Raw genomic sequence first — 117,740 nt, forward strand, 5'->3', positions numbered from 1 at the left:
AGTAATGGGAGTCATTTAGGTCCCTCTGCAGATATGTATTTATTTATTGCTGTTCATTTAAACTGCAGCGCCAGTTGGCAGGAGAGAGACAAGGCTGGGGTCACAAGGATGTTAAATTATTCGCTGTCAAAAATAGCTGGTTGAGAAAAGTTAAATTAAGCAAGGTCGTTCAAGGTCATAGTCAATCACTGGTGGGAGGAGAAGGGCATTAATTAGCTGTTTTATTTATGGGGGTCATCATGACCAAAGGACCAGCAGTTGGTAACAAAACGGGAAACTATATCAACTACGCTTGTTTTTTGGCAGAAGCAGCTCTTGGATGAGAAGCCAAATTGCTGTCCTTGACCATGACAGAGAAGTTGAGGCTATTGAAAGGCAGCGTCATGATGCTCATGGAGACCCTGTGGAGCCTCACCAGTCATGGGCCAGGGAGCTGCGCCTTGCAAAGTCCAGCCCAGGGCTCAACTTGGCCATGGTCCTTCCACAAAATGCTCGGGCAGTGGCTGGAGAGGTTCTCCACAGGGGTGGAGGTCTCAGAGGGCATCTGACACACTTTGGTCACTCATACGGACAGGTCTTGGCCTCAGATTTTGCCACCTCTCTTGGCAGACAGTCCAGTAGTTGCATATCCCTTCTGTTCATACTTGTATTTCTCTTCCAATCTGAACTTCACCAGCATCTTCTTGCAGCTATTGGAGTGTGTAATAGCCTTTTCCTCCTAATTTAAAAGTTCCCTAAGATCAGGCATCTCCTCCCTTTCCATCTCCGCTACCATGGACCAGATCAGGTAGGAAAATCAGTAAACTGGGCAGGGATAACCTGGAGTCACTGGGAGGCAACCAGTTCACACCTTGGAGCTTATTGCCTGACCTTCCACAGAAAAACAGCACAAAATCACTGAACAGTTTGGGTTGGAAGGAACCTTCAAAGCTCCCCCAGTGCCACCCCTGCCATGAGCAGGGACATCTTCACCAGCTCAGGTTGCTCAGAGCCCCGTCCAGCCTGGCCTGGGATGTCTCCAGGGATGGTTCATCCACCACCTCTCTGGCCAACCTGGGACAGGCTCTCACCACCTTCATTGTAAAACATTTCTTCCTCATGTTTGGCCTGAATCTCCCCTCTTTTAATTTAAAGCCACCACCCCTTGTCCTGTCACAACAGGTCCATAAGCACGATCATGGCAGCCAGGTCTTTAGAATCATAGAATCATTTTGGTTGGGAAAGGCCTTTAAGATCACCAAATCCAACAGTTAACCTCACACTGCCAAGTCCACCTCTAAACCATGTCCCTAAGAACCTCATAAACATCTTCAGGGATGTTGACTCAATAACTTACATTATAGCAATGCCTGGCCAGAAGAGACATTTCCATCCAAAGAGCCAGATCATAACCTTTCATCATGAGAAGGCCCATTTTTTTTCCTATTTCTGCATAAAATGCAAGGTGGAAATCATAAACCCTGCTGAAACCCACCCTCTGCCTGCCTGTCCTGGCGAAGGCATCAGCCGTGGTTTGGGATGTGCCCGCGCCGTGACCCGCACAGCAGCCGGCTGGCAAACAGCTTGTGCAAATTAATAACTCTGCTGGGAAATCCATACCATTAAATTCTCCACTTAATTGTCTGTATCAGCGCTTAATTTCTGCACAGTCACAAATCAGGCAGCTTTTTAACGGGCTGGCCGCTATTAAGCAAGACAAAAGTACGAACATCAAGAAGCTTGATGAGGAATGAAAACATGATATTGGATTTATACCCTGATGAGGGTATCCAAGAGGGTCCAGAGGAGCCCCAGAAATGATGCGAGGCTGGAACAGCTCTGCTGGGAGAACAGGCTGAGAGAGTTGGAGTGTTCAGCTGGAGAAGAGAAGCTCCACAGAGACCTTATTGTGGCCTTTCCGGACTTAAAAGGGGCTGATAAGAAACATGGGGATAGACTTTTGAGCAGGGCCTGTTGTGATAGGACAAGGGGTGATGGTTTTAAACTAAAGGAGGGAGATTCTGGGCAGACATGAGGAAGAAATTTGTTATACTGGTTGGCCAGAGAGGTGGTGGATGAACCATCCCTGGAGACATCCCAGGCCAGGCTGGACGGGGCTCTGAGCAACCTGAGCTGGTGAAGATGTCCCTGCTCATGGCAGGGGTGGCACTGGGGGAGCTTTAAGGTCCCTTCCAACCCAAACTATTCTGCCATTCTACGATACTGGAAGAGAGAGTTGATCTTGCAGGTGAGATCAGAGTGGGAGCTGTGGCCCAGAGAGAGGCTGAGAGATTTGTCTTCCCCTGAAAAGCCAGCAGGTAAATCAGCAAAGATTATCTATGATTTTATCTACAGAAGGTAACTCAGGTATCACAAATCAAGCTCTGCCAGCATGGGGTTGCTTGAGCATTTACTATTCTCCTCTATCCTGAATTGTCCTTGAATCCTGCTCCTTGGGGGTGACACTGGGGTGGGAAACAGGGCTCAGGCCCCCAGTCCCTTAGCTGGCTGAGCCACCTTTTGCTCAGCAGTGTGTAATTAGAGGAGAGCTGGGCTTACTCTGTCAGCTTTCCTACTCAGCATTGATCTGATCTCCTATGCAAGTACTTGCCTGCTGTGACTAAGTGACTTCAGAGGAAGATGCCGAAGTGCTGGAAAAAAAAATATGATGTTGCAAAGCCTGGCGTAGGGGTGTGCTGCAATATTAAACTCAAATGTGGCAGCCCAGCCCTGCAGCACTTGGGGGTAATCTGCACTAAAGGAGATGAGGTTGGGGCTAATGTCCTGGCTCAACCCCAGCTGGGTTTGTAGCTAAACTGTGCGGAATGGGGAGACAGCACTAAAAGGGCAGATTTGGAGGATGCAGATGTGAGCATTTCCCACCTTCATAACCCACTCTAATTCCTTCTGGGCTCCAGGAACCCAGTGTGACACAGAATCATAGAATGTCCTGAGCTGGAAGAGACCCACAAGGATCACTGAGTCCAACTCCTGTCCCTGCACAGGACAACCCCACAGTTCACACCGTGTGTCTGAGGACATTGTCCAGTCTCTTCTTGAACACTGTCAGGTTGGGGCTGTGACACCTCCCTGGGGAGCCTGTTCAGTGTCCAGCACCCTCTGGGTAAAGAACCTTTTCCTCATGTCCAACTTAAACCTCCCCTGGCACATCTTCCTGCCATTCCCCCGGCTTCTGTTGTTGGTAATCAGAGAGGAGAGATCAGCGCCTGCCCCTCCTTCTCCCCTTGTGAGGAAGCTGTAGACCACAATGAGGTCTCCTCTTAGTCTCGTCTCCTCCAGGCTGAACAAACCAATTGACTTTAACTGCTCCTCATACAGCTTCCCATGACTCCTCTATTCCTGGGCTTTCAAATAACCCATCTTCCCAATAGAACAGAGAAAAAGTCTAACTTTCAAGGCTTCCAGACATAAGCTGATGGACCTAGGAATAGCAGAGAACTGAGTAACAACCATTAGTAAACCCAAATCTTACCTGGGATCCATCCTTTTCCTGGACTAATATAGAAAACAAGGAGATAACAAGACCCAGCAGCATGTTCCTTATGTTCCTCCTCAACTGAAAAGAACAAAATCTTTCCTGAAACCCCAGCGGGATGCCAGGACCAGTTGGGGGTCAGTCAGTAATGACCTATGGTTGTTGTTCTCTTGCCAAAACCCTGAGACATCAGTAGATTAAGCTGCTGGCCAAGAGCTCCCACCTTGCCAGGGTTTCTCATGGCACAAGCAGAACTGGTGAGCTTGGAAGTCAATAGACCACAAACCCTCCAGGACTTTGGGCATCGTTCAGCCACCACCACCCAGCTGGAGGGGACCGGGACCCATCTGCTTTGGCAGGGATGCACCTCGGCTTGGGAGCAGACAGCGTTACACGAGTTCAGTCAATGACCTTGATTTTCCCATGGGGTTTCCCAAAGTGAGAAGCAAAGATGGTTTGGAAAACAAGCCTGTTGCCAGCAATCCCACATTCCCTGGAGCAGAGAGGAGGAAAAGGAGCAACTGGCACTGCTGTTCTCTCAGCTGCTCTTCATTTATGATGGGTCAGAAGCCACCCTAACAAATGCTGACTCCAAACTGTCCTGCCAAGAGCTTTTTAGGCAATTTTCCTGCTGATTCTCCTCTTCACTCCAGAGGAAATAAAAAAATACTGCTATTTTTTTTCCCTTCTGTCACTGTCTCTGCCTTCGGCTCCCTGCAGACAGACATCTGAAGCTCCCAAGAGCACACAAAGAGCTGGGCAAGGCAGAGCCGCACATCAGGGCTCTTCCACACAACTCTTTTTGCAGATAAGCGGCTTGTTGTGATATAATAAATCACATAATAAAATGTCAAATGTCAAAAATCACAAAATAAAAATAAAAAATAAATAAAAATAATGACCAGTTCTAACCTTGGCTTCACAAGCCTAAATCAACCCCGGGGTCATTGGAATGGCTTTGGATTTACACTGGTGTAACTGAGACCGAGTTCTGCATTATAAAAGCTTTCCTCTCCTTCCGGTCACGCTCGCTGTGCAAACTGATGGCTTGTTTCTGAAGGACTCACAGAAAGGCAGGACTTGCTTTTCCTAAGCAAATCTTGGAATATTTTGCTGTGTGGTGTGTTTCTCCTCGTTTCCCAGTTGCCTAACAATACTGCCCATTTGTAATGTGTAGATACATCAGAGCATTGCCTGTTTCCTGTCTCAGAAGAGACTTTGTCCTTCCTAGCAGTGATCCTCAGATGTCATTTTGGGACTGCCCTCCTTGGCTTTTGGAGTGGCCAGCTCTGGGGAGGAGGAGCAGGCAAACGGTGGATCTCATGAAACACTCTTGACCAAGTCCTTGCTGCCACACATGTAGAGAAGAGCTCCCAGAAGAAGAAAACAAAGTTGACTCAGACGATTCCCTACAAGACAAGAAAGCAGAATGAGTAAGCCAGTGAAAGGACAAATTTCCCCAGGGATCTACTTGTTTAGTGCAAAACATTTCTGACTGAGCTACCTCAAACACCCACCAGGACCTGCGGCTTGGCCGCTCACCGCTCTTGCATTTCAAAAAAATTGAGGTATTAGAGGGGCTGAGGATAATTTGCTGGGATGGCCATGTGGCCTAAAAGTCCCTTCACACCCCTGCACCAGGAATCATGCACCCACATTTCCATCACTCTCACCCCATGAGAACTTGTCATCTGGGAATTTCCCCACTATTTCCAAGGCAGATATTTTCTATGATCTACTCTTCTTCAGCAAGGAACTGAGGGGAGACCTTCTCGCTCTCTACAACTACCTGGAAGGAGGTTGGAGCCAGGTGGGTGACGGTCTCTTTTCCCAAGTAACAAGTGACAGGATGAGAGGGAACAGCCTCAAGTTCCACCAGGGGAGGTTTAGATTGCATATGAGGAAAAATTTCTTCCCAGAAAGGGCTGTCGGGCATTGGAACAGGCTGCCCAGGGCACTGGTGGAGTCACCATCCCTGGAGGTGTCTAAAAGATGTGTAGATGAGGTTCTTAGGGACATGGGTTAGTGACAGTGTTGGGTTAATGGTTGGACTCGATGATCTTGTCTCTTTCAACCAAAACAATTCTATGACTCTGTCATCTCTAGGACATGTCCTGGAGGCTCCTCAGGTATTTCCTTCTATGTTTTACTTATCAGCCTCACCTTGACCCCAACGTCAGCCTGTAGCAACTCCAGCCCTTACGCTGACACCTGCACTTGGTGAGGAAGCCAACTCCAGCCTCTGCTCTGGGACCGTCTCTGATTACAGAGCTGGGGGAAGTTGCTTAAGCATTAATTAGAGAGGTCACCTCTACTTCTCAGCTTCATCCGGGCTTAGCTTCCAACACTAGGCAAGCATAAAACCATTAGATTTATTTGCTGCGGTACAGACTGGCTGGAAAGGCGGAACTGAGGGCGGCGGGGAAAAAACAACAGCGATGTAATTCTTGGTGTAAACCCCAGCAGCAAGGCACAGCTCAGCATCCTCGTCTAAGCCCCAAACCATAATTCAGCAGCTGCGTTTGGGAGTCCACAAGAGCCTTGACTTGGGTACAGCCCCTCAGAAATCATCCTCTTCTTCTTGCAGTGTCTAGCGATTGGCCTCTTCGTCCTCTGCAAGTTTTATATTTCAGGGGAAAATCCTGTACTATAGCCAGAATGCGCATCTACGTGTCCCCAGATGTACTTTTTCCAAAGAAATCTTTGACGCAGTAGTTTCTCATTGCTGCTCGTTTGTGAAATGGACTCAACCACCCTTTCAAGAGCTCTGGATGCAGCTTTTTATCATACACTGGAAAAAGCAGCAATTATCCAGCACTGTTGATGAGGCTGCTGGTTACCACCTGCGTTGGGCAGATACTCCCCTCACACAGCAGTGATACAGATGATGATGATGCCAATGCCTTGATTCCCCTTTTTTCCCCCAAGTTTTAGAGATGTCTCAATCAGAAATCTCGGGGAGAATGCGACACTAATTTTAAATGCTCTGTGTAGCCAGTGCAGGCTCAGGCATTGCACTCATGGCGATGTGGAACCCTAAATCTTCAGAGGGCTCCCAGGAAGGCTTCTCCACCAACCCCAAAACTATGACATGCCCAAGGCCCACCTAAGCTGCAGCAAACCCTGCTGAGTTAGCTATGTTTTGGGTTTTTTTTTTAAATTACATTTACTTGGCCATCAGACAGCTTCCCCCCCTCTTTTGCACAACACAACTGCATTAGTCAAGTAAATGAATAACGATACAGTTTCTGAGCAGACCTGTGGTGCTGCCAGGAAGCTGTCGCCTCATTAAATCTGTGTCATATCTACTTTCGCTCACACAAAGATGCATGTCTTGGCTGCTGGGCATTGTACAGGCGTCGAGAATTCGGGCTTTTTTTGTGTTTCAGATTCTTGGTGGTTTATTTTTCAAAGGAGACGGCATTGCGCAGCCCATGGGCAGAGCAATGGAGAAGGAACCAGGAATCGTCTTATCCTGCGAAAAAACAAATGTTAATCCGTCTTTCACAGAAAAATACATCCAGCTCACAGTTAGCATTTTCTGTTTCACACCGTGGAAGGAAGAGCAGTCATTCCAATTCTCTCCTGACTCTGCAGCCCTACTGGCTTGTGCTGTAATAATGCCTGATGTCATTAACGAAGCGCTGCCAGACCTGGCTGGGATTTGGAGAGGCGATCTAGGGAAAAGACAGGTGTTGGAAGAAGTGGCAGGACTGATTCACATCTTGGCTGACTTCCCTCTGAATCAGCAGGAAAATAATTAATATCCCAGGCTAGCAGTAGGGGACGCAGCCAGCTAGATAATTATACAGCCCTCCTTACAACCTTAGGTCCTCGTTATTTTTTAATAACCCAAGTAATCTCACTTAGTTGACACTCGTGAGGAAAGGGCTGTATTAATTAGGAAACAAGTGCATTGTGTGAAGTGTTTGGTGAAGAGAAAACAAAGACAAAATGATTAGCTTTGCCTTAAATTCTCAGTGCAGCCTCTTGTTTCATCTGGGCGGGTGTTTGTAGCCTAAACCCAGCCCCTGGACTTGCTGTGGTGACTTAAGTGGAGCTCAGCTGGTCTGGGCTGTGGAAGGAGACAGGCTTTGGTTGTGGTCGAAGGGTTCCCAGTGGGATGGCACCATCTCACATGATGACCAGAGAGGTGGTGGATGCTCCATCCTGGAAGTATTCGAGACCAGGCTGGATGGGGCTCTGAGCAACTTGATATGGGTGAAGATGTCCCTGCTCATGGCAGGGGTTGGACTGGATGAGCTTTGAAGGTCCCTTCCAACCCAAACTGTTCTTTGATTCCTGTGCCTGTGTTTTAAAGGGGAAAAAGAGAGAAAAAATAGACACAGCAGCGGTCATATAGCACAGAAAGACCCATCACCATGTAAAAGGCTGGGAAATCATACTGTGAAGGATATAAATCCATCCCAAAGCATCCAGATTGTTTCCTCTTTGTACATGGTATTTTAATAACTCTAATGATATACACAGCCAACGAAATGACTTTTCATCGCTATATCTCTTTGCCAAAACCAGGCCGTCGATGCCAAAAAAAAGAGATAGAGGAAAAAAAGGGTTTCAGAATTGAAAAGTTTAGATTTAGATGGGAAAAAAGAAGTATAATCCAGTTCGGTGATATTAAAAAATCCAGTTCGGCGGCAATAGTTGTTTAGAGAGAGAAAACAAAAAGGATGGAAATTCCCTTCACATTCAGCTTCTTACAGCAAGAAAAGCCCAAAGGAGGTACAAGGCTTGTATCTGATTTAGACATTAGGGAAAAGTTTCCAAGTCTAGGTTTGGAGGCTGTAGCTGTCCCTGAAGGCTCCAAACATCACCTTGGAAAAGCTGCATTGGGGGGTGCGGGAGGGGGATGGAGCACCGTCCTGGCCCTAACAGGCTCACCCTGTCCCCCCCGTTAGCAGAGGGACACAGGGTGACATGTGCAGCCCTATGTTTTTGGGTACAGCATCACTACATACCAGTTTTTATCTCGGGAGGTGAGTTTATCGGTGAAACAGCTCAGCCAGGGACACTGGGCATTGTCCCTCCCTCCAGGCACCTGAACCGATGATGTGTTGCTCCAGTGTTGTCAAACCGGGCTCTGCCGGGGGAAATCCCACAGCCTGATACCTGGGTCAGCGCAGGTGATTGCAGAAATCCCATTGGCAACTTGTGCAGAACCATGCGGGCTACTTCTCATCAAGCAAGCCAAGAAACAGAAAATAAATGAGGCCTTTAATGCAAGTGCAGTAGGATTTTACGCTTCGCATTGACATGGACCGTGCTTTCACAGCTTATATAGATATATGTTTCTTTCTGGGATCAACGTATGAGACTTACAACCACTGTCACACCTTAATGAAGAACAGTGGAGACTCCTCCTGCTCTCCCTGATTTGCTGACTCCTGAATTCAAGCTGCAGGAACCATCTCTGATATTATCAGACTGTGTATTAAAATATAGCTTAGTTGTCAGTGTTTCTCTCATTTTGCTCTTTCTCCCTGATCCAAAATTTTAAAGCAGAGTTAGCCAAGTTGGGCATGGATTCAGGCAAGAAAACACCAGGGTCCTGTTTGGAATCAGAGGCTGTAACGCGATGCTCTTCTCCCCTCTCCAGCCTTCCCATCTGATGATGTTTCTGCTCCAGATATTCATCTTCACCCTTGCTGGAGAAATCTGTTAAATCTGCTTAAGGCATGAATGGTCATTTTTTTTAATGTTGATTTGGGGTTCTGTCTGAAAAAAGATATGAGTTTAAACGCTGATTTCCCCTAAAGCCTGATCCATGCCAAGATTTCATGGTGGGTTTGGGCTGGGGTTGTTGCTGTGATGGTTGTACAAACCAGACATGGGATTGCTGATGCACCCCATGATGCTTATTGGAGAGGAAGGAGTTTGCTGGGATGTTACACAGACTGCGGTACAGGAAAAAGGGCTTTTACTCCATCCTGAACATGACCACCACGAGATGGGAGCATGTGGAGAAACTCACCGAGTATCAGACGTCCTGGGTGTTACTGAAGAGCCGCAGCTGCTCTGGAGGTGCGTCCGTGAGCGCATCGGTGCAAAGCGAATTGACAGAAAACTATCAAATTCAAGTGGACGCAGCCCAGAGGTCTTCAGCAGAAACAACTCTGCGATATTCATCGGCCCTCCTGCTTCAATTAATTCCAGCAGCAAGAAAACACAGCTGGAGTTTGTTTGCGTTTCAGATTACCTGTGCAAAAATATCCCTTCTGTAACAGCTCCGCTTCGACGCCGTCGCTTGCAGGTTTGTTGCTGGTTTTTATCTTGTAACTAGCGCTTAATCTTGTTTTCATTCCAGCCAAAGTGGGATGTTAAAAATGAGAAGATTAAAGAGAAGCCCAAACAAATAAAGGAAAAAAAAATACCTTGAAGGACTCCAAACAGAACAAAATCCTGTTAATCACTAACTCACAAGTGCCTGGGCAGGTTTGCCAGGGTGCAGAGTGGATTTGGGTGCCCTGTTTATCACTTCTCTTACCTGAGGAGTTGGACTTGTCTCCAGGCTTGTACAACACTGCAATATTTTAACAAATTTACTCTGTTCCGCTGTTCAGCAATGAGTCAACACGCCAGCTAGGAGGAAGAAGCATCGCCAGGGTTCGGCATCCACATAAATCACTGCGGCGCTGGTCCTGGGCCAGCCTATAAATATTAAGGGTTTGACATCAGTTTACATCAGCAGAGTAACTCAATTAATTCAATTTCTGTAGGATTATGCGAGCTGTTATTCATTAGCATTCACCTACCTGATCCCAGCGATGAGAAACCACTGAGTCAGAGCCCTCGATGTCTCAAGGTGTCGCTGGGTGCTGTGCTGTGGGTGCACAGTCCACAGGAACTCATCCCCGTGCTGGCTCCACGTGCATGTCAGTGCCATTAATTACTGCTAATTTCATTAAGTCGGCGTGTGCCTCTTGCATGCAAATTTCAAAGTCAGTCTCAGTGAAGGAGATTAAGGAGGATGGATATTTTTCAGTGGCGATTTGGATTGATGTAGCAGCTGGAAAGTGCCGTGCACCAAGGTCCTTGGGTGTTGTATGGGAGCAAGGTGAGGTTCCCAGCTTGGGGGTATCTCAGCTTGGTAAGGAATTTAGCAGCCAGGATGCTGAATTAACTATATTCAGTTATTAACTATATTTAATTATTAACTATATTTAGTTATTATTTTAGGACAAGGAATTACTGGACAGAGTCCAGCGGCTACAGAGATGCTGAGAGGTCTGGAGCATCTTATGAGGAGCGACTGAGAGAGCTGGGGCTGTTGAGCCTGGAGAAGAGAAGCTGAGAGGGATCTTATCAGTGTTTATAAATATCTCCAGGGTGGTTGTCAAGAGGATGGACCAGACTCTGTTCAGTGGTGCGCAATGACAGGATGAGGGGCAATAGGCACAGACTGAAGCACAGAAGGCTCCATCTGAATATGAGGAGAAACTTCTTTCCTTTGAGGTGCCAGAGCCTGGACCAGGCTGCCCAGAGAGGTTGTGGAGTCTCCTTCTCTGGAGACATTCAAACCCACCTGGACACCTTCCTGTGTGATCTGCTCTGGTGACCCTGCGTTAGCAGGTGGGTTGGACGGGATGACCTCCAGAGGTCCCTTCCAACCCCAACCATTCCACATTTCTGTGATATTGATTATAAAATAGGTCTAAAATAGGTCTGTGCAGTTCCTGCTTGCAGGTTGGGATGTTTTATCCATCACACGAGGTGCTCCACACAACATTAGTTCCATGTTGGCAAACACAAGGTCCTTCACATGCACAAGGTGAACGAGGACATCCCAGCTCTGTCCTTGCTCAGGGTGCAGGGTTGGGGACACCATCTTGAGCTTGAGGTCTCACCACGTTATCACTCAGGCAACTGAAGCTGAATTCAGACATTTGTCCTTGTCCTGCCTCTGTTGATCCCCCTCCCATGCCAGCACAACCATGGTGCAGTTGTCCTAGAATCATAGAATAGTTTGGGTTGGAAGGGACCTGCAAAGCTCCCCCAGTGCCACCTCTCTGGCAAACCTGGGACAGGCTCTCACCACCCTCAGGGGCAACAATTTCTTCCTCATGTCTGGCCTGAATCTCCCTTTAGTTTAAAACCATCACCCCTTGTCCTATCACAACAGGCCCTGCTCAAAAGTCTATCCCCATGTTTCTTATCAGCCCCTTTTAAGTCCAGAAAGGCCACAATAAGGTCTCTGTGGAGCTTCTCTTCTCCAGCTGAACACCCCAGCTCTCTCAGCCTGTCCTCCCAGCAGAGCTGTTCCAGCCTCGCATCATTCCTGTGGCTCCTCTGGCCCCTCTCCAGCAGGTCCATGTGTGTCCTGTGCTGAGGACCCAGAGCTGGACCAGCACTGCAGGGGGGTCTCACCAGAGCGGAGCAGAGGGGCAGAATCCCCTCCCTGCACCTGCTATCTGCCCTGTCCCCATGGGGAGCCATCCAAGGAGCTTTACTGCCCCCCAGTCTGGTATTAGACCTACCCCCTTCAGGCAACCCAGCTTATCCCTGTCTTAGCTGTTGGAGAACCATAGAATGTCCTCAGTTGGAAGGGACCCACAAGGATCATCGAGTCCAACTCCTGTCCCTGCACAGGACAATCCCACAGTTCACACCGTGTGTCTGAGGATGTTGTCCAGTCTCTTCTTGAACACTGTCAGGCTCGGGGCTGTGACATCTCCCTGGGGAGCCTGTTCCAGTGTCCAGCACCCTCTACGTGAAGAACTTTTTCCTCATGTCCAGCCTGAACCTCCCCTGGCACATCTTCCTGCCATTCCCTCAGGTTTTGGCTTTGGTCACTAAAGAGAAGAGTCCGGTGCCTGTCCCTCCTCCTTCCCTTGTGAGGAAGCTGTAGCCACCATGAGGTCTCCTCTCAGTCTCCTTCAGGCTGAACAAACCCAGTGACTTCAGCTGTTCCTCATACGGCTTCCCCTCCAAACCCCTCATCAACTTCATAGCCACTTCTGGACACTCTCCAGTAGCTTAATATCTTTCTCACACTGTGGTTGTCTTTTTTATACTGTGGGTTGGTCAATGCTTGGTCCCTCTGGGAAGAGCCAAACCAAGATCACCAAAGGTCCAGGCTGGATTGCCATCTCCACTGCCAAACTGTCAGCAACTGTCTCCATGGTGGGTACAGCACCAAGCACAGAGAGGTCTCTGGTTGGAGCCACTGGGATTAAAGTGTTGCAAATACATAGCACCAGCTTCAGCCTTTGAACAGGCTCAATAAAGAAAAAAACAAGAGGTGAGCGCAGTGTGGGAGAGGGAATGGGAAAGTAATAAAGCTGCAAGTAAATTTGCAGTCTTGAAAGGCAATTGTCAAGCTCAAAATTGAATTTTCTGGTTGGGAGGAGACCTTTGATAGAACCACAATGTTTTTATCCCCAGGGAAATTTTAAAGTATTACTCAGTTCTAGGGTAGCCGCAAGCTCAAAACGCAAAGCTGGATTTCACCCAGCCCAGCGTTCAGGCAATGTTCTTCTGCCGAGTCTGGATGTACATCTGTGTGCAGCATCACCGAGCAAGCACCAAGTGGAAGCAACACCGGTTCCCCCAGAGATTTACACCACTGGCTGTGGGGTTTCCTGCTCTGTGTTTTGGCCCCCAAATACATAGACCAAGGTTGTCACTGCAAAGACACACCTGCAGCAGACATTTTTTACAACGAAGCATTGGCCCACGTTGGCCAGAGAGGTGGTGGATGAACCATCCATGGAGACATCCCAGGCCAGGCTGGACGGGGCTCTGAGCAACCTGAGCTGGTGAAGATGTCCCTGCTCATGGCAGGGGTGGCACTGGATGAGCTTTGAAGGTTCCTTCCAACCCAAACTATTCTATGGTAAAGGGGACTCTGAGTAGGACCTGGGAGAGGTGGCAGAAGCAGGGGAAATTCCCACTAGTCACTACCTGACCCTGGCTGATGGGATGTGATGAGACTTGCTGGGTAAGTGCCTACCAGTCCGTGATTTCTGCCTGCAGAGGTTCTGCCCTTCAGAGACGATGCTCCTCTCTCACTGAAATAAATAGGACAAGGATAAGGCAAAGGATGTGCAAACCACACCCTCCAAGCAGACAGAACATTCACCCAGCTCTTGCCTTTTCCTCTCCCATCCATGTCAGGCACTTGAATTCCCTTTTAAATGGGGAAAAAACCTACACTGGGGAAGGCCTTTGAAGGTGAGAAGATGCTGTGCTATTTGCAGCCAGTGCTACTCCTCCACTTATCTCATAGAATCTCAGCATCACAGAATCGTAAAATCGTTTTGGTTGGAAAAGACCTTTATGTTCATCGAGTCCAACTGCTAACCCTGCCAAACTATGTCCCTAAGAACTGCATTTTAAATAACTTAGTTACTTCATTACAGAACTTTTAATCACTTCATTTTAAAATGTTTCTGTTTGGTGGATGGCTGCAGGCAAGAAGCCAAGATGACAGAAAAGCCAAGAGGACACAAATCCTGTCCTGCTTGTGCACCCACCAGCCAACACGAACCATCACACAGCTACTGAAGAGCATCAAGACTAACCAGCCAGCCCCAAAGCCATGAAACACCTGGGAAAAGTTGTATTTAAAACAAAATTCTTTAATAATTTGAACTATAAAGACACAAATTAGTGCTTGACTGCAGCATGAATAACAAATGAAATACATTAAATATTTCAAAGCTCCGGTGGTTTGCAAAACAAGATATGCTGATACATATAGGCCTAATGTTAGTTACCAGCTGGTTCCGTATGAAGAATCAATTCGCTGTATCAAAATTGTCAGTAAACATCGCTCAATGCAGCTGTGTTTTACAAGTCGACTGCTATTCATCTGTCACAGTGTCATTATCAATCTGCAACAATAGACTGAATTTCAGAAAAAACCCACACGTTAGAACTAATAGTGTCAACATTAGAAGGTTTGGTCACGTAACACACGGGGTATTTCGTGTCCGTTACAGGTGGACAAATGTTATTTGGTAAGACAGTAAACATCATCAGTGTGTTAAGCTGCATTCAATAGTCAACATCAAATAGTCAACATCAATTTGGAAGATCAAGAGAAAAATCAGTTCCTGTTCAGTCTAAGGAATAACTTCTGTTCATGCTGCTTGAAACCCTCTCTTCCAAAATCCAGGGAGCAATAGTACACACAACCAAAATTCTTCTGCAGCGACTGACTAAGGCTTTAATTTAGAAAACACTTTAGTGTATTATTTCATTTGAGAATGTATGAAAACCCATGTTTATTCAACATGGCTTTTGGAGGAACATATATCTGTCCCATGGTTTTGGGGAAAGAAGAATCTGAGATTGTGCTTACAGCTATTTTTGTGTTTTGGTGACAAAGGACAAATAATCGAAAGATCAAAATATCAAAAACCCCCGCATTTTTAAAAGCTCAACAATCTGCTCTAAACATCAGGAAGATTCAACTTGTGTGGAATATGTGCAAAAAAATTTGGCAGGCACTTTTTTAGGGTCTTGCATTAGCTGGATTCTGAACTTGGTTCTTCTTAAATATGCTATTATGTGCTTACTCAAATCTACGGACTTTCAACAAGTAAAAAAGGAGAGTACTGAAGTAAAGTAAGAAGTTCAGGTATCAGCCCTGCCCCCAAAATTGTACATATGGATCCAAATATCCCCAGTCCTGTTTGAAGCATCAGGCTGGGAGCTCCAGTAACCGGGCTCTGCATAAAGTGCTGGCTTGACCACTGCGCCCTCACACTGCCTGTCCTCGAACTACACACCCCAAAATAAACATCCCTCAACCAGCTTTAACCATCTGAAAAGATGCGATAGCATCAGGGGCGTGGGATTTGCAGGCACAAATCTGAGCCAAGCAGAGGCAGACGCATTACTGGATGTTTCTGGAGAACGACTGAAATGAGTTCCATGAGTCCTGCAGTAGCATTTTGAACAAAAAAACCCCACAAACTAATCCTCTACCTACCAAGAACCGTATGGACCCCAGGAGAAAGCACGGCCTCAGCTCTGAGAAAAGACTCGTGACAGAGAGATCAGGCACTTGGCAGGTGTAGGCAGTTGTGAGTGAGAAACTGAATAGAGAAACACAAACCCAGTGTCAATAGTTATACAGTATATTCGCTGCGGTTACGTGACGGACTCTCAACACAGCTGGACGTTCCAGATGGATAAGGAAAGAATTCATTCATGTACGAAACAATCTGTGTCATGTTCCATCCTCATAAAGCAACAGCTGAATCATCCACAATGAAGCGAATGTGGCAGAGTCGACATCGCTTCTATGGCGAAGAGCGCGGAGTCAGCACGGAAAGTTAAATGTATAAACAGCAAAACGTTCACGCCTGTAACGTAAGTATCTAAAGTGCAGTTATCGGGAGAGTGGTTGATGTAATATTATGGGATTCTGTGCTTAATCTTTTGTTATTCTCTTTCCATGTAAGATTTCTAAATCTCCTTCTGGCTTCTTGCTTCCCCTGGGTTTTTAAGACTCTGTCATTTATCCGTCTTCATACTGAAGTCTCACAGTTAAACAGTATATTGCAGTTAAAGCCTTCCACCGTCTGCTTATAAAGTGCAGATGGGGCTTTCTTTAAACCAAATGTTTTACCCGAATACATTGATTAAAATTATGGAGCACACATTCCACCCAAACGAAGGCGTGTTCCTGGGTTTTGAGGTCTAATGAAGAAAACAGCAGCGTTGCTTCATTACAGCTCCTCTTCAACTGAGAAGCGTTATACTGAACTGTCTCACCACCTGCTCTCAAATGCCAAAAATATATCCACAGAGGGAAATAGGTTTAGAAAAACCAGTATTGCCAAAATTCTTGACTGCAGACTAAACAAGGTTGTAGCAACTGTGAGAAACGCTTGTGATACGGGGAGGATTTCCTGTTGCTAAGAGTTTCATGTGGAAGAGTTGGCTGAAAAACTAATTCAGCTGTTCAAAACCAGGTTTTAGAAGCAAATGCGCTACAGCCAAAAGAATCAACTGCATTTCAAAGAATACAATTTCCCTTCAGCAAAAAAAGACAGGCCTGGGGATGAACACAGCGTAACGTTAAAGAGAATTAAAACTAATTACAAAGCAGCGTTTTCCGCCACATCTCTCGCAAAAACATGTAAAACAAATTGTACTGTTCGCATCTTAGCTTCAAATGGAACCACCAAAAAGGTTTCACTTGACCTGTCTGAATTAAAGTCCTACTTGTATCTCTTTCTAAAGCAGCCAGACCTCTGCACGCAGGTGAACAGCAGACTGGGCACAAACTGGAAGTGACGCTGAACAAACTGGGATGTCAATGGAGAGCGAATGGTCATCCAGGGATCGATACAATACTGGTGCCAACCTCAGGGGCTGGACATCACACGTCAGGCTGCTCTAACGTCTGCACCTTCAGGCAAACGTTAATTAAGGACAAAGGTTTTGTACGATATATGACAGAGGTAGATCAGCAAGCGATAAACTGCATATTCCATTTCTGACTATGGGACAGTCTAAATACTGGTGGGGAGCACTTCCCTGTGCTGAAAGAAGGAAAAGCATTAAAATGAAGTCCAGAGATCAGTAATACTGCTAACCAACAACACTGCCTTCAAAACACGGACGAGATTCCTCCTTGATGGCAGAATTCTGTTTATCACGTCTTATCTTCAGTTGTGGATGATGCACGTCTTGAGCTGTATCCAGAAAATCTCGATTCCCAGCATAAGATTGATCTGTACTGGGGGAATAACTTGGAATGTTTTTCCTCTTATTTCCAATTTCAGCTCACGGTCTGCAGAACTGCTGCTGATCTGTGCCAAGCTGGTGGTCATAAGGTGGTAGATTTTCTGGTTCTTCATAGATGTTAAAGAATAAGCGAGTTCACTGCTGTTAAATCTGTCCGATGTATCCTATAGGAGTCATTAAAAGACATCCGCTGTTTCCATAATTCCCTTTAAAGTAGCTGCTGTCTGAAGCCTACTCAAAAAACAGGATCAAAATGACCCACCTTACAAGATGTAGTGCAAGAAAAGTTCAGGATATGCTGCTGTAAGGTTTGTAGAAAAAAAAAATACAAGTGATCTAAATGAAAAGCACTTTAACATACATTTAACACGTTACAGGAGTAAGGACGTATGTCTTTCCAGGCACTAGAAAAGGCAGTCTGAATTTCAGCGCCGTGCAGTTAAACCTGGCTTGCTGTTTTCAGTATCACTCAGAAGATCGGTAAGGCAGCGGAAACAAAGCACCCATCACTTTAGACTATTTACGCTTAGAAATTACGTTTCTAAATGACATTCTTCAGGGTCTAACATGACCTGGAAGGGTGGAAGGGTGCTACAAGTGTGCGTGTTCTTGGTGATTTGAAATGAAGGAAGAAGCCAATTTGTCTAATTTTAAAGATAAAAACATCAGTCACATATGATATGTGAATGAAAAGCTATAGTAGCATAAAAATGAGCTTTTCCAATTTTTTTATGCTAATAATTTAATTCAACAAGATCTGAAAATAAACATACACTTCCCAGTCACAAATGTGTAGGAGAATCAACACATTTCTTTAAAATTTACTACTGTAGAGATGCCTTATTGATGAAAAAGTGGGTTTGCAGCACACTCTGGTTCCTGCAATTACAGACAAACCAAACAGAGCCCCTGGATGCTCCAGTAACAAAACTAAGGCCACTAAAATAAAGGTTTATTTTCTTAAAAATAACACCATACCTAGCAGATGTCAGAAATGACTGTTGACAGGTCTTGTTGCTGCACTGCTCCTATTGTGGGATCCCTGCCCTAACTTCAAAAATACATGTGGAACATGCTACTAATAAGAAAATCAGATACAGCGCGCTTGGGAGAGTCTGGAGGTGAATAGGCAGGCACTTCTTTTTAAGATATATTTTTAAAAAGGTTCTCAAATCTCTTTACAAAAAAAAATATACCTTCTGGAAAAATTAAAGATACTCAATCCAAGACAGCATTTTCCTACCGTTATGCTAGTTATTCCGATGTCTTTCAGTCTGAAGATCACTCAGATTTCCCAACACAGATGTGCTGACCTTGTCTACGGAACTGGAGCTGACTGACAATAAATCTCGTTTAAATTTTCATTCGAGAATCTTTATAGTGGCTGATTACGGATTGAAATGCGCCGCTATTGGAACGTGCTTAAATCTCACTGAATTCACCCAAAGCTAAGCATCTTTTTCTAGCTCTGAGTTTGGGTCTATTTGATCCCAAGAGCCCAGGATCAGTCACGTAACAAAAGCCACAATTTTATTTGGAGATTGACATCAGCAGGAGTGCTACTGATGGATACGGAAGGTGCAGAAACAGGAAAAAGAAGACGTTAAAAAGAGGAGACCGTTTTAGTTCAGTGTTGATTTCAGTGCAACAGCTGGAGCAAGGAGACTTAACACTAAGCCAGGATTTTGTGATCTGCGAGGCAGCTTTACAGCCACGCTCCTGTGCCTTGCTGCCGTGGGCACGTTTTAAATCAATACAGAATGGGATTTCTAATCAGTCTGAGCATTTATTTCCCCTTTTTCCTTCATGGCAAGAAGGATAAATCTCTCAGAGCGTCAGAAACAGATAAAAATTGCATAGCATGGCAGCTGGGAAGTCCAAGACAGACTCCATCAGCTGCCCCAACATCTGAAGGGTCAAAACCGCAGCCTCCAATATGAGGTATATTTTGAAAAACTGTGTTAATTCAATGTTTTCTTTATTCTTACCTATTAACTTCCAGCAGCTAGGTCAATAAAAATTGCAGAAACCAGAGGGTTTGTGCACCTCATTATTCCCCAAAATGTGATTTTAAACAGGTGGTCAACATTCCATAGTAACCACATGGTAGATTAAGAGCAAGTGAAGTGCTGCCAATTATATTTTGGGGTATCCTCAACATCAATCTTGTTCCTCACTCTTTCTTCTATATTTCTGAACAAGAAGAGGCTTCTGAAAGTCAGACCAATATTTAAGACTTGTAAAATAAGGGAAAGAGATGAACTCAAAGCTGAACTAGCACACGTCTAAGGTGTTTGTCAATCTATAGCATGAATAGGACATGGGGAGCAGAAAGTAGGGAGGTATGTAAATAATAATTATAAAAATAAAAACCTGTGTTTCGTGTTTTTATACAGTCACTCTGAAGTCTCTCGATGGTCAAATTAGGAATTCGGTTTCCACAAACGAACTAGAATCCCTACAATGCTTCACCACCTTAAGTGTCTTCTGGACTACAGAGGAAATGGAAGGTCGATACAAAATGAACTAAATGGCACAGGGAACCCAACCGTTTCGCTTAAAATATAAATTGCAAAGGAGGCTGTGGAAAAGCAAGATAGGATAAAGCCCCAAATCAATCATTACATACTTCATTAATTGTATAAAAGTGCAAGATTAAAGTAGTTCAGGTTAAGCATTCAGTTCACTATAGGCCACACAAATGCTTAGCTTGGCCATCAATGGCCCGTTTTTGTCATTCAGTTACTAATATTAGTTTAAACCACAGAGAGAACAACAACCGAATGAAAAACGTATGCAATCCACTTCAAAAATGGTTAGTTTTCTGTGACCAGCACGAAATATTAGCTCAGTATCGTCAGCTATACAATATATACATAAAAATATTGTGTCTTAAATCTTTTAACAACTTAGAATAAAGCTGTACTAAACATTATTTCCCTAGTGTGCCAACTCTTCGCTCTGTTCTCGCCGGATGGCCCAGGAAGACAGAGAAGTCCTTTGATAGCAACGGTACTTGAATTGATCCATAATTTTGACACTTCAGCCAGAATAAGTTGTTGAATCGCTTTATACAGCCGGGCTGGGTGATCGCATGTAAGTGCCCAGGTCTTGGTCAAAGCTTCTTGGGCGGCTCCACAATGAGAACGGGCCATATTCCAAAAACAAACTGTTAAAGAGAAAAATGGCAAGAGGGGAAAGATTTCTTAGAATATCGTGTCTCTTGGAACAGAAACCAAACGCTGCTAACAATAACTGCAACTGCATTTCTTGGGATATTAATAGATATTGGGTGTAATCAGTGAGCCCCGACGCCAAGTTCAATGATCAAGGTATCAGAATGCTGCAATGCATTAAAGGACATAAAATATTGCTTGCTTACCTTCACTTTTGGCCTGTGTTTCAGGAAAAGTGTCCTTGTGTATAAACTGAAGAAAAAGAGAAAAGCACACTTAAAATTTCATGTGTAAGACAACATATAAAATAATAATGTTTTACTAACCCTGGTTTTATTTTCTAACCCGGAAATAATTGCAGAGCTACCAATTCTGCCTATATTTACACAAAATAGGGGACTACAGTAAATCCTTCTGTGCTAGACTATGATTAGCAACTCATCTACCCTATTACCTATGTGGGGCGAAAGAGAGAAACTCAGAGAAGTAAATTTCCTCTCCAGTATGGAAAAGACTAAATGGAGACTAGAGCTTGACATTTTGGAAGGATGAAATTAAATCAGTGTACCACAAAATATAACAGATGTTAAGGAAGGGGGTGGGGTGGAACAGCATAGCTTGATTCTATATCTCATTGTTGGCCTTATACACCCTTTCCTCTCAGTAGATCTTTTCCTGTGCATGACCTTGCTGTTTTAAGCAGGTATCTGCCCAAGGTGTCATAGGTGATGCCTCTTGTGTGGCTGAGAAAATGCCAAGGAAAGTACGTAGCTCACTGGGGTCAGACAAACAGATCAGGCATCTGTACATTCCCTAAGGGCTAGAGGATGCAAATTCCAATTATTTCCTCTGTGCAGCACGCTGGAAAAGCCTCGCCTATGCTGTCCAAACTGCTTGCTTTCTGTAAGGAATTTGCTTTAAAATATTATCTCAAGCTGTTTTAGGGCCACAGATAACCTGCCAGCCAAAACGGAGCAGCTGTTTTGCACATACTGTGACATATTTTATATATACACAGGTACATATAGATCTAGATTAGTTCAAGAAGGACAGGAAACTGCTGGAAAGAGTCCAGCGCAGGGCAACAAAGATGCTGAAGGGAGTGGAGCATCTCCCGTGTGAGGAAAGGCTGAGGGAGCTGGGGCTCTGGAGCTTGGAGAAGAGGAGGCTGAGGGGTGACCTTATTAATGGTTACAAATATATAAAGGGTGGGTGTCAGGAGGATGGAGCCAGGCTCTTCTCGGTGACAACCAATGAAAGGACAAGGGGTAACGGGTACAAACTGGAACACAAAGGGTTCCACTTAAATTTAAGAAGAAACTTCTTCTCAATGAGGGTGCCAGAGCCTGGCCCAGGCTGCCCAGGGAGGTTGTGGAGTCTCGTTCTCTGCAGACATTCCAACCCGCCTGGACACCTTCCTGTGTAACCTCATCTGGGTGTTCCTGCTCCATGGGGGGATTGCACTGGATGAGCTTTCCAGGTCCCTTCCAATCCCTGACATTCTGGGATTCTGTGATATATACATGTAAAAAAGCTATCAGATCAGCTACTGGAAGTACACATATTTTTCTTGCATCTAGCTAGTTTAACATCTGATAAAAAGAAAAAAGGAGAATACCACATTAGACATAGAAAAACATAAGAAATCAAATTTCCTTAACTGCACAGAATGTATCTGTTAAACAGACATTTACTTAGTTACGGTTAAGCGGTAAAATATTATTTCATTATAGAATGAACAAATCTACAGAAATTCTTCAGATTCCAGCGTAAATTCTGTTTTTGTTCCTGGTTCCACTAGATGGTGGTATAGAGCAAAAACAAGAGAGGAAAATCCACTTTCTAATTTAGGCTCTGGTTTAAGTCTCCTCCTAAAACTAATGCCCTGCAAAAAAAAGGTTAGTTACGCTTCTAAACTTGAACATCTTTAAGTACTTCAGGATTGCTGCTCAAGAACAGAAAGGTATTCGTAGCTTATATTTTGAAACAAATAAATATTTTCCTGAAAAGACATGACTATTTAAAGATTAATTATTACATTTTGAAGAATATAAATTACGTTTAAAGAGTTTTTAGACCAGTTGCAAAGAGGAAGGAAAAACTCTCACCAGTTTATTAAGAAGTCATTTTCCTACTCTTTTGGCCAATACAACATTTTGAAGTAAATGTGAATGAACCTGGAAAACTCTTAAGACTGAACATTCAATTTATAAAACATTTCCTACCTTAGCAGGATGTGAAGGTAAGAGCCCAGGCCTGTGAGAATATGCCACCAGGCATGAAATTGTGTCACAGCTCCCACAACTGGAGGCATCCTCTCTCGTAGTGCTCTGCAAGAAAGAGATTTCATGTAATTTTGGGGTTTTTTTTCAAGCTAAGCAATCTCAAATCCCATTGCTTGATTGTCAGATCACGCGTTATTGTTTCCGTATCTCAGGGATGTGCTTCACGAGTGAGACTGCACGTTGTCAGGCTTTCAGCGGGGAACAGCACTTAGACATTACACACTACAGAAAGTTATTATAATAGCAAACTGGCTTTCTTTTATATATATATATATATATATATATGTATGTATATAAAGCAAGCACACACTTCTTCATACAATGAATGATCAGTTACTTCTGGACTCAAAGTTCAGGAAATATATTTATGGCATCCCACAGTCAAAGAACGGCAACAGAGCTGGGGAAGGGGCTGGAGCACAAGTGTGATGGGAGCGGCTGAGGGACCTGGGGGGTTCAGCTGGAGAACAGGAGCTGAGGGGAGACCTTCTGATATCTGAACTGCCTGAAAGGAGCTTGGAGCCAGGGGGGTCAGGCTCTGCTTCCCAGGAACAAGGGCCAGGACCAGAGGAAACAGCCTCAAGTTGCACCAGGGGAGGTTGAGGTTGGATCTGGGGAATAATTTCTTCCCCAAAGGGCTGTGGGGCATTGGAACAGGCTGCCCAGGGCAGTGCTGGAGTCACCATCCCTGGAGGGGTTTAAAAGATGTGTAGATGAGGTTCTTAAGGACAAGGTTTAGAGGTGGACCTGGTGGCAGTGTTGGGTTAATGGTTGGACTTGATGATCTTAAGGGTCTTTTCCAACCAAAACAATTCTATGATTCTATTCTGCTCCCCAAAGCTCTGAACTACTGTCCTGAGTTTAAGGTCTACAAGAGGAAATGGGATCCATCCACTTCGTATTTGGCAATCGCACAACATATTCTCCCGCTCCATAGAAGCTTAGCTTGCCTTTCACTGTTGTACTCTAAAGCCGGGACAAAATGTGTGTTTAGTGAGGAACTGATGAAAGTGGAGGGTCTGAAATACTCCACCAACATGCTTTGTATTTCACACAGTTATGGGGTGTGAGGGTAAGGGCTGGAGATAGGGACTGAAATGGAAGGAACTACATTTCCCTAATTTCTCCTGCTCAATGGGCTTCTGCAGGTAACACCTACTTCAGTTGATGGCAGAACAAATATTTGCATCTGCCCGTCTTCTCTTTCGACTTTCATTTCACATTCAGTCAAAACAAAATAGGGAAAAACGATCGCAGGTGTTAAGGAAGAAAAAGCTTCAGCTTCTGTAATACTTATTTACTGCTTGATGTTGTAGGGTTCAGTGTCCTGGACTAAACGCTAATCCCTGAGCTACCGCTTCGTTTCCAGAGCTGCTCAGTCACCAATACGAACAAAGAGCTTCAATTCAGTCAGCCCAGGAGTGACAGGGTGGAACACACAGACTGTCACCCCGGCACAGCCCCTGAGATTTTGGATGACAGGAAATCTCAAAGCTCAAATTCCAAAGTGCATAGAATACAGTTCCATGGAATACAGTTCCAAAGTGCCAAAATACAGTTTTGAACAGTAATGCCAAAACAGCAGGTAAGTGGATGATTCACAAGTTTCATCTTTAGAGAATAAAAAATTATAAGGAACTGGAATATATTTTCTCCAAACATTCGATTTACAATATTGCCTGGAAAAATTCAAGTCTCTGCAGACATCTGATTGAAGCTAGTAAACAAGTGTATTTATTTTCTTCCAGCGCCATAACCAAACAAATATTACAGGAAATACGCTAACTTATTTTTCCCTCTGCAAAATGAAGATGGAAAAAAGTACTTCAGCAGCTGGTGTAATTTTTGAGCTCAGGAACAAGTTCAAAAGCCCCACGGACCCGCAGGCTCAGTGAGTTGGGGGTTATGATCTCACCAGTGATGTGATGCAGCTGCAAAATCAATCCTGGTGCCAATATTTGCAAAGTCACAGTACACCCACCCACTCGTGTTGGCAAATAACTTTGCTATGCCATCTGTTTCCATGGCACTAGGTATTGTATTGATTTCACCTGTACTTTTAAAAAAGCTTCAAGAAAACTCTCAGTTAAGTTTTAATTGGCCTGACCTAGTGCAGGGATGACAGAGCCAAAAGGGAGAGATGGAACACACTGGATTTGTGACAGCACGCTATGATCTGGCCCTCACAAAGCAGCCTGCTAGGACAATTCTGTGCAGCACAGCAGCCTAACAGCGTATTAGACAGTCAAGAACAGATTTTATGGACGCCGGCATCAACCCTTCCATCTCCTCCAGCTTGTGGTGGAACACAAGTAGCACAATTAAGTGAAAGAAAGGTGCAGCTGTCCAGTTCCAGAGGAACATGCGTTAAGAGAACGTGGACCTGCTGGAGAGGGGCCAGAGGAGCCACAGAAATGATGCGAGGCTGGAACAGCTCTGCTGGGAGGACAGGCTGAGAGAGTTGGGGTGTTCAGCTGGAGAAGAGAAGCTCCACAGAGAACTTAGTGTGGCCTTTCAGTGCTTGAAAGAGGCTGAGGAGAAAGATGGGGACAGACTTTTGAGCAGGGAAAGGGGTGATGGTTTTAAACTAAAGGAGAGGAGATTCAGGCCAGACACAAAGAAGACTTTTTTTATAATTGTGGTGAAACACTGTCCCAGGTTGCCCAGAGAGGTGGTGGATGAACCATCCCTGGAGACATCCCAGGCCAGGCTGGACGGGGCTCTGAGCAACCTGATCTGGTGAAGATGTCCCTGCTCATGGCAGGGGTGGCACTGGATGAGCTTTGAAGGTCCCTTCCAATCCAAACTATTCTGTGATTCTATGACAACGACCTCTTGGATTGCTGTTCTTTCTTGCATGGACAGGATATCTACCCATATAGTGAGATGATGGTTTCCTACAAGCTTCATCTGGAGGCCTTTTTTTTAACCCCATTTGACACTAACAGAGATGAAGTCTCTTCTGGCCTCCCCTACAAGTGCTAAGCCCAAAGACTCCAGGTTAATAACAACAACCACCACGGTGTATTGGCTCACAGGGTTACTGTTCTTCTTGAGACACTCTAACAGCTGTTTTTTATTGGGGACAGATATATTGCAAGAGATATTTCTTTAACCTGCAGAGCTACTGCTTTTGATATTTTTGATATTTTCCTGGGAAATGGCAAGAGCAGAAATGAAAAAAGCAGGATAAAAACTCATTCAGATGAAGTCAACTGTGAATAGCATGCTTTGCTAAGCCACGGATGCTCAAAATTACTTCAGTGACATTACTTTCTCTCAATTTAAATGGAAGATAAAGAGAAATATCAATTATTTTTAAAAATAAAACTATTCATGGATTAAAAAAAAACATTAAAAGGCTGCTGAGTGCTGAACTTAGTAATGAGCAAACGAGATAAAACACTTGTAAATGTTTTGTAGGCAGCATGCCACACATACCATGAGATAGGCTTGAATATACACCACAGAAAAAACAAAGCTTTATGCCAAAAAGCTATTAAAGAGCTACCCGGACTAAGTGAAATAACTCACCTTAATTTATCACAGAAAATGTTGTCCACATTCCAGAGAAAAAATCCCATTAAAAATACAGTTAAAGATGTATAGCCTAGACCTCTAAGCCATGGGTATACCCTAGAAAGACAGGGGGAGAAACAATGCAAAGTTTAGTCCAAGATTCTTCAAAGGCAGCTTTTCTGTATCATACATAATTACTATTACATCCAAATAAACTGCTTTATTATTTTGTTCCCAAAAAGAAAAACATCGACTTCAAATCTCATCTATTTAAGTATTGTATTTTACCTCCTTTCCTCTCTCCTGAATTCACACCGAGACTGGTCTTGTTAATGTTTCACCCTATATTTCTAATTGTTCCCCTAAATACTGCTCTCTCCTAACGCAAAAAGTGGGAAAACTGAAGTTGGCTAAAAAGGTACTAACTCTTCTGTCCCATGTATAATTTTTCAGTTAAAAAACATTCACGTTACAAATTAGGATTCTGCCAAAATAGGCAGCTCTCTTCCAATATTACACACGATAACCCTATACTAGGGGAATTGTTTAAATAAGGTCTTTCGAAACGACTCGTAGTGTTTTGTGAACGCAGACCGCCGTGACGAACAACTAACCAAATGAATGGTTGTAGGAAACAATCATTTCTTGTTGTGTTATATCGTTGAGCGGGATGGAAAAATGTCGCTTTAATTTTCCTCTTTAGAATATGGGCAACACATTGAAGAAATGAGATGCAATAAAAGGCATTGTTAATAAATTTACCCTTAATATCTGCAATCAGGTGGGAGCATTGTAAACTACCTACGTGGAAGTTGGTAACATCTGTTCCTTTCCCACTAATAAGACAAATCCAAAAGCAAACCCAATTCCAACCCTAAAAAGCCCCCATGAAATATTTCAAGTTATTTTTAAGCATTATGAATGCACAGTTTAGATTCTGTGTTAAAACACATTCCTGAGCTGCTTTTTCTCCATTAGGTTATATACACGGTGCGTGTTTCAGAGCTGTGAGCGTTGGCAACCAAAATGTGCAAAACACAACAGGTAGAGCCTCTTCAACAGGGTAAACTAATAAGATACAAGCTGCACAGGTCCACAACATGTACTGCCAACATAAACTAGCAGAATTGTTATTTGCTTAGTCTAATAAATGCATGGAGCATCATGCAGTACATGGCAGAGGCTACACTGTAATATTCCCAACTCAGTGCTCTAGAGATATAAGCAAGCCCAGGACATGAAAGAGCACTAAATGGTATGTTATACACGCTGGTAATTAGGTAATTATAACCAGAATTGTTCGGGGAATAAATAGTGTTGTTTTGTGAAGGAATGAGAGAGAGGTTGGCATCTCTTCTGAACTGGGAACGTGCTTTGTGAACAGAAAACAACGTTTGCCAAGTTGTAATGTCGGGGAGGAAGCAGACCCAAGAAATAGATGAAAAGTGTGGGGGGAAACAGACGGCAACAACAATAAATGATGAGGACAGGAGGAGGCAGCAGCCTGGAAAGAATAACATGCTGTTCTTTGAGATTTTTACTCCAAGCTCAGAGCAACTTCAAGCCCACACTAAGATATATGAGTGATAGGAAGTGTGTCCAGCAGGCCCAGGGCAGTGACCGTCCCTGTGCTGGGACCTGGGGAGGCCAAACCTCGAATCCTGGGGGCAGTTTTGGGCCCCTCACCACAAGAAAGGCCTTGAGGTGCTGGAGCGAGTTGAGAGAAGGGAACGGAGCTGGGGAAGGGGCTGGAGCACAAGTGTGATGGGAGCGGCTGAGGGACCTGGGGGGTTCAGCTGGAGAACAGGAGCTGAGGGGAGACCTTCTGATCTCTGAACTGCCTGGAAGGAGCTTGGAGCCAGGGGGGGTCGGGCTCTGCTCCCCAGGAACAAGCGCCAGGAGCAGAGGAAACGGCCTCAAGTTGTGCCAGGGGAGGTTGAGGTTGGATCTGGGGAATAATTTCTTCCCCAATGGGCTGTCGGGCATTGGAACAGGCTGCCCAGGGCAGTGCTGGAGTCACCATCCCTGGAGGGGTTGGACAGATGTGTAGATGAGGTTCTCAGGGACATGAGAGGTTGGTTTAATGGTTGGAGTCAATGACCTTAAAGGTCTCTTCCAACCAAAATGATACTATGATTCTATGATTAAAGAAGAAACAAATTAAGCAGAAATCAATGTCTATATATAAGCTGGAAGAGGCTTGGACAAGTGCTAATACTACCAATGGAAAAACAGGAATATGTTTTAGTGACACAGAAGAAATAAATGAAAGAAAGGAAAGGGTATCTTCTGGCTGGCACAGCTTCTCTAGCAGAACTAATTTAAAATTAGTAGTAGTTTAGTTAAAATTTAGAAGTAGTTTAAACGTAGTTCTCTCCCCATCCCAACTTTCTAACCAGTTTGCATAGTACGATCAAAGGGGGAAGCAAGTCTTGTTGCAATGAAGTGATCCAGCTAAATAAGAAAACACACTCCAAACCCTTAATATCAAAGACAAAATGTAGGTGAAACTTCAGAAGCTTTGCTATAAGAAAGTAATAAATGATACCCTGGGAGGGAGGATGGTGGTGTTATCGACAGTTGTTGACAGAAGACAACAAAATGTTTCAGAAATAATAAGAATGCACAAGTGTGTGCAATGTGCACAACTGGAATGACTGTAGGACCATGGGTTTGTCTACACAGAAAGAAATTTAATCTAAGTGACTAGATCTGTGCTAAATCCTTGCATAAGAACAAAATTAAAATGACCTGAACTTGATTCAACGTAATTTTGCTTGGAAGTAAATTAAGGGAATATCACTTAAGATCTCTAGGTTAGGATTAAAATTTCCATCTTCATGGGTTTGAAAAATACCTTTAAACTAATGATTGTTTCTAAAGCAGCAAGCAACATGCTATCAGTTTTAAGTGCTTAGAGTGTACTATCAGCAAGTTAGCTGGTGACACCAAGCTGGGAGGAGTGGCTGACACACCAGAGGCTGTGCTGCCATCCAGAGACCTGGACAGGCTGGAGAGTTGGGCGGGGAGAAATTTAATGAAATAGAACAAGGGCAAGTGTAGTGTCTTGGATCTGGGCAGGAACAACCCCAGGTTCCAGTGTAAGTTGGGGAACAACCTATTAGAGAGCAGTGTAGGGGAAAGGGACCTGGGGGTCCTGGGGACAGCAGGATGACCATGAGCCAGCACTGGGCCCTTGTGGCCAGGAAGCCAATGGTACCTGGGGTGTATTAGAAGGGGGGTGGTCAGTAGGTCAGAGAGGTTCTCCTGCCCCTCTACTCTGCCCTGGGGAGACCACATCTGCAATATTGTGTCCAGTTGTGGCCCCTCAGTTCCATCAGGACAGGGAACTGCTGGAGAGAGTCCAGTGCAGGGCAATAAAGATGATTAAGGGAGTGGAGCATCTCCCGTGTGAGGAAAGGCTGAGGGAGCTGGGGCTCTGGAGCTTGGAGAAGAGGAGACTGAGGGGTGACCTCATTAATGTTTACAGATATATAAATGGTGAGTGTCAGGAGGATGGAGCCAGGCTCTTCTCAGTGACAACCAATGATAGGACAAGGAGTAATGGGTTCAAACTGGATCACATAAGGTTCCACTTAAATTTGAGAAGAAACTTCTTCTCAGTGAAGGTGACAGAGCCTGGCCCAGGCTGCCCAGGGAGGTTGTGGAGTCTCCTTCTCTGCAGACATTCCAACCCGCCTGGACACCTTCCTGTGTAACCTCATCTGGGTGTTCCTGCTCCATGGGGGGATTGCACTGGATGAGCTTTCAAGGTCCCTTCCAATCCCTAACGTTCTGTGATTCTGTGTGATTCTGTGAGTCTTCTTGCTTAAAAAAGTCTGTCAACATTTACACTTGGTCTGTGGGGATTTCTTGGGAAAAATCAATCCAAATTAACTCAAATTGCAATTAGAAGGTGATTCCGTGAATCTACTTTAAATTCACACCTTTGTTAAATTCTTCCTTGTATTCCTAGACAGATATGTGTATAACTTGAAACAAAGTTTAACAAAAAGAGCATTTACAAAGAAGACAGTAGAGAAAAATCAGAAATTTTCAGGGTCAATCCCCAAATACCTGAGAACACCATCTATTCACAGAGCAGAGATGGGAGAGGGCAACTAATGGAGAGCTAAAGGTATCGGTTTATTACAATGCTGACTCAATCTTTCTTCACTTTGACCCACCAACTCTGTGCTCTGCTGATTCTCATGCGTCCCAATGTTTCCTAACATTTTAAATACCCTTTTGTTTGTCATAAACAGTTCAAATTTCCATAACATATACCTAACTTTACCCAGTCAAAACTGCAATGAAAACTATCATTTAACCTTCTGTGTTATCTTTTATATTTGATTTTTAGATACTTAAGTAGGGAAAAGGAAAACATTAACTGATGGTTCAACTCTGCAGTCTTACTCTCACCTTTCTCCAAGTTTCATCACTAGATTTTTTTTTTACACTGGTAATAAAACTCCCATGTTACCCAGCAATATGAAGACAGAAACTCTATTCCACTTGAAATTCCAGGCTAAAAACTGAAGTTATCAGCAGTAAACACTGATCATAAGCAGAAAGATCCCACTTTTGTTTAATGTTATAGAATCACAGCATGGAGTGGGTTGGAAAAGCCCTCAGAGATCATCCAGTCCAACCCTTGGTCCAACTCCAGTCCATTGACTAGATCATGGCACTAAGTGCCATGTCCAATCTCAGCTTAAAAACCTCCAGGGCCGGTGAGTCCAGCACCTCCCTGGGCAGCCATTCCAATGCCTGACCACTCTCTCTGCACAGAATTGCTTTCTAATCTCCACCCTCAATTTCCCCTGGCAGACTTGAAGCCCATGCCCCCTTGTCCTATTGCTGATGCCTGGGAGAAGAGACCAATCCCCACCTGGCTAGAACTGCCCTTCAGGTAGTTCTAGAGAGTGCTGAGCTCACCTCTAAGCCTCCTCTTCTCCAGACTAAACAAGCCCAGCTCCCTCAGCCTCTCCCCATAGGGCTTGTGTTCAAGTCCCTTCCCCAGTCTTGTTGCTCTTCTCTGGACCCGCTCCAGCACTTCAATCTCTTTCCTGAACTGAGGGGCCCAGAACTGAACACAATACTCCAGGTGTGGCCTCACCAATGCAGAGTACAGGGGAAGGATCACTGCCCTTGTCCTGCTGACCACGCTAGTTTGGATACAGGGCAGGATACCACTGGCCTTCTTGGCCACCTGGGCACACTGATGGCTCATGTTGAGCTTCCTGTCCATTAGTCCCCCAGGTCCCTTTCTGCCTGGCTGCTCTCCAGCCACTCTGTGCCCAGCCTGGAGCGCTGCAGGGGGTTGTTGTGGCCAAAGTGCAGGACCCGGCACTTGGCCTTGTTGAACTTCATCCCACTGGAATCAGCCCATTTTTCCAGTTTCCAGTTATCCCAGTGACTTAAAAAGACACAAGAAGACAAGCCGTTCCCTTCCAATCTAGCAGAGCACATGAGTTGGAATTATGTACCTAACAAAAGACATTTTGCCATTGCCAATTTTTCATGTTAAGCCCACCAAAAAAAGATGCAAATGTGAAATATAAATCTTACGATGCTGAAGTAAGTGGTTACTTACCATAATACTATATAAACAGATCGTAGCACTATAATGGAAACTAGTGTTCCATACATGATCTGGAAATGAAAACAGAGATAAAATTCAGCAGTTGGATTCAAGAGACTTTATGAAACACTACAGGAGTAGAACATTTTTGAAACCTTTGTTGATTTTTGTTTCTGAGTCTCAGGAAAACAGCATCCCCTCTACCTTCCACAAGTTTCAAATAAAAATATGACTATAAACCATGCTTTTTGTGCAATTACAGGAAAAAACAGTGGTGTAAACGCCCTATTTCGCTATTTTGAATTAGAAAGCAAACACTAGATGGCACTCAGCAAGCACGCTGAAATAAAAACGGTAGAGAAATTCTATCTCTTATGTATCTGTGCATTTTAGCCCAGGATTGCGTAAGCTTCAGCTAAAACCTGTGTTTGAAAGCCGTACTTCCCTCACTGATATTTGATTAATATGTTTTCCTGAAAGCAAACACCTGAATAGACTACGCACTGAGCACCGGTATGGAAGAAAGTTTCCAGGAAGCTTTTAAACCCAACTATTAGAGATGGTTGGGATTCAGTCTAATTACACAGCGGGAAGGCTGTGTGCTCTGAAAAGAATCCACGAGCAAAATCTGGCTCACTGTAGGCTTGATGAATTTGTATGTAATCACCTGACTTCTATAAGAAGTCGAAAGAATAAGTTATTTTTTCTGCCTCATGATCTTTAAATCGTTCTCCTGTTTTTTTATTCACAAACTTAGGATGCACATAAATCCATCTCCAAGACGTACGGGCTAAAGAAGAGAAGAAACGTGGTCAGTGGAGCCTGAAAAGCGATGCAGAAGCCACTGCGGCAGGGAGGATTTTCAGACACTGGTGACAGCAGATTACTTTCCAATGCTTTTTATTCTGAACACTGTTTTCCTGCCAAAAACGAGTTGGTTCCAAGCAGCCAACCCTTGGTCTTTGCCTTTCTCCAGTGGGCCGCAAACCCCTTGCTACTTTTCACTTGTACATTGATTTTTCCTCGTCATTTTTGCTTTTAGTTAACTCCTATGTAATGCTGCTTTCTTTTATGTGAAACAGGTAGCAAAGGTTCCTCTCTTTTTCTATTTCCAGAAGTTGCTAAACCTCACACAGGTATATTTACCAACCAGCGTCCTTACCATGTTTTATTGACCTCCTCAGCCCTTCTTTTAGATTATATTTCCTTCAAGACAAGGACTAACGTTCACTCTGCTCTAACCAGGGAATTCAGCTATTACCATCCTGCAAAAATATGCATGTGTCTAGTCACCTGCCAAAATAGATTGCTGTGGTAATGCCAAGTGAAACCAACCTTTCAAAAGTCCGTAAGAGCAAATTTTCAAACTCCTTTTAGCTTTCAGGATGAGGTTAGTGGCACAAACCATATTAGCGGTGCATATATAAGGAACAAGGCAGACAACAGAGCCCTTATGTTTGACAACAGATAGAAATAAGCTCCAATATTGACTATGTAAAGTCATTCAGCACAGCAGCTCTTTATCTGCATTCAGAGCAAGATCAAATAACTTCAGTAACTCAGCTACTACTACTGGGTGTTCTGCTCTGTGGAGCCAAATTATTTGAAAGGCTAATTGGTTCTGGCTTGTACTTTACACAAAACTGCTGGCTAATTCCAGTTCCCTTGCTGGGGTACAGCACATAAATCAGGAGAAAACACCCCAAACCTGCAACATAGTGATGAATATCAAGTGCTTATCAGTCCCAAGCAAAAGGTAGAAAGGAGACTGCTCAGGTATGTACGGTGCTGTATGCTGGTACAATTCATCACTAACATTTTGCCTATAAAGACCTCACCATATAACAAATACGGACTGAATTTTAAAGTTAAACAACGTTTTACTTCATCAGTGTCAATTAAAACAGCCTGTTTCATTTTCCTAATCAAACCCAGTAATTTTTTCCAAGAGGGATAGCACAGAAAGGAATAGCACTCATAGAAAAGCTCCCCTGGAACCCAAATCACAGTTTGATGCCTTTTCCTTGCTGACCTTCCCACAATTTCCATTGATAAAATGTTCTTCTGCAGCAGAAGAGATGAAAAAAACCTACCCATGAAAAGAAATTTATATCACGGTGTGCGACCACCTTCCTGCTTTTACCCAATTTGCTCTGGGGTTCATTGTACAAGAAGTTAGACAGCATCAGACTCTGCCTAGAGAAACACAGCTTATAGGCGGCCCAAAGTCCTGCTAAAAGGCTAAAAATGCTATTTTTCTTTGCAGCAGCAGCTGCTAAAAGCAGGAAAGAGCAAACACTGAGAGAAAAGCTTTCTTTGTAGTGCCTCTGGTATCTCCTAGTGAGTTGCTTAATGGCTTGCAGAAGAGGACAGTCTTAAATGGAGGGAGGAAGGAGAAAGAAAATCATAATAAAAAGAACCTTGCAGCGATTGAACAAAAACATGCCCACAGTTGACACTTCAATTTCTTGCTTTTTCCGCTCCCCCACACAAAAGGGTTGTTAGTGGTAAAACACATTTGTGTTTAAAAGCCTGTGAAAGACGGGGACAACAAAGCGTTGTGCTCTGCACGCTCCAGCCCTCCCCTTCACGCTAAGGCAACGTCGAGATGGTGCCGTGACATGCGGAGAGCGGAGCCGCATTTACAAACCGAGCTACACAACTTAGTTTACACTTAGATAGTTTATACTTTAGTATATACTTTAGTTTATACTTTATACTTTATACTTAGTTTATACTTTATACTTAGTTTACACTCTTAGTCCTTTACCACCCATGGATCTACTGTTTTCATCATGGCAAAAAATCGTTAGGTATTATCCTTCCACGCAAAGGATAAAATACAACATAAAAAACCCTACCTTATTCAAGTTGACTCAAATTTCTCAACTCCTTTAGCTCCCTTTTTTTAAGTAACACATGACATAAGTGAGAGATGAAAACCCAAGCAAGTTTTTTACTATTTTGTCTCATAGTGCCTTTAAATTGTAGGCAAAACAACACCCTCGCGCTACAAATGAAACAAAAGGAAATGGCAGAATCCCATCATTTTTTGTTATCGTTAGAAAGTTCCCTCTTTACTGCTTAAGATACGAATAAAGCTGCAGGTATCTCAGCTTTGCAATGGGGAAACACTCAAAGTCTTATTAATACACAGTGGATTAGCCGATAAGGAGGCCAAATATGAAGAACATCTTTCTAATTCCCAAAGGGGAACTAAGTGTTTCAGGGCTTGGTGTTTGGCAGGATTTTCGGTGTGCAGGCAGTTAAGCAAATCATACAGATTCATTTTTTATGGATGTGGTTTGGTACTCCACACTGGGGGGAACATACAAAACTGGTTCTTCATCTACCCTTTTAGTACAGAAAGAGCCTGTTCTTTCTACTTTGTTTCCCCTGCTCCTGGCCGTCTGCCCATCCTTCGTTAATCAAGTCAATTTATCAGCCTCAAATATTAGCGTACGCATTGGGAACTGCACGGAGAGATTTTGGGTTCTTGGCAACCACTGCTTATCTATTAATATACCAACCAGCTCTCTAAAAAAATAGCCTAAGTACTTAAAGTTGGAAACTGTGTTTGCAAATTATAACGAGGAAAACAGACTTCTACATGTTACTGGATTTCTGGAAATGAAATCTGAGCAGAGGGAAAAAGGAAGGACAATCCTCATGATGACAATGAAACACCGAGTAACTCCGTGTAGTTACGGCTGTTTAGTGCCACGTGCTGTCCTGACAGCTCCTAAATGAATTAATTCTGATTCGCTTGGTTTGGTCTTGTTTAGATGGCCATATATGATGGCAAAGTGACATACAGGTCACTGTTTCTGCGTGGCACCGAGGGGATCTCCTGAGCTTTGGGGACACTGCAGCAAACTGAGTTTGTCTTGCATCCCTTTCAACGCTTCGTAGAGCTGATCCTTTGGGAAGTCTGAACATCCTTCCACATTCCTTACGATATTGTGCAGGTGGAGGTACTAGAATGAAAACCATACTCGCTTTCTGGAAGATATCCCCATACAAGCTGTGTGACAGAATGAAATGTCACTTGAATTAGTTTTATACGTGGTTTTCAGCAGGGTAGTGTCCAAGCAGAAAAAACTCTCTGGCGAAGACATGCCCTGAAAAGGTTCGTTTTTAACGGACTGCTTGGAAATGGGACCATGTAGAATGTCAGACAACATGTTCCACAAATCTACAACTAAGTGTTGCCTGAGCAGCGGGAGAGACTGTGAAGAGCTGTAGGACAGCGAGTGGGTCCACAGAGATTCACCAAAATGGGGAGTCCTGTAAGTTTTGAACAGGTTGTGCCTTGATGTAACATATTCCTCACGCAGTTTCAGGCTCCCATATGTACTTCTACATAAGTATTTCATAGTGATTTCACTTCCATTTGTGTATTTAAAACACCTCTGGAGAACAATTTTATTAAGTTTTTCATTTTGGCAAATGAAATTACCTTTTTTTTTTCCCCCACGCTTATTCTCTCCCTCTTACCCACAGTCACCTTAATTCATAAACCTAATACCTGTATTTTACTGTGGCAGAAAATTCACCGCTCATATTATTAATGGTGTTCAGTTTAGAAAAGGAATGGCTGGTATTTGCCCACCAGTGCATGCTCTTCCATTCTGAATCATTTGCCATCCTAGTCCTCAAGGTTATCTCCTCATCTCCTCCCCTGTACTCAGCGATGCCTCAGAACTTTGTATCATCACAAAATTCCATCAGTACATGACTCTGTTTTTCCTGCTATAGGTCGTTAAACAGTTCCACTACTGATCTGAAGAAAGCCCAGACTGATCCTGCCTTTCGTTATCTCCTTTAGTCATTTTCCACTAGTTGCTCCCTTCCCTTATTTGCAATTCTCACGCTGATCTACTTCTCCAGCTCGTGCAGTTTCTTATGAGACACCACAACATCACTTCTGGAATGTCAACACAAAAAACATTTTTTTAATCACAGAATCACAGAATCGACTGGGTTGGAAAAGACCTCAGAGATCATCCAGTCCAACCCTTGGTCCAGTCCATTGACTAGATCATGGCACTAAGTGCCATGTCCAATCTCAGTTGAAAAACCTCCTGGGACAGTGAGTCCAGCACCTCCCTGGGCAGCCATTCCAATGCCTGACCACTCTCTCTGCAAAGAATTGCTTTCTAATATCCAGCCTAAATTTCCCCTGGCAGACTTGAAGCCCATGGCCCCTTGTCCTATTGCTGACTGCCTGGGAGAAGAGACCAATCCCCACCTGGCTAGAACTGCCCTTCAGGTAGTTCTAGAGAGTGCTGAGCTCAGCTCTAAGCCTCCTCTTCTCCAGACTAAACAAGCCCAGCTCCCTCAGCCTCTCCCCATAGGGCTTGTGTTCCAGTCCCTTCCCCAGTCTTGTTGCTCTTCTCTGGACCCGCTCCAGCACTTCAATCTCTTTCCTCAGCTGAGGGGCCCAGAACTGAACACAACACTCCAGGTGTGGCCTCCCCAATGCAGAGCACAGGGGAAGGATCACTGCCCTTGTCCATGCTAGATTTGATACAGGACAGGACTCCATTGGCCTTCTTGGCCACCTGGGCACACTGTTGGCTCATGTTGAGCTTCCTGTCCATTAGTCCCCCAGGTCCCTTTCTGCCTGGCTGCTCTCCAGCCACTCTGTGCCCAGCCTGGAGCGCTGCAGGGGGTTGTTGTGGCCAAAGTGCAGGACCCGGCACTTGGCCTTGTTGAACTTCATCCCATCGGAATCAGCCCATCAGCACATCTCCTAACATCGAAGAAACAAAAAAAGCTATCAGCTTAGCCTGAACGTTTAATCTAATTTCCTATTTACCTTTTATTAATAATTATGTTTGCTCAAAATTTGCTTCGAGCTCTTGCAGGGGATGGCTATGCAGCTAAAACAGGTTTTTAGATCTCCTTCGTTATTCACATAACTTGGCCCACTATCTGAATGAGGTTTTTCATCACTACGTGTCTATAGGCAGCATATGGTACATTACAAGTAAATAAAACAGGCTGGAATACAATATGTGTGGTAGCTGACAGCTTTCTAGGCCATCTCATATTAGATTGAAGGCCACTTGTAAGACTTGAGTCTAAAAATTTAACTGCCAGGGTCATTTCTTCTAATTCTGCCTTATATTTGTGCATCTATGTATTGCTCCATACCAGCAGACAGTCTCCCACCACCCCTTTCCTTGTATAAGCTCAAATATACATGTGGTAAACAGGGATAAGCAACTAATCTGATTTAAAACTAATTCTGAGGAGAGTTTTAACCTGTCCAGGTCCCCAATCAAATTCCCATTAGAGATTTGTGTGCTGGATGGGGAAGAGGTAAAGCTGTTTTCTTTGACAACAACCAGGGAACTGGGATGCAGGAATGTTGAGCACCATGGAAATTAGGTAATAATAGCGCTCTAACTGGAGAGATTTTTGACAACAACAAGATGCTTATAAAAGCCACCGCTATCTTTCATTTAATTGATAAGGCTGTAAAAAATACCAAATCACTTATCAGGTAGGGAAGTGTTATTTTTCCTAATGATGTGCAGCTTCCAGCTGACCAAACCCTGCATCTCATCCTCCCCTATGGTTAAAGCACTGAGACCCTTAAAGATCTGGATGGAGAAAAAGAAGCTGGTCTCTGTTGCCATTGTGCCATGAATAATAAACTGAAATCCCCTTCATGCCCTGCTGGCAGCAAGCAATTTATGAACCTAAGCTGGGAAAGTAGAAAGTAATTCACTGAAAAATGAAGCTTGTACCGTGGCTACTGAATATAACGGGAAACCTTTCCATTCTTATTGCTCTCCTTTCAGGGAAAAAAAAAAAAAAACACGCTGAAACAATGAACAATATAAAGTTGTCCGTGTAGTTATTCCCCCTTTTGCAAAGCTGACAAATGATGATGATCACAAATGGGAATCAAATGCTGCTTTATGTCCTGACGCTGCTTTCCAATAGAGCCAGCCACTGAGACTTCAACTACAATTACATGAGCATATTTAACTTTACTTTGAGTCTATGTGACCCACTCAGTTGCAAAATACTTACTGAAATTATATATATATATATATATATATTAATAAAGGACAATAAAGGACAAATAAAGGACAAATAAATAACCTTGCTTAGCTGGGCAGTCAGAGAAATCTTTCCTCTGGATTTACAATATATTTGGCAAAGATTGTGAAAAAAAATGAGTTCAGTACTTGAACATCTGGAATTTGGCCATAACTGTATGTTCTCCATAAAAATCAATGTTTGGAAAGAGTTGTTGTGTAAAGTCCAGCACTTTTATGGGCCTAAATATTTTCTACATTGATTCCTCATGTATACATTTTAACATATTATTCGTATTCTGAAGCTATGGGAAACCAGACGCAAAAAATTAAAGGTCTGGGATATCAGTTTGAAGTAATAATATTTATCACCTTAATATTTGTGACATGCGACAATACCTCTGCCAATGCATCAAAGTGAAATATTATGAAGCTGTGATATATTTATTGCCATAAATGTAGGTTGAATAGATAACGGATTAAAGAAATAGAAGTCCACTATCAGTAATAAGTTCTGCCACTGTTAACAAAATTATTTTCATTCAAAACTAGTTATAACCAGCTTAGTAAAAGCATCAGAAATCACCACTTTCAGCCCAGCCGGCGTCTTCCTGCCAGAAATATAAGTAGGGGGAATAAAGGCCAGAAAGGGGTTTATTAACATTATCAAAAAACCCTGCAAGTTTCTCTTTTTATCTATAAGTAGAGTAGCAATTCATGTTTCTAGGAGAGATTATTTGGAGCAGCTGGGAATTTATTTTATTCATCAGTGCTTCACTAATCCACCGACAGGAATCACACATCATTTTTACAGCTGCTGATGCAGCAGGTACATGTGGACCAGTGATGGCACAGCCGATTTCAGAAATTAAGGCTTTAAAGCTCTGGCCTGCAAAGAGCTCTCTGCTCTTGCTTGGCAATTTTTCAGCTGTTATTCCTAATCAAAAAATCATAAATGAGGGAAAACTGCTCACGGCACATAGAGATGAGTGTGATTTCTGAGCTCCTGTGAAGAGGCAAGTGATACAAGTCCCGTCCCCGCGAGCAGTGGATGCTCATTAATAGTCTTGGGCTGCTACACAAGGAACCTGCACCCAATGTGCCTTATACGGCTGAGACCAAAACAGCCTGTCTGTGACATAACCACAGAAATTCTGTGTTTAAAGTCAGCTTGAATTTGTGCAAAGTAAAATTGAAAGAGAAGGAAAAGGGAAAGGAAAAGGGAAAGGAAAAGGGAAAGGAAAAGGGAAAGGAAAAGGGAAAGGAAAAGGGAAAGGAAAAGGGAAAGGAAAAGGGAAAGGAAAAGGGAAAGGAAAAGGGAAAGGAAAAGGGAAAGGAAAAGGGAAAGGAAAAGGGAAAGGAAAAGGGAAAGGAAAAGGGAAAGGAAAAGGGAAAGGAAAAGGGAAAGGAAAAGGGAAAGGAAAAGGGAAAGGAAAAGGGAAAGGAAAAGGGAAAGGAAAAGGGAAAGGAAAAGGGAAAGGAAAAGGGAAAGGAAAAGGGAAAGGAAAAGGGAAAGGAAAAGGGAAAGGAAAAGGGAAAGGAAAAGGGAAAGGAAAAGGGAAAGGAAAAGGGAAAGGAAAAGGGAAAGGAAAAGGGAAAGGAAAAGGGAAAGGAAAAGGGAAAGGAAAAGGGAAAGGAAAAGGGAAAGGAAAAGGGAAAGGAAAAGGGAAAGGAAAAGGGAAAGGAAAAGGGAAAGGAAAAGGGAAAGGAAAAGGGAAAGGAAAAGGGAAAGGAAAAGGGAAAGGAAAAGGGAAAGGAAAAGGGAAAGGAAAAGGGAAAGGAAAAGGGAAAGGAAAAGGGAAAGGAAAAGGGAAAGGAAAAGGGAAAGGAAAAGGGAAAGGAAAAGGGAAAGGAAAAGGGAAAGGAAAAGGGAAAGGAAAAGGGAAAGGAAAAGGGAAAGGAAAAGGGAAAGGAAAAGGGAAAGGAAAAGGGAAAGGAAAAGGGAAAGGAAAAGGGAAAGGAAAAGGGAAAGGAAAAGGGAAAGGAAAAGGGAAAGGAAAAGGGAAAGGAAAAGGGAAAGGGAAAGGAAAAGGAAAAGGAAAAGGAAAAGGAAAAGGAAAAGGAAAAGGAAAGAAAAGGGAAAGAAAGGAGGAGGGAGACAGGAGGAAGGAAACAGGAGAAAAAAGGGGGCAAAAGGGAGGAAAAAAAAGAAATAAAAGGAGAAAAAAGGAGGAAAAAAAGAAAAAAGAGAGGAAAAAATACTATTAAACAAAACCCAGAAAACCAGAAAATCAAACTAGTAAGTTAAAGTGGAGAGCAAACCACGGTGCTAAGCCACCCCAGCCAGGCTCCATTGTCAGGTCACCGTTTCACAGCAGCTGCCAATGGCAAGAAGGGGACAAAGACTCATGAGCCCTCCCCTCACACACAGCTGAGCCCTTAGCGGGGTCACCTCCTTACACCTGTTACTGATGAAAACCACCTGAAATATTAGGAACAAATGCTACAACACCCATTAAACCAAGAGGATGGCAACATGATGGGCAGCGATACTGAAAGATACTGAAAGAAGAAGCAAGAGGCAAATTGCACTTGCCTTCTGTCTTCCTTTCAGCTATAAAAATCCTGTAAAACATCCCACTAAATAAAGCATAATTTAAAACAAGAGCAAGATTTACCTGATGGAATACAGGCTCTTTCAAATTTAAGTAAACCTGGAAAGATTAAAGAAAGAGAAATAATTTGCAACAGAGAATCATAACGTTATTCATGTAAATATTGGCAAGACGTGTTCTGTTAGAATCAAGACACAAGAGCCTATCCATGCATTATTAAAGTTGATTTAACATTTGAATTTCTCCTGGTAAAACCTGAGGTTTTAACTGTGGAGTTATTTCAAATTAAGAAGCACAAATAGAGACATTAACATCTAAAACCTCCTCATTTAACAGAGTTGCGACACACGCAAAACCAGCTATGACGCAGAAATTATCAGGCACTTTATTGACATGTATAACAAGAAAATGTGCTCTATTTTGATTTGCTATTATTAATGCTTTTGACAATGCTTTAACATTTCAGTTCATTTCACAAAACATCTAGGAGTTCTTCCTATTGTTAATTCAGTTCATTTAATTTCGGCTTTTGAAGAGAGAAGGGCACAAGTGTAAAAATTTTAGGAGGCATAGAAGAGAACAGGCAAGTACTTTGAAGGCAGAAAGTGATTTATAACACTTGGTTTTCTTTTAAGAAATGGTTATCAATAAAAATAATGAAGAAGATTCCATCTATGGTTGACAGCCAGCCTAAAATCTATTTTATTCATAAAGGGAGCAAACTGCACTGAGAAATGGAACCACGACACAGCTAAAATTCTAATTTAACAGCTAAGTTCCTTTCTTATTCTGCCTTTTGTTTTAAAACACCAGTTAATACAATGGACTGCACAGCACGGTTCGCTTCTTGCAGTTTGTTGAAGAGGATTCTTCTCATTTCTGAAGTTGAATTAAAGTGAGAGAAGATGGGGAATGAGCTTGTCCAAGCTCTCAAAACAAGTCAACGGTGACTGTTTTCCTCATGCTCCCATTCTAACCACTGGATGACTGCTTTTCTTTTTCATTTATTCCACACTGTGGTTCAGATAGAAAGATTTCAGGTTTCTCTGGCCAGCACATAATTTTCCCAACAAAAGAGTCATTTTGGCCTCTTGACTAGAAGCAAGATCCACTAGTGCCTGTGTAAGCTCCTTTACTGCAGGAAAACTCAACCTAAAGGTGAAAATGTTATTAGAAAAAGTTACTTACAATGCTGACTATGAAGCTGTATGTTATTAACAAGAAAAGCAGCGGATAATTGACTGTGTTCTTGTACTTGAAACATTCATACCTGGAACAGAAAATAAAGGAGGGAGGTAACATCCATCACTTACCATGTACAGGAAGCATTTTTCAAGGTATATTATCACAAAACTTGGGAGAAAATTGATCCAAAAGAGTCTTAGGCCTTTCAAGAAATTGTTGCTCCTCCAATAAAAATGTGTCGGGTTAATATAAAAATTTACAATTTTACTTGGGGGATTGGACTAGATGATCTTTTGAGGTCCCTTCCAATCCCAAACATACTGTGATACCAATAAGTAACATACATATATATATGTATAGTGTAATAAACCCCATAATCAGGTGACACATATACAAAAAATAACCCAGTCAGTGGGAAGAGTTTGGGAAGCAGCAGCATTTTCAGAAGGTGCTTAAGGGGTGATAATGGATGGTAAATTAGAAATGAGTTTAAAATGCAATACAGCTGCCAAAAAACATTATATCTGTGAGTTAAGGGCAGCATGGGAAAGGGACTAACTCACCAAACAGTGAACTCCAGAGATTTGCTAAAATGCAGGTTGTTTATGACTTTACTACAGTCACAGTGCAGTAAATTTGCTAGATTGGGCAGGTAAAAAACAAGCTAATTGCTCCCAGTATGCAAAATAACTAATTAAAATGAGCTTCATAATCTCTACGCTACGCTGCAGTCACAGTTGTGACAGAATTATAGACCTACAGCCCAGATCGTGCCACAAAAAAGGTCCAAAAAACCCGACAAAAAATGAACTTGGAGAAACAAAAAATCATGAGGCCTGGAGAAAGTTGTCCATATAACCCAAATTTACAGCTGCCTAGTTTATGTGTTTATTAACTTGTGGAAATAGGCACCATCATGGATGAATAAAAGGGAACAAAGTAAAAAACCATGTAGGAATATATGGAAAAAAAAATCTACAAGACAGCACAATGTGCTACATTGCAAAATAGGAAAAGGAATGATACGGCTTGAGATTCAGGAGGACTAAATGATGTACAAAGGAATGTCCTGTGTAGAACTACCACATCACCTACCTTCAAATACAACACATTATTATTAAAGGCCTCCTAAATGAAACATTAGTTTGTTCTTCAGAATATTTTAATTACTACCAAACCTATATACAGAGAGTTTTATTAGAGCTATAAATGCAGCAAGAGAGGTTTTGAAAAATAACAGAGTAACCGTTGCACAAAATAAGCGTGATTATTTTTTCGAGCAGTTTTTTATAGCCATTTCTCATCCTTTCCCCCAATTATGCTGAAATCAGATAAAATAAATGCAAAGGCAATTTCTAGGAGATGGGGAGCTACAATTGAAGTATTTCCACTAACAGGGGCATTATGATTCTGGTCCTGAGTTTGCACAAATCATACTAATGTATGAATCACAATTTGATGGTAATTTCCACAAATGTGGGTTTATTCCTGCAGCATCCCAGCTCCATTGCAAGCTACCCATAATCTTCACCAAAGATATCCCAGTTTTCAAGAGCTGAATATTTGATATATTTGAAAGCAAAAAGATGATTTTTTAAATAGTTTCGTCTGCAACGAATTGATTTATAATTTGGATTTTCCAAGTGATAGAACAAGTCATGCTAAATCCAGACCTTGCAGCGACCGGCAAGAAAAATCCACCTTATAGTATCTTTACAGTCACCAAATGCTACATTCCTCCCAACATTAAATGGGAGAAAACATCCTGGCACGGCATTAAGCTGTCATGCGTGTTCCAAAACAGTCCACAAAACAGGCACTTAACTCTTCATAGAATCTTTTTGCTTTAATTTTCCAGATGAGTGGAAAGCAGGTTTAATTAGAAATCAGAAATTTGCATTCGGAGTCAGACTATATCAGAGAAATACAGCTCAAATAAATGACGATGTTGTTAATTTTGTAGGCGTTGCTGAAGTTGATTTTATTATGTCTGCTGTTTACATACCAAGCAACACTGAGCTCTGGTTTTATACAATGGTCTTCAACAGGAGTTGTTTTCTTTTCCTCCTAAACAAACACTGGTAAAATATTTCTAAATTAGCAAAAATTAGGACTAAAGCCAAGTCTAATGGCCAAGTTATAATGCTGCAGTGCTACCAAAATTGAGATCTCACTGAAATTAGTGGAAGTTTCAGTGCCAGCCTCATTAAACGCTGGATTTGGCTTCACAGAGTCTCCATTTCAAAAGTCAACATTTCATAAATATTCAGAAAAAATAAACCATTTAACAAATACTTACAGGCAGTAGACAAACACACAACAACTGTATATCATTGGCAGCTCATCCAACAGCTACAAAAAGCAGAGACATCAAAACATGAAAACTACTTTTATCTCATATGCTTGTCTAAGTTAATTAGGAGAAGCAAGTCTTTAAGAAAACTTGAGTTTTTAAGTCGTTTGGATACCCAACTTCTTGACTGTACTTCAGTATTTAGCAGTGTCAAATGTTATTCAACTACTGAAAGTTCGCCGCATTAATATTCTGAGTATCTTTTGAATATGATGTTTCATAAAAAGCCAACACCTTCAAAGGATCGTGCCATTCTTGCTGTTTATGCTTCTTGAAACATTTATATGGATTAGTTTTGTAAAGTCTGACTGAATAAGACCACACCATTTAGAGCTGGCTCACAAAATAGAACTTTAGCCCATTAGGAAGTACCTTGTGATGTGCTTGCATGGTTACTTCCTAATTCTGGAAATTTCTTACATTGTTTTAATGGTGCTTTTGGTTTATTTGTTGTGAGGTTCTTTTTTGTTTTTTTCTTTTTTCCTGCCATTTAATGTTTTCTTGTCTTATATAATTTTTATACTTTGGGAGAAGATTGGTGGGTTACAGCTCAGTTACTTCTCCAGGAACTCGCCAGCTAAATGGAGACAGAATTAAAATAGCAATGACAAGAGAGGTGATTTCTCAACAACCGGTATGCTCAAAATTGCCATTTATTTATCATTACAAAGCAAAAAAAAAATCATAGCATAATTTTCTTCTAAATTTTTCTCAAAGAACATTAAAAAAATTCTGTTCATAAATATATCACAGAATATATAGTTAATCTTACCTCCTTCTGAAGGACTGAAAATTATGAAAATGCAAAAGCACACAAGTGGATCAGTGAAGACCCACGGCCTCTTGATTTCCAGTACATTAAGCAAACCTTATTAGTGAGGCAACCTAGAATTGTAACACCAGGTCTGACTCTTTTCTAAGAAAAATAAGAACTGGATGCAATTGAGATTTCACCGAATCACAGAATCGACTGGGTTGGAAAAGACCTCAGAGATCATCCAGTCCAACCCTTGGTCCAGCTCCAGTCCATTGACTAGATCATGGCACTAAGTGCCATATTCAATCTCAGTTTAAAAACCTCCAGGGTCGGTGAGTCCAGCACCTCCCTGGGCAGCCATTCCAATGCCTGACCACTCTCTCTGCAAAGAATTGCTTTCTAATCTCCAGCCTCAATTTCCCCTGGCAGAGTTGAAGCCCATGCCCCCTTGTCCTATTGCTGACTGCCTGGGAGAAGAGACCAATCCCCACCTGGCTAGAACTGCCCTTCAGGTAGTTCTAGAGAGTGCTGAGCTCACCTCTAAGCCTCCTCTTCTCCAGACTAAACAAGCCCAGCTCCCTCAGCCTCTCCCCATAGGGCTTGTGTTCCAGTCCCTTCCCCAGTCTTGTTGCTCTTCTCTGGACCTGCTCCAGCACTTCAATCTCTTTCCTGAACTGAGGGGCCCACAACTGAACACAATACTCCAGGTGTGGCCTCACCAATGCAGAGCACAGGGGAAGGATCACTGCCCTTGTGCTGCTGACCACGCTAGTTTGGATACAGGACAGGATACTATTGGCCTTTTGTCCTTTTCCACTCACCACACTGAAAGTTGTTGATGGCCGTGCCTGTACACTAATTACCTTCCTATTACTGGTACAGGGTATTCAACAAATTCACTATTGTCTTTCTGAGACTCATTAAGAGCAACACCAGCTTACACAAACTCTTTTATATATGGTTTTGGCCATAGAAGCTTCAGGCAATGTTTCATGATACTGCTAAACACATCTCTTGCTTCTTCACCCACACTCCCATGGTGAGCCAGGTCCACCAGCTGATCCAGTACACAAGTAAGTGTAGAAAAAGGTTTAAAACCCCCAAATCTATGAATTATAGGGTCGGGGACCATAACGGGTAGCACAAAGTAAGTATCAGGAACAGAGATGGCAGCTGAAGTTATTAGGTAGCACTTTGCCATCACATTAGTTTACTTTTGCCATGATGCCTTGGAGAGGACAAAACAGAAGCAACAGCTGAATTCAGCTTCATACTGGGACAACCTTGAAGTGCTCCCCCCATCCTTAGCAGAACAAAGGGCTATGTTATGCCTTAAGCGTCTGTTTTTTGTTACTTTTGGAGGATAAGATGGATGGCTGTGTAGGCAGGCATCTCCCTTATCTTTCCCAAGGTGTTATGTTTGGCGGAAGAGATAGATGGTTATGGTATCAGACACCTTGTCAATCACTGTGAAGGCCTCATGGACTAATTGGAATTAGATGAAGCATCTGTCAGACAACCAATTATCAGGAGAAACCATGAACCAACAGCTATCCCTGATGGGCAAAACAACTCACTTCTGGTCAGTATTGTGGACTTTCCTGTAGTTTGAAGACCCCAGACCCACTTCCAGAAGAGTCTTCCTAATTAGCATGAAGAGCGAACAGAGAGAGGTGATGAACTGCCAACATGTAAATGAACTGGGGTATAAAATAACCCCACGCGAGGCATCAGGTGTGGCGTGTATATGCCACGCAGTGTGACCGAAGTATTCAACGCAACCACCCTCCCTCCATCGGACATCGCAGGATCACACCTGGAATATTGTGTCCAGTTGTGGCCCCTCAGTTCCAGAAGGACAGGGAACTGCTGGAGAGAGTCCAGCGCAGGGCAACAAAGATGCTGAAGGGAGTGGAGCATCTCCCGTGTGAGGAAAGGCTGAGGGAGCTGGGGCTCTGGAGCTTGGAGAAGACCAAGGGGTGACCTCATTAATGGTTATAAATATATAAAGGGTGAGTGTCAGGAGGATGGAGCCAGGCTCTTCTTGGTGACAACCAATGATAGGACATGGGGCAATGGGTATAAACCGGAACACAGGAGGTTCCATTTAAATATGAGAAGAAACTTCTTGTCAGTGAGGGTGCCAGAGCCTGGCCCAGGCTGCCCAGGGAGGTTGTGGAGTCTCCTTCTCTGCAGACATTCAAACCCGCCTGGACACCTTCCTGTGTAACCTCATCTGGGTGTTCCTGCTCTGGCGGGGAGATTGGACTGGATGAGCTTTCAAGGCCCCTTCCAATCCCTGACAATCTGTGATTCTGAGTGATAACCTGTGAAGTGGTGATATCTTACTCTTTCTCTATCTTAGTTTTCCTTCTCCCTCTTTTTTTTTTTTTTGCCTTTTACTTGAACATATAGAAGTAATATAATTTTAAGTTCTGCTACTAAAATCTTGTTAAGTTTTGTGTTATTATTACTAATTGTTGCCAATCCACCATTTTTAGAAGGACTTTTGCTGTCAATATATTGATAAGCTTTGTGATATTATACCATACTTTTGCCAAGTCACCGACCGGTGTAATTTGTATTCCACCACGTGCTTTTGGTAAATTCATAATTGAATTGGACCCCTGGAATGATTTTCTGTCATTCATTTTGCATAACCGCGCAGAAATACCCAGAGTTAACTCATACCTCATCCCATCTGTTGAGTGAGGGCATGTGTTGCGTTCAGAGTTAACTCATCCTTCATCCCATCTGCTGGGACGGGACACATACTAATAGTTATTATTTCTACGTTCAGTGATATTCCTTACCAAGTTTGATAGGAATTAGCTGCAGGATTCATTCACGCAGCTCTTTAAGAGCATGAGTCACTTAAGGCCTCATAAAAGAACAAGGGAGGAAAAAAAAAGCTAAGAAATACAATACAGGATTTTTTTTCGAAGTTGGACAGCTGATTACACTCTTAAGTTCATTTGCTGGCAGCTTCTCAGGGATGTAACTGTAACCTCAAAGAGCCTCCCAAAAGACCCTAGTTGGAATTTGCTTGCAGAAGACAATGGCTTCTGTAACAAAAGGAGTTAATGCTTCCAGAAATCCTGTCAACAGCATGTCTGGACATGTCTGAACGATGAAGAAACGTGGAGAGATGGAAACTCGGTGAGCTGATTTCACTGGTTAAATAAGCATTTTGGATTCTTGAGAAATGCACAATAAAGCAGATTCTCATAAAAATAAGAGAAAAAGAGAGGTATTCTAAAAATACTGCTTTCAATAACCGAATCTTTCACATTTCTCCTAATTAAGCAATCTGAACTGACCAGCAAAAGTAAAAAAATAAATCTCTTCAAACAGCTGTCAATGTTGACTTTTAATCTTAACACAAGATAAAGGGAATGAGAAAAGGTTATTTACTGGTTGAAATGTTTCCTCTCCGGTGATACGTGAGCTTGCTGTCTGAGTAATTATGAGCTGCTCGCGGATTAGTAAGTGTGTTCTCGGCCTCACACAAAGTCTTTTAACTCTCATGGGAAAGATGATGCAAGACATTCCTGCTCCCCTCTTGAAGAGAAGCTGCTAAATTAATGTATACTATGATTAAGTTACAAAAGATGTACCCTTCATTAACCAATTGACATGATAAATGCTTTGTAACCACCTGCAAAACGAGGGGATATTTTTCAAATTTTAGATCTTTCTGCATGACAAGAGGGAGAAGAAGACTGAGTGATACATGGTTTAGAAGCACAGCGCTTAGCTTATATTTGACTAATAATTAATAGATGTAAGAAACTAATCAATTATAACTAACTTCATCCATTATTTATTAGTATAGATATATTGTATGATAAAAATTTCCCAAAATTGTCATGGATATGTGATAATTGTGTGAATATAAGCAACACAAGAGCATCCAGTCATTGGAGCACTTATGGAGGATGATCCCCAGTGTTCCTCAATGCTGATAAAATAAAGAATGTCTGCTTAACAGTATCATTGACTCTGCTGTTAAGTTTATTTCTTCATTTCACTCTCCTCTGCTTCTGCCCACCCTTTACTTCCCACCATTTGTAGGCCCCTTATTCTGATGTGACGCCAGAACTACATGATAAGTAGCATCAAAGTGACTTGGATTAAAATAACCTCTATGTACACACACACACACAAGACCAACACCCACATAAGACTGTTTTAAGCCTGGATCATTTTAATGATCTGGGTTTCAGGGTGGGCTTGCTCACCTCTGTATCTGTGTTAAGAAAGAGGATTTGAAACTCTGGCAGAGTTAGGAACAAGCTGCTGAGGGAAGAGAGATGAAAAGGTGGAAATTCAAGGCAGTTTCAAGAGATGGTAGGTAAATGACACCTCAGTTTAGGAAGGAATGGTGAGATGGATCTAGAAAACATCTTTGTCATGCCAGGAAAAGCACCAAATAGTCTTACATGGTGGCAAGAGAATTCTCCACAGAGGCTGATGGTCTCCAGCACATGCAAGAGACAGAAACCAGAGAATTATGGAGGCAAGCATCTGTACAGTTTGTGATTCAGTTCAAGTTTAAGACATCTAACTTCTGGTGTCCACATACTTAGTGTCTCGGGTCCCATTACAATCAGTAGAAAGCCAGGACTCAATTCAGTTGCCAAGGGTTAGGTGCCTAAAGCCACCTGAGATACTCTGTCATCTCCAATACACCCAACTCAAGACTGGCAGATGTGACAGGGGTCACCTTTGTGAGACAGCAGCTGGAGGCTGGAGAGAACACTCACAGGGTCTAAAATGACACTAAACACCTATACTCATACAAATGAGTATTATCCAAGCTAAGACTTGAACTTATTACTGAATACCTTCTATTTGAGAATAAGAGAGAAAGACAGACTCAGCTATTGCTACTCAGAAGATACTGCGATCGGTATTAATACTACAGGTACATCTAGATAAATAGAAAACATAACAGAAAACTTTAAGATGAAAAAAGGATAAAATAAGTAACAATAACTCTAGTCTATACTGCTTTCTATTAAGCCAAAGCTGTAGGAATTTTAAAATAACACCTCACATAAAAAGACAGTATGATTTCCCAAAGGATAAAGTATCTTCTACCAACATAAGCAATTGATTATAGCTCTTATTTTAGGTGCAACTGTATATTCCCGTATATCTATTGGTGGAAAATACCGAATGAAACTAGACCTGTGTTACTCTTTTGTTGAGAGCAGGAGTCATGTACGATGATACTTAAGGTAGATGAAGTTATGTTATACGTTATATAACGTATGTTATATATTTAATTTAATCAAGAAACAGAAACACGAATATATAGTGATATATGCCTATAAAAAGAATCACAGCTACTTATCAGTTCTCACCTGCATTTCATACTTCAGGGTCATGTGGAAGCACCACGATCCCAATCCCACAGCTGCAAACAAATCAAATCTATGGTTAGCACAGAAGTCCACATGTAAAGCTTTCAGGTGTAATAACTTAAATGCATGAACTTTACTGGGGAAAAAAAAAATTAGAACATCAGCATCACATTCCAGGAACAAAACTTCAATTTTCCACAGCCTCCTACTTTACACTTCAGTCACTGGTGATGTCCTTGAATTTGGTTCTTACGGAGGAGTAGGTGTCCTCTTTCCCTCCTCTCGATACTGTCTCTTATGAATTGGTGTAATCTCCATGGGGTTAGGAGCAGAGGGAACCCAGAATGAATGGAACATTATCATTCTATTTCTCTTCTCTTCTCTTCTGCGTTTTTAATTTGAAGTACATTAAGACTTATCTGTCTCAATCCTTCTATAACATAAAGCATCACTAAGCTGCTAGTACTCCTGAAAACCTGAGATATTTCTGCTTATTGTCCAGTTTCAAAAGGTAAATTTTACAAGGAGCTTTTTGTCAGCTCTAGAAGTAGAAATTAATTGCTACCAGAACTCAGAACTAAAAAGTCAGGGTAAACAAACAAACCCCATGCATTATGGATTCATTTTGTGAAATGAGATCACCATTTCTAAGCCTTCTCCCTTGGAAGCTCACCCTTCTATTTAATGATTTTTATTTGAAATATTTTATCTTTAAACTGAATTTACTTCTGAAATTAATTTAGGAGATCTACATTTTGCCCATACGCAGCTTTTTCAGTTAGACAAGGACAATGTTTCTTGGAAGTTCAATTTCATCGCTCAGACCAAAGCTGGTAGAGTATTCGATGTATCATTCACAACTCTGAAACTTCAGTTACCAGTTAAACACTCGCATTAAGCACTAGCTCATTTTTATTTTGCAGGAACATCAATGCGACATCTTGTTTCCCTTCAATAAATTCTGTTTTACCTCCAGTTTCAGAGAAAGCCAAGTAATCTGCACTCCAGCCCTGATCACTGGGTAGTGCTGCCATGTTTTGCTGCAAGAGCATAAACCTTTTCTACACACAAGAGCAGATTTCACTGATGCACCAACAGACCTCGACCCAACTAATTCTGCATTTTGTAAAGAATTCCCAGTCGATAGACATGTCTGGAGATGTTTCTTCAGATGCTATTAGACTAGAACAGTGATTATTACACAAACTCAAATACCTTCGCATGTAACTTTACTGCAGCATAGAGCTGTAATAAACCAACAATTAAAAACGTATTGCCAAATACTTTAATGTCATTAATTCTCTGGGAAAATGAAGCATGGCTAAGCATGGCCCTACCAGAACATAAACCACCATATGCACTTCTGTAAATTCTGATTAGATTGGTTTGCTTCTGAAATTTTTTTCCAAACAATAAGCAACAACTGTTTTTCATCTTCATTGGGATTTTGATGAGAAATTCTCAGTCATTTTTCTATATATACAGAATATATTACAACTACTGTTCATTATGAAGGAAAAAAACAAACGCACAACCAAAACAAAACAAACCAACCACAAAAAACCCAACAACATTGAGCTCATCATTAAAACAGTACCATCCATTATCTTGGCTGTCACTGCCACTTCAATTATCTTCATGATACAATCCCTGACAGTTTATAACAAGCATAATTTTCAAATATGGGTAAAATCATTGCATAAGACATTTAGACTGTTTTTAAATTAACAAAATATGTTGTCAGGGACTTTTGGTGGTTTTTTTTTTGTTGTTGTTATGGGGTTTTTTGGTGTGCTTGTTTTGGGGTTTTGTTGGTTGGGTTTTTCTGATGTTATTTTGTTTATAAATCTCACCAAACAGCTACTGAACTCCTCCCCTTCAGATCAGAAGCAGTTATTTCTATATTATTTTTCTTTTCTGTCTTTGCAAAAAATGGAGAACGCTGCAGATATTAGCGCTTCAGGCCATTAATCCCATGATTACAGATCATGTAATGATTATACCTGGAGTTGCTTTGATTATGAAAGTTTAGTATGCTTTGGAGAACAATACTGTGGAGCAATAAAACGGTTATCGGAAACAAGGAGAATTTACGGGGAATCATCATATGGTCCTTCTTAAAATAAAACCTTCTACTGGAAATGGCTGCAACACAGCTTTCTGTAACCTTGATGGAGCTCATGAACATAGAATCATCAAATCCCAGGTTGGAAGGGACCTCAGGTATCATCTGGTCCAACCTTTCTCAGCAAAAACACCATCTAGACAAGATGACCCAGCACCATGTCCAGCTGAACCTTCAAAGCGTCCAAGGTTTGGGAATCCAACACTTCCCTGGGGAGATTATTCCAAAGGCTGATGGTTCTCATCATTAAAAATTTCCCTTTCCCCAGGAGTAATTTGCACCCATTACCCCTCGTTTTTTCCGCGTGACTCCGTGTATAAATGGATTTTCCATCTTCTTTTGAGTTTGTTTGGTGTTCCAAGAGCATTCAACAGAAAACCCAGGATATTACAAGACTACAGAAATTATACAACTAGATTAATCAGCAGATGACACTGTCCCTATCAAGACTGCACAGGCAACATTTCCTCAAACACTCCTGTGGTAACTGTGCACAACAGCATCTTTTTAAAGAGGTAGTTTAAATGCAGACTAATGAATCAAACTATGATTCTTCACGTATCCCATTTATACCTACTTATTGCAGAGGCATAACTTAAAAAGGTATGTTTTACATTGCAGGGTGGTAACAAAAATGTTTTACATCTGGACACTGAATGAGTTAAGAATTAAGTTTCTGATTTGCCACCTTTGGCATATGTTATGGCTTACCACAGATCTGTGCAAAAAGCTTCATGGATCTGTTCAAAAGGGAAGAAGAGGGGAAATGCATGAAGAGATGACAGACCGAACTGAAGCACAGTCATACTCTGCCCCGCTAAAATCACTATATAACTGGTAAACTTCAGCAGGGAACTAATATCCTAACACTACACTCACTGAGCCAAGAGCTGTGCAAGTCAGAGTTGTTGTTTTGTGGCTTAATGTGGGGGGTTAGTGTTAGTGTTTGGTGCTGAAAACACTGCAAAGTAAGGAGAAAACACACATTACATGTCAAGAATAGCAAGGAAATCTTTATTTCCTCTGCTAGGATGATAGCTTGCCACCTTTCAGTCATGTTAATGCATAACACGTAAATTTACATGGGGCTTGACATGTATTTGTCCCCAATAAATAGCAGTTTAATACTTAAGCTCAAATGTTTTCATATGTAGGCTCCACCTGCAGATCTACTGGAAGGCGGCTATCTTTAGATATGCTTCTCATCACGTAACTTCAGAATCAAGACATTTCTAGAGAATGATTTACTCCATGAAAACTATCACTGCAATGAGACATTCTACCAGCTCTGTACTTTTCAAAATAAGAGTGAACAAAACCACTGCAATTACATTGAAAGCAACGTTCCCATACAGCAATTCACAAACCAAGCAATAGATTTGCTCCTTATCTTGTAAGCAGGGGTTACGGTTTTCATTTTCGGCGTTTCCTTTGCAAAGAAGCTTAACTCGTTAAAAGCTGCAGATCGGTTGTGACATTTTAACATCATCAGAAGCGATACCATTTCCTCTCTAACTACATAAGTCGCTTTTCAGAGCTACTACCAGTCAGTCAGCATTTTTACATCAATGGACCTTTCTTGTTACAGGGGATATACATAAGTAATTAATACATCACAGTATCACAGTATGTTTGGGATTGGAAGGGACCTCAAAAGATCATCTAGTCCAATCCCCCTGCTGGAGCAGGAACACCTAGGTGAGGTCGCACAGGAACATGTCCAGGCGGGTTTTGAATGTCTCCAGAGAAGGAGACTCCACAACCTCCCTGGGCAGCCTGTTCCAGTGCTCTGTCACCCTCACTGAGAAGAAGTTTCTTCTCAAATTTAAGTGGAACCTCTTGTGTTCCAGCTTGATCCCATTACCCCTTGTCCTATCATTGTTTGCCACCGAGAAGAGCCTGGCTCCATCCCCATGGCACTCACCCTTTATATATTTATAAACATTAATAAGGTCCCCCCTTAGTCTCCTCTTCTCCAAACTAAAGAGACCCAGCTCCCTCAGCCTTTCTTCATAAGGGAGGTGCTCCACTCCCTTAATCATCTTGGTTGCCCTACGCTGGACCCTCTCCAGCACTTCCCTGTCCTTCTGGAACTGAGGGGCCCAGAACTGGACACAATATTCCAGATGTGGTCTCACCAGGGCGGAGTAGAGGGGAAGGAGGACCTCTCTCGATCTACTAACCACCCCCCTTCTAATACACCCCAGGATGCCATTGGCCTTCCTGGCCACAAGGGCACAGTACTGGCTCATGGTCATCCTGTTGTCCACCAGGACCCCCAGGTCCCTTTCCCCTACACTGCTCTCTAATATGTAATCTATGTACATGTTAAGTCACAATGTTATGAGATCAGAACAGTACTTAAAAACACTAAATGTAAAGTCAGGTTAGCTGCTAAATGTAGACTAACATGGTCTTTTTTTGTCCTGCAGTGAACATAATGTGTGGTTCCTGCCAGTTGATCCAATAGTTGTGTTAGTGATGTAAAAGCAACGTATCTGCAAACTCTACTTCATGCACTGTCCTTCAACACCATCAAAGACTCCAGGGTAATATCCACACTAGAAATAACCTGGCATTATACACGAGATCCAGCTCCATATATGAACCATATAAACTCTCAGGTTTTGAACTCAAGGGAATACAAACATCCCCTACGAATTTTCCAATAGTTTAGGAATAATCAGAAGTATCACACAATCAGTGATAAGTCATTTTGATATAAGATTATCCATCAGCATTCAAAATTCTTATCATAAACCTAAAGCTTTTATAGAAAAACAGTTTATTAGGATTTCATAGATCTGGCTTGAATTTAAACTCTGTAGGCACTCCTGAAAACATTCTGAAGGAAGGATGCTCAAACCTTAATTGAGATATGTGCACATGAACTAGATGTCGAAGTTTCCATTAAAGAGACTGGCATTATAGGGAGAAATTCAGGGATATTTTAGGATAAGCCAAATGATCCTCCAGGCTTTACTGACTGCAATGGAAGACAGACCCCTTTGTTTAGGTGTTTGAATGTGGAGTTGAATTCCACCTGCGGTTTCTTACAATCATAGAACAGAACTAAAAGATAACATACTGCATCATAGAATCATTTTGGTTGGAAAAGACACTCAAGACCATCAAGTCCAACCATTAAGCTAACCCTGGGACTACCCCATGTCCCTGAGAATCTCATCTCCGCATCTGTTCAACCCCTCCAGGGATGATGACTCCACCACTGCCCTGGGCAGCCTGTTCCAATGCCCAACAGCCCTTTCTGGGAAGAAATTGTTCCAAGATCCAAGCTCAACCTCCCCTGGAGCAACTTGAGGCCGTTTCCTCTGTTCCTGGCGCTTGTTCCTGGGGAGCAGAGCCCGACCCCCCCTGGCTCCAAGCTCCTTTCAGGCAGTTCAGAGATCAGAAGGTCTCCCCTCAGCTCCTGTTCTCCAGCTGAACCCCCAGGTTCCTCAGCCGCTCCCATCACACTTGTGCTCCAGCCCCTTCCCCAGCTCCATTCCCTTCTCTCAACTCGCTCCAGCAAACAATCATAGCCAGTCAAAGAATGAAACAAGATGAAAGAGCATAATTAAATGAACATTTTAATCGAATTATTTTGTTTTCTAATGGTTTCCCCTCCACAGCGAGACAGGAGAGACCTTGCTTACCACAAGGGTACATCTCTACAAATGAACTCCAGCATCGCTGGGACTGTTCCCAGATGCTATAATGAAACCGTCTGTGCGACTGTTAGAACAGTCTGTGTGTGAGTCTGGCTTGTTCCAACCAGCACTTTCCCCAAGCATCTCCCAGGCACAGCCCAGCACCCATACCCAGCGGGGAATTTGTGTGTCTTCACCTCATTTTGGAGGATAAGACGAACAGACACAGGCTGTTCAATGTACTTGGCTTCAGCACTCAGGAATGTTCCTGAGCACATTTGATTTACACACATCGACATGGTCTAAGTACCTTCTCTACGGCTGTTAGGTAAGAATAAGGGAATTAACTTTGACTGAAGGGCTTCTAAAAACTATTTTTACAGATAGTGTTTCACTGGAAATGAAGTTTAGTAAGTTGTTTATGAGCTCCTATGGCTATGTCTAACATAGAAAACTTTTTCCATCCTTTTTTCCTCCACTTTGGCACAGCTTGAATGATTGAGCCTTATTAAACAGGATGAAGAAATACAAAACAGAACAATCCTTCCAAATTTAAGGCATCTAATAAAGTACATAACTCTATTGACTCTGCTTTTTCTCATATTCTTAGATCCAAAACAGTTACACTCTCTTTTATTTTAATATATATATATGTATATACTTCTTAATTCTAGAATATAAACGATTTGGGAATCTCAGTTCCCAGGAATCCCGAGGAAATGACATATGGTAGAACCTGACACAACACCACAACATCAAAAGGAACCATCCAACTGCTTATTCTTTGAGGTAATAGCAGCCTGATGATTTGTTCCACCTACTTGGTGAGATGCAATGTGCTAAAGTAATTGCTTAAGATGATTCTTGATAATTTTCAGGTTGATTCAATAGTTCTCTTAAGCTTAATAATTGTATCCATTTCCTATTGAGTTCATTGACAACACGCTCTTTGAGCTGAAAGGGAGCAGATATAAGGGCTGAGAACAGTGCGCTGCACCTCAAAGAACTTGAGGAAAAGTGCAACTCAGTCTTGGCTCCAGTATGAACAAGGAACTTATTTAAAGAGTTATTTAGAAATCCCCCTTCTTGTCCTGCCAATTTCGGATCTTAACACATACATGAAACGAACAGTGCTCCCCCAATTCAAAATCCATTTTGTTCACAGAGGAAATCAATGTCAACAACAGAAATTGTGGGGTGTAAAGCAAAGCACTGAACACGGCGTGGTAAAACACAAAAGAACTGACAATCAGCTAAACATCTGGAAGCGACCAAAAGAAACAGCTGATTTGGATCAAAACAACATCTAGAAACAACACATCTTATGTTCTTAAATGCTAACAGATTTTAATGCCCACCTTGACAGCTGGTTTTTAACATCTTCTAAAATCGCAGTAATGATTTAAAGTTGTTACAACCTAACTAAAGTGACCTCCCTTCCACTCCCACCTTCACAGCCGAATTGTTAAAGAATTTCTACTTCAACAAAACAACCCTTAGACACTGTTGGCTTGTTAGAAGCTCTGCTATATGGTCTGTATGTAATGAAGCAGGGTGCCTGAAGTGAAACCAGCAGTTTGTGTTCAATTCACTATCTCTTTAGAGATTAAGTCTATACTTGTTTGTTACAAATTAAATAAGTAGAGTGAAATCTGCTAATAAATAAAATTACTGTAAGGGAAAGAATTCTCTCTGGTGCTTTCTTACAAGAAGCAATTCTGTACACTTGTTCTGTCTCCACTTCAGCATGCTTCTTATTCAGCCACACGCACAGAAAGAATGCCAACATTCCTGGCACATTTCAACCATATTTAAAATTCTGTTTATCTTCTCATTCGCTGCTTTTATTCCGCAATAGAAAAAGCCTTAAGAGGTTTGTGCTTCTAAACCATTCTGTTGCCGATTGCACTGTGAAACTATAAAGCCTTTTATTTTCCTCCACATTTCTCAACTGCTGTAAAACAGCTCAGCGTTACAAATACTGAAACAGAGACACAGCAGAAGAGAAATGTTTTTGGGAGTGACCTTTAACGTTAGCTTCCAACAGATGAGATTAAAATCAAGCCATCCAAGCGTTTATCACTTCAGACAGGAGTCAAAGGCATCGAGCAGAGCCCAGCTGGAACTCGAGGCTGCCCTGCGGCACTGCTGGCAAATCCGCAGCCTCAGCTCCCCCGCATCAACACCAAGAACAGGATAAAACTGATGTCCGTGGTATTTATCGTGATCAAAGTTAGATTTATTTTTTTTTAATATTCACATTAAACAGCATATGAGAAATACCTACTCAGAGCAGTCTTGGTGTGACAGCAGGACATTCTGGTCAGATAGTGGCACATTTTGTCCATCATGAAGTGTCACAGAGGTAGCCACAACTTACAGTCAAGACAGTCTCAAACAGTTTTACCTTCTTCTTTTTTAATTTAGTTTAGAAAGAATGGCAGTATGTGATACTTTGATTCAAGAGCATGCAAAGAGTCACCTTCAGCAAACACACACAGTCTTTTTCCCCATCATTTTAAAAGGAAACCCTGAACTTCAGTAATCACTGAATCGACTGGGTTGGAAAAGACCTCAGAGATCATCAAGTCCAACCCTTGGTCCAGCTCCAGTTCATTGATTAGATCATGGCACTAAGTGCCATATTCAATCTCAGCTTAAAAACCTCCAGGGTCGGTGAGTCCAGCACCTCCCTGGGCAGCCATTCCAATGCCTGACCACTCTCTCTGCACAGAATTGCTTTCTAATCTCCAGCCTAAATTTCCCCTGGCAGAGTTGAAGCCCATGGCCCCTTGTCCTATTGCTGACTGCCTGGGAGAAGAGCCCAATCCCCACCTGGCTAGAACTGCCCTTCAGGTAGTTCTAGAGAGTGATGAGCTCACCTCTAAGCCTCCTCTTCTCCAGACTGAACAAGCCCAGCTCCCTCAGCCTCTCCCCATAGGGCTTGTGTTCAAGTCCCTTCCCCAGTCTTGTTGCTCTTCTCTGGACCCGCTCCAGCACTTCAATCTCTTTCCTGAACTGAAGGGCCCAGAACTGAACACAATACCTATGAAACTGTTTTCTGAGACATACATGAGTAATTATCCAAGCCCATAAAAGGCCTATAAATGGCTATTTGGACAGTGTTCAGACAACATCTAAAGCTGTACATTGCTGCTTATCTTTCACTCGTATCTGCAAAGCTGAAGTAACTGAAAACCCATGAAGCTGTATCTAGCACATGTTAGAGTTTAATTGGCACCAAGAATACATTTAGTATATGGATATGTGGTTTTTAGCAATGTTTGTCTAAATACCTAAGTATACCAATCTTAAACGTAACATTTACAGTAAACCAGCCTCTTATCACTGAGAAGACTGGGGAAAACAGCCCCAGAGACAGGAGCTATAGCAAACACAGAGATCCTGTGAAACACAAATATTCTGTGAAATCTACTCCTAGAGACCCGACTGCCAAATCTGAGTTATCTTCAAACACCGTCTTTTCTCATAATGAACACGACTTCTAGTCGCATAATTGAAGTTTTAAAGGAAGCTGGTTCATTTCTGGATTTTGCTATTTTAGGAAAGACAGAGTGCCCGTACATTCACTGATGCGTTCATGTCACATTGCTCCTCCATCCCTGCAAAACTTCCCAAATACGATGGCAATTAGGGTGCTGGGCAATATAAACCAAATTCAAACTCATGAAAGAATGCTTTTCCAGTTCCTTCAGGATCTTGGCCCTTTTTTGTATTGCTGCTCCGTACCAATGTCACAAAAATATTAATACAGCGTGAAGCTGTTTGGAAGTAGGACACACAAGAAATCTTCTGTAAATCATCATAAAAGGACACAGTGAGCTAAGATGCACTAAGCAGGACTTAAGAGCCACAGAAGGATCACTTCAAAACCTCAAAGTTATTTACCAAATTCTAATTTCATGCCCTTCCAACAAACAGCTGTAAACATTAACAAGTACAACAAACTGAGGTTTATGTTTCACACACATAGTATTTTCATTTTACTACTTAGATTATTAATATTCGGATATTGTTCATTGCACATCTGAGCTCCCTTTATAATGAAAGAGCAAATTAAGTTTTCCACATACCTGTAAGACACAAATATGCAGCTAAATACCGTTTTTCAAGGCCATCTTTATAGGTCTGAATCGCACCATAGATTGGAGGTAGAATGAAAATCAGGTTACTCACTGTGTTCCCTGTAGGACAGAAACCAAAAGCAGAGATTTAGAATTGGGTACTATGCACTTCAAATAAATAAAGTGGCATTCATGCATTAATGACAGTTTCAATAGTTTTCATCCAGAAAGCTACACCTTTTTGGAAGCTGTCTTTTCACACATCATACAAAGTTAAATTTTGGTACAACACAGTTAACTACTTAAAGGCTAATAATATTTTAACACTTTTTTTCACATATATAGATAGTAATAAAATACTAATTTAATGGAAAAGATTGGCTTAGACTTTGCTTACTTTCTTGGCAGGAGGTAGAAAAACAGGGTTACCTTGATTGCACAGCTCATGAATTAAAACCCAATTCCTTAAGGAGACAGAAGACCCAAAGAGTTCAAGCCCAGTATTTTAAAAGAACTGTTTGTTTTTTCCTTTTCTTAAAGCTATTCTTGGAACTCTCTCCTCCACACTCCCTTCAGATACTTTAAGGTCACCAAGTGACTCGTTTCCACATCAATCCAGTTCAATCTTTACTATTAGTGTGTTGGTCACTGCGCTCACACAGAACAAGCCAGATATGATGTTGCAGCTCACAATGACTGTAAGATGGTAAAATAAGGAACAGCAAAAAAGTCAGAAGCTGCTACTGATCAGCAAGAATGGCAACAGTGAAAGCTTATCAAGAGCCTGAACTTCAGGAGGACATCGCTGCTCTCCATCCCTCCTGCTGAAGCTGGGATGCAACGTGAAGAAAGGGACAGAATACCTGGGAGGAATATAAGGTGGCTGTTTAGAGTGTGAAGAGATGTGGTGAGGAAGGTCAAGCTCTACTTGGAATTAAATCCAGGGCTGTCAAAGACAACAAGAAGGGTTTATTTAAGTATGGCAGCAGGAAAAGCAAGGTTAGGGAAAATTCAAGTTGTCCTGCCCCTCTGCTCTGCCCTGGGGAAGCTGCATCTGGAGTATCTGTGTCCAGTTCTGGGCTCCCCAGTTTAAGAAGGACAAGGAATTACTGGAGAAACTCCAGCAGAGGGCTATGAAGATGTTGAGGGGTCTGGAGCATCTTTCTGATGAGGAGAGACTGAGAGAGGTGGGGCTGTTCAGCCTGGAGAAGAGAAGCTGAGAGGGGATCTTATTTATGCTGATCAATATCTCCAAGGTGGGTGTCAAGAGGATGGACCAGACTCTGTTCAGTGGTGCCAATGACAGGATGAGGGGCAATGGGCACAGACTGAAGCACAGGAGGTTTCCTCTGAATATGAGGAGAAACTTCTTTCCTTTGAGGTGCCAGAGCCTGGACCAGGCTGCCCAGAGAGGTTGTGGAGTCTCCTTCTCTGGAGACATTCAAACCCACCTGGACACATTTCTGTGAGATCCGCTCTGGTGACCCTGCGTTAGCAGGTGGGTTGGACTGGATGATCTTCAGAGGTCCCTTCCAACCCAAACCAGTCTGGCATTTTGTTGTAGAGATCAGAGAAAACAAGAACAAGACAAGTGCCCAGCTCTCATACCAAGGGACAAGACCAAGATGACTTTTCCAGCTCTAGAGAAGAAGAACAAACCTTGCAAAGGGACAACAACAGAGTGAGAAGTTTAAGTGAAGCATAAGGAAATGGTACATTTCTCAGCAGAAGGGATGCAGATTCAGCTTTTTAGCCTAACCACAAATCAGAATTTTGAAAATAAAGGTTATGAAATGGGAATAAAACAACACGCAATTTGGGGGAAAGTGCAAATCTGTTTAAAAAGGCAGAACATTGCTTACAAAGATTAAACTGCACACTTTCATGCACCATCAGTTACATATATATAAAATTGAAACTCTATTTTCAAAATACCTCCATGAAAAGTACAATACATGATGCTATGGAAAGGGTAAAAAAACAACCAAACCCACGTTTTTAGCTTTTTCATTCAGCAAAATATCTCAGAAGAGTCTCACTTTCTAAAACAATAAAACAAGTATGAGCAGGTCACGTCTGAACCACTGTTCTCATTCAAGCACCTATTTTTCAGCTCTCCTTCCCAAGATCCATCCCAAAGAAAAGGAAAAACAACCAAATTACGATCATTCAAATAACATCAGATTTTTATCAGATCTTCTTTAAATCACTTCCTATTGATTTAACATAATCTCCTGGACAACCATGAACTTCACCAAGTCAAGATGTGCCAGAGATCTCAGCCTTCTAGTCAGCTCTGTAGTAAGTTCCTCTATGTAAAATAAGCCCTGAAATCAAAACAGCTCTACAAATTTATACTAATAAAAAAAGGGTTTTTTTAATGCTTAAATTCTCTGGGGAATCATTAACCTTTTACCTCATTCCCACAGTGCTACAAAGGAGAGTGAGTCACTTTCAGTGGAGACCAGAACCTCCCACAAATCATGCAAAGACATCACCCAGCATCCAAAAGCAGAGCAAAGGCTAAATAGGCTGGATGGCGCAACCTTCTGCTCTCTAAAGGAATTTTCAACTATGCCCGTTTTCAAGAGAAGTTATCAGATATTACATAAATACAGCTGTTTGAGGTCACTTGGTTATCAAACTGCCAAAAACTCAGCAAAAAATCAAATATGAAAACACCAAACAAAGGAAATACCATGTTTATTCGCAACCGGGAAGGCAAGTGAGTTTAAGAGAGATGTGCAGTAGGACAACACATTTCGGATGGATGTAACAATGCAAAGAAGGGATTTTATGCCGGAAAGCGAAGGTTTCAACACTTCCTGCAGAGCTATAATTATGTGAAATTACTGAAAATTTATGAACGTCTAATCTAGGAGCAGCTTGTGGAGAGAGGAAATACCGCAGACTTAATCTAGCCCTAAATTCCTGCCACTCCTCTGCACTTTTTGGCCTATATTATTCGGAACATTTATAGCACGGATTAGGGAAGCCTGGTTGCAAAACATGATTATTGAAAATGGTGCGTGTTGTTTAAAACAAGGAAACGGGGGCAGGGGAACAATGAAGTCCTTTGGCATCCTGCTAGCAAAATGCCTTATTTCAACAATAAAAACTACAAGGCCTCTTCCAAACCCAAGATCCCTCGGAGTACGTATTTCATAAAAGTCTAACTAGTTTTTACAGGATTATCCTCACATAAAATAGGTTATAAATTCATTAAAAGGGATTTTTACTAATTCCATTTAAATAAAAAAAAAGCAGTGGGATATAGATGTAGATTAGCAAACAATACCAAGAAAGACAAAGAAGGTGACACAGCTACATACCCATACCTCTAACATAAATTAACAAACAAGGAAGTGAAACAAGCTTTGAAGGAAATAGATATGGACACTGAAAATGAGAAAGGAGTTTAACTGTCAAGAAACCGAATAATTTTTATCTGATTTTCTTAAAAAAAAAATAAAATAAGAAAATATTGCAGCTCCTTGGGAATAGCAGAGATTGGAGAATATGCAACTGAGGAACACAGCAGAACGTATGTGAAATAATTAAAGGAGAGATTTTTGGTTATGCCTATAAGAAATGTTATTTATCTGAAATGAGATGAATGCATGTGGATGAACCTGGTCTTGAGCCTGTACAGCATTCCTATATTTCAGTACTGGTCTCCTTGAACACTGGTCCAGGGGGTGACCTAATTCTTCTTTAGTGACCAAAAACCATTTTATTATATCTTCAGCATGTCTGCAAACCGAAAGGAGGACAAGATTATCAGAGGAAGAAATGAATGAATTCACAGACTGAAATGACAGGAGCGGGATTAAACAGGATGGTCAAGAACATGCTGTTCAATGTGAATATGAACCCTTATTCCAAAAGTAGGATTAATCTATTTGAGGAGGCAGAAAAGTGAATTAAGATCACACGGTGACTAACCATAAGCCATCACTGGAAGGCAGGGACCAGACCCCCGAAATTTATTTCCAGTAGAGGCAGGGAAATAGTAATACCTTCATGCAAGCCCATGGTATAATATAAGAAAATCCACTGTTCTCTAGTTGCCGATAAAAGAAAAAAGAAAGCACATCAGGTGCAGAGAAGCATCACTCAGATGGGAGTGATGAATAGGAGCTCACAACATCAGAAGGGACAAAAATTGCCTGGCTCACCTAATCGAACAAAACAACAGCTGGGTGGAATAAAACCACGCTCTGTAAATCCAACACGAGTCAAGTCCAAGGACAAGAGGGAGTTATTTGAACTAAAGGATAATACTGATGAAAGAATAAACAGGTATAAACTCTAAATAAATGCAGGCTAGGAGTTAGAAGAAAGTTTCCCATTGATGAGGAGTCATTTACAAGTGTTTCCCAACAGAAAAGGGCAGCATGATGCCCCAACCTGCTTTCAGGGTGAAGATCAGTAAACTCAAAAGCCAGATTATATGATGTGATGGCCTATTGCAGTAGTAAATTAGACTATATCCACAAAGATTAAACACAGCACTAGGTAAAGCACCTATTTAATGCCTAAGTATGGCAAATGCAGACTGTGTGACTCACCTTAGAAATATCACAGGAAGCTTTCAAGACTGTTTTAACACAAACCAGTTTCAAACTACTGTTTTATTCCTTGGGGGAACGCCACACTGTAGCAGAAGAAAATCAAATTTATGCAAAGCATCATTTCAATGGGCCTCTGTCTATGGGAAGGACAGTTGGATGAGCGTTAAACCACATCTGCACCCTGTTCTACAAACACAACAGCAAAACTTGACAAGTCTTTTTTACGATGCAGGTACATTCAGAGCTTCAGGTGCTAAAAAAATGCATATTATCATAAAGGCACTAAAACCACCTCAAAGACAAAAAATATAAACTTAAAGAGGAAATAATATTTACAGGCAAACATGGGCACAATACAACTGCTTACTGTTCTATAGACAGCGTGGTACAGTTACAGGGTACACAAATTTGAAGCATCCTGCCTTCCATAAAGTTCCCATTTCCCAAAATATGTAGGTAATTCTACATTAGAAAGTCATTTCTGCAATAAATTTGGATGAGACGTCAAAAGGATAAAAGAAAGCTTTAAATATTTAAGTTGTAATGGAACACGGTCATAAAGAAATACTGTGCAGAGTGTAAAAACATTCTTTCAGCTGCTTTCAGATACAAGAAATTCTATCTCAACAGCTTTCGTTTCTGGAATAATCTCAAGAAGCTGTGGTGCAAAATACAGCTCGTTAGTAGAGTGTTTACCAAATTTAAAGAAAACACAAAGCAATCCAAGCAACACATGGATTCAGGTGTGTTTGAGAGCATAACCCGCTACCATGGGGATAAATCTTTCTTTAAAAAACAGGGTTTCTTTTGGAAGAATCTCTCGAGATATGAAATCAAAGATGAAGATACACAGAGAATAACAGTGAAAAGAAGCTGTAAAAAAGGTTGTCCTGTGACCCAGCAACACCGGAGAAGGTAAAACATGAAACACAAAAAGGTGTTTCGAAATCAGATTTGAACTGGAGGAGCAGGTAGCCAACAGCTTAAAGAGTGAGGAGAAATACAGAATATTCCCTTATAAGAATTTCATTCAAATCTAACATGGGAGCTCTTGCTAAGATACAAGGAACTTGTAGCTCACCTGTGACAGCATTTTAAGTGTCCACAGAGGAATTAATCTCAATAAAATCCAACAAGTTTCCATACCCTATATGCTATGTATTATCAGTCGATAATAACTAAACCAGAGCCCAGAGGAGGTTTGTATCGCTGACCTTTCAAAATACAGCCATTTGACAATTGCTCAGAAGATCCAACTACACAGAATCAGCTGTTTTGGCCACGAACTTCAATTTTGAGCTGTTTTCGCTTACGGCTTATCACCAGGAGGGCAGTATAGCAATTAGATTTTCACTTCCAACAACCATTTTTAATATCTTCCACTTCAAAGTCTACAATAACTGCACTTGAGAGCGTCAGGAAATGAAAACTCCTGCCTCCATTTGATATTTCAGAAGGACCTCGAGGGGAGAAAACCGAGTCATCCCGACGGGAATTTTGCCAATATGTAATTACTAAACTCCCTACTTGCTAATGTGCACAAATGATCAACATAAACTTCCTGTTAGTATGAGAAACACAACAGCTGACCAGGCCGGAGCACAAGACAAACCATGACTTCCATTAAAAAAAATTAAAAATGGAGGTGGGTGGTGCTTAGAGTGTTTATTTTTAAGTTTGAAGATCCCCTTCTTACCTCCTGTAATTTTCCTTTCCAAACTAAGCAAGCCTTGATTTTGTTTACCCGGCCATTAACTGAAGCTGCTACTTCATCAATTCAGCTGTGACTCTGATTAGCCACCACGTTTCTAATAACAAAATGGGGAAAACACTCAAGGAAACAAATAGTGAAACAATTACTGAGCTCTATAAGCTATGTACGAAAACTTTCTGAAGAACTATAAAAACGGGCACAAATAAATAACCATTCAAGCTAATGGGTTACTAGAGAGACTATTAGATCTCCCTAGGTATTTAAAATAAAATCAGAAAACTAAAGAGCAAGTTAATACAGACCATAGGGATGATAAAATATAAAGTTAAAGAAAGATTTATCCCCATTTTTAAAGTGAGGGTTTCTCTTGGAAGGATATGGAGGGTTTCTCTAGGGATATGAAATCAAAGATACACAGAGAATAACAACCAAAGGAAGCGTTAAAAGGGTCGTCCTGTGACCCAGCACCACCAGAGAAGGTAAAACATGAAAGATAAAAAGGTGTTTGGAAATCAGATTTGAACTGGAGAAGTAGGTAGAAAAATATGATAAAGTGAGTACATTACAAAGGAATGTGTCATTAATCTAGCTCTGTATAGATGCTGGCATACTATTATGAGAAAAACTAAGGGACAAATGGGGGGGTCAGATGAAGCAACCAGGAGTACAAAGGAAAAATCTTTAAAAAATAAAAAGGAAAAAGCTATCTAAACATCAGCCAGTTTGCAGCTACAAGAAAACCATGTGGAAGCCAGATATAGACAGGGGAAGGATTGACAACAATTATTTGTATTGCTAAAGATGATCATTCTGATCAGTGCTAACAGACCGAAAGAAGGAAACAGGAAGTTTAGGTAGAATATCTAGAAATTTAGTTTATTTGGCAGCAGCAACATGTCCCAAAAGAAGCCACAAATCCTGGAACAGCTTCAAACACGACTGGACAACATGGTTCAAGACAGGTGAAGAAAGTAATCCACTGTGGGCAAAATGAGGAAGAACAGGAGGCAGGACCACCAGCCTCCTCCTCCTCGATGCCAGCACCAACACAGAGACATACCGGTGTGTGAGCACACGGCCTTCCAGCCACAACGGAGCTCGGCTTCCAGTAAGTCCAAGAGCTGGGGTAAAGCCAAAAAAACTCAAGGCAGAATTGCTGCTGCGGAGCTGGTGGCCAGCTGGGAGGTTTTTGTGTCGAAAGTCAACGCGCGGGGCAGCGGTTCTAGATCTTCTAGGGGGCCTGTCCCTTCTTAGGCCTCTGTTTTATTGGGATATATAAATATACAGTGATATCCTTTTGAACAAAAATTGCCCGGGTAAACCATTTCAGTGATTTACAGGGTTGGGGAAGGGTAATGAGGTAATTTTAGGAGGAAAAAGAAGATTAATTATTAACAATACAACTGATTTTTATAGCCAGTGCTCATTTATGAGCGGTTCCAACATGCTGTGTCAAGTGATACGTTCTGATTTATGGCTTTGCACACTTTGTATTCCAGCTGTGGAATTCTTTCCCTTGGCATTCATCATACTAGTCCAGTTAATATTTTTGTAGACTTTTTTTTTTTTCTCTGATTACAGTATCTCCTGTTACATTTGTGTTCTTCAAAACAATCAAAAGGTAATTAGAAGGAAAAGCTCTTGACACTCCTAACAAAGCACACACAGGAAAGCTCAGTTCGAACTGGTAAAGTGTGGGTGTATTTTCTAATGCACAAGCCTCTCTTTGCTATGCATGTCTTACAAAAGCACTGATTATTAAACTGCTTCTGAATTGCCCTAGGTTACAATTAAGCTTTCCTTTTCTTCACCCTCACCTCTCTGCATGTTGCTTTTGCTTTTTGTGTAGTAAAGACACTAGAAAATTAGAGCCTAACAGGAGACGGTACTAATGCTGACCTTGCTTCTTATGTACATTATACTAAAAATAAATGAGTGAAAGCTAATACCACACAAATCCAAATTTTAAAGCTCCACACGTTTCTTCTGAAGAAACTGATACCACAGTATCACAGTATCACAGTATGTTTGGGATTGGAAGGGACCTCAAAAGATCGTCTAGTCCAATCCCCCTGCTGGAGCAGGAACGCCTAGGTGAGGTCGCACAGGAACATGTCCAGGCGGGTTTTGAATGTCTCCAGAGAAGGAGACTCCACAACCCCCCTGGGCAGCCTGTTCCAGTGCTCTGTCACCCTCACTGAGAAGAAGTTTCTTCTCAAATTTAAGTGGAACCTCTTGTGTTCCAGCTTGATCCCATTACCCCTTGTCCTATCATTGTTTGCCACCAAGAAGAGCCTGGCTCCATCCCCATGGCACTCACCCTTTATATATTTATAAACATTAATAAGGTCCCCCCTTAGTCTCCTCTTCTCCAAACTAAAGAGACCCAGCTCCCTCAGCCTTTCTTCATAAGGGAGGTGCTCCACTCCCTTAATCATCTTGGTTGCCCTACGCTGGACTCTCTCCAGCAGTTCCCTGTCCTTCTTGAACTGAGGGGCCCAGAACTGGACACAATATTCCAGATGGGGTCTCACCAGGGCGGAGTAGAGGGGAAGGAGGTCCTCTCTCGATCTACTAACGACCCCCCTTCTAATACACCCCAGGATGCCATTGGCCTTCCTGGCCACAAGGGCACAGTGCTGGCTCATGGTCATCCTGTTGTCCACCAGGACCCCCAGGTCCCTTTCCCCTACACTGCTCTCTAATATGTAATCTCCCAACCTATACTGGAACCTGGGGTTGTTCCTGCCCAGATGCAGGACTCTACACTTGCCCTTGTTAAATTTCATGAGGTTATTCCCCGCCCAACTCTCCAGCCTGTCCAGGTCCCGCTGGATGGCAGCACAGCCCTCCGGCGTGTCAGCCACTCCTCCCAGCTTGGTGTCATCAGCAAACTTGCTGATAGTACACTCAATTCCCTCGTCCAAGTCGTTAATGAATATATTGAATAATATTGGCCCCAGTACTGACCCCTGGGGCACTCCACTAGATACTGGCCTTCAACTAGACTCCGCACCATTGACTACCACTCTCTGGCTTCTCTCCCTAAGCCAGTTTGCAACCCACCTCACTACTCTATTGTCTAGACCACACCTCCTCAACTTAGCTGTGAGGATGCTGTGGGAGACTGTGTCAAAGGCTTTACTGAAGTCAAGGTAGACAACATCCACCGCTCTGCCATCATCCATCCACCTTGTTACATTCTCATAAAAGGCTATGAGGTTGGTCAAGCATGACCCACCCTTGGTAAAGCCATGCTGACTGCCCCTAATAACCCTCTTATCCTTGATATGCCTTGAGATGGCACCAAGGACAAGCTGTTCCATTACTTTCCCAGGGACAGAGGTGAGGCTGACCGGTCTATAATTACCCGGGTCCTCCTTCTTGCCCTTTTTGAAGACTGGAGTGACATTTGCTTTCCTCCAATCCTCGGGCACCTCTCCCGTTTCCCAAGACTTGGCAAAGATGATGGAGAGCGGTCCAGCAATGACTTCAGCCAGCTCCCTCAGCACCCGCGGATGCATCCCATCTGGACCCATGGATTTATGGATGTCCAGACTATTGCTCCCTAACCCAGTCCTCATCGACTAAAGCAAACTCCTCCATTGCAAACTCCTCCCTTGCAATTCAGGAAAACAACATTATGCAGATTTAATCTTGGATGGTGAAACATTCATTGCTGGGCTAAGAAGTTTTTGCTTTTCCCCCTAAAATCTAAAACATATTGGTTACCCACTTAGTTTTTGCTATTTCGGTGTCTGAGCAACCCCAGTCTTATGTGTACTTATCAGGATCCTTGCAAGAAGAGGACAGACTAGAAGAAGGTACCTGAGTCACAAAGAAACTCGCATAAAACTGAAGCGAAGACCTCCAAACACCAAAGTGTTTCTCCAGCTACTAGACCATCCTTACCTGCCACAATTAAAATGAATTAATTCACCACAGCACCTCTCATAAATAAAGCCTTGAAGCAGAAAGTACTTCAGAGTGAGAACAGGATACCTTCGAGAAACAACATTTTTGCTACCAGTTCTTATGTTTAGCATAACAGAGTCCTCTTCCTCCCAATGGAATTCTAAAAGGCTATCACAATTACAGAAAAAGTATCTAAAGACCCAGAACTTGGATTTATGGGGGTTTTCTTTGAGGAAGGATGACTGATCATTTGTCAGAGGGATGTCTTGAAGCCTTTCATGAGTGAAGTCCAAGATCTGCAAGAGATGCTGTTCCTCAGAAGAGGGTTAATAGGGCAGATTATAAAAGGTGGAAGACCAGCTGTGAAGATTAACAGATAATTATGAAATCAACTGCAAGGAAAATATTCTGAGGTGACAGGCCAGAATAAAGACAGCAGCAACAGCTAAATCAAAGCGCCACGTTCCTCATGTTTGAAGCCAGTTTTGCTAATTATCTTACTGTGGCTCTAGTTATGTCTATCACACCTATCCCAGTCACAAGTGCAGGGCACTCTGAAGCAGTAATTAATGGGTTTTGGGGTTTTGAAAATAATAGTATTTCAGGATGTAACAAAAGTGCTACAATCTATCCTTGGCCATTTTATGAGATTGAAGCCTAGATAAATATAAACACACACAGCTCCTTTACAGGACAGTTTATTCCCAGTCCATTTTAGTGTTGTTTTCCTGCAGTATGGGAAGCCTTATGGAAAAGAAAGCATAATTCCCCTGGTATGCATGCACGTAAGATGATAGCAAGCAGATGAATTACTTTGGAGTACACCTGGAAGGATTTTGCAAGCAAATTTAAAGTAAAAACAGTTGACATAGGCAGATCATTTGAAATATCAATCTAGAAAGCTCACTGAAAGCAAGTGCTTACAGCTGGAAAATGCAATCAAAGTCTAAAAAGATTAGGCTGAGATGAAGTAAAGTTAAAATATTACATGCAACAAGCTTGTTGGTGAAGGGCAGATTTGCTGCTATTATAGCCTTTACTGGAAAACAAAATAAAACATATTTTAAATGTTACTTTAAGACAGGTTAATGATATCAGATTGGAAGGAAACAACCAAGATGGGGAAGCTTAATTCTTCAGCCACTGCTAAAACTAAGCAGTGACCAATATGATGTTCAGTGATCACCCATTTGATTTTCATCATATTAACTCCTTCCAGTTCACCTTTCTTCTTCTGTGCCAGTGTCAGTATCTTGGCTTCACACCCAGTGTCTACACCAATGACTCCAAGTCTGGAGCAGAAAGCACCGCTTTTGTTAGTCCTCACCACAAACAGAGATATCTACTCGAGGCACAGTGAGCTGTGAGTATCATCTCAGAGGCTCTGGTAGGACTCAAGGGAATGGCAGGAAGATGTGCCAGAGGAGGTTCAGGTTGGTCATGAGGAAAAGGTTCTTCACCCAGAGGGTGCTGGACACTGGAACAGGCTCCCCAGGAGGTGTCACGGCCCCAAGCCTGACAGTGTTCAAGAAGAGACTGGACAACGTCCTCAGACACACGGTGTGAACTGTGGGGTTGTCCTGTGCAGGGACAGGAGTTGGATGCGATGACCCTTGTGGGTTCCTTCCAACTCAGGACATTCTATGATTTTATGACTCTTCAGGCGCTGTGCAATGCCATAGGAGACCTGAGCATTCAAGGAGCCCAATCTGCTCACTGGAAGGTGGGTGGCACAGAATAATATGTGTTAATCCTCTTTTCCAGGTATTTGTAGCTTTAGAGTAGCCTTTCTTCAAAATCCAAATCCTCCGTCTTTTCCTCCCTTTCTGGCTATCGGTGTGGATTTCCCCTGGGTGTCCAGAATGATTAAAGTCTCTCCTACTAATAACTCATGTCATTCTTTTGTATTTTGCCCTAACTGGATGGCAGGAAATTAAAGGTAAGATGCTGTGCGACAAATGTAAAACAGAGCAGGTGGGGATAATGAAACTATTGAGCAAACACAGCCTGATTGAGATATACAGCAATCACTCAAATGCTGATTAATGACAGTCCCTCTCTTACCAGTAGTACTAATAGAAAATCCCATCTATAACTATCTTTTTTTGCAGGACTGCATTAAATGAAAAATCCTAAGGCTACCTGGAATATGACAGAAGAAAGGCACCTGATCTCCGAAATTATTTGGATTCTTCTTCACTCCTAAACACTCAACTTTATCTCTTTTTCTCTGAAGTCTTCATAAACTTTTCCAGTTAATATTACAACCTCCGGCAAGAACTTTCAACAGTAACCAATTAACTGACTAATCCAAGACTCGAAGGTTGTTGCTCCTGGTCTGCAGCTTCTACCTCTAACTCTATTCTTCAGTTACTATCCAATCATCATTTCAAGACACTTTCTTGATCTTGCTTGAAAAATGAAAAGAAAGAAACTGACTTTGTCTATCAGCCCAAAAACCTTGGCAAAGCTATTTATCTGGAGGGAAAATGAAGCTGCTTCTTCACAAAGACAGTAAGATCAAAGTCTAAATCTTAAGTATCTCACAATCTAAACCAAATGCGGGAAGAGATATACAACACATTGAAGGTTTGAACTTTAAACACTGGCTTTTTGTTTTAAATATAACTTAATGCAGTACCTACACAATAACAGTTCAAAATGTTGGTGTCAATCATTTGGGCAGAAGTCAATTTTACTGAATAACGGTATGAAACATTCAAAAACTGAACACAAAATCAAACAAGTTCCGAGCACAAATAGTAGCTCAAAGACTGACAGAGGAAACCTTCACAGGACAGATTTGAGAGAAATGCAGAAAAAATAGCATGAAGCAGAAAAAAAAAAAAAAGAGGTTAATACAAAAACATGTGGAAATCAACACAGTAGAGTTTTAAGAAAAGGAAACCGTTCTACAATATTTCTCTGCAGCCTATAGAACAGAGAAAGAAGAAAAAGGCAAGAAAAGTTAAATTGGGATGGCCTCAAGGTTTCTGAGTATTGTGCTGACATTGTGCTGAAGACCATATTCTGAGGGGCATCACAGGAAGATAAAACTTGGACCCTGAAATATTTAACAGCCACCAAACCCCAAATATCTGAGTGAAAAGCAACTGTGATATCGCATATCACAAAGCCATAGCAGTTTAAGTGAACAAAAACAACATCTGCTGTATGATTTCACTACCACGGTGCATTTCTCTGCTGCTTTCCAAGGTATCTACACGAATCAATTGAGCTGATTCTCATTAGAAACTTCACTTACCAGCTCAAAGGAGGGACACGCAACACGAACAGGCCAACACTCATCCGGTTTTAACTTTGCTACTTCTAAAGAAAGCCATGAAATTCCACACTGCCACTTTGTGGAGATGGCATTAAACTGTTATCCATTTGCAGAATCCAGATGTGGGGGTGCAGGGGGCTATCAACAAAAGTGCACTGCCAACGTTCTTTCTAAATATCTATCACTACATTGAAAAAATAAAAACATTTTGCTCTCCAGTTTTCTAGGCTGTTTACTCACGCACTGGTCAGCGTGTTGTATACAGTTGGTTCTCTCTGCTTATACGGGTCATTTCCAAAACTGTGAAAAGGATTTGAGGAAAAACAACAACAAAACAAACAAACAAACAACAAACACAACACAAAAGAAAAATAAATCCAAAGGAGGGGGGAAGAAAAAAAACACATCCATTTTCACTCATGAGCAAAATATCACAGAATCAAAGAATGTCAGGGATTGGAAGGGATCTCAAAAGCTCATCCAGTGCAATCCCCCCACCGGAGCAGGAACACCCAGATGAGGTTACACAGGAAGGTGTCCAGGCGGGTTGGAATGTCTGCAGAGAAGGAGACTCCACAACCTCCCTGGGCAGCCTGGGCCAGGCTCTGCCACCCTCACCATGAAGAAGTTTCTTCTCAAATTTAAATGAAACCCTTTGTGTTCCAGTTTGAACCCACTACTCCTTGTCCTATCACTGGTTGTCACCAAGAAGAGCCTGGCTCCATCCTCCTGACACTCACCCTTTATATATCTGTAAACATTAATGAGGTCATCCCTCAGTCTCCTCTTCTCCAGCTCCAGAGCCCCAGCTCCCTCAGCCTTTCCTCACACGGGAGATGCTCCACTCCCTTCAGCATCTTGGTGGCTGTGCTGGACTCTCTCCAGCAGTTCCCTGTCCTGCTGGAACTGAGGGGCCACAACTGGACACAATATTCCAGGTGTGGTCTCCCCAGGGCAGAGTAGAGGGGCAGGAGAACCTCTCTGACCTACTGACCACCCCCCTTCTAATCCACCCCAGATACCATTGGCCTTCCTGGCCACAAGGGCCCAGTGCTGGCTCATGGTCACCCTGCTGTCCCCAGGACCCCCAGGTCCCTTTCCCCTACACTGCTCTCTAATAGGTCATTCCCCAACTTACACTGGAACCTGGGGCTGTTTCTGGCCAGATCCAAGACTCTACACTTGCCCTTGTTATATTTCATTAAATGTTTCCCCGCCCAACTCTCCAGCCTGTCCAGCTCTCCGGATGGCAGCACAGCCTTCTGGTGTGTCAGCCACTCCACTCAGCTTTGTGTCACCAGCAAACCTGTTGATAGTGCACTCTATTCCCTTGTCCAAAAATATCACCAGAAGCAACTCTGAGTTTATATATATATATATATATAAATATTTTTTTTTTCCCTTAGGTGTACAATATTTAAATTCTGAAAAAAATCTGTATGCTGTGGGAAGAAAGCAAGTATTATCTGTAGAAATCCACCCTGCAGCTCTCCTCCCATGTGTAATAACCCATTGAGCAAGCCCCGCAGCTTCCCTGGCACAGTCTGGGTCTGACAGGGCCCTGGCAGCGTCCGGCAGGAGGAGAAAATTGAAAATCCTTCCAAAAGCAATCAAGTCTGTAATAAGAATCACACAAGCATCCCCTTTCTTACACAGCAAACCTTGTTAAGTACCTATAGAAGAAAAAAAATGCACCCTTTTTACCTAGAAGAAATGCGAATTCCAACCTGTGACAATAAAAAAATAAGTTATTTGGGTCATTTTAGTTCCCCGCTGTAGGTGATGCATTTGATTTCAGAGAAAGCCAGATCTGGAGGTCCTATTTCTGAAAGACGCATAAGTAATTTTTCAGGTATCCCTGAGTTTGGTCATTGTGTGCATAAAACACTCATTAGAAGAGACCACAGTAGCATGCTTTCCGGTTGGGAAGCAGTGCCCTGCCTGCAAAAACAAAGGGTGATGACCCGGAAAACCAAAAAAAACCCACTGATAAACAAATAGCAGATCTAATACAGCAGACAGAAATACTCTGTCCCAAGGTTGTCAGTGTGCAGACTACTTTCAATGCTCAACTATGCTACACAGCTGTACAGAACTTCTTTTATCTGATACCGCATCAGATTCCTAGATACTGGATCGTGTCCAAATGAAAATCCTTATCCAACTGGAATTAGCAATTACTGAAAATCCAGCCTACAGGTAGTAGCATCTTGAGCTTCCGCTGTAAATAATGAGCTCATTAAAGCACTGTATAAATCAGAAAGCTTCCAGGGTCATGTTTTATGACCATGAAGTTGATACCTTGAAATCTTACTAGTTGGAATTAATAAAAAACCCATTTTAGTGTCCTGTGCTGTACCTCCAAGACTCACAGAAAAGCAGATGTGAAGGAAGAAACAGAGGGACAGGCACAGCTGATACGAGTTATGTTCACTGTCCCAGCTTTACTTGCCTGGTGCTGTTAGATAGAGGCAGATGCTCAGCTCATCAACAACACCACATCTTCTAATTCTGTGTGCTGGTTTGACTAAAAATGAGTTAATTTTCTCCATGCAGTTAAAAAACTTTCTTTTTCATGGCTAGCACGGTCGTTATTTGGACTCAGTTTGAGAACAAGAGGTAACACCGCAGCACAGAGTTAATGTTTTCAGTTGCTCTGGTCTGAGCGCCAAGGACATTCTGAGCACTCTGCCCACAGGTGTGAGGCAGCGAGGAAGGGGGGCAGTGATGGGGCAGAGCTTGACTGACATTCAGACTGATCAATAAGAGTATTCCATCCCATTAGCATCATGCTTCATATTAAAGGGAAGTTGGGATCTTCGGGTCTCTTTTGCTCTCACTCTTGGACACTCGCTCTCTCTTGAGCACGTTCTTCTTCGCTCTTTTTGTTGGAGACGGGGGAGTTCGGTTCTGGACATTTAGTTTGGTCTTTTACTGTTTTGCAGTGTCCTCTGTGCCTTTCTGCTTCTTTTCCTCTTCTGTCTCTTTGGAATCGGCTGTTCGGGACCAGGTGCTGCTTCCTGGGACTGGCTTCTCGGTATGGACAGAGTTCATGAGGAATTGCCTTGAATATCTTTTATTTCTATTTTATATAGGTATTTACTAGTAGTGTATTAGTATTTTGTCATTTTATTAAACTGTGTTTAGCGCAATCCAAGTTTCTCCCTTCCCTTTTGACTCTCTCCCCTGTTTGGGGGAGGGTGAGAAGGGGGATAAGCGAGTGGCTCCTGTAGTTGTATTGTTAGTTCAGGTTAAACTATGACATTCTGCTTGTCTGCTTTCCTGCCTAAAGAAGACTTGAGCCTTGCCTTCTCAAACCTAAAAGTCAGATCTCAAAATACCACTGTGAACCTTGTCCAGCTGAACCAGCTCACACTTTTGTCCCCTTCTCCGGTTCCTCTGGTTAAGGAGGAGAAAGGGAAGTGTCACATGGACTAGGCTGCAAGGAAAAATACCCTCTTGCTTGCAAAGCCATCTGGAGATCCTTTAAGAGACACCAGCCTGCACACATCACTCCCGGGTCACTCCAAGGACACTGGATTCCAAAGGAACCAAAGAATAATGTCTCCCCAGAAAAACCAAATAAAATAAATCCCCAGGAAACAGCTGGGAAACAGATACGCTGCTGGGCACTAATCTCAATTTTTGAATAAAGTTTGGAATTTCCCTTAGGAAACCTCTGCAACGTGGAGGGCACGTTGAGTCACCAGTTGCTGGAAAGGCAAAGAACTTGAAAGGAACCTTGTAAGGCTGGGGGCGGGGAGCACAAAGGATGCGTCTCCCCCTCAGGACTAACAGAGAAAGTAATTTCTGCCTCCCAAGCTCTAGACACACTGGAGTACGTACTCTGTCAGATGGGCCTTACTGTAGAGGAGGTAATGATCCTGTAGATGCTGACTGCACTGATCACTTTGAAAATCTCAGTTTTTCAGTCACTGATCACTGTGCATATGCAGCATATTTCTTCAAGAAAATTAATTTTTTAAAACAGATAGAAAAAAAAAATATATATCCTGGTTTTTGAGCTAGCACAAAACCCTCAAGTAGTTTACAGTTGCACTTTCACTTGCACAAAAGAGTCTGTGCCCAAAATCTTAAATTCAAAAAGTGACCAGCAAAGTCATTGGGACTCTACCCATAACTTGCCTATATGGGGATATTGAGATTAATTACTCACTAAAGCAGTGTTGTTCTGTGGTTTTTTGAGTTGTAACACTCTCTAGAATCTTCTCTCTTCCTGACACCTTCCTTCCTTGTAGCACTTCCACAGCCACAGAATAACCAAGCACCTTTAATTCACACAGCAGCTCAGCTTCCCTGCTGATGGACTGAAAAATGTCTGTAATTAATGAGGCAGGTGCAAAGAGCCGCACACTTAGAAAACTCAAAGCAATCAAAGGTAGGTAGCTTTTCCCTAATGACCACTTCTGAGTTCCCTTCTAGAATTATAAATTTCATTTTTGATACATATTTTGAATTAATAGAACTCTCGCCATTTTCTTAGCCTTTCATGATCCATGAACCTTTCTGTGATCCTCTTTTGAGAAAGTCAGAGAACAGCCGAGTGTGTCAGCACTTGCATGCACTGCAAGATGAAATGGCCATACACCACTGAGCTGCTGGGACTGGAGACAATTCCCAGAGTTCCTTTCAGCATTTTTGCAGCGATTATTAAATCTTTCTTTTGTTTAGAAAACATCTTCCCCACTGTGAAAGGCTCCAGCAAATATGGAAAGTGCAGTTTCACCTAAATAGCAGTTTCACACACACAGAGACACAACAATCCCCAGACTAAAAACATTTTTGTCTTTCAATTATGACAACAGTCGTTTTTATCTGTGACTAAAGGCTCATTTAAGGGAATTTAAAAGTCAGCAGTGTTCCTTTACTATAATTTATTTTACATTAATCTTCCTATTCCTAGCTACAAATATATATTCTGCAAATTCATACCATGCAGTTCATAAGCCTCTCTGCTTTAGCTTGCACATAAGCAAAATTAAATTGTACAAATGTCACTGCTCTGTTACCATTTGGAGTGGCAGACGTCCAATCGCCAGCTGTACAAGTACTGAATATGAAGTACTAATTATACAGCAATCAAACGCTTTGTTAAACCATATTTAAGAATTTTATTGTCACTTAGCTACACAAGTATTAGTAGATAAACACATATGTGGTCCATTACCATGGCCTCTGTCAAGTTTTAAGCATATCCATAATGTGATGGATAAATGAGAACTGTTGATTGGACACATGTAGACTTTCCAAAAGCCTTTGACCCCGTCTTTCAATGAAAGCTCTTGGGAAAACAGAAAATTAAGCTGTCACAAGATGAAAGGTGGAGTTGCATCATGGATTAGAAAGCGGCAGAGAGGCAAGAAAAAAAAAAATCATTAATTGTGGCAAAATGAATCAAAGTAGTGCCACGAGATTATCATCAGGCTTAAGTCAAGTATATAGATTTACTATCTGGGAATGGAAATAAATTAATGCAATGGTATTTACCACTGACTCAAAATCACTTAAAATTACTAAAGAAATAAGAAAGCATGACAGCAGAGAACATCTGTCTGGCTGAGTTAACTTCTGCTATTTATTCTTTGAAGGAAAGAACCCCTCTTTCAACTTCTATTTGTCCACAGCACAAAAAGCAAGCTAAAAGTGTTCATCTTAAAAAGCATCAACTGTTCCCTCAAGAATCCTGGTAAATTTAAAAAGGAAATCTGTGATGTGGCTTCCTATGATTAGGTCACTAAACACTCAAATCCCTTTCAGTCTTAAAGTTCGTGAGGCTGTGACATACTCTTCTCTTAAATCGCACTTTACAACTCATCTGTGTCCTGATGTCTTCAAATAATTCAGCCATGGCCAGGCAGTTGGTGTGATCACACCCAAGTGATCCCACTTGGTTACTGAAAGTACAGAACTCTAGAAGCCAGACGGAGTTGGCTTTATTTTATTAACTCACACGGAGAGTCCCAAGCTCAACAGTCTCCGGCTGCTTTCCAAAGCCTCTAGCAAAAGAAGCAAAAATCTAGCAGGACACCCAAGAGAACAGGTGACAGTACAGATGTGACAGTCAAAATTCAATAACACTATTCTAACTTTAAGTAAATTTTACAAGTTAAGTTCCAGAGTAATGATTCCCATGCAAAACAAATCCATGCATCTTTGACAGTTGTCTTTTTTGTGCAAAGGTTAAAAAAAAGCCACAAATAGTAGTTTCGTGTCACTGTTCACAATGTAGAGAATTCTTGGAAGGCAGTCTATGCATAAATAAGATATCTCACATCTAACAACACCGATAACAGTCATCTTATCTCAATCTCTTATCTTTTGTCTGAAGCAAAAATAGGAAGGCTCAAAAGTGGCTAGAAACATGGGTGGATTATATATATAAATTTTTTTAATCTCTAAATAAGGGTCCCATAAGGAAAGCACAGTTACAAATATTTATTTACCAGATCTCTAATGAAAACAAAAAGCAATAGACCTAATTCTGTTAATAATAATTAAAAAATTCTTATATGAAGGTAGCAGAATGTAGTGAGACAGGACCAGAAGCCAAGAAAGAAACTATTTCACCAGTTCCTTGAGAAGCCTGAAGCTATATTTCATATGCTTGTTGCTCTACATGCCAACATAAGGATATACTATCTCAAAAGCGGTCATGTGGTAGATAATACATATTACTCATGGACAATGACAGCTCAAGGCAATATTTCACATACCTGGAAACATCACTCAAGTTTGATCCAAACTGAAACACAGCACTGATTTGGTAGCAACAACAAATTAACCCCAAGGATTCTCCTGACTGAGAAGTATTAACATAAACCCTCAGGTACCACAAAGGGCTCCTTCGAATTTAAAGTATTTGTAAGAAGGGTAAAGCACTTATCATATAGACATTCATACCAAACCAGACCCCCAAAACTGAACACTACGTGGGCTGAACTGGCCTGAAACATCAACCCTACTAAAATAATGAGTAAACTGCAACATTTAAGCACTTAGTGTTAAACAACAGCACTTACATATGACCTTGTTCTTTTTGCTTGTGTGGGAGGACACTGGGTTTTTCCTTTATTATTACTATTTTGCTTAACTTGGTGTACAAAAGCTTGAGTAATTCAGCATACAAGCTCTCTCTGGGAGCTGGAAAAGATTAGTTAAAAGAAAAAAACAAACCAAACCAAAAACATCTCTACTGCCTGCCCTCTAGCACACAGGAGTCAATCCAAAGCTCCTGAGAAACCCTGAAGAAGGAATTCCTAAACCATACAATAGATTTGATCAGCGAGGGATGTAAGAGTCCTCTGAAGGCTTAGCATAGTTAAGCTTGCAAAATAATTCTTTGCAACTGGTTTTCCATTTCAGTTGGTTTATTATTCTACAAAGGACACAGAGCAGTTAGTCATCCACCTCCACAAGGGAGGAAAACTGGCTAGGTGCAGACTGAGAACCGCAAGAAAAATCATTTTTCATTATTTAAAATAAAAATTACAAAAATCTCTGAATACAGGTCATTGCGTCTGGGGTACATGAAGAGAATGGAAATACAAAGTGCTACAAAAACACCTTACCTCACCCTCACATCTCTGAATACCTACAACTGATTAGCTGTCATCATTTCCACTGGTTCTTTAAGGAGTGAATGGCAAAGAACTGCATGTAGGCTTCTGGAACACAATGTAGCAATTTGTACTAAAATTAGCATATTAAAAACAAATTGCTAAGTGGCACAAAGATGTAATTTGCACAACAAGCTTTCCATTTGGCTTTTCAGACTGCAACCTAAGGAAAACATAATATTTGACTTGGACCTGCCAGGATCCTTCAAGCTTTGGGCCTTCAATAGTTTCTTATAAATTATTTACAACAAACATTTAATGCACAATTTTTAAATACCATCAGCAGAACTGAGTGGTACCAACTCAGGGACAAGTCAGAAACCAATTTTCGGTAACACTTAAAATACTACAGGCTGTATGCGAGTTTTAAAAACTGTATCAGCAACATCACAATGAGAACTCGGAGAGAGATGAGAAACTTTCTGGCTTGTTTGCTCTCTGCATTTTAAATTTTGATCAACTAAGAAGGCCATAAAGGCATAGCAACTGACTGCTGAGCCACACAGACCCTGAATATACTCCCAGCTCTTCCGCTACAGCAACTAGATTTCAGCATAACACCTGATCTTCCAAGGTATTTAGCTTCACATTAAGTATTTTAGAGAAAGCTGAGAAAGATCCCTTAGTTGTTCTATGAATGATATGTTGTCAACCAAGTTTTGCTGGCTAAAATTTAAATGTAGGTTCATAATATCAAAAAAAGAAAAAAAAAAAAAATCCTCTTACCCTGAAAGTGCAGTTACAGTATCATTGCTAAAGAAAATCTTGACATCTCTACTGAAATTATCTATTGTTAAACTACCTCTAAGATAAAGTGGGCTTATTTACTGCTTTGTTTTTTAAACTGGGACCACTTAAATGCTCTAATTTACAGCAAAGTCCTTATACACTTTTTTTTCAGCGCAACTGACAGAACAACAAACTGTGGTCCCAAACACTAAAACTGTAAGGGAGGACCAGACTGTCTATATTTAGCTCCTTTTTCTTCAGAACACACACCTTTCCACCTCCCACCTCTAATCTCAAACGCATCTTCCTCCTCCTGCATAATCTAGAAGCAGATGAAAAGTATCAGTTCACAAAACAACAATGCAGGGGTTATTTCAAAAATTTACATGCTAGTCAAATTTATTTTCACATGGGTGAAGCAACAGAGCTTCCTCTTCCCTGTGAGGATTCTCTCTCAAATTACTTCTTAACACGAGGAAGACACAAAAATACATACTCTGCAAACGCCTCATTCTATTTAAAAACTTCTAAGTTTGTCCAGCTTTAAGAGTATTTTATTTTGTTCCCTCTTCACCCAGCCTGCCTCTTCTCAGCCATAAATCTACACACCAACTTCCTTTTTCCCTCCATTTCTCTGCTACTGTTACCCGGATCCTGCAGCTCTTCCCATTCCCACACTCTGAAGCCTCTTTCACAACTATTCATTTTGGTCCTTCGCCCATGTCACTGTTTGTAACCAGGAGTCACAGCCCAGCGTGGACGCCCAGAACCTTCCGTCTTCTGCGTGCCAAGCTCTTCCAAAGCGCTGCCGAAGCATCCCAGCAATGCGAAAGGCCTCATCAGATTGCCCGCTCCAAGAAATCCAGGGAAGGTGAGCCTGTCGCCTTCAGTTCTGTTTTCCTAGAGTCTTAAAACTTCAAAAGCAGCCGCCTGTCTCATAGGTGTGAAAGCTTTTTGTAGGACAGGGCATGTGTCAGGTGACAACGCGTAACTATATTATACCCTTGAAAATCACGGCCCAGGACACAAAAATATTTAATTTTTAAGCAAAACATCAGTAACAGAAGGTTTGATCCTTTACCTGCTAACACAACAGGACTGGTTGAGGGAACTGGGGCTTTTCAGCCTGGAGAACAGGCTGAGGGGAGACCTTCTCGCTATCTACAACTACCTGAAAGGAGGTTGGAGCATGGAGGGTATTGGTCTGTTCTCCCAAACAGCAAGTGATAGGACAAGAGGAAATGGCCTCAGGTTGTGCCAGGAAGGTTCAGATTGGATATTGGGAAAAATTCTTCCTGAAAGGGTTGTCAGGCATTGGAACAGGCTGCCCAGGGCAGTGGTGGAGTCACCATCCCTGGAGGGGTTTAAAAGGTGTTTAGACGAGGTTCTTAGGAACATGGTTTAGTGCTAGAGTTAGGTTATGGCTGGACTCAATGATCTGAGGGTCTCTTCCAACTGAAAGGATTCTATGATTCTATGAACATTATCCCTTCTCAAGCACCTCCTGGATGACCATCTAGTCAAACGCTTTCTTCTTTCCTTAAAACATGCTTGAATATATCTAAATTCCTAACTGCCTCTGAATACCAGAGTTGTAAAGTAAAAAACTCTACTCTCTTGCCACTGCTCCAAGCTATCCTAAAAGACCAGCACTTGCAACAGGGCGACTCTTTGAGATATTCCAGCTCCCACCACCTGCAACAGATCAACCTGATGATAGTCAAGACTCACCACATAATGATTAGAGTTAGAAGGGACCTCTGGAGATCATCACTAAAGACCAGTCAGGTGAAGGTGTCTGTCCTGGATGAAGATGTCTCTTTCAAACAAAGCTCCCTTCTCTGTCCCTGAACTGTTTTGCTTGGTTAGACTGGCCGTGGCTGGGTAGATGCTCTCATCTCAACGGGAGCTGAGCTGCACACCTGTGTACCTTTACAGCATGATACTCTGAACATGATTTCAGCAAAAACTCCCCTTTTTGGCTATCCATATAGTGCCACACAATCACTTCTACTCCAGAGACCCACCTCACCCGACCCCCCCACCTCAGCCACCCCCTTGGTGCCTCCAGACACCCCCTGACCCACCGCGGCTTGGGACACAGGCCAAAGGGACAGACTTGGGACAAGGGGGAGGCCCAAACAACATGCTGGGGCAGGGAAGAGAGAAAACAGTCCCAACGCCTCCTTAAAACACGGATTTGAGGGGAAAGGTGACAGGAAAACATCCATTTCCACCCGCCGGGGGTGGCTGAGGGGCAGCGGCCGCGTTAACCCGCCATTTCCCCCCCACCTCAGCAAAGAGCGGCCATGGAGGAGGGGGGATCCCCCTGCCGCGGGGCCTGGTCGGCGGGGTGGGGGAACGAGGGGGTGACTGAGCCGGGACGGGGCGGCCACTCACAGAACTCGGCGATGTGGTAGGAGACGGCGTAGTTCTCCTCGCACCACTCCAAGGTGGAGGTCGGCGGGCCCCAGTAACCCTCCCGGTCGGCGGCCGGAGCCATCGCGGCATCCGCTTCAGACCAGAGCGGACAGAAGGGGAAGGAGTCGTGGGGGGGAGGCGGGAGAAGGACGCCGGGCCCGGAGCGCAGCGGGCGGGGGCCGAGCGCTGGGCCCGCCCGGCCGGGGGAGGAGCCGCCGCCGCCGCTGCCGCGGGGAGCGGGGCCCGCGCGTTGCCATGGCGACGGGCTGCGGCCTGTGCGGGCCGGGCCGGGCGGTGTCGCGGTCCCTCTGAGGGGAAAAGCTCGGAAGGGAGGGAAGTGTTGAGGTGGAAAAGGCAGATTTAGAGATAAATCCCCGCGGGTGGGGGGGCACGTTTGGCTTAAAGGGCACGTATGGCACCCGTGTGGAGACTACGGGTGCCTGCGTCTGCCTTCACATCACGCCCTTTTTGGGCAAAAAACACACTCCCCAAAGTGGCTTTAGTGGCACTGAGGTGGTTTCCCCTCTACAACTCCATGAAAGGAGGTTGTAGCGTGGAGGGTGTTGGTCTCTTCTCCCAAGTAGCAAGTGGTAGGATGAGAGGAAATGGCCTCAAGTTGTGCCAGGGGAGGTTTAGATTGGATATTAGGGAAAAATTATTCATTAGAAAGGGTTGTCAGGCACTGGAACAGGCTGCCCGGGGCTGTGGTGGAGTCACCATCCCTGGAGGGGTTTAAAAGGCATTTAGACAAGGTTCTTAGGGACGTGATTTAGTCCTGGAGTTAGGTTATGGTTGGACTCGATGATCCTGAGGGTCTCTTCCGACCAAAATAATTCTATGATTTTACTTACAGGCTGCAGGGAAGGTTTGTAACTCGAGTGAGGCGGCGCGGTGGCTTCAAGTTTTTAAATGAACAGGCAAATGTTCCTCGTACTTGTGGGCTGGGAGGAGGAAGGAGGTTTTTTATAGCACTGCCTACTACACGGGGGTTTTCTCTCATCTGATGCCTTATTTAGTTCCCTCAGTGCTTACTACGCATACTATACTTACACCCAGAATATGCAAAGTGGTTTTCAAGAGGAGTTCATATCCAAAGTAGAGTCTAAAAAGGGAAAGGCTCAAAACAGAGGGAAAAAGAATAAAACACACAAGTAAAGGCCTAGTAATATCATCTGTGTTTTATGTTTCAGGGTAAGGTCCGAAGATTTGATGGGAAACTTTGCACAGACCGTGGGGACTATACGGACTGCAGTATTTATTATACCTCCGTATAAACACACAAACTTATTTCTCCTCATCTCTCTTGTAAGCTAAAAAACACCAATCAAAACACAGACTTTTCCTGGTGTAAATGCTGATGTTTTGTAATGTATACATCTATCACAAAGAATAACCTGACTTCTGCAGTTCAGGTTATATATAATTGCTTTCAGCATCAGGCAGAGACATATTTAATGTTTTTCATAGTGATACAAAGCCTTCAAAGCAAAATTTATTTTAGTGATGGCAAAGATTAAATACTTAGATTGTCAAAACACCATCAAAATCACTGTGCATTTTTTTATGCAGGCCTGTCTTTATTTTTTTTTCAGAGCTAGATTATCCTCCCCAGATTTAGACTTTCAAGATAAGAGGTCTGGAAGAGTACCAAACTGATTCAGAAGCACAAAACTGGTTGTAAACAATGGAGAGAATATGGAGATAAATTAATGAAATATTGTATGGGGTAGAAAACAACAATATGGGTTGTTAGCCATTCTGTTTTTTCTAGATAGAAAGACAAGCAAGAATGTATTGTTTGCCCTTAATTTGAATCATGGAGAAATTTTTCTTTGATGTGTTTCTGTAGTAGGTTCCATCACAATATGCCTTTATTCCTGACTTATTCTGTTGTTTGGTTCTCTGCTTTTGAACTCTGGCAAATCTTTTAGTCATTGCGCTATTGAAGAGGCAGCCACAAACCATTATAATACATGGGTTTAGGGTTTTTTTTCCTACAACTGTTTTGTAAACGTAAATTCATCTTCCATAAATACCAACTTTGACCATTTCAATACAATAATATATATTAAAAGCAATACTTTTCCTCTGTAACCTTGAGCTACGCCTTGTAGTGGACCTTACTGCACTGGATATAATGTGACAGCCTGAAGTTATTTGCATCTAAACATGGTCTGTCTGACTAGATGGTCAAAGGTGTTGTTCAGGTGTTGGATTTTCTTTGTCCTGTCAGACCTATGGAAGGAATGTCTTGTTTCTGAAATAACAAGCAGAGAAACAAACATACAGCTCCTGAAATGCTTATTTTCAGTACTACTAAAAATGTGCGTGACGTGCCAACGTGAGTAATTTCCTGTGGCCTCTGGTTGCCTGTGGCAAAGGATCCGCTTTCCATACAGTGTTATTTTGCCCTGAGACCTCAGGGCTCAATTGGTCAGTTATGTTAATTGAATCGTGTCAGTTTACACACTAGAGTCCTGTAAATTTAGTCTGTGGATCCAGTAGTTTTTTACTTGGGAATTGGAGAGGGCTGCTGTTTAAAAATTGCACATGTTCAGCTGTTTCTCTTTATGAAATTCGGAAAATGACACCTGAAGAAGAGCATTTTTCTCTATCCCTGCTCTATGCAAACACTTTATCATGGCTTGTGCTGCTGGTTGTTTAATTTCTGCATAAAATCAGGCCTAACAAACAGATTGATTAGAACTCATTATGGCTATGTAAGCTGGAGAAGATTGTACATATTCCAGCTCATCAGTATATACATGCATAAAGGAAGATAAAATTGACACAAAATCTTGAAGATGTTTTCACTGCTCGCTTCTAATAATGTTAAAATAAAGAAATCAGTCACCTAAAGCTGAATTTTATTCTACAAATTACCTGTTCAAATTTTATGTTAATTATGAACCCGTCCTTCTTCTGGGATCTTACTTTATATCTTAGGCGTGGAATCCTGAGTCAGGGCTCTTGGCTCTGAACTCTCACATCCCATGATAATGTTGAATTCCAAATACTGCGGCTTAAAATGTCATTATTGGCAACTTTCTGAATTGTCTAGGCCGTACCGGTTACAGAAAAAGCTCATTAACACCTCTAGATCCTGCAAGCCTGATCCTGTGTAGCATGTAATTTATCCCATTGATTTATGTGCAGATAGCATGAGTAAGATGCTAAAAGCAGCGTTTAAAGAGGCTGAATCAGACTCTTTGTAAAGTGCCTTGAGGCTTAAGAGCTCTTTATGAGCATTGTTGTGGGGATGATGATAGTTATGCCTGAAGTAATATCACAGAAATGTATTGGCACCTGAATAAGTGAAAATATAAGTTGTTTTGTAACATGAAGAAGGATCTGACCCAAAAACTTCAGCAGAATTTAGCAGAACTGATTCCCTGTTTGTAGCTCTGTAAAGCAGAAACATCCGTGCTGAAGTTGAGTCATGCGATTGTAAAGCATCATGAAGGGGACTCAAGGCCTAGAGCCATATAAATATTCATAAACTTGTCAGTGTAATATGACTGTTCTTAGTCATATTTTCAAGGCTATTGTAGGCAATTTGGCAAATGGCTGCGTCAGTGAAGGATTTCAGCTCTGTGGATGCTGTGAACATCCAGCGTACATGGGAACACAACAACCTGAACAGTGTTATAAAGGGTTGGAGAAAACAGGGGCTACTGAGCACAGGTATTTCAGGAAGGAGGTGCCGTCTGCCAAGGAGAGGACATTCCCTCATGCAGAGGATGGTTCGGTCCTGTATCCAGTCCTGAAAGCAGATTTTAAAGCTCGGTATTGGGACTGGTGCTGTTGAACATGTTTGTTGGAGACATGGACAGTGGGATCGAGTACACCCTCAGCAGGTTTGCAGGTGGCACCAAGCTGTGTAGTATGGTCGACACGCTGGAGGGAAAGGATCCATCCAGAGGGACCTTGACAGGCTGGGAGGTGGGCCCATATGAACTTCATGAAGTTCAATGAGACCAAGTGCAAGGTCCTGTACATGGGTCAGGGCAATCCCAAAGCACAAGTACAGGCTGGGTGGAGAATGGATTGAGAGCAGCCCTGAGGAGAAGGATTTGGGGGTGTTGGTTGATGAGTTCGCAACATGCATTTGCAGCCCAGAAATCCACTCATGTCCTGGGCTGCATCCCCAGCAGCATGAGCAGCAGGTGGAGGGAGGTGCTGAGGTTGGACAACGTGTATCTCACCACCGAAAGCTCTGCAGTCTGGCAACCTGCAGCTTTCTGTGCCATGGCATCACTCCTGCACCCATTTGCTTCCTCCCACTCCCACAGAATTGTGAAACAGCTCGTGGGCTCTCACTGCATCACCTGCTCTGCAAAGCTCAGCCTTTCAACCCTGACAGACTGCATCCTGAGTCCATGAAGAGATCCCCACCATCTCTGACAAGCTTTGGATCAGGGGATTTGCTTGAGATACTCTTGTGCTGCTTGACTGCCATAATTTATAATCCCCATACTAATAAGGGGATTCTGCCCCTCTGCTCTGCTCTGGTGAGACCCCCCTGCAGTGCTGGTCCAGCTCTGGGTCCTCAGCACAGGACACACATGGACCTGCTGGAGAGGGGCCAGAGGAGCCACAGGAATGATGTGAGGCTGGAACAGCTCTGCTGGGAGGACAGGCTGAGAGAGTTGGGGTGTTCAGCTGGAGAACAGAAGCTCCACAGAGACCTTATTGTGGCCTTTCTGGACTTAAAAGGGGCCTGTAAAAAGATCGGGACAGACTTTTGAGCAGGGTCTGTTGTGATAGGACAAGGGGTGATGGTTTTAAGCTAAAGCAGGGGAGATTCAGGCCAGACATGAGGAGGAAATTTTTGCCTCTGAGGGTGGTGAGAGCCTGGCGCAGGTTGGCCAGAGAGGTGGTGGATGAACCATCCCTGGAGACATCCCAGGCCAGGCTGGACGGGGCTCCGAGCAACCTGGTCTAGTGGAAGAGGGGTTGGAACTAGATGATATTTAAGGTTCCTTCCAACCCTAACCACTCTATGATTCTATGATTTTTCTTCTCCATCCTTTTCCTAGCACAAGCGTATCTGATTGCGTCTGTCACAGATGTATTCCCAAAACCTTTCAAATCAGAAGTTGAGGCAGGTTATACCATGCACAGCAGGTCCCATTTAGCCACAATCAGGATGTTTGCTTTCTTGTTGCAGTGGGTTTAGCTGAATCTTATCTGCACCCGATCATTACTACCCTAAAACAGACAGCACGTGGAGGTGTCTCCAAGCACCTGCAGCTTCCAACCCATTGCATTAACATGACATAAAATTGATGTCAGTTTGCTGTAATTTGCAGGGCTGAAATTGGTACGGGAGGAGATAAACCTGCTGTTCAGCCATTCCCGAGGGAGAAGCAGTTGACATTGAGAAAAGTGTGGAAGTAAAGCTCATCTTAGTAACTTTTTCAGGCATCTGAGCTTGATTATATGTGAATCAGAGCCCTTATTAGGTGCCAAATGTCTATAGTAAATGTGCACCAGCTTAAGCTGGAATATCAAATGAAATTCTATCAAGAGAGGGAGGCTTTCCAAAAGCACAAACGGCGTGTACCTCAGTCTCCTTGACTTTCAAAGGAATCTGGGAATAGGTCTGCCTTTGTGCTTTGGAATCCTTCTCATGCTTTAAAAAAGCAGAAGCAAATGCTGTAAGGATTCATTGTTTACACTTGTAAACAGCTTTCTCCTTGGGAAAAATGTAGCAAGCTGTCTTTTTCTGCCTGCTAATTTACATACACACAGCTCAATGTGCAGAGACTTGCATGCACTTTGTCACGATATTCAAATGTGTTAATCTCAACTTGGATCCTGCCTTAAAGGCTCCGTTCACATCCTTAAATGTTGACATCTTGTGTCATTTGAGGTTCTTTTGGAGCATCAGCTGAAGGCCAGGCAGGATGCCCTGGGGTCACTGAGTCTTCCCTAGATCCAGTGTCATACTCCATGTGGCTTTCAGCTGCTTTGTGTCCCAGAGCACTCAATGTGTATATTTTGGTAGCTGAACTGACCTTAGGTGTCTTGTTCTTTTTGGCTGGATGAAGTTGGGTGAGGTCGTGAATCCCAACTCTTTATTCTGCAACGCACTCCACTCTGGTTTGAGGTCAATGAAGCTTCTTTGTGTACTCCCAAGGTCCATGGAAAGTACGTACCTAATCAGCCTTTGGACTTGCTATGATCTAAGTTGACTAGAATTGGGGCATTTGTGAGAAGCAGCCTTCCTTCTGGATATTATACCACTCACTGGAGTTACTTGTCCTTAGGACAAATTATAAGCTCCCCATATGAAATGTGGTAGGAGAGATATACTGGAAGATGAGAACCACAAAATATTGATTATCTCCAGTGCTTGAACAGGCAACACTAAGTCCATTTGGGACTCAAAAAATGGCAGTAGCCCGTTTCACATGGTGAGAACAGAAGCAGTGCTCCTCTCTTTCTGTTTCTATCCTAGCTCTATCCCACACATCACTGGTTCTCTCCTACAACCACCTCCTTTTGGGGAAGAGGAGGGAGTGCTTGCAGTTAAAATAAGAATCTGTACGTGGTATCACAATATTGCTGTGGCACAGGGGAAAAGCAGTTGTTGTACAACAAACTCATACTTTCAAACTTACAGGAATTTTTTGAAGTCTCCATTTTCCATGACTTGACAGTGTCTGAAGACATAGGGTGAATTAGGCAGGATTCTCCTGGTTATAGCAGCTACATGTGGCCATAAAGGTTTTGGGTGTCAGTTTTCTGACCTGTCCAGCTAAGGCTCCTCAAGCTGGGGCCTCCTCCCATCTATGTTTATGCTGCTAAGGTTTCTGGCACCACAGGTTTCCAGTGCCAAGTCCTGGTATATGTACATCCTTCCCGCTCACAGTATTTTAGGTGTATCATCAGATGGAGACTGAGCAAAGACTGATCAGTGACCACTGACTCCAGGAATGGAAGTCCCAATGGAGTAAGGTTGACTGAAGGCAAATTTTGAAGGCAAAATTTTGTCAAGAAACAAGAAACTGACTGGGGGAAGAGTGACTGGAAAGTGTCGTGTGGAAAAGGACCTGGGGGTGTTGGTGATAAGGGGCTGAACGTGAGCCAGCGTGTGCCCAGGTGGCCAAGAGGCCACCAGCATCCTGGCTGGTACCACCACTGGTGTGGCCAACAGGCCCAGGGCAGTGACCGTCCCTGTGCTGGGACCTGGGGAGGCCAAACCGCCAATACTGGGGGCAGTTTTGGGCCCTTCATGCCAAGAAAGGCCTTGAGGTGCTGGAGCGAGTTGAGAGAAGGGAACGGAGCTGGGGAAGGGGCTGGAGCACAAGTGTGATGGGAGCGGCTGAGGGACCTGGGGGTTCAGCTGGAGAACAGGAGCTGAGGGGAGACCTTCTGATCTCTGAACTGCCTGAAAGGAGCTTGGAGCCAGGGGGGGTCGGGCTCTGCTCCCCAGGAACAAGCGCCAGGACCAGAGGAAACGGCCTCAAGTTGCGCCAGGGGAGGTTGAGGTTGGATATTGGAAAAAAATTATGCACAGAAAGGGTTGTGAGACAATTTAACAGGCTGCCCAGGGCAGTGGTGGAGTCACCAACCCTGGAGGGGTTGGACAGACATGGAGATGAGGTTCTCAGGGACATGTGTTAGTGCCAGTGTTGTGGTAACAGTTCGACTCAATGATCTTGAGGGTCTCTTCCAACCGAAATTATTCTATGATTCTTATTCCCATTTCCCAGAGGAGGACACTGGAACTGGCAAGGGATCAGTTTTCTCAGCTTAACTATTGCTAAACACAGCATAGCGGTTTTGACCTTCTGCTGCAGGCAGGCTCAGAGCCAGCAAAGTGCCCACACTGCAAGACTGAGGAGTTTGAGTCCTCTTTTCAGGGAGCAAACACAGCTCAGGAACTGCTCCAGCCTTGGAACCCGACCCATTGAGCATCACTGACCACTGTTAAATTAATGCCATCATAAAACACATATCATGGAACGGGGTGGGGCGTTGTCATACACAATTGTACCTGTTTGGTTTGCACAGCGCTGCCAAACCTTTGAGAAATAAGTAGGGCTGCTTGTTTAATGACGCATATTCATTTTGAGGGGGGTATTGCAAACAGCAAGATAACCTATTTTCCTATCTTACTGGAACACCTAGACAATTAGACATCAATCTTTCAGACCAGATTGCTGAAACAGGAGGTTTCCCTCATGCTGGCAGCAATCCCCTCCCTCCTACAATCAGTTTCTCTGGGAGAAATAATAAGTCCTATTGAGAAAATCCCCAGACACTCCTTCTTGACTCCTGCTCCAACACATAGCTGAGCTATAAGCCCCAGCCACCTTCTCCTGCTCAACAAAGGGCAAACCATACTTTCCATGAAACAAGGTAAAAAAACCCAAATCACTTTTTAAACCATAGCTGCTCCTTTCGCCTGCCTCCCTGTACCCAACGTTCCTCCCTGTGCTTTGAATCGGGAGGTATGTCAGGCTTGTGGAACCAAGCCCAAACTTTCCTGAGAATACACAGGAGTCAAAGGCACGTTTTGAGAATAAATACCAAGGTTGGCAAGCAAGGGCGATGGAAGACGGAACCGGCATTGTTAGAAGCTGGTAGGAGGAAAGAACGAGGGGCTCTGCATGGCAGTTTCACACAGGACACAGCGTCTTGCTGACAATATCCAGAGAATATTGCTCAAAGACTCAAAGAAAGAGCATTGAGCCTCGAGCAGGGAAGAAATTAGAAGTGTCTGTCTCTGCCACTCCGATAACATGAGGAATAATAATAGAGTGGGAGAAATAATTGTGGAGGGTGGGTAATAAAAAAAAAGAGGGGGAAAAACTGGGCAACAGAAAAGCATGTCAGAGTTATAAAAAGAGACAGAGAAGGGAATCTTATTCATGAGCTTTCCAAATGCATTTGCCATTATCGCAGGCATGAGAATATTATTCTGCTGCTGTCAGGGGGCATGTGACTGGGGCTCCAGCCGTCAGAAAATCACTGCCAGCTGTCAGAGGGCCAAGCCATTAAGGGCGATGGGCCAACAGCAATCACCCTGTCAAGACATACACTTGCTTGTCAAGAGATTAGCAGTCTGGCCTCCAAAGCCTTCAGAGAGCGTTGGCTTCAAAAATGGAGATGGTCGTGTGAACAGTGCAGAGTCTCAGGCAATGGAAGAAGTGGGCAGAAATGCTGCTTTTAAAAGGGGAATGTAAGAAAGAAGGCAACGTGCGCTTGCAGCCCAGAAATCCACCCGTGTCCTGGGCTGCATCCCCAGCAGCGTGAGCAGCAGGTGGAGGGAGGGGATTCTGCCCCTCTGCTCCGCTCTGGTGAGACCCCCCTGCAGTGCTGGTCCAGCTCTGGGTCCTCAGCACAGGACACACATGGACCTGCTGGAGAGGGGCCAGAGGAGCCACAGAAATGATGCGAGACTGGAACAGCTCTGCTGGAGGACAGGCTGAGAGAGTTGGGGTGTTCAGCTGGAGAAGAGAAGCTCCGGGGAGACCTTAGTGTGGCCTTTCCGGACTTAAAGGGGCCAAGAAGAAAGGTGGGGGACAGACTTTTGAGCAGGGTCTGTTGTGATAGGACAAGGGGTGATGGTTTTAAACTAAAGGAGGGAGATTCGGGCCAGACATGAGGAAGAAATTTTTTATTATGGGGGTCGTGAGAGCCTGGCCCAGAGAGGTGGTTGCCAGAGAGGTGGTGGATGAACCATCCCTGGAGACATCCCAGGTCAGGCTGGATGGGGCTCTGAGCAACCTGAGCTGGTGAAGATGTCCCTGCTCATGGCAGGGGTGGCACTGGATGAGCTTGGAAGTTCTCTTCCAACCCAAACTATTCTATGATTCTATGAAATACGGGGCTCGTATGAGAGCAAAGACCTTGAGAAGCAGAAACACTGAGGAGTGCAGGCACAGTACGAGAGAAGATGGAGCATGGGCTGGCACTGGAGACCTCATGTCTATAAACAACTGACCCATGGGTAGTTAAAGAAATGCAAATCTGGAGCTGGACAAGACTAGTTTTGGGGGTAAGAAAGGAAACAAAGAAAGAGTATCTAAGATACATATAGTAAATTCTGATGTAACTTGGGTCTATAGACTCATGAAGAGAAAGGTGTAAAAGCATATTAAAAATCATGTAAAAGTGATCCAAAGTGGATTTTAGAGTGAGGAAGGATAAACCAGTAACACAAACAGCAAATTGTTCCCAATAAAGTACTGCAGAGGCTGATGACTTACGGTATTACCATCTCCAGCAGTCCAAAGTTACTGATTTTAAGGCCCATAGGAGCAACAGAAAAGTGAGCATAACACCAGAAAAAGGGATAGAAACTAAACTAATGTGATTAGAATTGTATTATTACTGTTGTTGAAACCTTTTATGTATAGAATTAATGCATATGGAATTATTCTTCTTATCTAATAATTAGACTGAGACTAATAATCATTCTTGAATTAAAGAGTTAAGTTTTCAGTTATACTAACAATTATTTCTTGGCTTTATGTGCATATATGGTGTGCTTCCTCTTTGCCCCAGCACAACATGTGGATTATAACACTTGAGAGATTGAAAGGCAAGTATCTACAGAGTAGATGTTTCCATCCAAGCTGGTTACCACAGATGCCCATTGTTGTCAGTGGAGGCTATAATTTAATCTTAAAGTAGAAGTCTAAAAAGGGGTCAGATTAATCATGCTGTAAGACTATCTCCTCTTTTTGTTAATTATACACAGAACCCAGGCTGACCAGCCTAGATGGTTTGACTTCAGATGTCTTGAAATGATGTGAAACCACGCCAGATGTGCACATTCTTCTGACTTCACACAATTTTGTCTGCAGACCCAAGATGTCCCTGAGGCAGGTGATCCTAGAAACCCTCCTGAGAAGGATCCATTTATCATGTAGTGTTGCTGCAAGGGTAGAAGGGGTACACAGAAGCAACTGGCCAGGCAGCCGACAAGTGGGGTCAGGTCCCATTTGGGAAATGAGTCTTTCATCAAGGTTTCCTCAAGCCAACACCAGAACATGGTCTTGTATTTAAATAAATGAATTCGGATGCGAATGCAGGCTACATCTGACATCCCGAGCAACATCAGCATAGCTATGCTGGTGAACGACAGTGACAACTACGCTTTCATTCTGTTTCCTAATATCAGGCTGAATTTGTTAGCATGACTTTTCAGTTATTACAGTTATCTGAGGCACCTAAAAAGACCTAGACCTGATGCTCAGAATACACTATTCCTTTTCAAGACCGTTGAGACACTGATATTACAGAGAGCTGCCATGTCAACAAACCAGCTTGTCTGTGCTAATGGACGTATTAGTAATTCCAGGGATGAACATGCATACGAGTGTGTCTAGGCTGGAGCTCAGGCTTTGCAAATCATTTCCTACCAGGCTGAAGCATCTCTCACTGAATGGATCAGTCACTCACTATTCATTTATCGTGTGTATCTACTTTACCAGGCTGGTAAGGCCTCCTGCCCTGTACCTTCTCCAGGGCCCCTGGTGGACCCTGATGTATCATAGAACCATCAAATCATTTAGGTTGGAAAAGACCTCAAGATCATTGAGTCCAACTGTTAACCCAACACTGCTGAGTCCACCACTAAACCATGTCCCTAAGAACCTCATCTACACGTCTTTTAAAAACCTTCAGGGATGGTGATTCCACTGCTTTCCTGGGCAGCCTCTTCCAATGCTTGATAACCCTTTTGGTGAAGGAATTTTTCCTAAGATCCATTCTAAACCTTCCCTAGTGCAACTTGAGGCCATTTCCTCTCATTCTATATTTTTTTTACCTAGACAAATGGGTTCCTATTATCAAGGGCTTATATTTCATTCTGGGATTCAAAGTGCCTTGTCAGAAGAAAGCACCGTTTTGCAGGAGGCCCCTGCAGCCAATGGAGTAGAGATAGTTCAGCTCAGAGATCAGGCTTTGAGTCCTACTGTCCTGTCCATCTCAGGGCATGTTCACATCCCAAGACATGTTCTACATCCCAAGACATCTTCCATGTCCCTGGAGCCTTCATTGCTCCCTGAGGTTGCCGTTTCTATCCTGCATTCCTCCTGCCGTTCATCATCCTCTCCTGGTTTAGCATCAAGCAGGAGCTCTCAGGATGGTTTACATTTTCCATATGCATTACCCTATGGATGGAGAATGGGTCCCAGCACACGGCAGCTGATAGCAAGGCTAACGACTGAAAATGACCCTGCTGAACATCTTTTAGCAATGCAATCAGGTCAGGGGGGACCAAAAGGCCTTCCCGCCAGGAGAGTTTGTTTGCATGAGAAGGCAACTGTTCACTGAAACAGGAAAACCTATAACTTTTCCTTTGCTTTTTAATTTGAAATGGAAATCTGCAGAGAAAAGCAGCCGTTTCACAGTGCAGCCTGTGCTAATCAATTGTCCCACATACCATTTTTAATTAAACAGGCAACTGGAGTGAATTAGGGCAGAGACAGAAGCACAGGGACATTTGGATTGCACATGATTGTAGTAAACACTGGCATTCAGAAGCTCTCAGTTTTGTTACCAATTCAGCCACAAAACCTTCTGTTTGACCTTGAGCACATATCCCTCATCTACGCAATATATAGGACTTGAAGATGGAAACTTTACATAGTACCTTCCCTTGGGGAATGAATTGTGAAATGTGGTTGCTGCACCAATAAAAAGAGATATTGTGAAAATGCTTTAGCCCTGCAACTGTTTGAAATATTCTGTGTGCAGGTAGATAGACGATAGTTACCTAAAAGCTCTCCTATAGAATAGTGAAGATAAACCGCACTGAATCAGGTTGGTTTGTGGTTTAGATCCACTAAGGATTAATTTATTTCTACCCTACTGATTCAGGGATGTTTATTTAGTCCATATTGGCTTCAAACAAAAGCTCCTTCGTGCTAACTGGGAATGTATTTTTGCCTGCATCATGTTTAAAATTAATTAGCAGCAAGTACAAGTGCTGCCACTAAGAATTTTTCAGCAATGAATGCCTTGTGTTGGGACAGGACCCCTTGTGAAGGGGTCACATCACATTAATGATGTGATGTTGCTGCAGTGTTTACTGACTACTGGACATCGCTCTGTGAATTCTAAAGGCTGGCGAGGATTCCTGCACAGACACTTATTCATCTACAATTGCATAAACATTTCTTAGAACTAGTTTTTGTTTGCACTGGCGACCAACATTTGCAGCTGAGCTCAGAGTCTCACTGAGCTGGTCACTGTAACTCCTGCCAAAAGTGTGTGGTTGCACAGAACAGACAGAGGTGAGGCGGACAGGACAACCGTGGAGATAGGGTTATCCACCCCTACGCTACATGGCAAGTCAAGTGACCAAAAGACCAGAGCTTTTGTCTCTGATGGCCGGTCTCATCCAACCGATGGCATATGTTTTTCTCCACGTTCCCCATTCTGTTTCTTCAGATGTACTTTCAGGATGGTCTGTTGGTGGCCACCATATGGGCCCCGTGTCCTGGGACAGTTCTCACTCGCCACCTTAGTATTAGAGGATTTGGCACCAATGTCCCACATTGCAGAAGAGCTGGATGGACTGGGGTTTTGCTTCTTACCACATCTCAGCTCAACAGAGGTGGTTGAAGCAGCTCAGTGGTTCTCAACCTAAACCATGCTCTGCCTCACCAGTGATGAGATTAAAACACCAGTAAGTTCTGTAGGACTTTTCTTCCTTTTATTTTGTTTCCCCATAAGAGGTGCAGCAGGTTCTCATTTTCCATTTTTTTTTTCTTCAGCCAAGACAGTGAAAAATGTACTTAAAAAATCAGACTGAGAATCCCCTGTATTCACATAATCCCAAGAGCTGGGACTCAGCCCCCTTCCAGCCCTGCCTTCTCACCTTCCCAAAGTGTAGGATGCACAGTAGCACAGAGAAAGATGAAAACAGTGAAAGGCTCAATAAATGAAGATTTGGTGACTCATATGTGATGAATACCTCACAACCAGCTTTGCATGGTGGTTTAACTACTCCAGCCTGCTTTGTGTCTAAGGCAGAGAGACTACGGTCCCTTCTTCTGCTTTGTGGCAGCAACGTTTCCAGTGCCAAATTGTTGTGCTTTGTTAATCCAAGTGTATCAAGAGACAACTGCTTTTTGCTATTTTCAGCACATAAAAAAATCAATATGCCACTTACATATCCTCTCTGACTGTCATCCCAGACACTTCTGCTCTGCTATTACATGCAGAAAGTTTACCTCCTTCAAGCAGAACGCGCTCTATTTTCTGCATGAATGCGCAAAATGCTCCAGCATTATGGCCCTGTCTAAATGATAGGTGCAAGGAAAGGATTTATGAAAGATATTACAGGATGGATGGCTTCTGAAAAAAAAGAGTACTGGTCCCCATGAACAAGGATATCCTTTCTGTTTCCTCAGCCCTGAGTTTTTACTGAGAACCAGATTTTGACTGTACACCTCCAATGTAAGGTGTTTGTAGACCTTTGTCTTGGAGGTTTGGTGGAACAGGTGAGATCCAGCAGCCAAGAAACCCTTACATAGACCTGTCCTATCTGATCTGCCGCACAGAAGACTATTTTGGACTGAAGAGGCAAGGTGTTGCTGAAAGCCACTATGGCCTGTGAGAACATGGTCTTAAAAATAGGATAGAGGGTAGAGGTGCATGGAAAGGGAGCAAAGGAGAGAAAAGAGGTTGGCCAATGACAGGATGGGGGCAACGGGCACAGACTGAAACACGGGAGGTTCTGTCTGAATATGAGAAGAAACTTCTTTCCTTTGAGGTGCCAGAGCCTGGAACAGGCTGCCCAGAGAGGTTGTGGAGTCTCCTTCTCTGGAGACATTCAAACCCACCTGGACATGTTCCTGTGTGATCTGCTCTGGTGACCCTGCGTTAGCAGGTGGGTTGGACTGGATGATCTCCAGAGGTCCCTTCCAACCCCAGCCAGTCTGTGGTCCTGTGAAGATGGTTGAGGAAATGATTGAGAATGCCCTGTGGAGAGTGAGCTGCTTTGAAGCACCTTATGGCTAGAACAGCAGTTGTAGACACCTAATTTAGATATCTACATCTTGGAAGAGGGAAATCTTGGAAGAAGAAAGTCAACACACACTAAGAGACACATAAGAGGGCTCGAAAATTAGATTCCCTTGGCAGAGTGGGAAAACCCAAGTCCTGATGCAGTGGGAAGGCAGGCAGGCAGTAGAAAATGGGAAATGCCGAGCCAGGCAGCACATTGCACAGGGCAAAATCCTCTGATCTCTGGGATAGATGTGCCACACTGAGGTCTCCCTCGCATGGCACATGGAGCCTGGGTCCTCTCCCAAGGTGGAGCAGGCAGGGAAGTGGTTGCTTTCTTCCACCCTTTATCTCCTGCTCCATCAGTTAGAAACACCTTGGAAAGCCAGAGGGTCAACTCCTTCTCCTTCCATCAAGGATTTCTACCCAGACATGGGAGATCTGCCTACCAACAGCCTGCTGATTACCAGGATGGGGTGGAAGCAGTCTACCCTCCTCCCAGTGATGCCCGGCAAGTCAACAGCAAAGACACTGTGTTAAAGTGATCCAAAATCCTTGCTGGAATGGTGGGCTCGCCCAAACAAGCCAGGTCTGGTCCCCCCTGCCATGTGGCAGGATCTGTCATCCCCTTCTCATAGAATCATAGAATAGTTTGGGTTGGAAGGGACCTTCAAAGCTCATCCAGTGCCACCCCTGCCATGAGCAGGGACATCTTCACCAGCTCAGGTTGCTCAGAGCCCCGTCCAGCCTGGCCTGGGATGTCTCCAGGGATGGTTCATCCACCACCTCTCTGGCCAACCTGTGACAGTGTTTCACCACCCTCAGTGTAAAAAATCTCTTCCTCATCTGAATCTCCCCTTCTTTCATTTAAAACCATAACCCCTTGTCCTATCATAACAGGCCCTGTCCCCATCTTCCTTCTTGGCCTCTTTAAGTCTGGAAAGACCGCACTAAGGTCTCCCTGGGGCTTCTCTTCTCCAGCTGAACACCCCAGCTCTCTCAGCCTGTCCTCCCAGCAGAGCTGTTCCAGCCTCGCATCATTTCTGTGGCTCCTCTGGCCCCTCTCCAGCAGGTCCATGTGTGTCCTGTGCTGAGGCTCCAGACCTGGACACGATACTCCAGGTGGGGTCTCCAGCCCTTACCTTCTCTGCTAGATAGCTGACACTGTCCCCACCTCAGTGCTTGTTCCGATTGTATTAAACGGAGTGCATTTTGTCTATTTTCCTTTGTTCTGTTCCTCCATGGAGGCTTTCAGCTATGCCTCCTCTTCAGTCCTGCCCATGCGTAGATGAGGTTCTTAGGGACATGGTTTAGTGACAGTGTTGGGTTAACAGTTGGACTCAATGATCTTAAAGGTCTTTTCCAACCACAACGATTCTGTGATTCTGCAGTGAACGCTGTGTCTAAGCCCACCCTGGCTCCTGCTGGGGGAAGGTGCCAGCAGATGGTGCTCTAAGACCCCAAATTTAGCTCTTCTGCCCCACATCCCAGGACACTTTGTCACAAGCACCCCACAGCAACCTCTCTGCTCAGTTCTTTCCCACTCTGGGCACTGCACTTAGAAGTTTCTCTAGGGTCAAATGCTCAAGACAATGTGTCAAAGTTATGTATGTTATAACATCTTCCAGCTCCATCCATCTCCCAAGGCCTTTTGTGTTAGTAGCATTTTTCTCTGGCGAAGGGGATTTCCGAGCTACGACGAAAATATTAACTTCTTCCATCACAGTTGATCCATGGTGGAGAAGCTCAACTAATTCTTTCCTCTAATTTGCTCATAAAAGAACTGCATCCCACATCTTATCAGGATATCCTCATACTGCATAGACTTGAGGAGAGTACTTTGATGAGGCAGCGCAGCTCAGAGATAGTCCCAGCAATGCTTGGGGATGGACAAAGCCAATTTCTGATAAAATGACAAATTTCAAGGCAAAAAAATAAGTTCAGCTCATGACAATATACCCTGGACTCAAGCAAAAAAAGGCCAAGGCAGGCAGTGCTGGTGAGAGTGAGTTATAGCCGTGCTCTGTCGTTTATATGAGAAGTAAGGTCTGTGTTTACAAAGCACGAAGAACAGTATAAGAAAGTGCTTTTAACCTGTCAGCTATTTATATCCCTTGCTCATTTAATTGTGGACAGAATATAGCAGTGGTAGAGACCAGAGGGTGCAAGTACTTGATGCCTTGGCACAAAAGCAGTGTAGAAACTTTAAATTTGTGCTGCATTACTGTTTGCTTTAAGGTGGTGATTTGTGGGGAAGCGACAGCAAGAGGTGAAGGTTTGCCTACATCACCTGGGGCAGGCTTTCTTGTGTATTTGGGATGGGAGGTCAGACAGTGCTTTTTGTGCCCTTGCAGCTTCTGGATCTTTCTGTTCAATTGCTGCTATGAATAAATGTATTGTTTTCTGGGGGATCTTTCACACTCCCATTTCAGTGACAAGTCTTCCTTGCTGGAAACCAAACTGCTGTTGCTCACCCAAGAAAAGCCAATGGTACGATATTAGCTCCAAAACTCATAACTGCATTTCTTTTAAGGCTGAGAGAGTTGGCGTGTTCAGCTGGAGAAGAGAAGCTCCAGGGAGACCTTATTGTGGCCTTTCTGTATTTAAAAGGGGCCGATAAGAAAGACGGGGACAGACTTTTTAGCAGGGCCTGTTATGATAGGACAAGGGGTGACGGTTTTAAACTGAAGGAAGATAGATTTATGCCAAACACGAGGAAGAAATTTTTTACAATTAGGATGGTAAAATACTATCCCAGGTTGGCCAGAGGGGTGGTGGATGCCCCATCCCTGGACACACCCCAGGCCAGGCTGAAGGGGGCTCTGAGCAACCTGAGCTGGTGAAGATGTCCCTGCTCATGGCAGGGGTGGCACTGGATGAGCTTTGAAGGTCCCTTCCCACCCAAACTGTTCTATGATTCTGTGATTCTACGGTTCATGGCCAAATCTACACAAATCATTTTTCCCCCACCAAAATGCAGCTGTCTCTGAGATGAACCACAGCAGGGGTTTAATACTGTGCAACCACTTAGCAAGAAGACTCATACATCCTGCTGAAACTGCAAGGGGGAATTTGGGATAGCAGGGCATAATTACCTGAGCTGGAGTTGGGCTGTGTGACTAGAACAACCATTGTTTCACTCCAGAAAATTGCTGCAAACGCAAGCATTCTAACTCTCATTCCTGAATCCCATCCTGGAGATGGCAGGTCCTGCGGTGGCCGTGGCATCTGTCGTGGGAGGAGGAGGATGCTGGAAATGCTGCTTAGGAAGCACTGCGATCCTCCTTCACCTTTACTTTTGGGGAAATGCTGGGGGAAGAAGCAAAGAATTTGGTAAAAAATGGAGAAATACACCAGTAATAAGATGGCTGTCAACACTCCCTGCGGATAACCTCACGACAGCAGAATTATTTATAGACAGAAGTGTCTGAGAACTTATTTTCTTTGACACTCTGGCCGTGCCAGAGTAATGGATAGCTCTACAGGATGGGTTTTCAAAACCACTCAATTAGAGGCAATGAGGTGCAAAATTACATGTGCAAAGAAATGGAAACGGAGATGTTTGAGATGAAAGGGGTCTTGCTGGCCTGGCAGCACCACCCGGTTCCCAATGGGGCAGAAGGAGATCTCTTTTCTAAGCACTCCAATGTAGAATTGTTCTTTTTGGTTCATTCCTTGGGATAAGAGTAGGTGTAGCTTTTTTCAAAAGGGGCACATCCATCTGAGGAGGTCATCAGACAGAATGCTGATCAGAAACTGCAGGCTACTTATTTTTATTGTTCCTTAGTCAACCCAAAATAAAAAGGTATCACTAGCCTGAAAATCAGTGATTTTCTCTTTGGGTAGGGAAACATTTTGCTCAGGGAAGGACAGGAAGATTTGTTTTTTTCTCCACTAAGTTTAATCTTTTATCAGGCTGGATATCAGGTGGTTTATCAGGTGGTTGCCAACCTTTGTGATTTTGAGGGATCCGGGACTTCAGATCACACTCAGTCCCTGGGGAAAACATCCCTCTCGTTCTGCTTTTTCTACTCATGGATTAACTTGGGTCCTGAGAGGAGAGTGTGGCTCGCTGCTTATTTCAGCTATCCTCAAGTCTTGTGCTGGTCTTCATCCAGGATATCTCTTTTGCTGAATTAACTTCAGGAGAAAGGAGGGAGGAAGACTGGTACCCAGCAAACCCCTTGCAGTAGAGACATTTCCCTTGCTGTGCTGCAGCAGAATGTGACATTATTTCATAGAATAAATGGGCAACCACCTATTAAGGGCCATAAAGATGTGCTGGTTGTTATTAAGACCAAATTGCAGTGATTTGAATGGCAAAGGGCTCCAAATGCAATCAGCTGGCTCATTGGGTCACCGTGAGCATCATCCGTAGGCTGCCTTGCTCCCATCGCTTCTCTTGCTTTGCACTCCGCTTCCTTGATTCATCCTCTTTTGTGATCCACACATGTGATACAAAGATCTTTGTTATTATTCCTGTTTGCAGGAGTCCTTAAAACACCAGGGGTTAATCAGCAGGGAAAATTCCAGCCAGCGGGTGCCAGCAGACCCAAGTACAGATATCTGATCAGGTTTTGAAGCCTCAGCCTTAGGAGCCAGCTGTGGTCTAACAAGCAGGGAGGAGAGGTCTGAGTGTGATTTTGTACTCTTTTGGGGAGTGTTTCTGAGCCTTTGGACAGACCAGCAGCTCTGCGGTTTGAGGACTGTGTTTCATGCAGTTGGTCTTTTCCTGACCCTACCCAGCACCCTTGTGTTGCTAAACGCAAGCCATGTCAACCTCAGGGTGGGATTAACCTAATTTTCATTCACACATCTAAATGCAAATATCTCAAGTTGATTGAGTCACCCTCAGCTCCCTTTTTAAGTCACAGAAGAGAAACAGCCGCTGCTAAAGCAATTGCCCGACCCATTTTAGGTACCTGCCTTAGGATAAGTTAGGTGTATCGTACCTCTAAAATAAAATGAGACAAATCCTCACTGGCTTGTGTTGCCTGTGTCAGTTCTAAAGGGCTGAAATACAGCCCCACTAAAACTTAATTGAGTCTTGTGTGCCTAATCAGCAAAAGGACATTTCCTCAAGCATTTAAGCATGTAGATAAGGATCAATTTAACACAACTATTAACCCCAGATGCATTGGGCAGTGCTTTGGTTTTCTCTGAAGGTCGTGTTCCCATGCACTGTACCAGCAGAGTGGTTTAATCCTCTGCTCTGCAGATGCTTCTGAGTCCATGGGACCCCCAACAAAGGGCCAGTAGAAAGAAGAAACAACAGGGTTAGCCATGCCGTGTGTTGTACGGGAACCTATAGCTCCAGGAGGCAATTCGTGCAGCCCAGCTTGAAAGCCACTGGCAGAGGACACGTCCTCTTCTGGGTCATCCTGACATCTGTGTTAAAGTCAGCTGGTGACAGCAAACCCTGCCCTCCATCATGACTCAGACTCAGGGTGTCAGTTCTTGCTGTCATTGCAGCTGCATGTTGATCTGTCCATCTGGGAGGAGAACGCATGGGGTGGTGTTAGGACAATACGTTTAGGACAAGAGGAAATGGCCTCAAGTTGCACCAGGGAAGATTTAGATTGGATATTTGGAAAAAATTATTCCTGGAAGGGGCTGTTGGGCATTGGAACAGGCTGCCCAGGGCAGTGGTGGAGTCACCGTCCCTGGAGGGGTTTAAAAGGCACATAGACAAGGTTCTTAGGGACATGGTTTAGTGCTAGAGTTAGGTTATGGTTGGACTTGATGATCACGAGGGTCTCTTCCAACCGAAATGGTTCTATGGTTCTATGGTTCTATGATTCTATGGTTCTATGGTACTATGAGTCTATGATTCTGTGTTGTGTCTTCCCCTGTGTGACCTGTGCCTGATGCTGAAAGGCACTGTGGACTATGTACCATACCTGAGCCACAGGCCAAGACTCATAGCGTAAGTCCTGGCCCAAAGGTCTGAGAACAGTGATAATAAATGGGCAGCCAAGACCTCACTGGAGGCAATTCCCAATTTTAATCCCTAATTTTTCCCTTCAGACCCCAGGCTGGGGTTGGGGGCTGTGAGCAGGAAGAACCATCCCCTCAGAGATGCCCCAAGCTCCAACCTCTGGGCTTCTACATAGGAGCCAGGTGGTACCACCATGTTGGTCCATGTGCAGGGTGCCTGCCCGTGGCCCTGTCTCCTCTCTGCACCGCTGCTCCCATAAAATGAGCCGTATTCAGCCATTACAGATGCAAAGCGTGTTGGCGTGGAGGGAGCACCATTCATCAAGGGGCTCTGGTCTCTACTCATTATGTGCCGGCTACAATGAATCAACGTTAATGAGGCAATTTTTGGTCATTTCCACTCTGTATGCACAATAATTATTTTCTACCCTTGCAAAATAGTCTCTAATTAAACTGACGGATTTCAGCAAGGTCTTGCGAGACTAAACCCTGTTCCTCTTTTATAAGGACAGCAAGTCCTGTGAAATCCATTGCGCCGAGCTCTGCAAGGCACAACAGGGTTTTCAAATGCCTCCCTTTGCTGGATTTTAATAGGCTGAACAAATGGAAACCTTTGGTGAAATCAAAGATAAAGAAAGAGGCGACATGTCTCTTTCTCTCAGAGAAAAAGAAAACAACCACCCAACCTAATTCCTTTAAATGCCCTAGGACAACGTGATATCGAATGTGCAGGAGAACAAGATGAAACTCATTAATTCACTCGAGTCAAGAATGCCTGCTCATGAAAATGCAGGCAGGAAACTGCTCTCTTTTTACGGTCTGAATAAAACAAGGGGCGAAGTTTCCATGTATTGCCCTCTACTTTGTAAACATCGCTGCTGCAAAGGGACCGTCTGAATGCAGCATCTCCGAGCCGTTGAGCCGCACTGGAGTCCTACTTCTTCTCTGTGATAGCTGTTGAACCAAATAGAGGTCAAGAGCCTATTTCTACCAGCCTTAAAGAAAGCCGAGCTCTTCAAGGAGCCTGGAGGAGCCTGTGCTTTAAAGTTCAATGGTCTCACTGTCAGACTGTAACTGCTGTCCTTGGAGCAAGCTGTTACAACAGCTTTGGAAATGGTTGGTGCTTGTTGCGTGAGCAGATTACAACAAATGAGCTGAGCCGCAGCAGTTTCTTGGGTGTGAAGTCGTCGCTGGGCAAAAGCACTGTTGTTGGTCTGAGCTTAGCTCCTGAGCGGAGAGGATCAGCCTAAACTAGATTACCTCTCATTATCTGTGGGCTGAAAGGTGCAAGCACGCAGATGATGAGCAGTTTCTCAAGACAAAGAAAGGTAACCTTGTGTTCATGTCTTCAGGCAATAGGAACATGACACAGAATCATAGTCATAGAATGGTTTGGGCTGGAAGGGACCTTCAAAGCTCATCCAGTGCCACCCCTGCCATGAGCAGGGACATCTTCACCAGCTCAGGTTGCTCAGAGCCCCGTCCAGCCTGGCCTGGGATGTCCCCAGGGATGGTTCATCCACCACCTCTCTGGCCAACCTGGGACAGTATTTTACCATCCTAATTGTAAAAAATTTCTTCCTCATGTCTGTCCTGAATGTCCCCTCCTTTAGTTTAAAACCATCACCTCTTGTCCTGTCGCAACATCAGTGGCTACTTGTTTATTTGAGAGTTGAAAACAAAAGCAAAGTAGAAGTTTAAGGCCTCATGTAGAGGCTCCTTGCCCATGTGCTCTGAGACCAAATCCCATTTTGTGGGGTGCCTTCAAGGGAGACAGATGCAAGCCCAAAGCCAGCAGCAAACTGGGGGTGAGATCTCCACACCACAGAGGAACTCATCCCTATATGACCCAGAATCTCCTTCTGCTCCTAGGGGAAATATAATTCATGCAAGCACTGAAAAGACAGAGGAGCTCAAAGCTGAAATGCACAGGGCTCAATCAATGGCGTCAATCATGATATAAAACACCTGTTCACCCCAAGGGCAGCGTTGTGGCAGATTGAGACATTCAACACCAGGACAGGGCTGGGAAAGACGGTAAGTAGAGCGACTGTGAAGTTCTCACACTTGCAAACCAATGCCTGTTATAGAACATTACTGCCTCTCCCTCAGCCCATCTGTGGGGGCCATGCCCTGTGCCTTTCCTTCTCTACTTCTCTGCATCTTACCTGCCACCTTCCAGCCTGATTTTTCTTTTTCCCTGTTTTATTTGATGTGCAGCCACCAAAGAAAAGACAAAACAGAGAGAAAGACTACCGAGACATTAAGAAGCATGCTGGCAAAATTGTGCTTGGAGCAGCAGTACATCAGTTTGGATATGGAGCATTGATTTCTTTTATCACCCTGCTTATTAACTACACAGGATTTGCTCCTAAGAAAAAATAAATCAAAATGAGCCTAGAGGAACTGTGAGAGATAAGAGGATAGATGTTTGCTCAAGTTATTTCTTATTGTGAAATGCTTTTAGCTCCAGATCTTAGGTAGGAAGCCAGTTCCCCATCTTCCTTTTCAGTAATTAAAAGAAAGAAAAACCTGGCAGTTTACCAGACATTCTTTACACATAGAATTAATATCATTTTATCTTCCAGAGATAATACACTGAGCTCAAGGAGTCAAATCAGAACATGAATGTCTTTGTTGTAATTCCAACGCAAAGAAACATTTTTGCTGTAATAAAACCTAATAGTATTAAGTAGCCTTGATTTTCCATTGCAGTATTGTGCCTGAGTTGCATCATATGGCCGGATCTTCCGGTGGGGTAACCTGGTTGGTTTACCAGTAAAGGCAAAAGCTAATGGCATTGATTTAACTATTGGTTTAAGTCTATTGCTCTGATTAAACAAAGAATTTAGCCCATTGTTTCAGGTAAAGTTACCTTGAGGTGATGCCGCAGAATATCAGTGTTAGGATCAAGTTGCCTGGTGCTGGAGATACAGGACACAGCGAGACAATTAGTGCAATAAACAGTGCAAAGGTGCTGGAAAGAAAAAGCAACCCAAGGAAAATGAAGCAGATCCCCCAGGTGCAGAGGTTCGGGGGGACAAACAGAAAGTCATTGTGTTTACTAGAAAAGGTGGTGTTGAACAGAGAGAGTCTTTGCACTGAAAATGTAGAGACCCCAAACCCCGTGGCTGAGACCAATTCCTAGTGAGCAGCCTGAAGGAGACAAAGCCACCCCCTGTCTCCCTCCCAAATTCTTTTCTTTGATTGTTTGTTTACCTATTTTCATATCAAAGACTCAGCTTGGGTGTCTTCCATCTTGGCTACCGTCATCACTAAGGAATGAGCTTCAAATCAACCTTCTTGGAAGCTGACTTGTCGTGAAACCTTCTTCAGTAACAGGTTTTACATGTCTTCTTAAAATCCCTTTCAGAAGCATCAAAGTGCCCACTAATTGCTGTAATCTGCCTCGCAAATACCTGGATCTGCGTGGATGCATAGGATCCTCTCAAACTGGTTGACTTTAAATATTTAATTATTTCACTCAGGTAGAAAATCGGGAGCCAGAAAAATGTTGCTATAATCAAGTGACTTTGACTGAGTTAAGCAACTGAGCATTGGTACACACCTCATGGTCTTAATGTTTTTTCAAGGTCTTCATGTCATTCATCTAATTCTGGTCTTCATGTCATTCCTGAGAGATTCCCAAAGCTCACATCTTCCTGTACCAGCTTTACTAAGCTCAAGGAATCAACCTAGATGGAGAAGACCCCACAGTTTGATGGCTGTGTCTTGATGAGATCAGTTGTTCCTCACCAGATGCAACCTGGATTCCAAGACCAGATCGCTCTAGGTGTCTACTCCAAACAAAAGGAGAAGCCTCCAAAATGATCTCCATGGATTCTGGATTCCAAGACTGGATCATCTGTAATGACCTCCTATGCAACAGCATCAATGAGAACAGAGATGGACACAGGAAAGTACCAGATTTAATCAAATTTCAGCTGCAGTTTCTCATACTCACGGCTGCGCCATAAAAACCCAGACCATGGGTGTCACACAAACCATCCAAGTGCCCACCTGGTAGGACGACTTGGAGATACATCTCCTTGCGCACAGCATATGAGTCAGGACAGCAGCTCATGGTCCAGATGCTGAGCCCCTTTGCAAATGGGACCTTCAGTTATAAGCAGAGAGGAAATAGAGCAGGTGAAGCATTTGCCATGCAACAGTCACCTGTTAAATTAATCACAGGGAGAGGAGCAATAATTAACTGATCATTCTAATGAGAACATTGGATTTTGGCAATTCACTTACTTTTTTGATCGGAGAGAATTGTGGATGCTTGTGTGGAGGATGAGACAACGTAATCCTGAGAGATCTACGGGGCCTCTGCGTTGCGACTCCAAGAAAATTATTTTAAAAGCGTTTATATTAAAAAAGGCAATTACATTCTAACAAGAGAATAACAAGCTGAGACCTCGTGTTGTAGGCTGCTCTCTGAGGTTTTCAGTTCTGGTCTTGCTGCCACATAGAGTAATACTTTTTTATGTTCCCTGTTATTTACTTGGGAGTTTATGGCAGTTTTAAGTCCATCACACTGATTCAACCTTAGATCTGTCGGATTCCCAGAGGTCACCTGGGCCTGTGTTTGCCACCAGATGCGTAGCAATTCCCTAGTCCTTTGTTGTTGCTAAGGGGTACAAATGCCTTCAAAGAGATTATTTAAATGCTACTAATAAGCGACATTAGTTGACGAGATTCCTCTGCCATTCCTGCAAGCCGTATTCCTTCAGGGATCTTGTGAAGGACAATTTGATCAAAAATCTGCTCCCGTTTTTCAGGATTAATCAATTAATTAGTGGCAGGGCATGCTCTGGGCCATGGAGCGCCTGTTCAATTATCTCTTACTACGTTGCTAGACTGGTCTGTGGTTTGGCTCACACCTCTGCTGAATTTCTGAGCAGGTTTCAAGGGATAACGTGGGGCAGGAACCATTCCCAACAGGCAGCTGAGGTCCACGAATCTTCATCCCCCCATCTGCTGACCATCACGGACCACAGGCAGAGATGCAGGGGATGAATCGCCGCATCACAGACATTTATTATGTATCTCTACCATGCTGGACAGCTTCTCTTAGACCAGTCTTTTGCTCTTTCCCCTGGTCCTCCAAGTCTGGGGCCACCAGGACATGTTTAGCACAGTGCTGAGCCCTGACACAGCTCTGTGCAGTGACAGGTACAGGAACAGGCCACACTGCTTACAGCCCTGGAGCATGGGTGGAGAGGAGACATCTGCCTCATGATCCTTTCCAGAGGCTGGTAGGGAGACCGAGACTTCTGCATAGTGATTATTAGCAAAGTGTAGGTCATAACTTCATATTTTATTCCACATCTAAGTAGGTTTATAATTTAAAAATAACCACCTCCTCTCTGAAAGGCTGCACTGATGGAGTCAAATGACAGTGGGAGGTGGTCCCATGTTTGTAGAAGAGGGTTGATGATGCTTTTGCATAGAGGAGACCCAGTTTTCCGGCCATTTCTGTCTGCTCTGCTCTGCCAGCCAGTGGTATCACCATCACATGTGGCAGCAAGCGGCATCCTCAGCCTGTTGGGACCAAGGACAACCAGACCCATCCATGTGCACAACCAGGGTTTCCAGGTCCTCCTTGTCTCCCACACCTTCAGACCTCATGATGCTGTGTCCATCTCTTGGCGGGTGTCATGTCCCATGTAGAGATTTGGTCCTGATGTAACGATCGTTGTCAGATAAAATTAACAGCGGTCATCTCATGCACTTGGAGGCTGGTCAGCCGAGCACAGTTGCGTGACAAACTTTAATTAGATCCGCAATGATTGCCCGCCCTGGGAGAGATGTTTGGTGACTTGCTCAACACAAGCAGTGTAAGTAGCTGGTTGTCACCACGTGCTTGGGGAAGCTCCTGAGTGCTTTCTGCTCACAGAAGTGGGTAGAAATTTGTGTAAATTGAATTGGGATGGGGTTTGGGGGTTGATTTCCTTCAATCACATGCTTTTGTGCTGTTTTATCCCACAATTGTGTGTTTGCTCTCACTTTTTCCTTGCATGGTGCAATTGCACTTTGCACACCCTGTTTCTGCTGGTCTCTCATCACCATATTCTCTCTTCGGTCTTTCTCCATTCTCTTGCTCACAGCCCACCCCCCCAATTTCATCTCCATCACATTTGAGCTCTTTTTCTCTCTCTCAGGACGAAGCCTGATGGCAGAAATGCTCACAGATGAGTGGGTTTATAGCAAAAATTCCCCTCATGCAACGCACTGCTGCAGGAAACCGATGTGGAGGGAGGTTGGTGGGACCACCCTGGTACAGCAGTAGGTAGATGGAGAAGATGCGTGCAGAGACCTTCAGCGGAGACCAAGAAACACATTCTGCTATCAGTCGTGTTTGTGTTAACAGTGAATTAAGTTACTTTGGACTGTGGCCCAGGTTCAGCAAGGCCATTCTTTAGAGTAGGTCCAACCCAAAGCAGGAAGGAAACTGTACAATATGAATGAACTGGTCGTAGGTTTACAGTTCTTTCCCCTCCAGGCTCCTAGACTTCAGCTAATCACACTTCTTCTGCCCCCGCTTTCTTCCCCAAACCTAGCAGAGATCATATTTTGAATGAAGCTTTAGGCATGGTCTTCCTGGGTCTTCACTGATCAGTTCAGTACTTTTGCATCTGTCAGCAGGAGTCTTTGAGCAAGACCTCTGAGCTTTGGTTGGTGGGAATGACAGGAGAAATGGTGTGAATGGAAGGACAAAACTGGCACGCTCGTGTTCCCACCAGGCCAAGTCCTCTCCTCCACTCATGCTGCAGAACAGCAGCTCCTCATCCTGTTAAACCCCCCGTCTCCTTCACAAGCTTCCAATGGCTTAGTTTTGTTTAACCTTCCCTTTCCAGTTATTAACAAATTTCCTTCGGGCTTTATTTAGAGCCAGCAGCAGTTCCCACTGGGATGTTTGCCAGGTAAGGAATTACATTGTTTGCAGGAGATAAGAGGGGTCACCGTGGCAAATTTAGACAAAGCTCAGATGTTGGACTGAATGGTCATAGCATCTCACTGTGATGGCTTGGACTGAATTTTTCTTTAGAAAGTCTCTGTGGCACAAAGGGGGCAACTTGGAGAAAAATAAATGGCAGAAGCGCAAGGGTCTACCTGTTCTCACATACATTTAACAGCAGACTTTCTTATATCTCAAGTGTATCTGGCATTCAATCATGACCCTGCCCTATTTTCTTGTAGCAGATATTGCTTCCACCAGAGGCTAAGCCTTTTACCGTGACACCTTACTGCTGCCCAACTATTAAAACTGGTTTATCTTGATGATATTTAAAAGAACAGGGGGGACAGATGATGCTGAAGTCTGTCTGGTTTGCCAGGTGATATGTGAAAGAGCACGACTTCAGTGTGACAAGCTGTCGAATGGCTCTTTTGGAGGAGAATTTCAATCCTAACCATTAAAACATATGGCTGATGGCATCTGCCCAAAGCATCATTGGAACAGCCAATCATAGAGTGAGACTCTGCACAGCTTCACTTCAGCTCCTAAACTGTTCTTTCTCTGGCCTCACACCTCTTGTGACTTTTGGTCAATAGCTTTATTGTCATTCCTGTCTTTGTCTGCATCTTTGTTCCACTGAGGAAAACCAGGTACAACTGTGAAAGGTCCGGAAATTAAGTGGAATCAGAAGGGAAAATGAGAGTAATTTCTTCTTGCGCTTGCTCCGAAATTTTGAGTGCTGTGGGCAGAGACAGAAGAAATTGTTTCTCTGAACAACCTCACATCAGGACTTGTTTCACCTCTGTGGATCATCGTGGAGCTGATCACCATGTGCTTACTTAATAGTCAACAGAGGGACATAAGTGCTTCTATCATAGAATCTTCTTGGTTGGAATATACACTCAAGATCACTGAGTCCAACCATTAATCCAACACTGGCACTAACCCATGTCCCTAAGGATCTCATCTCTATGTCTGTTCAACCCCTCCAGGGATGGTGACTCCAGCACTGCCCTGGGCAGCCTGGTCCAATGCCCAATGGCCCTTTCCAGGAAGAAATTATTCCCCAGATCCAACCTCAACCTCCCCTGGTGCAACTTGAGGCCATTTCCTCTGCTCCTGGTGCTTGTTCCTGGGGAGCAGAGCCTGACCCCCCCTGGCTCCAAGCTCCTTTCAGGCAGTTCAGAGATCAGAAGGTCTCCCCTCAGCTCCTGTTCTCCAGCTGAACCCCCCAGGTCCCTCAGCTGCTCCCATCACACTTGTGCTCCAGCCCCTCACCAGCTCCATTCCCTTCTCTCAACTCGCTCCAGCACCTCAAGGCCTTTCTTGGCGTGAGGGGCCCAAAACTGCCCCCAGGATTCGAGGTTTGGCCTCCCCAGTGCCAGCACAGGGACGGTCACTGCCCTGGGCCTGCTGGCCACACCAGTGCTGGTACCAGCCAGGATGCTGGTGGCCTCTTGGGCACCTGAGCACACGCTGGCTCATGTTCAGCCGCTGTCACCAACACCCCCAGGTACTTTTCTGCTGAGCAGCTTTCCAGCCACTTATATAGTGTGATTTGTCTGGCCTGCTTCAGATCTTCACCCCTGGACAAGCTAATTAATACACAGCAGTACCCACTCCCCTCCATTGAGTCTGAGCTGCCAGTTGGAATGGAGATGTCTACATGGGATAAAACAAATCCACACCTCATGCCCCTGCATCTTGTCCTGGCTCCTGGACTGTCTCTAATTTTGACCCAATGCGCTCAGCATTCTCATGGTATAGAGACCCTCAGTAGTCATTGTGGGGTGTCTTTCAAATAAATCAGAGTTGCATAGTAAAGGACTAGTCCTTTGGTGGCTCTACACAGCTCTGGGATTACATGATGGCATTTGAACAGAGGTGAACCTTGAGGACTTCTCTACTCTGGTCCATTGGGAAACTGCAGTTTTCCTCTCTTCTTTTTTGGGGTGGTGGAAGGCTGCTTTCTAGGAGCAGCTTGGTTTGGTGGTGTATTTTCTGTTGCTCTAGCTTGTCCAGGTCTCCCTGAAGCCCATTGGCTTCTGGCTATAATTCTGGATGCAGATACAACTCAGAACCTCCACTCCATTGGATTTGCCTCCAGGATTTGCCTCCATAAGAAGGAGCAAGTAATCAAATCCAAGGGCCCTAACCTATCCAAAGAATAAAAGACAAGGAAAACCAGGCACAAGAGGAAGGAGGTAGGAAAGGAGTGAGACAGCATACCAAATGCCTGTTCCCTGGTTAACTATTGTGTCAGTCTTCTGTAACATCACCCCTTGCTTAACTACCACGAGGCAATCCTTCATCATTTCTCTCCTCTGGCCCGAGGAGAATAATGTGAGCTCCAAGGTCAATGTAATTACCTGTTCCTTCTCATTAAAGGAATTGCCAAAGTATCCATTTAAAATCATTAGCCCTCCCGCCCCTTTCGTTGCAAATGATTTATGAGGAGGTTATTTATTCCCTCCTCTTTTCTCCTGAACACCTTGCTAATTAGGAGTGGCACATTGAGATCCCCCATTCTCTGGGGTGGAATCCTATTTATTGCAAAGTGGGCAGCATGGCAAGCTGGAAAATAAAGAAACATTTATTTGTTTCAAAGGAATAAAATCCATCTCATAGTTGATATTAGAGAAACAGTTCCAGCCTCAAGTCCTCTGCTCATAGACTGTGGGACAGAACAAAAATCAGCTGTATAGAGATGGGTTTAATAGATACTGGTTCAACTCTCGGCCATGTGGATGAGAGGACAGTGGGGCGAATTCCTTAATCTCCTAATTTCCCAACCACCAAAAAAGCTGTAACTTTGGCCCATTTAAGGTGGTTGGAGCTGTGTGGCTGACTTCCCACTTGCATGCCTTCCTAGCAACACAAAACAACAAATCACACTTGGACACTGGCTATTTCGAGCCAGCAGAACAGTCATGCTTGGCCAGGCTAAGAAAAACACTCCGTAGCTCCCCATTAAATGGGAGAATTTGAAAATTTCAGCCCTGTGTGATGATGCCGGGAGCTGCCAGAAGTGACAATAACCTTTTGTTACAAATGTTTAGAAACTATGGTGCCAATGCCATGACAATGCAATTAGTTGTAATTTTTTCAACCAGTTTTAATGCTCTTTCCTAAGACCACAGCTCCACAGCATGAGATCTGCCAGTGCTCAGCAGACCCTGTAGCCAACAATGTTATTCATTTAAACCTAATATATTTTGCATCTTGTTACTGCAAGCCCTTTAACCAGCTGGAGAAATCAACTCGTTCCTTTTCGGGGTAATTCCAGGAAAATCTTTGCAGGGAGAAGGATGAAAAAGCAGCTTCTGGGTCCCATGGATTTTGTCTGATGTTGTGATCATGGTATGAGGATCTCAAGAGTTGCACACACAGATAAGCACCGTAATTTGTGCAGCAATTTCCCTACCAAGCTGTTAACAGATGTGTCCAGGTGATGGAAGGATGAGAGGGGAGCTTCATAATTTAGGGGATGGTGCCCGCACACCGCTGCCATCCCCCAGGTCACTGCAAACACATGCAGGATAAATTTTGAACACATGCAACATAAACATAACTGTGATCAAGAAAAGGTGTATAAAGGGACTGGACAGGAAATCAGGATAGAAGTGGTCAAGTTCTGGCCTGGTATAGATTTTGAGCTCCTGTTCCAGGGGTGTGAAGGGAGCAATTTCTGAAAGCTCCCTGACTGCGGCTGAGCAGAAACTCTTGGTGTATGTATAGCCATTAGCATGAAATATTTTAAAATTAAAAGAGTTAATTAAAATTAAAAGAGTTGTGTCTCTCCTCTTGGTCTTGGCAGCCTGTCTTAGAAACCCAAGACCTTCCATTTGCTCTGAGTGTCTTTTTTCTGCCTGTAAATTAAACCTACCTTAATTTACTCACCTCCAATATCTTTTCCATTACTGGCCCTTATAATTACAGGACTGATCTTGCAGGGTGTCCATTGGGAAGGAGCAGGAAGGGACTTATTCCTGCTGCTGCCTTGTGTTGTAGAAGGTGTTATGGGCACATTAGGATTCTAGTTCTGTGCTTTCTGCCTCAATTTCCCCCTCAATAAAAGGAAGATTATGACACTGTCTTTGGAGAACATTGGGAGACAAGCTCCTAGGGATAACTGCTTACGTGGAGTCCTTGGATATGCTGGGCTTCAATGTCTCCTTGAGCACTCTTCATCTGAGCTCTTGTCCTGCACCAGAAACAAAGTGCTTGTTGCCAAAAGAAGGAGGAAATCAGCTTTCCTAGTGGTGTTTTTCTGCAAACTCAGAGGGACCCTTGGATACAAAGTGGAGTTTGTAAATGCCTCCTGAGCCTCCATCACAGCTGTGCTCCATGTCTGGGGCTTTCTCCCTGTCCTTTTGCCCTCTTCTCACCTGCTGGCTGGAGAAGTTTGGATGTTTCATGGCTGTTTCTCCCATGTCTCAAGTGTGGAAATAGCTCCCTGCTTCATAGAATCATAGAATGGTTTGAGTTGAAAGGGATCTTTAAAGGTCATCTAGTCCAACCCCACTACCATAAGCAGGGACATCTTCAACCAGATCAGGTTGCTCAGAGCTCCATCCAACCTGAACTTTGAATGTTTCCAGGGATGGAGCATCTACCATCTCTCTAGGCAACGTGTTCATACCAGTTGACTGTGAAGTATCAATAACTGGTGGCTTTTTGGCCTGGGGA

General features: G+C 43.3%; 1 protein-coding gene across 1 annotated transcript; it reads right to left on the reverse strand.

The window, feature by feature from the left end:
- Positions 1-14,052: 14,052 nt before the first annotated feature.
- ACER3 (alkaline ceramidase 3) lies at positions 14,053-85,296 on the reverse strand. Its single transcript, XM_082076022.1, has 11 exons — positions 85,154-85,296; positions 60,908-61,018; positions 51,039-51,091; positions 44,859-44,911; positions 42,563-42,644; positions 41,438-41,473; positions 31,777-31,835; positions 26,193-26,294; positions 22,599-22,703; positions 20,580-20,625; positions 14,053-20,366 (listed from the first exon to the last, which is right to left on the reverse strand). Exons 1-11 carry the CDS (start codon positions 85,254-85,256, stop codon positions 20,313-20,315), a joined length of 804 nt encoding a protein of 267 aa, XP_081932148.1. The 5' UTR covers positions 85,257-85,296; the 3' UTR covers positions 14,053-20,312.
- Between the last annotated feature and the right edge of the window lie 32,444 nt (positions 85,297-117,740).

This window comes from Streptopelia decaocto (assembly GCF_964273445.1).
Source record: "Streptopelia decaocto genome assembly, chromosome: 1".
Lineage (NCBI taxonomy): Eukaryota > Metazoa > Chordata > Aves > Columbiformes > Columbidae > Streptopelia > Streptopelia decaocto.

Coding starts and splice junctions, on each gene's coding strand:
- ACER3 (XM_082076022.1), bottom strand. CDS start 85,256: ATGGCTCCGGCCGCCGACCGGGAGGGTTACTGGGGCCCGCCGACCTCC. Junction 61,019..85,153: donor CTACCACATCGCCGAGTTCT/GTGAGTGGCCGC, acceptor TCTGTCCTACAG/GGAACACAGTGAGTAACCTG. Junction 20,626..22,598: donor TACCTTCACATCCTGCTAAG/GTAGGAAATGTT, acceptor CTTTTTCTTCAG/TTTATACACAAGGACACTTT.